Raw genomic sequence first — 136,490 nt, 5'->3', positions numbered from 1 at the left:
TAGGTTCTTGTAGTTTTGTGAAGGAAGAGAGTTGTCTTTAGAGGGCAGGATGTAACTGCCCCCTTGTGTTATGAGACGCAAGGGGAAACGATCAGTGAGGTCATAGCTGAATTTAATGATAGGTTCACAGCATCCCCTAATCCAGTACTTTACACCTCACTTGGAGTAATTATCGTTTCGGTAGGTACCTAGTGCATCTTCCTATATACGTTATATCCACAGAAGTGCAGTGAACATTATGAGCACTGCACTGCACTTTAGTGGATACAACACATGGCTTGAATCCGATGGAGTGAGGACTCTACATTTACTCCACAGCATGTAATGCCTGAAGATGCCTTCTGTGAAGGTGAAACGTTGCAAGTAATAAAGTGAAGAAAATAAAGAACTCTGGATTTCTTTCTTTCTTTCTTTCTTTTTTATGTAGGATTGGAACACCAGCATACATGTGAACCATACTCTGTACATGGACGGATAAGGCCCATGTACAGAGTTCGCCAGCAGGAGTACAGAGTAAGGCCAGCAGGGGCCTTATTCTCCTATGTATGGTGTATGTTTCATATGTATGGGGAGGGGGTTTCCACTCATACCGCTGTTTTAGACAGGATGGAATATTTTATTTATTTATTTTTTTTTTCAGTTTTATTAACTCCTCTCCTGTTACTGACTGTCTTCAGCCTGTCTCTCATTGCCGCAATGGTGCATCTCTTAATATATTCTATTACTGTTTACATGGTAACTGGTTTTCTGACCTTGCTAACTTCCTCCCGTGGCCTAGCTGCACAAGACTTTCTCTGGCTCCTGTTTTGCTCCTCTTTAATGCAAGAGTTAACCAGTATTCTCAATCATTCATGCCGTTCTCTGGTAAACTCTGGAACTCCTTGCTTGCTTCTGTATTTCCTCTTTCCTATGACTTCAACTCTTTCCAGATGGAGGTTTTAAGACTGCTTTTGACTTAGTTTCGGGACCGGCATCTCAGTGGGCCTTTTTTTTTTTCCTCTCAAAATGTTGTTGCCTTTGGTCAGTGCCCTTCCTACATAAAAAAAAATAAATAAATAAATAATAATAATAATAATATAAAAAAAAAAAATACACAGGAGTGGGATATGACAATTACCCCAGTGGGCGTCTCGCATATGAGGTACCAAGTAATGGACTTCAGCAGCCCGATGTTCATGGACGAAACAGTTGTTGTATATACCAGGCCAACGCCACAGGCGGATATGACGGGTTTCATCAAGCCCTACACTCCATGGGTAAGTCTCTTCTTAATTAACGACATTTTGTACTTTAGTAGTTGCCCCACATATACCACGTATCAAAATGGCATAATTATAAGGAGTAAACAGGTAAACCCATTATGTGTTGAATATTGTGAAAAATTCATACGAAAAAGTGAAAGCAACCCCTTCCATCATAATGCTTACACACGAATGAACAATCGTGTACTGTAATACTTCCAAGAAAGTTTTTTGTTTTTTTATGCCGCCGTCTTTAATAAATTCTTTTTGTCACTCCATTGTTCTTTATCCTTTCCTATCTGCCCTATCGCTCCTGCACTGCCTTTGGATCCATGAAAGCAAATATACCTTTGGCACTACAAATCTGGTGAATAGGACGATCTGCCGTGGTTTCTTTTTTTATTTAATTTGGTATTGTTTTATTTCAATGTAAGATATGTATATCTGCGCAGACTGGCATACTTGCCACTTTCTCTGTCTCTCTCTCTCTCTCTCTCTCTCTCTCTCTCTCTCTCTCTCTCTCTCTCTCTCTCTCTCTCTCTCTCTCTCTCTCTCTCTCTCTCTCTCTCTCTCTCTCTCTTTCCTAGTGAGAAGCTTGCATGTCTCTATGACCTGGCAAGGGAGGCTAGATGGAGCTTCGCCCCTGCCCTGTCCTACTTAGAGGGAAAAGGCTAGCAAGATCGCCAGTGAGGGACCAGACGTAATGGTTCCCGGAGTTGGCTGCGAGTATAAGCCAACAGTGCCGCCCACAAGAGGGGCCATCGTTTGAGGTCGTCCTGTGTTGGATATTGGGTGTCTGGGCTAGATGCATTGTGGTTACTTTTTTTTTTAAACGACAAGGTATTTCGTTCGCGGCACCTATCTAGCGCTCGTTCCCCTCGATGTCCCAGTAGGCGATATCCCTTGGCCCCTGGACTCATTTATTCATTATACTATACTTTTTGGGTATAAGCTAAAATTACGAGTACTCTGGTCCTCGAGTAGTCACCCTATGGTCGTGATAGTGACGCTACGCACATGCAGGCTGTAGCTAATAATTTCCATGCTGCTGTTTCTGATGCTAGACCCCCGCCGGTCAGCTACTGAATCTTGCCTTGACACCCTTATGCTAATCAATATCTATGCATTTTTTGTAATATCGTGCTATCCACTTTGTTTTAAAGCCTTTCGGAGCAATTCTCGATATCCGTCTCAAATGATGGCGACTACCATTCTAATCAAATCAGTGTTATGTGACATTTACATCTGATATTGCTGCCAAAGCAGCTCTTGAGATAATAAACTGTGTGTCTTAGGGATGGCAACTTAATTGCTGTGATCATTTCATAAGTAGCTGACACCGAAAATTATTTTTACAACGTCTTTGATGATGCAGAAGATAGTACTCATGAATTTCGTCACGCATATTACAGGAAAGGCCGAGGCAACTCTTTTCACTCTGTTAAGTATTTAGAAAGAGATATCGGAGTGCTCTCTACAAGTAACGTCAAAAATTATGGTAAAGGTGTGTTGATTTGAGGTAAGGATATAACATAGGCCATGGTGCTCTTCCATCAAACAACCTTGAAAGTTTAATTACTACAAAGTCCACATATTAATTCTCAGAAGAGGACATCCTTCACTTGTGTCCCGATAATGTTCAACAGCTGTCATAGATAAGAGCTCACCTTTTATGGTTCTTATCTTCTTTAGCGTACTCTTCCAGTAAAGGCTTTTATCGTTCTTTACAGTGTTATTGGTGTTATGAGTTCGGTCACCCTACTTCTGCATGTGAGTCTGAACTTTATTATTTTGACTGCAGAGAATCTCACCTATTACGTTCTCGACAATGAAAGATATACCGTCTTAAGCAAGACATTCTTCACTTGGCTAATTCTCATTTAATTTCTCTTGGTAGTATCAGGGGAGAACTTTTTTTTTGAGACAAGAGATGGATGGTGGGGAAAAGACATACACCTCCTTCCTCCACTCGAGTTCTTCCAACTCTACATGTAATTCAGATGTATCACCTTCCCGCCTTTCTCAGCCACCAACTGTTTTCTCCGGCTCTTGCGAGAATGCTGCTTGTGCTACTTTCCGTAATAGATTCTCAGTATTGTCACATATCACAGATAAGCTCTGCACTTCATCTTCAGCAACAGGCTCCGTCTGCAGTTGTTAATATGTGGTCCCTTCCCCAGATAGGGACTCCGATTTCGAATTTTGAGTGAGGGGTGTAATTAGATGTAATGTAAATATGTGTGAAGTAATAGAGTTATCTTTAGATGGCAGGATGTGACTGCCCCCTCGTGTTGTGAGACACAAAGGGAAACTGGGTTTAATGATAAATTCACAACATCCCTGATCCAGTGCTTCACACCTCACTGGCAGTAATTATCGTTTTTGACAGGTGGCTTCTACCTCCTCCTTCAGTTTTGGGAACTAAAGAAAAATTTCTTTAGGTTTAGGAAGGAGATAGGAAAAAAACTGGTTCTCAAATAGAGTGGTAGATGAGTGAAACGGACTCAGTAATCATGTAGTTAGTGCTAGGACACTAGAGAACTTTAAGAGAAGATTAGACAAGTTTATGGATGGGGATAACAGATGGAAATAGGTAGGTGTATTTCATACAGGGACTGCCACGTGTAAGCCTGATCGCTTCTTGCAGCTTCCCTTATTTCTTATGTTCTTATGTTCTTTATCTTCTCTGAAGTTTTAAGAAAAGTAATTTTATTTTTTATCTAAAATACCAAAGGTTTGGTTTAAAAATAATTTGTATTGGTATTTTCTTTTTTTTTTTTTTTTGAGCTTGGAGGAATATCTCTTACAATAAACATATATCTTTATTAAAGCTTGAATTTATGATGCTTTGTGTATTTTCATTAATAAGAATAGCAAGCAGAATTTTTTTCTTTTTTCTTTATTATTATTATTATTATTATTATTATTATTATTATTATTATTATTATTATTATTATTATTATTACTATTACTATTATTATTTATTTTGTTTATTTTTTTACAATTGCTGCATGTGAAGGAGCCTTAGGATTAACTATATTGATTCTAGTAGTACGTAGACACGGAAATTATGTTTTTCAAGATTTAATTTGTTGAAATCTTAAAATGCATTATAACTTTAACATTACTGATATACAAAAAAAAAAAAAGTAAGAATATTTTTCACTAGATTTATAATTAGGATTAACTGTTTTCATAATTTTTACTTCTTTAATATATGATTTGATTCAGGGTTAGAATATATATATATATATATATATATATATATATATATATATATATATATATATATATATATATATATATATATATATATATATATATATATATATATATATATATAAGGATGAATATGGGCAGGAGTCTTTCTCTAATACATATCTCATTGAATGTGATAGCTAGTTGAGCATTTATTATTTTCCTTAAGATATTTTCCTTATATCTTATGATTGTCTTATATTCTTTTTTAATTGGCTGTATGACTTCGCCGAAGCTAGTCATTTTCGCTAGATCGCGATTTCGGGTCCTTGACCCTTCTTCAGTAGCGAAGGTCTATCCGTATTGAGGGTGTCGGAGAGAATGGCTCAAGTTTCAAGTTCAAGTTTTTATTTAGAAAAAGGGGTGTTACAAGAAGGGGCAGTGTGTGTACCAAGACTGGTACACAGGTAAGAAAAAGTGAGGAGAAATAGAAGTACAGTGGGAGAAAAAAAGTTGCCGGGCGGTCCGGCTTGCTACTGTAAAGTAATGAGTGTCACAGGGCAGTACAAGAGCGATTTGTCGGGTGGAAACCGGAGTCCCCGGAGGAAAACCACCCGCACTGCTGTGAGATAGTATAGAGTGGGGGAGGGTTACATATAATATTTACATAACATTTACAAATACGTTACAATGACATATAATATTTACAGAACATGAGTTCTGGGTGGAAACCTGAGTTAGCAGGTGAGTCGTAAAGGGCAATTAGAAGACACACATAAAGTAGATTGTGTGGAGAAGGCGGTGCAAGAAGAGGATGGTAAGGGAGATACACTAGCTTAAGAGAGGTGAAGTTAGGGGGACGAAGGTAGAAGGGAGGAAACATCGAGAGGAAGAAAAAAAGAATGCAGAGGGACACAGGAGAAACATTAAGGAATACATAATGCTTAAGGAGAAATAAGACGCGAGGGAGCAAAAATTGTCACAATAGCACATACAAAATAAACATGAGAGTCACAGAACACGCGTGGATGTTCACTGAGCACTGTAACGATATCACTCGATTATTCCGGGAGTCCTGCGACGGGGGAGAGGGTGGTGGGCAGGTGTCTCGGGCGCGGGTCGGTGTCGGAGGTTCTATTATCGCTGTCGGTGGTGCAGGGGGGAGTTCAAAGGGTAGGCCTTCGGCGACGCCTGCGGCGCCGTCAGCCCCAGCCAACCCCTCAGCTGTGCGTTTCCCGAACTCGGTCCCGCTGCCGGGGGCTGAGCAGGCTACCCCGGAGGACGATTACCCCTCGCCAGGACGTCGGCCGGTCCCTCGGCGACTCGGGGCGCGGGGGGGCGAGGGGATGTTCGCGATGCTGGAACCACCACTGGGTATGCCGTCGGTGTCGCCGGGGGCGTCATCAGGCCTGGCAGATCTCCTAGTGGCTAGCTGCAGTCCACCACTGTCGTCTCGGTACCTCTACTCTCGAAAGGAGAAGGACAGATGCTCGCTCTCTCTCAGCCAGCAGTCGGTGATGATAATGGCGTGATCTGCGGACAAATTATCTAGCAGTAAAAGAGTGCTGGGGGGGGGAGAGTGACTAATTTGTAGCAGTGATACAGGTAGATTGTGAATTTAATAGGGGAATGAGTTACGGAAATATAACATTCACCTGTATCGGGGTTCGGGAGGCGGGTCTTGCACTCGGAGAAGACTCCTGGGGAACCCGGCGTGTTCCCGGGGTAGAGCCTCGTCGTGCTGTGTCCTGAGCGCCTGGAACTGATCCCATCCCTCGGCATCCATCTGTTCCCAAACCCTGGCGGCCATATCGTGAAGGCGGACGTTCAGGGCTGGGAGGGATGCGGCTTCGTGAAGAGCAGCCGAGGTGACAAAGTCGTCCCATCTGGTGCCGAAGGCGAACCTCAGGGCGTTGTTCTGGACCCGCTGAAGCTTGCTGATGGCTGTTTTAGAGAGAGCATGCAAGGGAATAGGTGGATAAGTTAAAATGGGCAATATCAAAGCCTTTATTAGATGGAGCTTGAGACCAGTGGTCAGATCCCTGAAGCGGTACAGCCTGGTGAGGGCCGACTTCGCTTTTGCCACTCGCTGGGACACGTGTGAAGTGTACCCAGTTGTGGAGATGGAAAGCCCCAGGAGGGTGCCCCTGGGGCTAAACTCAACATCATCCCCATCCACTAGCAGTGGGGCGGGGGTCTTGGTGGCGAGGGGGACGACCTTAAACTTGGCCAGGTTTGTCCTGATCCTCCACTCCCTCTCGAAGGCATTGATGCTGGCGATCTCTCTGCCAGTGCGGGCGTTCGTCATCAAGCTGGAGCGACCTGGGTGGAAAATAATCTGGGAGACATCATCAGCATACAGTAAATTGATACCAGCCTCTGAGGCTGGACAATCGCTGGTATAAATGCTGTACAGGGTGGGCGACAGCACACTGCCCTGCGGAACTCCTGTGGCGAGGGGAAAAGCTGGACCGAGGTGGCCCCCTACCCTCACCCTCGCCGTCCTGTCATCCAGGAAGTCACAGAGAAGGCGCTCAACCGGTGCAGGCAGCCCCAGGTGAAGAAGCTTGTACTTCAGCCCAAGGTGCCAGACATGGTCAAACGCCTTACTCACGTCCCGCAGCACCAAGTTACAGCGGTACCTGTTGGCCTGGTGTATGGCGATGGTCTCGGTTGCCAGAGCGATGGCATGGACAGTGCCTCTGCCGCTCCGGAAACCATACTGCGCTGGGTGTAGATGGTTTCCCGTCTCCAGATAGGTGCGCAGCCGAGCGGAGACAATCCTCTCCAGCAGCTTCCCCGGTACCTCCAGCAGGGAGATGGGGCGGTAGTTCTCCGGACGAGTCGGAGTCTTGCCGGCCTTAGGAATCATCCTCATCTCCGCCTGCTTGAATCCGTCCGGGAAATAGCCTGCTGAGAGCGCCGCATTGAAGATTGCCCTTAATCTGGCTAGCGCTGAAGCTGGAAGATAAGAGAGTATAGTCCTGTTTATCTTGCTGCCGCCAGGGCTAGTCGGCTTGCCACGTTTGATCGCGGTAGCCAGCTCCTGAGCGGAAATAAAACAGTCCAGGGGGGAGGTACCTTGTGAGACGGGCAGGATCAGCGGAGTCGAACGGGGTAGGTTCTGTACACGGCATGTGCCATGTAATCCAGCACATGGTCATTGTCGTTAAAGTCGTCGTCGTAGTCCTCTCTGTACACACGGTCCCAAATAAACGTGAAAAGGTGTGCTTTTTCCTCGTTCGTGAACTTCTTGTCACCTGTAATGTATATTAGGTACTCGTCTGGTCCTGTCGTTCTACCTGAGAGACACTTGATTTCTCTCCAAAACTTCCTGAGATCACGGTGGTTGGCAGCTAAGCTTGCCAACTTCCTCCCCCAGTGCGTCCTAGCTTCTGTTTGTCGCGAGTCGTGCAGTATAGCCTTAACTTGTCCGTACTGCCTGTAATCATCGTAAGTCCAGCCTCTCAGCTGATTGCGGGGATGTATTTATACCGGTAGGCTTGTCACCCCGCTGCGCGTCCTGGTCTCTGATTGGCTGACGGCTGTCGCGGGCTGTGCTGGGCTGCTATCCAAGCTGGGTCTTCGCGCGCTTGGTAATGCTTGTAGGTCTTCGGATTGTTGATTTAATGTGGGGTTTGTCTCTTTTATATATAGTGCTTCTAAGATGGGGAGACGCCTGGTGTCTGGGCATGTAGTTAGGATCTCCGTTTTATCTACTAGCATTCCTCTTGTCATGTTTATGTTATGCTTCTCCTTCAGATGTTTCTTGGGTGCTCCTGCTGCGAGGTGGAAAGTTAGTCGTGGGACGACAACAAGACTTTCCCAACGACTAACTTTCCACCTCGCAGCAGGAGCACCCAAGAAACATCTGAAGGAGAAGCATAACATAAACAATTAAAAAAGAATATAAGACAATCATAAGATATAAGGAAAATATCTTAAGGAAAATAATAAATACTCAACTAGCTATCACATTCAATGATATATATATATATATATATATATATATATATATATATATATATATATATATATATATATATATATTTATTTATTTATTTATTTATATATATATATATATATATATATATATATATATATATATATATATATATATATATATATATATATATATATATATATATATATATATATATATATATATATATATATATATATATATATATATATATATATATATATATATATATATATATATATATATATATATATATATATATATATATATATATATATATATATATATATATATATATATATATATATATATATATATATATATATATATATCGATTTTATTAAAGCTTTGAATTATGACATTAATTTTAGTTTCTGGGGAAAAAGTTAAGAATTTGGGTAATTTCGATACAAGATTTATTATAACGAATATAGTATTATTGTTATTTTTATTACTAACTTCCTCTTCTATAGATTATTTAATATTTTATATCTGGTTTCAAGCTTCTTTAATGCCAACTTTACTTTTAATTTTGGGTTGAGGTTATCAGCTTGAGCGAGTTCAGGCAAGGGTTTATGTACTTAATTTTTTCTTTTATATGGGAATTTTCCTTGCCTTTACTAGTTTTTTTTACTTATTTATTACTCGATACTAGGATGATTAATTATTAATTTGAGTTTCTTTGATAGGACTGAGGTATTTATATAAGTTTTGGTTTATTAGTTAAGATAAATAAATAAATAAATAAATAAATAAATAAATAAATAAATAAAGGAGGCTCTAATATGTAATCTAGAAAATGCGTTAGTAATAATAAAAAAATAATGCTAAAAGTAAGAGTAGAAAAATCTCATTAAAAACTAAGGTTACAGCAATAAGAAAAAAATCGAAGGGAAATAGGAAATCGTGCCGATCCTTTAGGATCAAATCCACACTCATAAGGTTTCTCTCTCTCTCTCTCTCTCTCTCTCTCTCTCTCTCTCTCTCTCTCTCTCTCTCTCTCTCTCTCTCTCTCTCTCTCTCTCTCTCTCTCTCTCTCTCTCTCTCTCTCTCTCTCTCTCTCTCTCTCTCTCTCTCTCTCTCTCTCTCTCTCTCTCTCTCTCTCTCTCTCTCTCTCTCTCTCTCTCTCGATCAGTAATTGCTTAATTCTAAAATGATGATAATATGATAAATAAAAATTGTTAATAATGGGAAGAAGAATATAGTAAGATTTTTTTCTGATTGGAAGTCACATATAATCTTAAAAAAAAAAAAAAAAATCATCAATAAATAAATATGTAAATGAATAATCAAGCTGCGACTACAAATTGTTAGTACCATGCTGTTGCTTCAAACCTGATGTGATGTCTACATGAAAAGTAGCAAAAGAATAAACTTAAGAGGCAAATAAGTAAAAATAAAGTTCCAATAATTACATGCAACGCATGAAACTTATAGCTACAAAAAAAAAAGTTTAGAGGTAGCCCTGAGAGTATTATACCCTCATATTCGTGGCGTTTTTACTGTTTTGTCTGTCTCACACTCGCATATGGCTGGCCGAGTCCCTTTCTCAGCTTGTGTGAGAAGCATTTTCCCAGCAAACTGAGACAGTTTATTGACAGCTGAGGCTTTATAGCTGTTTGCAACCAGCGAACTGTCTAGATTCGTGTTGTATGCGCCCCACACTAGGATACAAAGAATATTAGCCTAGGGAATGTAATCCGAAGTAGTGGCAGCTGTGAGAGGGGCCTGGATCTAGTCGTAGCAATGTGTGTGTATGTATATATATATATATATATATATATATATATATATATATATATATATATATATATATATATATATATATATATATATATATATATATATATATATATATATATATATATGAAAATTAAATAGAAAAAACTTACATAATAGTGCATTTGAAAATAGACACAGTGAGATAAACAACAGACATACACAAATAAATATCAAGTGCAATAGAATGTGTAGTGACATTGTGTGTACATGCTACTCCGCCCTTAGTGGCGATACAGGAGGAACGATACAGAATTCTTCCGCTCTTGGGTGGCACGAGAGATGTAGTGCTTGTCTACTATAAGTAGGGAGATCCGTGTGAAAGTGTTTTGTTTCACTACAGGAGTGAGGGATACGTCCTCTTCTAGTTTGAGGTGGTCCCAGGGCGATCGCATGTCTATCATCCCATTGCGGTCGATGGTGAATGTCTTCCTCCGCCTGCAGATGACCTTGTAGGGGCTTTGGTAGGGTTGCTGGAGTGGTTTCCTCACTGAGTCCACCCTGAAAAACACGCGTGTGCAGGTGTCAAGGTCCTGGCTGACGAACTTCTTGGAGGGTGATGTGCGAAGCTGCATGTGCTGAAGGGTGCTGCATAGACTAAGAGCAAATTCTCAAACACTACAGGGCGATGTGTCAGGTGTAGGGGTGAAGATTTCTCCAGAGGGCCAGAGGGTTGTGCCATACACCATCTATGCAGAGAAACGATGCAGATCTTCCTTCAGTGACATTCGTATGCCAAAGAGGATCAGGGGAAGCACGAGGGACCTGTCTGCTCGTTGGGGTGAACCTGCCAGGGAACTCTTCACTTGGGGGGTGAAAGCGATCTGTGACATTAGCTTGCGGGTGGTAGCTGGCAATCCTGTAGCAGAGAATGCCAAGCAGGGTCATGACCTATCTCCACACGTTGGATTTGAAATGGTTTCCACGGTCGGACGTGAGGCTGAGAGGGACACCAAATCGCGAGATCCACGTATGTATGAAGGCACGGGCGACAGAGTCCATGCTGATGTCAGCCAGTGGTGTAGCTTTGGGCTAACGTATGAAGCGGTCGACGCAGGTGAGGATGTAGCGGTTCCTGTTAGAGTATGGCAGTGGCACAGCAATGTCGATGAGGGCATGCTCGAACCGTGCAGAGATTGTTGTGAAAGGGAGTGTGTGTGTCTCGCGTCACCTTGGAGGCCTGACACTTGATTCAGGTGCGTGTTCAGTGTCTGACATCCTTGTTGATGTCTGACCATACGAAGCAGGATGTTATCATTCGTAGGTGACGCTCTGATACCAGAATGAAAGAGGTCGTGCAGCTGATGGAGGACACTGTACCGGTGTTTCTGCGGCAGGTAGGGCAGGTATCAGTTGAAGTATCACCATATATGTGCACTTGCGTTCCTGGAAGCTGGATCCTCTTCATTGATAATGCATTTTCCAGAAGATGGTACAACTCCAGCATCGTCAGTCTGGTCGGCAGCAATGGTGGCATAGTCAATAATAGAGTATGTCACAGATGATATGTTGCGGGACAAGACGTCAGCTGGAGTGCTATCGGCACCTTTGATGTAGCATATGTCGGTAGTGATATGAAGGTCCGTGTGTCGCACTTGACTTGTCGTGGAGGTAGCTCTGTTGTTGGTGAGTGTGTTAGTGAGAGGCTTGTGGTCGGTGTAAATGTGGAATGTACGACATTCCACGAAGTACAGTACAAGAAGCATTTCATTGTCTTGTAGATGGCCGAAGGCGCTGTACTTGCCTTTATCACTTTCAACTTTTGGAAAAAGGCGATGGGTCGCCAGTCTCCATTAGTGTACAGTTGCAAGACTGTACCGGTACCAATGCTGGAAGTGTTTGTGGCGATGGAGGTGCCTGTGTCTGGAGTGGGGAAACTGAGTGTGAAGGCTCCGCTGAGGGCCTGTTTGGCAGAGAGGGAAAGCTGCATTAGCTTCTGTGATTCAAACGAGAGTTACAGACTCTTGCAGGACTTGATTATCACGTAGAACGGCTGTAGCATTAGTGAGCAATGTGGTATGAAGCGGTTATAGAAACTGATCATACCAAGGAAAGCCCTTGAGCTGGCAGCTGGGTGGTAGGTTTGGGAAACTGCTGGATGGACTCACACCTGTCTTGCAGAGGAGTGATGCCTTCTGAAGAAATGTTAAGAAGTGTTTAAGAAGTGAAGAAGTGTTAAAATTTGTGCAAGTAGGCGTGTGTAGTGTAATTGTATGTACACGATCAATCTTAATAAACTCCGTGAGATAAGAACCATAAAACGCAAACATGATCATGTTATTATTTCTAATTTTTGCCCTCTCGTTGAACATTATTACGGTATAACTGAAGTATGTCATCTACTGAGTGTTCATACAGGTTCATACATGTGAAGCACTTTTTTTTTTTTTTATGTAGGAGGGGCACCGGAAAGGGCAACAAAACTGCCATAAAAAAATAAAAAAATTGAGGTGCCAGTCCCCGAAGAGAGTCGAAAGCGGTAGTCAAAAATTACAGGATAAGTGTTTTGAAACTCCATATATGGGCAGATAAGGCCCTTGTACAGAGTCAGTCGCTGAGAAGATGAGAGAAAACTGGCAGAGACAACTGAGAATGCCTAACTCCGTAGAAGTTGCTTTAGTTAAAATGAGATGTGAAGTTTCCAGTTTAGATTATAAGTAAACGACAGACCGAGGGTATTCAGCTTATAAGAAGGGGACAGTTGAATTTATTTATAGTTATTTGGAAGGTTGTGTCGACTTAATAGATGGAGGAGTTGAGGTTTTGAGGCAATGAACATTTCTATGTTTGCCCTGCCTCAATCATAAATATTAGAGGTCAGGTGTTCTGTGGCTTCCCTGCGTAAGCTGTTTCACTTTTTTTTTTGAATAGCTGGACGTCTACGGAAAGATGAAAAGTGCATGGTGGTATCATCAGCGTAGGAGTGGATGGGACATGAAGTTTGTTTTAGAACATCATTGGCGAACAGGAAGAGAGTGGATGTTAGGACATAACAGTGACTGTCTACAGTAGCAGGAATAGAGCAATCAGAAAGGAAACTTGAAATTAAATTATAGAGAGGGGGATAGAAGCTTTGGCTAGATGGAAAACCGACGTGACATGATTCAGGGCAGGAATTTAAAATGCATGAGATCCAGGTGATGGTAGATTCAAGTACCTTTTGTGGGTCATCTCTCTTTCTTGTATAGCACGATAACAAACTGTGTTAAACCAAGGTTTGGAAGGTTTAGACCGAGAGAAAAAGTGAGGAATATACGTCTCTATGCCATACACTGTCACCTCTGTTTTGCACTAAGCACACAGAGGCGTTTCTCTGATATGGAATCAATAGTCATTTCATGGAAAATCATTATAATACCTTCTCAGGCACCCTCACCTTGCTAAGGTAAAACGCAAGAGGCAATACCGCTTCTGGGGATCCTAAGGGATTGGAACGATAGGACAAAATACAGACATAAGGTTGTGATCAGAGGAGCCCAACAGAGAAGATAGGGTGAAAGCATGAGCAGTAGGATTAGAGGTGAGGAAAAGGTCAACAACATTATGCACATCTCCAAGATGAATATGAGTGGAGTGTTGCACCAACTTCTCTAGGTCGTAGAAGATAGTAAAGTTAAATGCTAGTTCACCAGGATGGTCAGTGAAGCCAGAGGAAAGCCAAAGATGGTGGTGAACAATGAAGTCTCCAAGAATGCATATCTTCGCAAAAGTCAGGATGTGCTCCACTTTGGAATTTAAGTAGTCAATATTTTTTTTTTATAGTCAGAGAAGTTAGGTGAGAGGTATACAACGCATATACACTTAGTTTAAGAGTGACTCCGTAGTCATAGCCAGATGGTGAAAAATTCAAAAGATTCAAGAGTGTGGGCACAACAGAATGATAAGTCGTTGCACGCATAGACGCAACATCCAACTTTGGATTAAAAAGTGAGAATAGATAGAGTCTGAGGGAACAGAGAAGGGGCTACTCTCAGTTGACTCTGACACCTGAGGCAATTTTGTGTTTCGGTGAAGAAAAGAAGATGAGATTTAGTAGTGGACGTGGTGTTCCACATATTGAAAATTAATTGAAAATGTTAGGGCAATAATCATTCTCAATTTCACCTATATTGCTTGATCGAGTGATCTCCGCACTTAACTTGGCGTCTCCAAGACCCAGAGAATTTATTGTCTCAATAGTAGCTTTGGCAGCCATGTCAGTTATAAATGACGGATACGTAGAATTGTTCGGAAAGGCTTGAGAACAGAGTAGATAGCACGGTAAGACAACGGTACATATACATTGAGTACCATTAGAGTGTCAAGACAAAACTAAACACCTTATCCATCGGGTCATCCAGCATGACACGCAGTGGCGTAGAGGGAGTGCGAGCTCCAGCCTACACCCGTGTAACATTACTCTCACGACCGGAGGGTGACGTCTCGAGGACCTGAGGAATTTTTATGTTTAACATAAACATATAACGAAAATAAAACGGGTCCAGGGGTCAAGAGCAACCGCCTACTGGGACTACAACGGGTACTACAAGTGCTGGCTCCCGTGAAAGGAATCCGTCCCCATGTGGGCCACTCGTGTAAAAAAAAAAAAAAAAAAAAGTAACCCCTCATAATTCGAAAGTTTGTCCACGACGGAGCTGAGACCTCCACCTGACAACACATCCCAATCCAGATACCCAACCATCCAACACAGGACGATCTCAAAAGGTGGCCCCTCTGGCGGGCTGCACCGTTGGCCCGTTCTGGCATCCTAACTCCGGGAACTATTACGTTTGGTCATTGGCGATCTTGCCAACATAGGTAGCCCTCTCCCCCTAAGTAGGCCAGAGCAGGGGTCAAAGCCCCCTTTTAACCTCGCTCTCGAGGTCATAGAGACAAGCGAGCCCCATACCACTACAAGGCGGTTTCCACTATCAGGGGGTTTCATATGTCTAATTTTCATAAACAATTAGAATGTTATACTTTACAGATGTGGACACTGGTCTTGTTGAGTGCAGTTGTGGCAACAGGGGTCATCCTTCTTGTACAGCTGAATCTTCGCAAGCTTCACCACAAAACGTGAGGAGAGAGAGAGAGAAAGATATATATATATATATATATATATATATATATATATATATATATATATATATATATATATATATATAGAGAGAGAGAGAGAGAGAGAGAGAGAGAGAGAGAGAGAGAGAGAGAGAGAGAGAGAGAGAGAGAGAGAGAGAGAGAGAGAGAGAGAGAGAGAGAGAGAGAGAGAGAGAGGGAGAGAGAGTCTTACCTTATCAAGCAGTTACCATCTTGGCACAACGAATCGTAGGCTCTCATGACACACTCCTGTGAAATAGCAAGCAAGCTTACAGAATGGGACAGTGATCTTTAGTGTTCTCATACAGTAGTGCAAAATAATAAGCATGCATATTGGTGACACGACTCGGTGTGTGTCAAGGGTGGATATGAAGGGCGCTCTCTCTCTCTCTCTCTCTCTCTCTCTCTCTCTCTCTCTCTCTCTCTCTGTGTGTGTGTGTGTGTGTGTGTGTGTGTGTGTGTGTGTGTGTGTGTGTTATTCCTGATAAAATGAAGTTTAAGGGAGACTAATACGTTTAGCAGACTCATGTTATAATTTCACTATGGTCACTTTCAAGGAACTTGAAAAAATAATGAATAATAAAGGCAGGATCAAGTCTATATGCATACGTTATATGCAGGATGATATTGTGGTTTTACATGTATATATATATATATATATATATATATATATATATATATATATATATATATATATATATATATATATATATATATATATATATATATATATATATATATATATATATATATATATATATATATATATATATATATATATATATATATATATATATATATATATATATATATATATTATTTCGGGTTGATCACCTTTCAACACTAATAAGTACATTCATTTCAAGAGGAAAGCATAATGGTAACAGTGATTCACGAGTAGCCGAGGAAGACAGTGAAGGATGCGAAGTGCAAGTATTCACATGTTACACAGGGCCATCCTATGGGTTGGCTGCTGTCTTCTCTCTCAAAGTAAGTAGTGTTTCCAGTTTTCATGTTATTTTTTTGTGTTTTGTTTCTGTGCGTCTGTGTGTTTTACGAAGCGGATTGTATATAATGAGTGCTCCAAACTCTTAATCTTTAATCATGTATGTATTCATAAAAGAAGTTTGAACCAGTTTTGACATGATACAATAGGGTTTCCTGTGCTGTGTGATGGTCGATGTCAGTGGACTGTTAGTGTGTGTGTCTTTAAAGGAAAGAGTATCAACAAATAATAGACTAATTTAGCTGCTATATTTAGGGTAATTGATGCTGTCTGTGGTAGTGTTCTCTGTTTCAGAGGTCCCATTCTAAATTTAAAGATGAAATTGCAATTAAAACCTGACATTATAAAATATATCCTCGTAAGCAGTCTGTGATGCATCAGAAAATGTTTAGCTGTCTGGGATAAATATTTTGGGAATTATACTCCTACCAAAATGGATTTGGATTACTCTAAGAAAGTCCTCATTTATACTTATTCCACCTTATGTAGGATGTCACGATGAAATTTATCTTCCCAGGTCTTCTTTAATAGACATATTCCCCTTATAGTTATAGGACTAATTAAGACCAATGGCCAATGACACAAAGTCCGGCACAAGGCTTTGATTTCCAAACTAGCCTCCTACAGCTTCTATCCTTCTCTCTGTAACTTCATCTCAAGTTTCTTTTCTGACCGTTCTATTACTGCTGTGGTAGAGAGTCACTGTTCTTCTCCTAAATCTATTAACAGTGGTGTTCCTCAGGTTTCTGTCCTGTCACCCACTCTCTTCTTCTGTCACCCACTCTCTTCATATTCATCAATGACCTTCTACATCATTCTTCTTTTCCTATCCACTCTTACGCTCATGATACCAACCTGCACTTTTCCACGTCTTTTCATAGACGTCCAACCCTTCAGAAAGTAAACATTTCATGCAGGTAAGCCACAGAACGCCTGACTTCTGATCTTTCTAAAATTTTTTATTTGGGCAGAGCAAACTTGGTATTGTTCAATGCCTCAAAACTCAATTCCTCCATCTATCAACTCGACACAACCTTCCAGACAACTATCCCCTCTTCTTCAATGACACTCAACTGTCCCCCTCTTCTACATTGAACATCCTCGGTCTGTCCTTTACTTATAATCTGAACTGGAAACTTCACATCTCATCTCTAGCTAAAACGACCTCTATGAAGTTAGGTGTTCTGAGACGTCTCCGCCAGTTATTCTCACCCATCCAGCTGTTAACTCTGTACAAGGGCCTTATCCGTCCATGTATGGAGTATGCTTCACATGTCTGGGCGGTTCCACTCATACCGCTCTTCTAGATTGGGTGGAATCAAAAGCTTTTCGTCTCATCAACTCCTCTCCTCTAACGATTGTCTTTAGCATCTCTCTCATCGCCGCAATGTTGCATCTTTAGCTGTCTTCTACCGCTAGTGTCATGCTAACTGATCTCTTGATCTTGCTAACTGCATGCCTCCCCTCATCCCGCGGTCTCGCTGCACAACACTTTCTTCTTTCTCTCACCCATATCCTGTCCACCTCTCTAATGCAAGAATTAACCGGTATTCATAATCATTCATCCCTTTCTCTGATAAACTTTGGAACTCCCTGCCTGCTTCTGTATTTCAACCTTCCTATGACTCGCTACCTTCCTATGACTATGAATTCCTTCAAGAGAGAGGTTTCAAGACACTTATCCTTCAATTTTTGACTACCGCTTTGGACCCTTTTCTGGGACTGGCATCTCAGTGGGCTTTTATTTTTTTTTTATTGGATTTTCGTTCCCCTTGGCCAGTGTCCCTCCTACATATAATAAATAAATAGATAAATAAATAAATGCCTGGGAAAACCCAGTTTCATCAGATTGAATGTTCATTAACTCGTATTCCTGACAGTCTTGGAGATACGCCCAACATTCTTGACCTTTACCTGACCTCTAATCCTTCTGCTTGTCCTATCACTCCAGTCCCTCCTCAGGATCCCCCTAAGCGGAAGTGTCTCTGGCGTTTTGCCTCTGCTAGTTGGGGGGACCTGAGGAGGTATTTTGCTGAGTTTCCTTAGAATGATTACTGCTTCTGTGTCAGAGACTAGTCTTTGTGTGCTGAGCGCATAACAGAGGTGATAGTGTCTGACATGGAGGCTCTCACTCTTTTTCTTGACCTAAACCTTCCAAACAGCTTGTTCTCGTGCTATACATGATAGAGAGGTGGCCCACAAAAGCTAGTTAAGCCTTCCATCACCAGAATCTCATGTGCTTTACATTTCTGACCGGAACTATGCCCAGTCTGTTCTCCAATTAGCCAAAAACTCCTTCATTAACAGAAAGTGTCAAAATCTTTCAAGATCTAACTCCCCTCGTTACTCATGCACTTTATATTTCTCCCCGGAACCATGCCAATTCTGTTCTCCAACTAGCCAAAAATTCCTGTGTCAAAACCTTTCAAGATCTTGCTCCCCTCGTAACTTCTGGCATCTAGCCAAAAATATCTCCAGTAACTTTGCTTCTTCTTCTGTCCCTCATTTATTTCAACCTGATGGCACCACTGCTATCACATCTGCTAAAAACTCTGCCAATGACGATTCTGCGCTTGTTCCTCCGTCTCCTTCACCCTCTGACTACTTCATGCTACCTATTAAAATTCTTTGTAATGATGTTTTCCATGCCCTTGCTGGCCTAAACCCTCGGAAGGTTTATGGACCTGATGGGGTCCCTTCTATTGTTCTCCGAAACTGTGCCTCCGTACTTTCACCTTGCGCAGTCAAACTCTTTTAGCTCTGTCTGTCAACATCTACCTTTTCTTCTTGCTGGAAGTTTGCCTACATTCAGCTTGTTCCTAAAAGGGGTGACCGTTTTAATCCCTCAGGCTACCTTCCTATTGCTTTATTTTCCTGCCTATCTAAAGTTTTTGAATCTATCCTCAACAGGAAGATTCATAAACTTCTATCACTTCACAACCTTCTATCTGATCGCCAGTATGGGTTTCGTCAAGGCCGCTCTAATGGTGATATTCTGGCTTTCCTTACTGAGTTTTGGTCATCCTCTTTTAGAAATTTTGGTGAAACTTTTGCTGTTGCCTTGGACATATCAAAAACTTTTGATAGAGTCTGGCACAAAGCTTCGATTTCCAAGCTACCCTTCTACGGCTTCTATCCTTCTCTCTGTAACTTCATCTCAAGTTTCCTTTCTGACCGTTCTATTGCTGCTGTGGTAGACGGTCACTGTTCTTCTCCTAAATCTATTAAAATAGTGTTCCTCAGGGAACTTATTAACTGTGTTTATAATCACTGGTGGGAAGCAAAAGCCTAAGAAAAAAGTTCAGCGATGAAGAGTGCTATATGTTCATGAGGGAGGTGCAAGAGATAAAAGACAGTTTTGCTTGTAGTACTTAGTGTTGCTATCACCACGTAAATGAAGCGCAGTGCGTGACTGCGGTGGTGAGGGTAAGAGACCCACTGAAATTAGGACTTCAAGAGTGTGATGAAGGCTGTATATATATATATATATATATATATATATATATATATATATATATATATATATATATATATATATATATATATATATATATATATATATATATATATATATATATATATATATATATATATATATATATATATATATATATATATATATATATATATGTTACTCAGGGTATGTTCGTGGCAAAAAAAAAAAAATAAGATAGATGGAGGAAACGAAAGAGAGAGAGAGAGAGAGAGAGAGAGAGAGAGAGAGAGAGAGAGAGAGAGAGAGAGAGAGAGAGAGAGAGAGAGAGAGAGAGAGAGAAGGTGCGGAAAGCAGGAGAAATATAATACGCCGAGTTTTATAGTCCGTATTGTTAAAAAGCCTAGTGTATTCTTTTAAATATTTCCTTCACTTCCAGGAAGTGGAGGAAAGAGAAAAAAAATTACAGTAAGAAAATTAAATTGCAGTTGGCCCTTTTAATGAGCTTTGACAAGCAAATAAATTAAAATATTCCCGCCGACCAACGGACCTCTCGATCCATCCGGCTGTTTCTTTCTCTCTCTCTCTCTCTCTCTCTCTCTCTCTCTCTCTCTCTCTCTCTCTCTCTCTCTCTCCCCTACCATGTGATCAAGCCCAGCACATCTCTCTCTCTTTGTGTGTGTTGTGTCCCCTCTTCTGTAGTGGCCTGATATTTGTAAGAGAAGGACATACTTTAGAGAGACAGCGGTATGAAACTGTATTTGGGGGCATAAGTAAGGTAGTATTTGGGGAGATAATACCTATACATCTCACAAGTTTGATTATTGCGTTGGCCCCTACAGGAGGCTTCATTTGTATTGCTCTCGGTGTTTAAGATGGGTATTTGTCTTTGGGGCCATACTCGTGAAGGTAACTTGCGTTGGCGTCCATCTTGGAGCGGGCACCGCCCCTCCCTTTGTCTTAGTTTAGTGCCTGAGGGAGCATCTGTGTTACCTCATTGTTTAAATGCGACTGATCCCCATTTTCGTGTTACTGTCTGCTTCTGCATCAACAGGATATATTTCGTACATGCTCAGTGTTTGATGTCTTTCATTTCTCCAAACTTGTCAGCGTTAGGGGAAACAGAGTTTGTCGCCTGAGAAATACGAAACTGGTTAAACTCAAAGCCGGGTGCCCTAATATCTTGTTGAGAAGTGGGTGGACGCTATTGTGGGCGATTTTCTCATAAGATATTATAGTCTAGCCTATTCGTGTCGTACTCGTGTCCGCCTTTCCACTGGACGTGTAGTTGTGACTCCTTTCTCAGAAAGTGTAAGAAGTGTTGTGTTGTATTTTCCTTGTGGATGAGTCAGGGTGGTGACCTAGAAGCTATAGCTGTTTGCAACCAACGAATTGCCTGGTTATATATATATATATATATATATATATATATATATATATATATATATATATATATATATATATATATATATATATATATATATATATATATATATAGTCTGTCGATATTGACAATGACTTCTTCACTCTTACGGAGTGAAGAGACCTACGTGATGAGTTAATTAAGGTGGAAAGGAGGGTGCACTATCTTCAGTCCCACCGTCTTAACCAAATGAGCGTTGTATCTGGTGTCATGGAAGCTTCAAGACGACCAGGAGACGCTGGGGGTTGTTGTGGTTTGCCGCAGCATCTGCCTAGCGATGACCGATGAACGTGAAGTCCCACCACATTTTTAAAATCAGTTTTACTTCTCCTTGGTGGACTGTTCACAAGAAGTGAAGAACCCCATCAACCCTTCGGGTAGGGCCAAGATCACTCATACGCCACACACCAGGGCAGCGAGGTCACAGTTCTTGAGTTACATCTCGTACCTACATTAAGAAGTCCGCCCATCTGCCTTACCAGGTCCGGGAATTGAACTCGAAGCTTCTCGGTTGAGTCGAGCGTGCTAACCACTTCACTAATCAGATACACACACACACACACACACACACACACACAAAGAGATTTATAGCAATAATAATGATAATAATAATAATGATATCATAGAATGCACTACTTACTGTTTCCCTCAAATTATAGAAACAAATTTGAACATTTCATAGTTTCTTTGCGTGTATATATTTACTTCCTGCTAAAATGATCCGATAAATTACGTTTATTGTGGGAACTTTTAGAGCTTCACTCACCCTATGATCTCCCAGCTAACACACTTACGTAGAAAACATGGCTAGATATAATTATAAATAACGAATAACTTAGCTGTGGTACACGTGGCTAGCAGGGAGCTGTGATGGCCGGGGTGGTGTTCTCAAGTACTGTAGTTGGTGTTCCATTACCAACGGGTGGTCGTGTTACGTAGCCGAAACCGACTCTGCTGTTGTTGTCCAGGGTTCCGTGCTTTTAAGTTCTTATCAACTTATTGAACAAGTGTAGGCTGTAAATTGGCGGAGGTACTGATCTAGACGGTGGCTAACTGGCGACTGCTACCGACAACAAGGACCAAGCCCCAGCTTGGGTTCCCGTTTCGCCACGTCGTCAGAAACAAAAGCTACCCGGAATCCGCACATCTAATTCAAATTTATAATAGTAACTGATGCTTAATTACTCCCAGTGAGGTCTAAAGCACTGTTCAGGGGGTGCTGTGAACTTATCATTAAATCCAGCTGTGACCTCACTGAACGTTTCCCTTTGTGTCTCACAACACAAGAGGGTAGTCACAGCCTGCCCTCTAAAGACAACTCTCTTCCTGCACACAAAACTACAAGCACCTAATAACACACACACCCTTCACTCAAAAATTTTAAAATCATCATGGCGACTCCTACACCAGCCTCGGAGTCCCCATCTGGGGAGGGGACCATAAATGTCCCCAGGTCGGACTGCCTTTCTGTCGACGACCCTAAGTGTCTTGACACCCCCCTCAACTTTTTCTTCATTAACTTCTGCAACATTCGCGGTCTAAGATCTAATTTTCAATCTGTAGAACACCACCTCTCCTCTTCTAAACCTCATCTTCTTTTCCTCACTGAAACTCAGGTGTCTGAGGCAACTGACAGTAGCCCCTTTTCTGTTCCCTCCTACTTTCTCTATCCTCATTTTCGATCCAAAGCTAGATGCTGCGTTTATGTGCGCAATGACTTAACCTGCTCTCGTGCCCACGCTCTTGAATCTTCCGAGTTTTCCACCATCTGGCTACGACTACAGAGTCACTCTCATACTAAATTTATCTGAGCTGTATACCTCTCTCCTAACTCCTCTGACTATAAGAAATTCTTTGACTACTTAACTTCCAAAGTGGAGCACATTCTGACCCTCTTCCCTTTTGCAGAGATCTCCATTCTTGGAGACTTCAATGTTCACCACCAGCTTTGGCTTTCCTCTCCCTTCACTGACCATCCTGGTGAACTAGCCTACAACTTTGCTATCCTCCATGACCTAGAGCAATTGGTGCAACACCCTACTCGTATTCCTGACCGTCTTGGAGATACACCCAACATTCTCGACCTTTTCCTGACCTCTAATCCTTCTGCTTATGCTGTCACCCTTTCTTATCCGTTGGGCTCCTCCGATCACAATCTCATATCTTTATCTTGTCCTATCACTCCAATCCCTCCTCAGGATCCCCCTAAGCGAAGGTGCCTCTGGCGTTTTGTTAGTTGGGGGGACCTGAGGAGGTATTTTGCTGATTTTCCTTGGAATGACTAATGCTTCCGTGTCAAAGACCCGTCTTTGTGTGCTGAGCGCATATCAGAGGTGATAGTGTCTGGCATGGAGGCATACATTCCTCACTCTTTTTCTCGTCCTAACCCTTCTAAACCTTGGTTTAACACAGCTTGTTCTCGTGCTATACATGATAGAGAGGTGGCCCACAAAAGGTACTTAAGCCTTCCATCACCAGAATCTCATGCACTTTATATTTCTGCCCGGAACCATGCCAATTCTGTTCTCCAGCTAGCCAAAAACTCCTTCATTAACAGAAAATGTCAAAACCTTTCAAGATCTAATTTCCCTCGTGATTTCTGGCATCTAGCCAAAAATATCTCCAATAACTTTGCTTCTTCTTTCCCTCCTCTACTTCAACCAGATGGCACCACTGCTATCACATCTATTTCTAAAGCTGAACTCTTCGCTCAAACCTTTGGTAAAAACTCTTACCTTGGACGATTCTGGGCTTGTTCCTCCCTCTCCTCCACCCTCTGACTACTTCATGCCACCTATTAAAATTCTTCGCAATGATGTTTTCCATGCCCTCGCTGGCCTAAACCCTCGGAAGGCTTATGGACCTGATGGGGTCCCTCCTATTGTTCTCCGAAACTGTGCCTCCGTGCTTGCACCTTGCCTAGTCAAACTCTTTCAACTCTGTCTGTCAACATCTACCTTTCCTTCTTGCTGGAAGTTTGTCTACATTCAACCTGTTCCTAAAAAGGATGACCGTTCTAATCCCTCAAACTTCCGTCCTATTGCTTTAATTAGTTAAAATAAATAAGATAAATATATAAACACCTAAGATGAAAATACTGAGGTGGATGAAAACTCTACGAGGAAAACTACATACTTTTTAATATCAGATTTTACGTTTTTTAATATGTTTAAGATACCAATAAAGGTTTCACAAAATTTCTAACTTTTCCGGGGAATTCATACCGACGATCAGATAGACAATCTTGAGGAGGTACTGTACTAGAAATTCTTTGCGTTGAGGATAGACTTGAATTAAAAAGTTAGAGGGTTTGTTTGAAGGACGGGAAGAGTTAGCCTTACTTCATCAGAACCGTAAGTCTTTCGAGGATCAGGGACAGGGAGGGAATACTGAACACCATTACCAAGGATTTCCAGAATGGGTTTGATATACATACTAGCTACAGGGTGGAAAGAGGAACAAGGAGGTATGTTCTCTACATAATTTCACGAGTTTCAAGAAAACATTTTTTTTTTTCACATTGAACAATAAAATGTTAATTGGTCATTAGTGTATTGCGATGCTTGTCTTGTAGTTCAGACCTCCTGATGTTGCCATAAAAGGTTTCAGTACAATACAGTCCAGTACAAATTTTTAAAGGAGACCGCAAACGAGCGGATGACAATAATAGCTTCTCCGTCACTTCGAACACAGTAGAAATTCACGTGTTTCCGCATTCCGAGCTCCGTGGTAATCAGATTAGAAAAATGGTGGAAGCAGAGCCGCATTTTTCTTACACGTGTGTGTGTAATAATAATGATGATAATGATAATAATAATAGTAATAATAATAATAATAATAATAATAATAATAATAATAATAATAAACGGATTATTAATATGGCAGTTTTGCACTGAAAATATACAATGGGTTTGGGGGGGGTGAGACTTAACACTAAAACTATAGTTAATCTAGAGAGAGGAACTAATTATTAAATGGCTTGCACCATGGTGGGACCCGCTCTGAGGCGGTATCGGTCCGTGCCTGGCGCCTTTAGGGGAGTTATCAGGTTGTGGCGTCGAGTAGCACGGAACGGGCGAGGTGCGCCGGTCGGCAGCATGAGGCGTACGCGTGGGTGGCGCAGCAGGCTCTTCCGAAACTTCTCTAGGCCCTCTCGGTGTCTGGCTGACAACTTGGACAGATTTAGAGTGGTCAGGGCGTCTTTGTAGTTCTTGTTGAAAGGACCAAGGATGACCATGCACGCCCCTTTCTGCACTCTCTACCTGCTGTCGTTGAGTATGGGTGAGAGATGAGAACCACACAGGAGAGGCATACATGAGTTTGAGGAGGATGAAGGTGAGGTCTGCCGGCGTCCCCGGATCTGAGTCTGCGCAGTATGTACAGCCTGTAAGTAGCTGACTTGACTGTGGTGGAGACATGCTGATTTCAGGTCAGCTGGTCGTCCACCGTGACACCAAGCAGTCTGGCCGACCGGACCACCTGGAGAGGATAGTGGCTCACTGAAAGCTGGGGAGGAGGCACTGCCACTGAGGAGATACAGACATGCATCATTACGGTCTTGCTGTGGTTGATGGTCATCCTGTTCCCCTCGGTCCACGCCTGCAACTGCTCCAGAGTTGCTTGTATTGGCGAGTAGTCCGGATCCTTGTTGTTAACTGGACGCCCACGGTGCAGTCGTCCACATACTTCCAGCGAAGGGGAGAGTGGGTGAGATCATCATTGATGAGAAAGCACAGTGGACTCATCTTGGTGCCCTGGGGGACCCCATAAGTCAGCTGTTGGAAAGTGGAGACGGAGCCCTGATAGTGGACAGCCTGACGCCTCCCTTTGAGGAAGTCTGCGAGACACGATACCAAGTTGTGAGGGATATTCAGACTGATGGCCTTGCTAATGACAACAGTGTAGTCAACAAGATCAAAGATTTTTCTGAAGTCCACAAAAACAACAGTTAGAGAGGTGTTTTGTTTGTCCAGGTGGCTGTGAAGGAATTCAAGGAAGCTGATGAGCTAGTGAGAGGTAGAGGTGGCTTTAATGTTTGATGTCAAGAGAGTTCTAATTTTGGTGTAAGCCCAGTCGAAAACAAAATCTTCACAAATAAGACAGTAGATGAGGGTGATGGCGACTGGTCTGAGGTCATTGAGTGACTGTGGACTGGGAGTTATGGGGATGGGGATGACGTAAGATGTTTTCAAGTCCACGGGGCAGGAATGTTGAGAAAGGGAGGCATTAATGATGGAGCACAAGGATGTGGCTACCTAAGGACCAAATTTCTTATAAATTTTAGTGGGAAGGTCAGTGGGAGTGGTGGATCTTAGTTTATATTTGGGTATCTTTCTAAATACATCCACCACCTTGACAGCGGAAGGAGGAGAAGGAGCGGGGAGATAGGTCGGGAAAGCAGTGATGTGGAGGGGAGAAAAAGTTTGACAGACAACTTCAAAATGATCGTTAATCTGTTAATCTCCTCAGCCGCGAGATTAACGGGAAGGTATGAAGTACAAAGAAGAGATAAGGAGTGTTTTTTTTGTAAACGACGCACAGCTTTGATCCTAGAGTACCATTGTCTGTTGTTGGCAAGCTTAAGCTGGTGTATCTTGTCTGGCGGTCTTAATCTCTCTAATAATTCGTCATCCACTGGCTATCAGATGGGTACACTTTGACGCTCTTGCCTGGGAAGCAGTGGTGGAAGGCTTCCGTGGTGGTGGTGACGTAGTTGCTCCATTTGGTGTGGTCGTCCTCCTCCAACACCTCGTTCCACGGGTGTTGTCACCCACTGCCCAAACTCCCTCGTGGCTTAGTCAGGATGGGGCGGTGTGTGTGTGTGTGTGTGTGTGTGTGTGTGTGTGTGTGTTGCATACACAAAAAAAAAAAAAAAATGTAACGAGTGGGAACCTTCAACTTCTCATTTCAGCTCCACCCATTAGCGGATCGCCAAAGCCGATCATCCTTCTCCAATACGTTCAATCTTCTACGCCTTCCTCTTGGAACTGTATTCTGAAACACATCTGCGTCGCATCTCCACTACTTTTATAATTCTTTAGTTGAAGTTACACAGGTTTATAGAAGTGTTTTTTTTTATGCTTCTAGAGACAGATTAATAAGATATCACCATTATCAACAGGAGAAACACTCTTGAAAACCCGGCAAATCATCTTCATATGAGAACAGTTGTGGTGAGAGAGCAGAGCGTTTCTGAATACAGAGTCCTCTGTCACACACACCAGTTGTAAGTATTCTTTCACTGCATCCATAAATCTCCTCTTTAGTCTTCTCTTCCTCTTGCCGGGTATGTTCATTTCCAGCATCCTGCTTTCCTTTCTAACATACCCGAACAATCTAAATTTCGCCTCTGTTGCCTTGTTCCCAAACCGACGTATGTGTGTTGACCCTTTGCTTTTCTTCTTGCAGAAACCTTTCTATCAAATATATCTCCTATGATATGTGATATATCGCAGCCATTCCATTCTAGACTCTCTTCTTAACTTCACTAGCACACTCTCTATTAGTCTGTGTTCACTCGTATGACCCCAATCATCTGAATTCTTCAGCCTTTACCATCTCTACTACCTGCAGCCTTATTTTTCTGTCATCTCTGTTGAGACAGGCACTCAATCTTGAAACTGCTCACTTTCAATCCCCTCCTCTTCAATGCATCTCCATTTCTCCAGCTCTGCTTCCACTTCTTCCGTACTTTCGCAACAAATCATTATGTCGTCTGCAAACATCATTGTTCGTGGAGATTCCTTTCTGATCTCACCAGTAAGCCTGCACATCACAAATGCAAACAAGAACGGCCTCAAGGTCGATCCTTGGTGTAGTCCCACTTCCACTCCGAAATTTCCGTCATCCCAGCAGCACACCTTACTGCTGTTATACTCTCATAGTACATGTCCTTCACCACCTTTACATACTTTTATGCCACTCCCGACTTTCTCATGCAATACCACAACTCTTCTCTCTGCACTCGGTCGTAGGCCTTTTCTAAGTCTATGAATGCACAGTGCACCTTCTGTGCTTCCCTAGATTTCTCCTTCAACATCCTCAAAGCAAAAATTGCATCTGTTGTGCTTCTCCCAGGCATGAAACCAAACTGTTCATCGCTGATCCTCGCAGTCTTGTTTCCATAACTTTTCCCATATTTTCATTGCGTGACTCACCAACTTAATTCCCCTGTAGTCACTGAAGCTCTGCACATTATCCTTATTTTTGAAAATTGGAACAAACACAACTTTTTCTCCACACTCTCGGCATCCTCTCGCCTTCCATGATCTTGTTAAACAACCTGATTTACAAACCTACAGCCATTTCTCTTAGGTTCTTCCATGCTTCCACTGGAATTTGATCCAGACCTACTGCTTAACCTTCCTTCATTCTTCTCATGGCATTTTTCACCTCCCTTCTGCCGATCCATTGCATTTCTTGATTTAACCTGCAATCTTCTCTACCTTACATTTTCAATATTTATTAGGTCTTGAAAATATTCCTTTCCATCTCTGTAATATATTCTCCTCATTTTTTTTTTTTACATCATGCACATTCCTATCCTTTCTATCTTTTTGTCTGGCCAGTCGCTAAAAGTCTTTCTCGCCTTTCTTAGTGTCTGACTTTTCATACAGTACTTCATCTGAATTTTCCTTCTTTTTTGCCACTTTCCTTTTTCCTCGGTTACGCATCTCTTAATTACCTTGACAGCTTTCTTCATCCCTTTGTCTAACACAGCTCTTTTTCGCCGTTTTTTTTGTTGTTTATGCTGTCATGCACCTCGACATTCCACCATCAGGTTTCCTTATCTAGCTCTCTCTGGCCTGGTATCATCCCAAAGACTTTTCTTCTCTCTCTCTCACCATTTCCTATATCTCCCCCCAAGTGACCTCTTCCTCTCAGCTAGAACTTGGCTCACGTCATGACTGAATGTAATCTTGTACTCTTCTTAATGTAATTTTCGCCATTTGTTCTTTGGTTCATTCTTCAATGTTATCCATGGCTTCACCTCCAGCTTCAACTTCCTAACCAACACTCTATGCTGTCTTTACACACTATTTTCGGGCACAATTTTAGAATTACTAAACTCTTCTAGTTGCGTCTTCTACACAACATAAAGTCTATCTGTGTACTCTTCCTCCACTTTTATATATCACTCTTTGCTTTTCTGTCTTCTTAAAACAGGTATTCACTACTGCCATTTCCATCTGTTTTGCAGTCAACCACCATTTGTCCTTCCGGGTTTCTTTCTCCTACACCAGTTTGCCTATCACATCCTCATCACTGTCATTTCCGTGCTTTATTAACAATCCTTTTCTCTCATGATACACTCTCCATATTATCCTCCATCTTTCTCCTAAACACCACGTTTTCCTCTCTTGGTACACTGCATATTGTGATCCATTTCACTCCAAAACTCCACTTTTTTTCGGCATCTCGCAGCCTATTTGTGGGCCTTATGCAGTGATTACATTTATAAGGATACAGTCAATTTCCAGCTTGAAAAAATTCAGTACACCTTTGATGTTCTTTTCCTGTATTAACATTTCAGCGCCGTTTTTTCTTCGCATCCATTCCATGATAGTACAACTTGCAACCTCTTCCAATCATCCTCTTCTTACTTCCTCGCAAGTTAGTCACCCGCATACACAATACATTTCTCTTTCTCCGTTCTACAATGTCGGCTATTACCCTCCCTTTATCAGTCATGGTGCCAACATTTAGAGATCCCACTATTATCTCTACTTTTATGTCCTTCCTTTTTTCCTTCTTCTTCTCCGTCTTCGTCTCCTGTTCCTTCTTCCAACAGTTATATACTGTTGTTCACCGGCACCTTGTTATGGAACAGTACCGTAGTCGGTCGTTGGTAACCCGGGACGCGATTGATCCGGTATGGTATTCTCTTTCTCCGCTTCTTGTTTCAACAATCATTTACACCGGATGTCCTTCCTGACGCAACCATCCCCATTTATCCGGGTTTGGGACCAGCACTGAGCTGCACTAGCTTGTGCCTCCAGTGGCTAGGTTAGTTTGAACCCTTAATTGGTCATCCTTTAACAGGCGCGGCGTGGGAGCCACGAAGGACGTCCGTCAGGTTTGTAGCCGGCCTGTGGCTACTGTCTTCTTTCATTGTGGCCACTGTGTACCGCTCCAACCTCAAGGCCATGCTTATCCTGCCAAGGACACCGCTGCCCTTCAACTCTGTCAACGAACTCGCAGCCACGGACATCTCTGCATATGTTATCAAAGGCAGTCTCATAGACCATGCCATTAAGGTATATACTTACCCAGATTTATTTTTTTTATCTAGTTGTGGCACAATGTACCGTCTCCATATATATACAATACATACATACATTTCCTGTCCCCGCTCCATATACATACAAACATACATTTCCAGAGCCATGAGACCGTTCTCTCATCCAAATTATTCCAATTCTAGGCTTCTGTATTTTTGTGGGGAAAGCTATACTTCTTAATATCTTTCCATATTTTTTACATATATTTTAAACAAGACTGGTGCTATACAAATCTTAGCAGCCGCACTCGCTAATTAAGCGCGAACAGAAAAGATCGTAGGTAGTCAAGAGTAATTTTTAATTAAGGTGAGCGATATCCCTGTGGCATGTGGTTTTCCGCCGAAAAGAGGAGCTTGTTACTAATAAGTATCAAAAGTTGATGCAAAGAATCATAGGCTTGTGACTCTTTAAAAACAATGGATGGACCTTTATTAGTAAGTAGTCCATTTCTACATTAAAGATGTATGTTATTACAGGAATTAAGTGCACCTTTCTCGTAACAATGTTCGGTTCTTGACCAGAACGCTCGAGCAACAAGTAGCTACATTTAAGCAATTTTTTTTTTTTTGTTGATTTATATTAAGCTTTTAAACTTCTGTTTGACGTTCATAAGTGCATTTCTAAAATTACCTTATATAATAAATTATTGTTATGTCATCTATTGCCAATGGACACACACAAACATGTTGGTTGAAAGTGATGGCAAGTTCTAAATTTTGTATTTTCTTAAAAAATCTTATTCCTTAAAAGTGTCCAATTCTCTTTCGTGTGTTGTGTGAGGACATCTTTAGAGTGTGTTATCTCTGCCTTGTCCTATCACTCCAATCCCTCCTCAGGATCCCCCTAAGCGAAGGTGCCTCTGGCGTTTTGCCTCTGCTAGTTTGGGGGGGGACCTGAGGAGGTATTATGCTGAATTTCCTTGGAATGACTACTGCTTCCGTGTCAGAGACCCGTCTTTGTGTGCTGAGCGCATAACAGGGATGATAGTCTCTGGCATGGAGGCGTACATTCCTCACTCTTTTTCTCGTCCTAAACCTTCTAAACCTTGGTTTAACACAGCTTGTTCTCGTGCTATACATGATAGAGAGATGGCCCACAAAAGGTACTTAAACCTTCCATCACCAGAATCTCATGCACTTTATATTTCTGCCCGGAACCATGCCAAGCCTGTTCTCCAACTAGCCAAAAACTCCTTCATTAACAGAAAATGTCAAAACCTTTCAAGATCTAACTCCCCTCGTGATTTCTGGCATCTAGTCAAAAATATCTCCAATAACTTTGCTTCTTCTTCTTTCCCTCCTCTACTTCAACCAGATGGCACCACTGCTATCACATCTATTTCTAAAGCTGAACTCTTTGCTCAAACCTTTGCTAAAAACTCTACCTTGGACGATTCTGGGCTTGTTCCTCCCTCTCCTCCACCCTCTGACTACTTCATGCCACCTATTAAAATTCTTCGCAATGATGTTTTCCATGCCCTCGCTGGCCTAAACCCTCGGAAGGCTTATGGACCTGATGGGGTCCCTCCAATTGTTCTCCGAAACTGTGACTCCGTGCTTGCACCTTGCCTAGTCAAACTCTTTCAACTCTGTCTGTCAACATCTACCTTTCCTTCTTGCTGGAAGTTTGCCTACATTCAACCTGTTCCTAAAAAGGGTGACCGCTCTAATCCCTCAAACTACCGTCCTATTGCTTTAATTTTCTGCTTATCTAAAGTTTTTGAATCTATCCTCAACAGGAAGATTCTTAAACATCTATCACTTCACTGATCGCCAGTATGGATTCCGTCAAGGCCGCTCTACTGGTGATCTTCTGGCTTTCCTTACTGAGTCTTGGTCATTCTCTTTTAGAGATTTTGGTGAAACTTTTGCTGTTGCCTTGGACATATCAAAAGCCTTTGATAGAGTCTGGCACAAAGCTTTGATTTCCAAACTACCCTCCTACGGTTTCTATCCTTCTCTCTGTAACTTCATCTCAAGTTTCCTTTCTGACCGTTCTATTGCTGATGTGGTAGACGGTCACTGTTCTTCTCCTAAATCTATTAACAGTGGTGTTCCTCAGGGTTCTGTCCTGTCACCCACTCTCTTCTTATTATTCATTAATGATCTTCTAAACCAAACTTCTTGTCCTATCCACTCCTACGCTGATGATACCACCCTGCACTTTTCCACGTCTTTTCATAGACGTCCAACCCTTCAGGAGATAATCATATCACGCAGGGAAGCCACAGAACGCCTGACTTCTGATCTTTCTAAAATTTCTGATTGGGGCAGAGCAAACTTGGTATTGTTCAATGCCTCAAAAACTCAATTCCTCCATTTATCAACTCGACACAACCTTCCAGACAACTATCCACTCTTCTTCAATGACACTCAACTGTCCCCCTCTTCTACAGTGAACATCCTCGGTCTGTCCTTTACTTATAATCTGAACTGGAAACTTCACATCTCATCTCTAGCTAAAACAGCTTCTATGAAGTTAGGTGCTCTGAGACGTCTCCGCCAGTTTTTTCCCACCCCCCCAGCTGCTAACTCTGTACAAGGGCCTTATCCGTCCATGTATGGAGTATGCTTCACATGTCTGGGGGGGTTCCACTCATACTGCTCTTCTAGACAGGGTGGAATCAAAAGCTTTTCGTCTCATCAACTCCTCTCCTCTAACTGACTTTCTTCAGCCTCTCTCTCACCGCCGCAATGTTGCATATCTAGCTGTCTTCTACCGCTATTTTAATGCTAACTGCTCTACTGATCTTGCTAACTGCATGCCTCCCCTCCTTCCGCGGCCTCGCTGCACAAGACTTTCTTCTTTCTCTCACCCCTATTCTGTCCACCTCTCTAACGCAAGAGTTAACCAGTATTCTCAATCATTCATCCCTTTCTCTGGTAAACTCTGGAACTCCCTGCCTGCTTCTGTATTTCTACCTTCCTATGACTTGAATTCCTTCGAGAGGGAGGTTTCAAGACATTTATCCACCAATTTTTGACCACTGCTTTGACCCTTTTATGGGACTGGCATTTCAGTGGGCATTTTTTTTTATTAGATTTTTGTTGCCCTTGGCCAGTATCCTTCCTACATTAAAAGAAAAAAAATATCACGAGTTCAGGTCCATGACCCTTCAGTGGTTGCGGTGGAATGCTTCACTCTTAATGTCTGGAGAGAAAATGAGTACCTGATTGTTCGTTTGTTCGTTTTCTATTGTTATTTTTTTTTCAGATGACGCCGGCCTGCAAGTGATTGCTTTCTTTGAGTTCTCTGTGTCGCCTTTTTAAAGTTATAAAAAAGGTTTCGGGAAAAGAAGTGTGAAAAAGAAAATTCAGAGATAGAAATCTGTTTAGTGGTGAGAGTTTTATTACACAGGTGAGTGCTTTCTTTGAGTTTTGTATAGTCTTTGGAAGGATTTAGGGAAGGGAAGTGTGAAAAAAAAAAAAAAAAATTAGAGGTATATATTGTTCGGAGGTGAGAGATACATGTCCTTAAACGTTACCAAGGCGGGCGTTCTAACTTGACGGTTATGGTAAGTGTAGTTTCTGGCGTGTTAGCTAAGATTCTTGCGGCTGAACCTGGAGTTTTATCCAAGTATACTTAGGTGGCCTCGCATTCTTCTATATAGTGCAACAGCGGTGAGACGGTTTCTGAATTGCAGTACTCACATGTTTTAGGTAAGTTGCCGAGAATTTCGCCGGTGCCTTTGCAGCCCATCTTCAAACAGTGAAAATTTCCATTTGTCTTTCTGCCCATGTTGGTGGGGTAAGGTATTGTGCTTAGCTAGCACTTGTAATATGCTTTAGGTCCAAAGGAAGACAGTAAACACTGCTTGAAACGCCTTCCATTTATTAAAAAAAAAAGAAAAAAAAGACAATGCCAGGTACAGAGATACGACTTGCTGCCCGGAGGCCTGCTGCTAAATGAGGAACAGCAGTCGCGCGCGGCACGAAACGCCACATAAACAAAACAGTGACATGAGACAAGCGTAATAAATTAATAAAATAAATAAATGATAAATACTATAATAGAAATAATAATGATAATAACAAAAAGAAAATTAATTTATAATATATACATGGAATCCTATCATATATAGTTCGGCCACACCTAACCTGCGTCCTGGCAGCGAACATAACATATATAAATATGGAAATATGGGTAGCAAAAGCATTATAGCAATAACACTATGTAGCAAAATTTCACTTTTCTTGTTCTTGCCCTTAAACCATAATTTTCTAGTTATTTCCATCTAAACAAAGTAGGAAAAAGTTATTTTGATCCTAAAACTTTCCTTTTGTGATTAGTATAATGAATTTACCTTTTTGCCTTATTTCATTATAGTATGGGTTACTTGTGATTTTCATATCAGGTAAAGACCTTTGAAAAAACTCAGTTGCTTATCTAATTGGTTTTGAGATGCTGGAAATAAGTTAATACAATGAAAAAAATAAAATGTTCTAAAAATTTTTCATTTTAATAAGATCACGAACTGACCAGATCTAGCAAGAAATTTCTCATATTTAGAAGAATTTGCTTACATTTCAGAAATCTCAAATCTTCTTGAATGTTCAATCAGACACTTTTAAAAGTTTCTAGAACATTTTAGAACATTCTATTCAATGTAAACTTTTTCAGAATATTCTAAAACTTTCTACAATACAGTAGAAATATGCCGAAGTATCAAGAATTTTCTTATAATGAATCAAAATATTCTAAAGTAGGCTCAAGAATATTCTATTCATTACAACAGTATCAAAAGGACGAGCAGGAGTCGGATATCGTAGCACAGGAGCTGTGTGAGTGTTACCTTTAGTTTGTGCACAAGAAAGACATTGCGCTACATGATTTGCGATGTCAAGGGTCATTGTAGGCCAGTAATAACGCTTATGTTAATGATCTGTCACGTCCTGGATGACTGGACTGGACAGCGTCGTGAATGAGCTGAAGCGCTGATGGGACTAAAGAAGTGGGGTTGACAAGTTGCTCATGAACTGACACTATATGGAATGAAATAACATCAGCAAGGGAAAGCTGAGACAAAGGAGCACGCAACTTAGGTAAAGCAGACTCATCTCACGATTCTAAGGTATATACCGTAGCAGACAATAAGGAGTCTTGAAGCTTAGCAGCAAGAAGTACCTCGCATGAGAAATTAGTAATTTCTGACACAAAAAAAAGCAATTTCGTAAGAGAGCGTCTGCAGCCACGTTTACTTTACCAGGCAAATACTTGATCGTCGGTTTAAATTCATCAGTTGTGACAAACCATCTGGGGAGACGAACAATTAAATTTTTATCCTTGAAGAGGTGAAGCAAGGCAGCATAATCAGTATAAACAGTCGATTGGTAGCCATATATGGTGTCACGAAAATGACGATGTGCCCAAATAAGTGCTAAATCTTCAAGATGACTAACTGAGTAGCAAGACTAAACAGCACTCAGGCAGGGTACTGCTGGCATACAGATGAGCACGAGAACTCTGACTAATGTATCAGAACAACGCCTACTCCTAAAACGCTTGCATCGGTGTAAAGTGTAAAAAACAGACTGTAATCTGCAAAGGCAAGGACTAGAGCATAAGTGTGTGCGTGTTTGATTTAGTCAAAGCTAGTTTGCTGTGCGTCGTGCCATATGAAAGAGACAACCCTTTTGAGGAAACGCGTGAGAGGCGACACAATAGATGGAAAGTCGCTGATGAACGCACTAGGACTGAGAAAAGCACGCACGTAATTTACCGACTTCGGGATAGGAAAGTCTTCAACTGTCCGAACTTTAGCATCCTTATCAACTACTTGGCCTAAGAACTCAATCCGTGACTGATGGAATTTACACTTAGGCAGGTTATGTTTAAGACCTGCTTTTCAGAACCTTTGCAAAAACAAGTTCAAGTTTGTCAAAGTGATACTCAAGATCACGTGACTCTATGATCATATCATCAAAGTACACAAACAACAATACTCTTTTAGAGATTTTGGTAAAACTTTTGCTTTTACCTTCGATATATCAAGAGCTTTTGATAGTCTGGCACAAAGCTTTGATTTCCAAAACTGCCCTCCTACGATTTATATTCTTCTCTCTGTAACTTCATCTCAAGTTTCCTTTCTGACTGTACAAGGGCCTTATCCATCCATGTATGGAGTATGCTTCATATGTCTGAGATGGTTCCACTCATACTGCTCTTTTAGACAGGGTGGAATCAAAAGCTTTCCATCTCATCAACTCCTCTCCTCTTACTGACTGTCTTCAGCCTCTTTCTCGTCACCACAATGTTGCACCTCTAGCTATATTCTTACTGTTCTTCTGATATTGGTAACTGCATCCCTTTCCTCCTCCCGCGGTCTCGCTGCACAAGACTTTCTTCTTTCTCTCACCCCTATTCTGTCCACCTCTCTAGTGCAAGAGTTAACCAGTATTTTCAGTCATTCATCTCTTTCTCTGGTAAACTCTGAAACTCTCTGCCTGCTTTTTGTATTTCCACCTTCTTATGACTTGAATTCCTTGAAGAGGGAGGTTTGAAGACACTTATCCTTCAACTTTTGACTGCCGCTTGGGGCCCTATTCGGGGACTGACATCTCATTTTTTTTTTTTTTTAATTAGTTTTTTGTTGTCCTTGGCCGATGTCCCTCTCACATTAAAACAAAAAAAAGTGATGACGATTAAAAGAGAAAGTGGCTCGAAAACTGGTTAGAAGGTGCATTCCTAGGAGTGAACGCGACAACCAAGTGATGATGGTCGAGAGCGAGAGTGACTCGCAAACTGCTTAGGATGCACATTCCTAGGAGTTGCGTCACGCTCGGGTGGAGGCAATGAACGAGCAGGGTTGAGCTCTCTTTTACGAAGGAAGAAACGTGAGTAGGAGTGACCATCTTTGGCAATAAGCGCATGAAAGAAATAGACGCTGGAATCAAGATAACACGTATGAAGAAACACACTCGATGGGAGATGTCTGAGGTGAAGGTGAAAGTGCAGGAGATGGAACACTAACAACAGGTGACGTGTTATGAAAATGAGGTAATTCCTGCCGTTTTCTACTGATTTTCATAGCAAAATCCAGAAAAGAGTCAACGGGTTTGATGTCAATAGTAGAAACAACACGTCTTTCCAGAGGCGTGAGACAATTAACATAACTAGTAAATTATAAGAGGTGCAGGCTATTTAACCTAATCTGCACATTTTTACATCCAGTTTCCAGACTTCAATAACTCCAATGTATTTTGGGCATATTCAGTAGCATGAATCTGACCGGTGCAGGTTCAATCGAGGTCTATCCACCACTCAGTTTCTGCGCATGATGAAGCGCTCTGATGATGAATTTGGTAGATGTTATATTCTTCTCATGGCTGCTTTGGACAGTTTGAACACTCAGATACATTATTTTCATATCCATTACTATTATACTTACATTTTTTGTTCTTATTTTCTTTATCTCAATAAGTCTTCTTTTAGTTTTTAATGGACCACACTCGATAAGGGACGAATTCACTTGTAAACATGTCCATTTGACTGCCGAAACGATAATTACTCCCAGTGAGGTCTAAGGCACTGTTCAGGGGGTGCTGTAAACTTATCATTAAACCCAGCTGTGACCTCACTGAACGTTTCCCTTTGTGTCTCACAACACAAGGGGGCAGTCACAGACTGCCCTCTAAAGACAACTCTCTTCCTCCACACAAAACTACAAGCACCTAATAACACACACCCTTCACTCAAAAATTTTAAAATCATCATGGCGACTCCTGAACCAGCCTCGGAGTCCCCATCAGGGAGGGGACCATAAATATCCCCAGGTCGGCCTGCCTTTCTGTCGACGACCCTAAGTGTCTTGACACCCCCCTCAATTTTTTCTTCATTAACTGCAACATTCGCGATCTAATTTTCAATCTGTAGAACACCACCTCTCCTCTTCTAAACCTCATCTTCTTTTCCTCACTGAAACTCAGGTGTCTGAGGCAACTGACAGTAGCCCCTTTTCTGTTCCCTCCTACTTTCTCTATCCTCATTTTCGATCTAAAGCTGGATGCTGCGTTTATGTGCGCAATGACTTAATCTGTTCTCGTGCCCACGCTCTTGAATCTTCCGAGTTTTCCACCATCTGGCTACGACTACAGAGTCACTCTCATACTAAATTTATCTGTGCTGTATACCTCTCTCCTAACTCCTCTGACTATAAGAAATTCTTTGACTACTTAACTTCCGAAGTGAAGCACATTATGACCCTCTTCCCTTTTCGCAGAGATCGCCATTCTTGGAGACTTCAATGTTCACCACCAGCTTTGGCTTTCCTCTCCCTTCACTGACCATCCTGGTGAACTAGCCTACAACTTTGCTATCCTCCATGACCTAGATCAATTGGTGCAACACCCTACTCGTATTCCTGACCGTCTTGGAGATACGCCCAACATTCTTGACCTTTTCCTGACCTCTAATCCTTCTGCTTATACTGTAATCCTCCGATTACAATCTCATATCTTTATCTTGTCTTATCACTCCAATCCCTCCTCAGGATCCCCCTAAGAGAAGGTGCCTCTGGCGTTTTGCCTCTGCTAGTTGCGGGGGGACCTGAGGAGGTGTTTTGCTGATTTTCCTTGGAATGACAACTGCTTCCGTGTCAGAGACCCGTCTTTGTGTGCTGAGCGCATAACAGAGGTGATAGTGTCTGGCATGGAGGCATACATTCCTCACTCTTTTTCTCGTCCTAAACCTTCTAAACCTTGGTTTAACTCAGCTTGTTCTCGTGCTATACATGATAGAGAGGTGGCCCACAAAAGGTACTTAAGCCTTCCATCACCAGAATCTCATGCACTTTATATTTCTGCCCGGAACCATGCCAAGTCTGTTCTCCAACTAGCCAAAAACTCCTTCATTAACAGAAAATGTCAAAACCTTTCAAGATCTAAATCCCCTCGTGATTTCTGGCATCTAGCCAAAAATATCTCCAATAACTTTGCTTCTTCTTCTTTCCCTCCTCTATTTTAACCAGATGGCACCACTGCTATCACATCTATTTGTAAAGCTGAACTCTTTGCTCAAACCTTTGGTAAAATCTCTACCTTGGACGATTCTGGGCTTGTTCCTTCCTCTCCTCCACCCTCTGACTACTTCATGCCACCTATTAAAATTCTTCGCAATGATGTTTTCCATGCCCTCGCTGGCCTAAACCCTCGGAAGGCTTATGGACCTAATGGGGTCCCTCCTATTGTTCTCCGAAACTGTGCCTCCGTGCTTGCACCTTGCCTAGTCAAACTCTTTCAGCACTGTCTGTCAACATCTACCTTTCCTTCTTGCTGGAAGTTTGCCTACATTCAACCTGTTCATAAAAAGGGTGACCCTCAAACTACCATCCTATTGCTTTAATTTCCTGCCTATCTAAAGTTTTTGAATCTATCCTCAACAGGAAGATTCTTAAACATCTATCACTTCACAACCTTCTATCTGATCCCCAGTATGGGTTCCGTCAAGGCCGCTCTACTGGTGATCTTCTGGCTTTCCTTACTGAGTCTTGGTCATCCTCTTTTAGAGATTTTGGTGAAACTTTTGTTGTTGCCTTGGACATATTAAAAGCTTTTGATAGATTCTGGCACAAAGTTTTGATTTCTAAACTACCCTCCTACGGTTTATATCCTTCTCTCTGTAACTTCATCTCAAGTTTCCTTTCTGACCGTTCTATTGCTGCTGTGGTAGACGGTCACTGTTCTTCTCCTAAATCTATTAACAGTGGTGTTCCTCAGGGTTCTGTCCTGTCACCCACTCTCTTCTTATTATTCATTAATGACCTTCTAAATCAATCCTCTTGTCCTCTCCACTCCTACGCTGATGATACCACCCTGCACTTTTCCACGTCTTTTCATAGACGTCCAACCCTTCAGGAGGTAAATATATCTCGCAGGGAAGCCACAGAACGCCTGACTTCTGATTTTTTTAAAAATTTCTGATTGGGGCAGAGCAAACTTGGTATTGTTCAACGCCTCAAAAACTCAATTCCTCCATCTATCGACTCGACACAACCTTCCAGACAACTATCCCCTCTTCTTCAATGACACTCAACTGTCCCCCTCTTCTACAGTGAGCATCCTCGGTCTGTCCTTTACTTATAATCTGAACTGGAAACTTCACATCTCATCTCTAGCTAAAACAGCTTCTATGAAGTTAGGTGTTCTGAGACGTCTCCGCCAGTTTTTCTCACCCCCCCCAACTGCTAACTCTGTACAAGGGCCTTATCCGTCCATGTATGGAGTATGCTTCACATGTCTGGGGATTCCACTCATACTGCTCTTCTAGACAGGGTGGAATCAAAATCTTTTCGTCTCATCAACTCCTCTCCTCTAACTGACTGTCTTCAGCCTCTCTCTCACCGCCGCAATGTTGCATATCAAGCTGTCTTGTACCGCTATTTTCATGCTAACTACTCTTCCGATCTTGCTAACTGCATGCCTCCCCTCCTTCCGCGGCCTCGCTACACAAGACTTTCTTCTTTCTCTCACTCCTATTGTGTCCACCTCTCTAACGCAAGAGTTAACCAGTATTCTCAATCATTCATCCCTTTCTCTGGTAAACTCTGGAACTCCCTGCCTGCATCTGTATTTCCACCTTCCTATGACTTGAATTCCTTCAAGAGGGAGGTTTCAAGACACTTATTCATCAATTTTTGACCACTGCTTTGACCCTTTTATGGGACTGGCATTTCAGTGGGCATTTTTTTTTTATTAGATTTTTGTTGCCCTTGGCCAGTGTCCTTCCTACATAAAAAAAAAAAAAGTACGTATATGGGAGGATCGGAGCCCTTAGAATAAGGAAAAGAAGAAAGTGTTTAGTAGAAGAATTTTTGAAGAGCAAGTACAATATCCACCTCATCCCTCTGTTGAACACTGATGTTTACAAGCGAATTTGTCCCGAATTTGTCGAGTACATTGGAAACTAAAAGAAAGACTTTATTGAAGCAACGAAGATCACACACACACACACACACACACACAAAAGTAAGAATAATAGTATTGGACACGAAAATACTGTATCTGAATAATAAAACCATCCCAAAAAACCACAAGCCGAATATACAATCTATTGAATTCATTATCAGAACAGCGAGAAAATGCTCACTCCGTGACAGCAAAACGCAAATGAAGTCTGGCGCGGCTGTTCACGCATGCACAGACCATGAGTGCTTGATGGACCTGGAGTGAACATACCCCGGCCATGTGACCTACATTACCAAGTTGTGTCTTGTAAGAGCGTCAGTATGGCGGAATGCCCATAGAAAAGAATCATGAGTTTGTGATGCTCCAAAGGTTCACAAAAAAAAAAAAAAAATAAAATAAATAAATAAATAATTAAATAAAAAATAAAAAAGATACTGCAGAATTCACAATAGTAATTTTTAAGTGAACAAGGTTTGAATGACTTTGTTGACATCCACGAGATTCGGGTAGAGGCAAGGGAACCTGGGATCAGTTGAGAGCGGACAAAAGACATCTTGTCTGCCTCAGAAATAATGTTATTATTTGTCACTAAGTCCTCACATTGTTGTAGAAATGATAATGCTATGTACTCCGGTCCTCACCCTCAAATATTTTGATGGTAGGATGCTGGTGCAGGAGTTTAATAGTGGAGGCAGAAGGAGGATCAATAGTGGCAGCAGCAGGTGCAGTAGAAGCAGGAAGATTAGGAGCAGTGCTAAGATTATTAGCCATAGTAGAATTGCCACATCTCAAAAGCATTTACTAAAAAAATGAATAAATAAATACACTGAGAAATATAAAAGAAATGTATAAATGTATAATAGCAAAAAAAAAAAAAAGTGTACCCACGAAATATAAGTGAAATGATGTTTCAGCAACAATGAAATAAGTAGAGAGAAATACTGTGCCACCAAAAGTGTCCCATGAAACAAATTCTGACCAAATGCACGGTGACAAAAAAAAAAAAAAAAAAAAAAACATAAATTTTTAGAGAAATGCACACACACACACACACACACACACACACACACACACACACACACACACACACACACACACACACAAGTGAAACACAAACACAAAAAGATAAAATAGTAAATTATGAATGACAGCAGTGAGCACAAATAATGAGTTAAGCTAATAGCCACAACAAAAATAAATAAATAAACATATTACACAGCACAACTGTGCAGTTGTAGGCTTGGGGCTTGCTAAAGAAGAGCTGACGGTGGAGGCCAGTAAGAGCAGTGACGTGTAGCAGCAGTAACTGTCAGCAAGCTGAGGCACAGCCAGGTGCAGAAGGCATTGCTAAGGGAGCGTCAGAGTCCAGGGTTGACAAGGTCACAGGCTTACGGAACCTCAAAACACACAGCAAACACACACACCAGATAGGCAAAACAGTCACACGGGAACTGCAATACAAGCTATTATAAAAATATATATATATATATATATATATATATATATATATATATATATATATATATATATATATATATATATATATATATATATATATATATATATATATATATATATATATATATATATATATATATATATATATATATATATATATATATATATATATATATATATATATATATATATATATATATATATATATGTGTGTGTGTGTGTGTGTGTGTGTGTGTTGTTAAGAAATAAAAAAAAGCAAGAAAAAGAGTGAGGTTTATAAAAATACTAAACTGTCAGAAAAACCTTATTTGTGGGTGTTTGTGCTTAAAAAAGCCGTGGTTATGTGTGTAATACATGGAAGAAAGACACAGCAAAGTGAAAAAAAAAAAAAAATCGTCAAACACATTCATAAAATGGTGCTGTGCACAGCAACCAATCAGAGACCGGCAAGGTGTCGCGGCTAATCAGAGCGCAGGAAATAGTAAATAAAGGCCAGGGACCAAATGAGAGGAAGCGACACAAGTCGGGAGAGCAGCTGGGAGCCAAAGAGAGAACAAGTGGCAAAAATGACCGCCAAAACAGAGTAGAAAGGGCGGGAAATGCAAAATTATTCACCAGAAAAAAATATATCAGAAACACAGCAAGGTAAATAAACACCAGATACTTAGATAAGAGATGCAGAGGGGATGTAGACATGGTGGCAGACCGGGGACGACGGTGAACGTCGATCACAATGGGCAGGAGAAGGACAAAGGGCAGCGGCTGGGAGGCAGGCAGGGTGCCGGAGTTCAAAGCAGACCAGACCCCTCGAAGTAATGTAGGACGATCCAAATCGTAGAACAGGTTGCAAAGCCCAGGATCTTTATATATAGAAACCCTTAAAAGACTTTTAAATTTACTCCCAGCTAAAAGTAAATGGTAAAAGTTTATCCAAGAAGCTATAAATATTTTCTAAAGTCACTTTCAGCTAGGAGTAAAAGTAAAATCTAAACTCGCTATACGTGCTATGTTTAGCGCTTAAGAAAGACCCTAACCATTATGTTTTTTTTGTACTTGAATGTCAAAACAATACATAAGATTATTTAATGTTAATTTATATTTCACTTTCTTATAAAAAAAAAAAAAATAAAGAACCGGAGTATTGACATATTTTATGAGCTTAATTATGTGCATGAGGCGAATTCAGACTCGAACCCGCCCCGGGGATGCCAACACAACAATGATGGCGAAAGCTTAGCCAAGCCAAGGAAAGAGAGAGGCAGCTCTGTCAGGCTAATTGAATGACACACTAGTTGCTACTTAGTGCAAAAATAATTTTCAAAATTCTGCTTATCCCAGCAAGCCGCTGTGGGGATGGTCGAGTAGGACTAAAGGCATTTAGTTTTATTAAATTCCACTAACTTCTTATAAGCAACTGAAGGATTACTTAATTAGTTATATTGAGTTGAATTTAAAACGATTTGTTAAATTGTAGTTACTCTCAGCAAGGGATTTTGGTGTATCTGGGTAAGGTTATTAAGTTGAATGCAGAGAGATAAGTTAAATTCCCGTTACTTGGACAGTGTGGTGACGGGTTAAGTTAGTTTGACACACACACACTTGCCAAAACACAAATTAAAATTAATTTCATGAGCTACAACTGCATTCCACAGCTTTATTTCATGCCTTATTTACATATTCCGCCTCCTAATCTCTGGATGCAGTAATTCTTATATGTGGGGAATCCTGCAGCTTATATAACGTGTTTCTCTCATCATAATATCCATCAGAAAGAGAGAGAGAGAGAGAGAGAGAGAGAGAGAGAGAGAGAGAGAGAGAGAGAGAGAGAGAGAGAGAGAGAGAGAGAGAGATACGTGAACCTCAATGATTTTGGCTGATAGTTGGCTGCATTGTACCGAAGTTATGGCCTTAATCTAATCTTACTCCCTACAGTGCGACTTCCTAGTGCATTCCTCACAAGTTCTGTCACATATAACATGTCACCAAAGGCAAACAGAACTCTCTCGATCAGTTGAGCATCACTATACTCTCGTAGGACGCCTCTCCTTTGCCAAAAATTGAGGTGTTGGGCTGTCATCCTGCCGCTTAAAAGTCATTTTAGGCGCTTAGGAATACCCCTCACCACTCCTAGCCGCTGAAATTCTTTTACGTCTTAAAAGTGATTATGTATTACTTTTAAGGAACTTTTAGCAGAAAAAAAAATAAAACTGGTCACTGAAATTACTTTTGACCTGTTAAATTTATTTATTTATTTATTTATTTATTTATTTTTATGTAGAAGGGACACTGGCCAAGGGCAACAAAAATGCAATAAAAAAAGAAAAAGAAAACTGAGATGCCAGTCCCAGAAAAGGGTCCAAAGCAGTAGTCAAAAACTGAAGGATAAGTGTCTTGAAACCTCCCTCTTAAAGAAATTCAAGTCAAGGTGAAAATACAGAAGCAGGCAGGGAGTTCCAGAATTTACCAGAGAAAGGGATGAATGATTGAGAATACAGGTTAACTCATGCATTAGAGAGGTGGACAGAATAGGGGTGAAAAAAAGAAGAAAGTCTTGTGCAGCGAGGCCGTCTGAGGAGGGGAGGCATACAGTTAGCAAGAACAGAAGAGCAGCTAGCATGAAAATAGCGGTAGAACACAGCTAGAGATGCAACATTGCGGCGATGAGAGAGAGGCTGAAGATAGTCAGTTCAAGGAGAGGAGTTGATAAGACGAAAAGTTTTTGATTTCACCCTGTCTAGAAGGACGGTATGAGTGGAACCAACCCCCCCCCAAATGTGTGAAGCATACTCCATACATGGACGGATAAGGCCCTTGTACAGAGTTAGCAGCTGGAGGGGTGAGAAAAAAACAGGCGGAGACGTCTCAGAACGCCTAACTTCATAGAAGCTGTTTGAGCTAGAGAGGAGTTGTGAAGTTTCCAGTTCATATTATAGGTAAAGGACACACCGAGGATATTTAGTGTAGAAGAGCGGGGCAGTTGAGTGTCATTGAAGAAGAGGGGATAATTGTCTGGAAGGTTGTATCGAGTTGATTGATGGAGGAATTTGGTTTTTGAGGCAATAAACAATACCAAGTTTGCTCTGCCCTAATCAGAAATTTCAGAGACATCAGATGTCAGGCGTACCCCATCAAAGGCTCCTGAGAAAAGTTAGGGCACACGGGATAGATGGGATGGTGTTAGGCTGGATAAGGTCATGGCTTAGCGACAGGCGACAAAGAATTGTAATAAACTGCTCTAAATCCGAGTGGGTTCATGTAATTAGTGGGGTGCCACAAGGATCAGTATTAGGGCCATTGTTATTTCTAATATATATCAATGACTTGGATAGTGGAATTAGTAGTGATGTTAGTAAATTTGCGAATGACAAAAAGATAGGTAGATTATTTAGGTCAGAATCGGATGCCATCGCCTTGCAGGCAGATTTAGATAAGATGAATGAATGGACGGACAGATGGAAAATCCAATTCAATATCAACAAATGCAAAGTACTTAGCGTAGGTAGAGGAAACCCACACAGTAGTTACACATTAAACAACGAATCTCTGGTAGGTACAGGGTACGAGAAAGATTTAGGAATTATAGTTAGCTCTGAACTCCGTCTAGGAAACCAATGCATAGAGGCCAGAAACAGGGCAAATAGAGTAATAGGATTAATTTTTTGGAGTGTTAAAGGTAGAAGGCCGGAAGTAATATTAAAGTTATACTTGGCGCTGGTCAGACCTCATCTAGACTACCCTGTGCAGTTCTGGTCCCCACATTACAGGAAAGATATAGGTCTGTTAGAATCAGTACAGAAGAGAATGACTAAAAGGATGAGGAGTATTCCTTACGAGGCGAGATTGCAGCTGTTAAATTTACACTCTTTAGAGAGACGTAAGTTAAGAGAGGACCTGATAGAAGTCCTTAAGTGATATAAATGTTATAACAAGGGGGATGTAAGCAAAATTCTTAGAATCAGCAACCAGGGTAGAACACGAAATAACGGGTTCAAGCTTCAAAAATTTATGTTTAGGAAGGAAATAGGAAGAAACTGGTTCTCAAATAGAGTGGTAGATGAGTGGAACGGACTCAGTAATCATGTTGTTATTGCTAGAACATTAGGGAGCTTTAAGAGAAGATTAGATGAGTTTATGGATGTGGAAAATAGGTTGAAATAGGTAGGTATATTTTATACAGGGACTGCCACATGTAAACCTGGTCGCTTCTTGCAGCTTCCCGTATTTCTTATGTTCTTATGTTCTTATGTTCTGTGGCTTCCCTGCGTGAAATGTTTACTTCCTGAAGTGTTGGACGTCTATGAAAAGACGTGGAAAAGTGCAGGGTGGTACCATCACCATAGGAGTGGATAGGACAAGAAGTTTGGTTTAGAAGGTCATTGATGGATAATAAGAAGAGAGTGGGTGACAGGACAGAAACCTGAGGAACACCACTGTTAATAGATTTAGGATAAAAACAGTCACCGTCTACCACAGCAGCAATAGAACGGTCAGAAAGGAAACTTGAGATGAAGTTACAGAGAGAAGGATATAAACCGTAGGAGGGTAGTTTAGAAATCAAAGCTTTGTGCCAGAATCTATCAAAAGCTTTTGATATGTCCAAGGCAACAACAAAAGTTTCACCAAAATCTCTAAAAGAGGATGACCAAGACTCAGCAAGGAAAGCTAGAGGATCACCAGTAGACCGGCCTTGACGGAACCCATACTGGCGATCAGATGGAAGGTTGTGAAGTGATAGATGTTTAAGAAGCTTCCTGTTGAGGATAGATTTAATAGGTTTACATAGGCAGGAAATGAAAGCAATGGGACGGTAGTTTGAGGGATTAGAATGGTCACCCTTTTTAGGAACATTCACAAAAGAGGCTGATGCCCTGTTTGATGTGGGTTCTACTGAGCCATCGTGTAGACTTCGGCATTTGCTTTGGTGACTGTACTGAAAGTGCTGAGTGCTAGTTAGCGAAGCACGTCTGTTTTTAGTTTTCTCTTTGAAAGCGCTGGAGACTCAGACTTGAAGCAAAGGGGGTAGACGGTGGTGTTCCACATGTCGTGGGTCTGGTTAGAAGCGTTGAAAAATGTGCTTGCCTTTTATTTCTTTTAACGCTGTGGTGATTTTTTGTTGTTCTTGTTTGTTATGGAAATAGTTCAGGTGCATGAGACAGTGATTCTCTTATCTTTCCCAGTAGGGGATCGTCTAGAGCTCTTTGGAAAATTTTGAATTGGTGCGTGGAGTTTGTGGCGTTTAGGCGGTTTGTTAGTGGGTTGATGTTCGTTTCCAACTGAAGAATGCATGGCCTTATCAAGGTAAGGGAGGCAATGATGATTCCGAGCTCTTGGTTCTGGATTTTCTCGAGCTTGTCAAAGATTGGGGATCGGGCGGTGCATAAACAGGGATCTGCGTAATCTATTATTGATCGGATAACCTGTATTATTAGGACGGGAGTTGAAACTCTGTCTTGTATACCTGTCATGGCTCTCATAGCTCTGAGCCTTATAGCTGATCTTTCCTTAATGGATGCTGCATGTTTGTTGAATTTGATGCTCTTGTAAAGCCGAAGTACTGGTGGCACTTGTTCTGTTCTATTTGTCCTGTTCGAAGCCGCAGTGGTTCGGGCGGGCAGATGATTTTAAAGGACATGGCTTTGGTCTTAACAGGGTTGACTTTTAGACCGTGTTTACTGCATTTGTTTGGTATGGCCGTGGGAACTACCTGTGCTTTGCCAGTGTGCCTGTAATCTGTTGTGATCAGCGCTAAGTCACGGCGTAGCATAAAATTTTCACATTGTTCCTTAGTGGAAGCTTAACAAGATTTTCTGTTAGGTGTTGAAGAGAAATTGGCTTAAGATGCTTCCTTGCGGGGTGCCTAATTCGAAATCCTTTTCCTGTGACGTAGCTCCTGGAAGGCAACCTTAGCGCGTCTGTTAGCAAGAAAGTTCTCAATCCATGTTAGTAGCCTGCCTCGAATCCCTCGTTGAACTAAAGATGCTAGAATGACATTGGAGTTAGCGGTTTCAAAAATTTTCTCGATTTCCATGAAAACCGCTGTTGCTTTGCAGACTGAAATAGTGGATAGCATTTCTATGATAAAGCCCTTTGTGCCCTTTTCCCCCCGTATAGGCATATATGTGTTTGTACGGATTTGCTGCTGCCCATTATAGCATGGTAAGACCATCCTCTCTATCATCTTCCCTATGAAGCTGTGGAGGGATATTGGCCGGTGTTTTTTTCTGGTTCTCTAGGCTTGGGGATGAGTAAAATGGTGGCTGATATCCAGGTAGTAGGGAGGCGACCAGTATCGTAAGATCTATTGATGAGATGAAGTATTTCTTTTAGTGTTGTATCTCCTGGTTCTTTGATCAATGAATAAGTGATTCTGTCTTCCCATGCTGTTGTGACTTTTTTTTTAGATTTAAAGGTGTTTTTTAGCTTCTCTAGAATGAAGGGGATATCTGTTGGACTTGGTGAGCTCCGTGTATGATTTCTACTCTTTTTGGTCTGATGTTTTCTTATAATGCTTGGATTTGATATGGAAGTTGAACTTCCCCTCTTCCCCCCCCAAAAAAAAAGCCCTCTGAGATGGTAGTCAAACTCCGAAGCGGTAGTCAAACATTAAAGGATAAGTGACTTGTCATAGGAAGATGGATATACAGAAGCAGGCAGGGAGTTCCAAAGTTTACTAGAGAAAGGGATGTATGATTGAGAGAGGTGGACAGAATACAGGTGAGATAAAGAAGAAAACCTTGTGTACCGAGGCCGTGGGAGGAGGGGAGGCATGTAATTAGCAAGATCAGAAGAGCAGTTACCATGAAAATAGCAGTAGAAGATAGCAAAAGATACAACATTGCAGCGATGAGAAAGAGGCTGATGACAGTTAATTAGAGGAGAGAAGTTGATGAGACAAAAGAGACATGCGAAGCATACTTCATAAATGATAAGGGCCCTGTACAGAGTTAGCAGCATGGGAAGGGGGGGGGGGGAACTGGCAGAGACGTCTCAGAACGTGTAACTTCATAAAAGGTGTTTTAGAGATAAGATGTGAAGTTTTCAGTTTAGATTATAGGAAAAGTACAGACTAAGGATGTTCAGTGCAGAAGATGGGAACAGTTAAGTGTCATTGAAGAAGAGGGGATAGTTGTCTGGAAGGATGTGTTGAGTTGATAAATGGAGGAATTAAGTTTTTGAAGCACTGAACAATACCAAGTTTGCTCTCCCCAATCAGAAATTTCAGAGGCATCAGAAGTCAGGCGTTCTGTGGCTTCCTTGCGTGAACTGTTTACTTCTTGAAGAATTGGACGTCTACGAAAAGACGTGGAACAGTGCAGGGTGGTATCATCAGCGTAGGGGTGGATAGGACAAGAAGTTTGGTTTAGAAGGTCATTGATAAATAATAAGAGAGTGGGTGACAGGACAGAACCCTGAGGAAAACTAATGTTAACAGATTTAGTAGAACAGAGACCGTCTACCACGGCAGCAATAGAATGGTCAGAAAGGAAACTAGAGATGAAGTTACACAGAGAAGAATAGAAGCCGTAGGAAGGTAATTTGGAAATCAAAGCCAGACTCTATTAAAAGCTTGTGATATGTCTAAGGCAGCAGCAAAAGTTTCAACAAAAATCTCATAAAGTGGATGACCAAGGAAAACCATAAGAGCACCAATTGAGAGGCCTTGACGAAACATATACTGGAGATGAAATAGAAGGTTGTGAAGTGATAGATGTTTAAGAATCTTCCTTTTGAGAATAGATTAAAAAAAAAAAAACTTTAGATAGGCAAGAGATTAAAGCAATGGGACGGTAGTTTGAGGGATTAAAACGGTCACTCTTTTTAGGAACAGGCTGAATGTAGGCAAACTGTCAGCAAGAAGGAAAGGTATTTGTTGACAGACAAAGTTGAAAGAGTTTGACTAGGCAAGGTGCAAGCACGGAGGCGCTGTTTCGGAGAACAATAGGAGGGACCACCTCAGGTCCATAAGCCCTCTGTGGGGATTAGGCCAGAGAGGGCATGGAACACATCATTACGAAGAATTTTTAATTGGTAGCATAAAGTAGACAGCGGGTGGAGGAGAAGGGGGAACAAACACTGAATCGTCCAAGGTAGAGTTTTTAGAACAGATTTGAGTGAAGACTTCATCTTTAGATATAAATGTGATAGAAGTGGTGCTATCTGGTTAAAATGAAGGAAGAAAAGAAGAAGCAAAGTTATTGGAGATGTTATTGGCTAGGTGCCAGAAGTCACGAGGGGAGTTAGATCTTGAAAGGTTTTGACACTTTCTATTAATGAATGAGTTTAGACTAGTTTGAGAACAGCCTTGGTATGGTTCTTGGCAGAAATATAAAGTGCATGAGATTCTGGTGATGAAAGGCAGAAGTACCTTTTGGGAGCCACCTCTCTATTATATATAACACGAGAGCAGGCCATGTCAAACTAAGGTTTGGAAGGTTTAGGGCGAGAAAAAGAGGGAGGAAATCTATGCCTTCATGCAACACATTATCATGTCTGTTATGCGCTCAGCACACAGAGACGGATCTCTGACATGGAAGCAGCAGCCATCTCAAAGATAATCAGAATAATACCTCCTCAGATGCACCAAATTAGTAGAAAGCAAAACGTCAGACGCACCTCCGCTTTTGGGGCATCCTGAGGGGGGATTGGAGCGATAGGACAAGATTCTGATATGAGGTTGTGATCGGAAGAGGCCATTGGAGAAGATAAAGTAACAGTGTAAGCAGAAGGATTAGAGGTTAGAAAAATATCAAGAATGTTGGGCGTATCTCCAAGACGGTCAGGAATATGAGTATGATGTTGCATCAGTTGCTTTAGGTCATAGAGAATAGTAAAGTTAAAGGCTAGTTCACCAGGATGGTCAGTGAAGGGAGAGGATAGTCAAAGCTGGTGGTGAACATTGAAGTCTCCAAGAATGAAGATCTCCGCAAAAGGAAAGAGAAAGAGAATTTAAGGAAAGGAATTTAAATAGTGAAAACATTTCTTACAGTCAGAGGAGTAAGGTGAGAGGTATAGAGCACAGATAAATTTAGTTTGTGAGTGACCTTGTAGTTGTAAAAAGATGGTGGAAAATTCGGAAGAATCGAGAGCGTGGGCGTGACAGCAGGTTAAGTTGTTACGCACATAGACACAGCATCCAGGTTTGGATTAAAAGTAAGAATAGAGAAAGCAGGAGGGAACAGAAAAGGGGTTATTATCAGTTGCCTCAGACACCTTTCGGTGAGGAAAGAAAAGATGATGTTTACTATAAGAGAGGTGGTATTTTACAGATTGAAAATTAGATATAAGGCCGCGAATGTTGCAGAAGTTAATGAAGAAAATGTTGAGGGGGGTATGTCAAGGCAATTAGGGTCAATACCAGAAGAGCAATCCGAGCTAGGGACATTTGTGGTCCCGTTCCTAGACAGGGATTCCGAGGATGGTACAAGAGTCGCTATTTTGAATTTTGAATTTTGACTGAAAGGTGTATGTTTAATTAGGTGCATGTAGTTTTGTGTGAAGGAAGAGAGTTGTCTTCAGAAGGCAGGCTGTGACTGTCTCTTTATGTTGTGAGAAACAAAGGGAATATGATGAGTTCACAGCACCTCCTGATCCAGTACTTCTGATTTCACTGGGAGTAATTATAGTTTCGGTAGCTGTCTACTGCCTCTTTGGTGTCATAGGATTTTTTTTTTTTTTTTTTTTAGCTCCTGGAAATTCTTCCTTGTAGTCGCCGACTGATTGTCTTGTTGGTCTGTGGTGGTATCTTTCGGCTCTGATACGACCTCAGCTGCCGTGACCTAAGTAATTTGTGCGCGACCTAGGCGTCCTAGTTCCCCTATGTACAGATGGTGGGATGCAGTTCGCTAACCAAGAGTTCGCTGCTTTCCTGGAACGTTTGAGAGTCCGCCACAGCATGTCGATGCTTCAATATCCACAGCTAAATGACCATGCAGAAACTGTTCTTAAGTCAGTTAAGCAGCTTATCCAGAAGTTGGCCTGCTCGGGAAACCTTGATTGTGAAGGATTTGACAGGGGCCCTCTCGAGCTCTGCAGTAGCCCTGACCGCACCAGTTGCTTTCTAACCTAGATCCTTTATGGCCACCCTCTTTACTCCTGTGTCCTCACTTATGTCAAGACTTTCCAGAAACAGTGGTAATCCAGAGCAGAGAGCTGAAACCGTCAGGCTGCCACTCGCATGTGCAGCTGCAGCTAGCTACCCTGCACGAGCCCAGCCTTTTCCATCTCTAGTACTCGAAGCTGTGATCCGTGTCCAGGACCGGACTAAGAAGAGATGGAACAAAGTCAGCACCATCATGGGCATTGGCAGGTCTCATGACTACCTCGTCGAGATGTAATGGTCTGTAGTATACGTATGTACATTAGAACGTAAGGAAGTGGTATGCATATATGTTTCGTTAAATCCGAGTTGGCAGCTTATGTTCCCATTTAGCGCCTGCTGGACATCTTCAGCTGACGTCGCTATACCCGTGGGTATTCACATGTTTCCCTTGGTCGTTCCTTGCTCCTGTATTTTCCTATGATTTAAGGACCTAAATGTTTTCACTGTGTCTGGCTTTCTCTTTCACAACATCGAACCCAGGGACACACATCTACGAAGTGTAATTTATGTGTAAAGCTCTATCAATAGTAACACATCACCTCTCGATTTGTGTCTAACAATATAACTTGATTATCAAGATATATATTACCACAAAGTGAGGGAAATGCAGTTTCTCCAAGTGCGGGGATCACTCGTCTGGTAGCGTAATAGCGCCATTGTATTCAGTAGAGACATGGTGAGCAGGCAAACACTGTTTGGTTGCGTTTTGGACACTCGTGGAGCTACTCAAAAAGCATTATTTTACATCTTTACCCAAATTATTAATTTTCTAGGCTGCTACACCGAACTCTCCTTTGGGACGTGTGCGTAATCAGGTTGTGGTGAGCAGTGATCTACCTACTGCCATACTGGGCCTCTATAAAGGGCAGCTTGCTGCCTTTGGCGGCCGCCTTGGTTTAGGGACACTGTCAGCTGGTGACTTCGCTTTGGTGAGTGATTTTCATCAACTTGAGATCATGTCATGTCATATAATATAATCATTATTAACATACATACACACACACACACACACACACACACACACATTATATATATATATATATATATATATATATATATATATATATATATATATATATATATATATATATATATATATATATATATATATATATATATATATATATATATATATGAATCCTACCGTTTGTGTGAGGTTTTATTTATTTATTTATATGTTTGCAGTTTTTGTGCCTTAGTTGTTTTGTTTAACATATGTGGAGAAAATAACACGAAACACATTTTCTGTCATTATCTAATGTGTGTGTGTGTGTGTGTGTGTGTGTATGTGTGTGTGTGTGTGTGTGTGTGTGTGTGTGTGTGTGTGTGTGTGTGTGTGTGTGTGTGTGTTTTGGGTATGAAATAATGTGTGTGTGTGTTATGTAACCCACCAATACATGTCAAGCGTACTCCGTACATGGATGACAACGATATGTAACAAAATTTCACTTTTGTCTTGTCCTTGGCCCCAAACTATAATTTTCTATTTATTTCCATCTTAACAAAATAGAAAAAAAAAGATTTTAAAACTTTGCTTTTGTGGTTAGAACAAAGAATTTACATTTTTGCCTTATTTTATTATTGTATAGGTTACTATTGGTTTTCATGGCAGGTAAAGTCCTTTGGAAAATCTCAGTTGCATATCTAATTGGTTTTGAAATTATACAAATAAATTAAAATTATTAAATAAAAATATGAAGTGTTCTATATATTTTTAATTTTAATAAGATCATTCTTGAACTGACCAGATCTAGCAAGAAATTTATCATATTTAGAAGAATTTGCTTACATTTCAGTAATCTCAAATATTCCAGAATGTTCTACGAGACACTTGAAGAAGTTTTTAGGACATTTTAGAACATTTTTTCGATGTAAACATTTCCAGAATATTTTAAAACCTCTTAGAAGACAGTAGAAATATGTAGAAGTATCAAGAATTTTTTTTAGAATCTACAAGAATTTTCTAGAATTATTTATAATATTTTTAAGTAGGTTCAAGAATATTCTAGAAAGATTGAGAGCATTCTGGAATACATTCTAGAAAGACTAAGAATATTCTAGAGTACTGCTTGACAATAGGGACAGTAGGGGCTTGCAGACCACCGGTCAGTTCTGCTTTGGTTGCCTGAGAAGACACATCACAAGAGGTGAAATGGCATCAAGTGGCTGCAGTCATTCTCCAGATGCATTCTGCTACATATGTAGTCAATTAATCAAGACAAGAGCAAAGAAGTTTTCTGTGACAGGATCTGAAAAAAAAATGTGTGAAGCTTACAAAACATGTTGCTGGTCCAGCTGGGGAAGAAGACAAGACCAGGATACCTCATTTTGCTCATAAACGTTGTAAAAGAACACTAGAAGGTAAAATAGCTGTTAGTTTTTCAAGAGTAAAAGCCAATTAAGAAATAAGAATAAAAATAAAATAAGTTTAACAGAAACTCATACTGTTGTTCTTTTGCAGGATGGTATAGGGCGGAAAACAGACCAATGAAATTTGTTATTCCTAGAATATGGCGTGAATCTACTGACCACTCAACTGACTGCTTTTTCTGCATGGTGGATCCTTTCAAACGCCGATCTGGGAAAAATGCACCAGCTGTTTTTTTATCCAGACATTCCATCTTCCATTGGACCAGTACCACACGGTGCTGATCTTTCTGTATCAGCTCCTCCAGAAAAAAGTCAACTCTCAGAAGAAAGCAGCAAGTCTGAAGATGAGTTAAACAGAGAGGAAGACTGTGACATCACAGATACAGTTATCGTTGAGAGGAATCCTTACTACCCAAACCAAAGAGACCTCAATGACCTCATCAGAGATCTTAGTTTGACGAAGTCAAATGGTGAACTTTTGATTTCAAGACTGAAGAAATAGGATTTACTTGATGGCAGTGTGCAAGTGACCAGCCAAAGAAAAAGTCACAAACATTTCTCCAACTTCTTTGCAAAGGAGGACAGGCTATACTACTCCAATTATGTATAAAGCTTGTTTGATGCTATTGGAATTGCTTGCGATGCAGATGAATGGAGACTCTTCATTGACAACTCCTCTAAAAGCCTGAAAGCTGTGCTTCTGCACAATGGAAACAAGTATCCATCTCTGCCTCTTGCTCATTCTGCGCATTTTACGGAGGACTACAGCAGCGTAAAGCATCCGCTGGAAATTTTGAACTACAAGTATGGCTGTGAAGTTATTGGAGACTTCAAGATGGTGGCTCAGCTTGGGAGTGTTTCATTGATGTAGTACAGGGTTTTCTTAGCAACAACAAGGCTGATAAATATATGGAACTGGTTGAAGCTTTAGTGAAAAGCTATGGTGAGATGGGCTGCAGAATGGTGCAGATGGGTTGGAAAACAAGGGAAGCGCTTCCACCTAGATATAATGAGCTTTGAACAGAGATATCAGGGATCCTTCAATGAAAATATGATCGGAGAGTGCATTTCGGGGCTCATACATGAAAGTGATTTGTTGCATTCACGCAAATCAAGAAAAAAAAAACTATTAAGTTTTAATCCTAAAAATTAGTTTCAAAAGTTTTAAAATATATTTTTGTGTCATCTGAATTAATGTTTTTGGTTCTCTCTCCAAAAATGGTGAAAATGGTAAAATTTAGCTATATTGGGGCAAAAAATTATTCTGAAAGCCATAAAAGCAAAGTTTGACGGGAATAATGGACATTTTCTATTGTTTTGCAATGAAAAGGGTTGGAAAATAACAGTTGCTTGGGATCTAAGAAAAACTGGCGACGACTCAAAATGCTTAACTTTTTTTTTTTTTTAAGTTAGAGGTGAGAAGCTTAGTTTCCAGTTTAGATTATTAATAAGGGAGACACAAAGGATGTTTAATGTAAAAAAAAAGCGGACAGCAGAGTGCCACTGAAGAAACGATAATTACTCCCAGTCAGGTCTAAAGCACTGTTCAGGGGGTGCTGTGAGCTTATCATTAAACCCAGCTGTGACCTCACTGAACGTTTCCCTTTGTGTCTCACAACACAAGGGGGCAGTCACAGCCTGCCCTCTAAAGACAACTTTCTTCCTCCTCACAGAACTACAAGCACCTAATAACACACATACCCTTCACTCAAAAATTTTAAAATCATCATGGCGACTCCTACACCAGCCTCGGAGTCCCCATCTGGGGAGGGGACCATAAATGTCCCAAGGTCGGACTGCCTTTCTGTCGACGACCCTAAGTGTCTTGACACCATCCTCAACTTTTTCTTCATTAACTTCTGCAACATTCGCGGTCTAAGATCTAATTTTCAATCTGTACACCACCTCTCCTCTTCTAAACCTCATCTTCTTTTCCTCACTGAAACTCAGGTGTCTGAGGCAACTGACAGTAGCCCCTTTTCTGTTCCCTCCTACTTTCTCTATCCTCATTTTCGATCCAAAGCTGGATGCTGCGCTTATGTGCGCAGTGACTTAACCTGCTCTCGTGCCCACGCTCATGAATCTTCCGAGTTTTCCACCATCTGGCTACGACTACAGAGTCACTCATACTAAATTTATCTGTGCTGTATACCTCTCACCTAACTCCTCTGACTATAAGAAATTCTTTGACTACTTAACTTCCAAAGTGGAGCACATTCTGACCCTCTTCCCTTTTGCAGAGATCTCCATTCTTGGAGATTTCATTGTTCACCACCAGCTTTGGCTTTCCTCTCCCTTCACTGACCATCCTGGTGAACTAGCCTACAACTTTGCTATCCTCCATGACCTAGATCAATTGGTGCAACACCCTACTCGTATTCCTGACCGTCTTGGAGATACGCCCAACATTCTTGACCTTTTCCTGACCTCTAATTCTTCTGCTTATGCTGTCACCCTTTCTTCTCCATTGGGCTCCTCCGATCACAATCTCATATCTTTATCTTGTCCTATCACTCCAATCCCTCCTCAGGATCCCCCTAAGCGAAGGTGCCTCTGGCGTTTTGCCTCTGCTAGTTGGGGGGACCTGAGGAGGTATTTTGCTTTTTTTTCTTTGGAATGACTACTGCTTCCGTGTCAGAGACCCGTCTTTGTGTGCTGAGCGCATAACAGAGGTGATAGTGTCTGGCATGGAGGCGTACATTCCTCACTCTTTTTCTCGTCCTAAACTTTCTAAACCTTGGTTTAACACAGCTTGTTCTCGTGCTATACATGATAGAGAGGAGGCCCACAAAAGGTACTTAAACCTTCCATCACCAGAATCTCATGCACTTTATATTTCTGCCTGGAACCATGCCAAGTCTGTTCTCCAACTAGCCAAAAACTCCTTCATTAACAGAAAATGTCAAAACCTTTCAAGATCTAACTCCCCTCGTGATTTCTGGCATCTAGCCAAAAATATCTCCAATAACTTTGCTTCTTCTTCTTTCCCTCCTCTATTTCAACCAGATGGCACCACTGCTATCACATCTATTTCTAAAGCTGAACTCTTTGCTCAAACTTTTGGTAAAAACACTACCTTGGACGATTCTGGGCTTGTTCCTTCCTCTCCTCCACCCTTCGCAATGATGTTTTCTTCGCAATGATGTTTTCCATGCCCTCGCTGGCCTAAACCCTCGGAAGGCTTATGGACCTGATGGTGTCCCTCCTATTGTTCTCCGAAACTGTGCCTCCGTGCTTGCACCTTCTGTCTGTCAACATCTACCTTTCCTTCTTGCTAGAAGATTGCCTACATTCAACCTGTTCCTAACCGTTCTAACCTGACCTTTCTGATTTCTGTTCTGACCGTTCTAATCCCTCAAACTACCGTCCTATTGCTTTAATTTCCTGCCTATCTAAAGTTTTTGAATCTATCCTCAACAGGAAGATTCTTAAACATCTATCACTTAACAACCTTCTATCTGATCGCCAGTATGGGTTCCGTCAAGGCCGCTCTACTGGTGATCTTCTGGCTTTCCTTACTGAGTCTTGGTCATCCTCTTTTAGAGATTTTGGTGAAACTTTTGCTGTTGCCTTGGACATATCAAAATTTTTTGATAGAGTCTGGCACAAAGCTTTGATTTCCAAACTACCCTCCTACGGTTTCTATCCTTCTCTCTGTAACTTCATCTCAAGTTTCCTTTCTGACCGTTCTATTGATGCTGTGGTAGACTGTCACTGTTCTTCTCCTAAATCTATTAACAGTGGTGTTCCTCAGGGTTCTGTCCTGTCACCCACGCTCTTCTTATTATTCATTAATGATCTAAACCAAACTTCTTGTCCTATCCACTCCTACGCTGATGATACCACCCTGCACTTTTCCACGTCTTTTCATAGACGTCCAACCCTTCAGGAGGTAAACATATCACGCAGGGAAGCCACAGAACGCCTGACTTTTGATCTTTCTAAAATTTCTGATTGGGGCAGAGCAAACTTGGTATTGTTCAATGCCTCAAAAACTCAATTCCTCCATCTATCAACTCGACACAACCTTCCAGACAACTATACCCTCTTCTTCAATGATACTCAACTGTCTCCCTCTTCTACACTGAACATCCTCGGTCCGTCCTTTACTTATAATCTGAACTGGAAAATTCCCATCTCATCTCTAGTTAAAACAGCTTCTATGAAGTTAGGTGTTCTGAGACGTCTCCGCCAGTTTTTCTCACCCCCTCCAGTTGCTAACTCTGTACAAGGGCCTTATCCGTCCATGTATGGAGTATGTTTCACATGTCTGGGGGGGGGTTTCACTCATACTGCTCTTCTAGACAGGGTGGAATCAAAAGCTTTTCGTCTCATCAACTCCTCTCCTCTAACTGACTGTCTTCAGCCTCTCTCTCACCGCCGCAATGTTGCATATCTAACTGTCTTCTACCGTTATTTTCATGCTAACTGGTCTTCTGATCTTGCTAACTGCATGCCTCCCCTCCTTCCGCGGCCTCGCTGCACAAGTCTTTCTTCTTTCTCTCACCCCTATTCTGTCCACCTCTCTAACGAAAGAGCTAACCAGTATTCTCAATCATTCATCCCTTTCTCTGGTAAACTCTGGAACTCCCTGCCTGCTTCGGTATTTCCACCTTCCTATGACTTGAATTCCTTCAAGAGGGAAGTTTCAAGAAACTTATTCATCTATTTTGACCACTGCTTTGACCCTTTTATGGGACTAGCATTTGAGTGGGCATTTTTTTTATTAGATTTTTGTTGCCTTTGGCCAGTGTCCTTCCTACATAAAAAAAAAAAAAAAGAAAAAAAAAAAAATATATATATATATATATATATATATATATATATATATATATATATATATATATATATATATATATATATATATATATATATATATATATATATATATATATATATATATATATATATATATATATATATATATATATATATATATATATATATATATATATATATATATGAGGGACACCGGCCAAGGGCAACAAAACTGTAATAAAAAATAATAATAAATAAATAAATAAATAAATAAATAAAAAGCCCACTGAGGTGCCGGTTCTTGAACAGAGTCAGAAGCGGTAGCCGAAAATTATAGGATAAGTATCTTGAAATGTTTCTCTTGAAAGAGTTAAAGTCATAGGATAATAGGAAATACAAAAGAAGGGAGTTCCAGAGTTTACCAGAAAAAAAAGGATAAATGATTGAGAATACTGGTTAACGCTTGCATTTGAGAGGTGAACAGAATAGAGATGAGAGAAAGAAGCGAGGCCGCGGGAAGAGGGGAAGCATGGACTTTTGCAAGATCAGAAGAGCACTTGGCATGAAAACAACGCTAGAAGATAGGAAGATCCTGAATGGTTGTGTCGAACTGATAAATGAAGGAATTGATTCTCTGAGGCACTGAACAATAACAAGTAACATCGTAAGTTCGTATTAGGCCTTATCCCATTCCTTTTACGAAATCATAATTAGACCATCCCACCGCCACGCCGCCAACGTCATGATTAAGTAAAGAACGTCTGTCACGAAACTGAGAAATTAGTAGGCTATATTGCAAATACGGGAGATGGACTTGACCGGAAAATGTGTATTGACAATAGTAAACCGCTCTTGCCACATTTACCAGCAATAGTAATTACGTCGTGGCTACCTGTACCGTCGATGACACCGGCGGTGACGCCGGCGCCTACCGGTGACACCATGGTTACCACAATGTACGGGGCTGGTACGCCGTTGACACTCTTTTGTTGTGTGTCCCGCATCCTTCCTCCTTCAGGATGGAGTATAGGAGGTGAAAGAGTTGCATCTCGTAGCGTTATTTAAATTTGATGTATAGATGTGATAATAAAGGGTGTACTCGGTTCAGATTTTAATCCTCCACTACCCACGCGATGGGGAGGTCAGTCTGTTTATTTGCTAGAGATTTAGGTCCAAGTATTAACGCTTAAAACAGAGAAGGAAAGATAGGCCTATATAGGCCTATATGATAATGCAAAGGAGAAAAAGAAAGAAGGGTATGCAAAGGTTTGTCCCCACGGGACAGATACATCTGCTGAGATGAAGTGAGGTGTGATCTGTCACCTGATACACGTGTGAATACAAGTGTGACATTTCTCTGAGATGTAAATAGTAGTAGTAGTAGAAGTAGTAGTAGTAGTAGCAGTAGTAGTTGTAGTATATTTAGTAGTATATTTAGTAGTATATTTGAGTATACGTATTATATTGCTACGTACATATGCTAGGCCACGCTATTGACGGTTGTCCCCAGCCGTCCTAAAATTATGCAATGCAAAATATGTAGCTTAACAGTGTTGGTGTATATACAGAAAAAGGTGGCAGTAGCACGAGGGAAGAGAACAAAAAGAACATACAATAGCAAATATAAAATTAATGAGTCAAAAATATATATAGACTCATAATGAAACATAAACTAGATGATAAAATATATATACATATATATATATATATATATATATATATATATATATATATATATATATATATATATATATATATATATATATATATATATATATATATATATATATATACAAATAAGTTTAGAGGAGGCGGTGATCGTCGGGTGTATAAAGCAAGAGTGGCCATTAGTAATAATACATGTGGAGGTGAACGGAATCGTAATCGAGCTCAGGGACTAATATATCAAACAAGAATTAGCTTTGCAACCAAGGACGGGTGAGTAGGCAGAATTAAAAATAATAATAATAATAATGGTAATAATAAATAAGTAAATAAATAAAACTATCATGGATTTAGCAAAGGAAGAAACTTGTAATGTGATCTGAGAAAAGATGAACGAAATAAATAAGTTAGCGCTGAAGGAAGATGCACTTCAAGTAATAATAAACAGTCACGTAAAAAAATTGAAGCAGAAGCACCCCATGAAATAACAAAGACATCGATCAAAATTAACGTCATGAAATCGAGAGTGGGCGTGAGTGTAACGCTGCGTCGTAACGTAACGAAAGCAATCGCTGAAGGTAGATTTACTCACGTACTACTGCTGTGAAAAGAGCGCAGTAGGGTGAGAAAACGTACCGAAGTATTTTCGCTTAAATACGGAAAGAAATCGGATATACAAAAGAGTATTTAACATTTTATTTGAGGAACGAGGATGGCCAATATGAGTGTCTCTTTGGACAGGAAAGAAATGTAGGGCGCGTCGACGGAGTGAGGTACAAAAAAATAAATGAATAAAATAAATAAATAAATAAATAAAAATAAAAAAATAGACTCGAGGAACACCGATTTTAGTGAAAATTATGAATCTATGCACGTGGTGAGCTTTCAGAAATAAATGCAGAGTTGCAATTAACAGTATAGTGGTAATAATAACACATTTGGCTGTAGAAGTGTAACGCTCCTTTTTATTATTTCTGTGTTTCTTTGAGTCTCCCCAATAATTGTTTTCTTTTGTAGCTTGCGGTGAAGAGGAGGATAATAGCGGTAATTAAAGGTTTAGTAATTATATGAAAAAAGTATATTTATAAGGCGTGTATTCGTGGGAGTGATTTAGAAGTCTTGAAACATTTGTTATAAATAGTCTTTACTTATTTCAACTGTGGTTTTCTCTAATCAGTGGTAATACGAATAATAGGATTTCTACATTTGGCTGTAGAAGTGTAACGCTCCTTTTTATTATTTCTGTGTTTCTTTGAGTCTCCCCAATAATTGTTTTCTTTTGTAGCTTGCGGTGAAGAGGAGGATAATAGCGGTAATTAAAGGTTTAGTAATTATATGAAAAAAGTATATTTATAGGGCGTGTATTCGTGGGAGTGATTTAGAAGTCTTGAAACATTTGTTATAAATAGTCTTTACTTATTTCAACTGTGGTTTTCTCTAATCAGTGGTAATACGAATAATAGGATTACATCATGTTGCGTCAGCCTACCAGTAACTCATAAAGGTGTCATTCCCTAGCTTATAAAATATGTTAGTAATTTAGAATTCAATTATTAACTTCAACTAATGTCCAGCCTATATGCTCATCTTGCTAGCCAATTATTCCTGCATTTTTATTTAAACTCACGGTTCAGTAAAATTATTTGTGAAAGAAGAGAGAGAGAGAACTAGCTAAGGTTCCAATAACTTCAGAGGCCTGGGGGTGGGTGTTGAGGGGGAGAGCACAGAATGGCGTCTCCCTTCCCTCTGGCAACAGGTGGGTCTCGTCGCTCTGAAATATTTGATTTTTCTTTTATTTAGAAGTGAATATTACTGTGTTCATGTTTATTATTCATGTCTCTAGTGAAGATATAGTGACTGTACGTGTTGACAGAATGGCGTCTCCCTTCCCTCTGGCAACAGATAAAATAGCCGGTGTTGGTCCCACGTGGAGACAGGCCACAGAGGCTTGGGAAAGTGTTAGCCATGTAATGTTTCTTTAGTCAAATATAGTCTACTGTGAATGTGTTGTGAGCAATATTATTGCCGTAGAGAAGTGATGGATGAAGGCTGTGACGCTATTTAGGGATATAACGGTGCCCAGAATCAATGGTACTCTTGAGGAGTTATAAAAGTAATTATTTTCTTGTGTATTCGTAGTGTTAAGTAACGGAGTATAAGTGTATATGCCATACCAGAATTTCAAGTGCCTTTTTTTTTTTTTTTCTAGATTAACCACTCGATAAAGTGTCATAGTGGGTCAGTCAACCCAAAGAATCCCATCAGTATTATTCATTTAATTATTTTTGCTATTTTTATATTTTTCGTTCCTCATAATAAAGCCACACTGTAGGTACTGTGTGATAATTAACCTCTCCCTACCCTCTGGCCATGACGATGAAGGCGAGAACCATTACCAATCAAAAATGTTTTTTTTTTTTTTCTTGTGTGTGTGCGTGTTTCACCTCTTCTTTCTTCCTCTTCTTTTTTCTTCTTCACCGTGAAGATCTTTGCCTCGTCTCATTAGAGCTCTGATCGGACCGGTGAGGAGGAAGGAGGAGGGGGGAACCGGAGGGGGGGGGTGGCATTACAGAAGGACGAAGAGAACGTACAAAAACGAGAACATTGAAAATCCACAAAAATGAAACACATACACATGACGGTGAAAAGATGGCAGCTTCGGCAGGAAGTGTGACATTGAGAAGTGCATGGGTCGCCAACGAGAAGGTTAGGTAGAGCCGCGTGGATATGTAGCAGGAGGCGTCGATGTACAGCCTGGGGGAAACAGGGGCGACGCTGATGAGTGCAGAATTTGTCGTAGGGCAGCAGTGATGCTTAAGAAAATGCAAGTTGCGTCGCGTTAAGTAAGAACGCCTTGGGAAGGCGCAGTAGCGTCGACGTGGAGGATATATAATATCAGGAGCGTCGCAGGGAAATAGAGACGCCTCAGGAACGGACACATGACAGGAGAGTGGCATGGTAGTGAGCAGGAGCGAGGCACAGGAAACAGGAAGCACACCACAGGAGGAGAGGGTGGTCAGAGGCACCAAGAAAAAGGAAACAAGGAGAGCAGGCGTGACGGGAAGCGGCGGTGAGCATTGGTGACACAAGGCGGTGTCGCGTGCAAAAGTATCCGTCTATGCAAAAGTGTCCCCTTGTGCTCCATATCCCTCTGTTATCTTTATTCAAACTCGTGTATAAAAAGGTCTATGGGGCTGATATCCTAACCAAAACAAACATGATCATCAATTGTCATTATGAGTGTACATAAAGCATCATCAGTATTCTTATAATCTATTATTTTTCGAATATTTGAAACCTCCGAACACCTCCGACCCGCACAGTTCCGCATGGTATGGACATATATATCATCTGCATTTTCAGTTTTTGAATTCCACGTTTATTTTGCTAGTATAGAGAAAGGAATGACTTGCGCTGTTTCAATGAGTAATGTTCACTCTTAACTCATTTATTGGTCAAAGTAGGTCGGTCCTTCACCTCCGATGCGACGATGCCCATGTCCGCTCCGAAAATTTTAATAAAATGTCGTGTTACTTATGTATTTGATAAGACATAGCGATTGTGGTAGCACGTACTAGTAAAATATGGTCTCCTACAATTTTCCCTGAAAGGAAAACATACGTCTACCCAAAATAATCGTGTAATATGAGGCCCAGTCGATCGCAGCAAACGAACTAAAAGTCTTTGAGACACAACCACGTTCGCACTTCCATATTGTACAAAAACTGGGGTACAAAACAAATTTCCATAGACATATTTCGACAGAGGAATGAATTGACTTTCGTGGTGCAGTAATATTAACAAAAGGAAAAATAGTCGCCCTTCTTTTTTCGCTCGTCCCTCCAGCGAGATTAGCCAATTACACGTCTTTCACAGTCAGATGTCACTATTTTCCCAATTGAATCCGAGGATAGGCAACCCGAGGATAGGTAATGGATGTCTCTTTATTTATTCATTTACAATACATCTCACTCCCAAGGTCCTATCCTCCACCCTCATCATCCCTTACATATAAGCTACCTTGTTCAGTATACTCACCTACGGCCTTTCTCATTAATTAAATTTTTCTATACACCCACAGAGTGTATATCTCCGTGTGTTCACCGTAAGTAATCCATTTTTCTCTACCTAAATGGCCTTACCATTTTATTTTAGTGAAGGTAGCTTTACCTATTACTCATCAAATGGAAGAGTGCCAACATTATTAGATTTTTTAACACCAGGACAAACTAATTAAACTTTCATGTATATATATATATATATATATATATATATATATATATATATATATATATATATATATATATATATATATATATATATATATATATATATATATATATATATATATATATATATATATATATATATATATATATATATATATATATATATATATATATATATATATATATATATATATATATATATATATATATATATATATATATATATATATATATATATATATATATATATATATATATTTATACATTCAGTATATCTGCTACCTGAAATAAAAATAAATATTACTACTCAGGACAGCTAACGGCATAGAGTGAAGACGATTTTGTTTACGTTAAAACTTGAGTTTAAATCTAAACTAGTTTGAATGTGAAGAGGAGGAACTCTTGTCTTTATTTCCCACACAGAACAGTACCATAGGACACAAGGCACACTACACATAAGTCAGGGTCTCAGTATCGGCCCTCACTCTGCAGAGCGTCTCTGTCGCTGAGCAGCCGGTCTCACCTCACAGAACAGCTGCAGGCGCACAGCACGCCACGAGATCACAACTCATACATGGCGTCGCTCAGTTTGCGTCAAGTACTCACTGTCTTAGTCTGCCGGGGCACACTAACCTCACATCATGCCCCGGGGTGTAGTAACGTCGTTGCAGCGGCAGGCGATCAGTGTCGTTGCAAGGAATGGACACTTCTTCTCATGGTAAGGAGTCCTCTCTCTGTCTGATGTCCTCTTCTCTCTCTCTGGTGTCCTCTTCTCTCTCTGCCTCTTTTTTCCTCTTCTCTCTGTCTCTCGTGTCCTCTTCTCTCTCTGTCTCTGGTGTCCTCTTCTCTCTCTCTCTCTCTCTCTTTGTCTCTCTTGGGAACCGCCAAGGGTGACTTTCGTAACTGGCCGGCGCACTGCTGCTCTTCGGGGCAACTAAAGTGTTTCCCGCCTCCAATCTCAACCCGAATACCAGCTCACTCGTTACTGAATTCAGTGCTGCCAACGCCCATCTTCACTACTCGCGACACAGTGCTACCAACGTCATTTCCCTGTCCCAACACTATCCTCCCCTTTCAAAAATAGTTGTCCCGACTATTAGTTGCTACTATCACACTGATAGTCTCGCCACCACAACGGTCTTTTCCGTATCCTCCGAGGGCGGCGCGGCGACGGCAAACACACTGCTCCCTCTACAGCGTCCGCGTCACTCACTCTTAGGCAGAGGGTTGGAGTCCTTCACTGCAGTCCACGCAGAAGCACCTGGTGGCGTCCTTCTTACTCACCAGGACCACCGGCGACGACCACGGACTAAACACATCTGAATACTCCAACAGCAACTTCTCCATCTTTCTCACTTGGCCAGGAGTCAGCTTGGCGGCACTTCTCGCCGTAAAATCCACCAAGTGTGTGTGCAGTGAGCGCTCCATTTCATCCACGCCGCTGCCTGCTCCACTCGGGCCGCTGTTCATCGCTGTCTCGTATGCTCGGGCTGATGTGGTGACGCTTCCGTATGAAAGCCCCAGTCCTTCCTCGGCGACGACAGGACCTGCCATAGGGGCCTCCACCTGTTCAGCAGTGCGTAACGGGAGCAAAGGCACCTCCTCACTACGTATCTTCATCGTCGTCATCCCGATGTCGATAAAGGTTGCACTCTGAACCAGGAAATCTAGCTGCTGCAAGCAAGGTTCCTCCATGTCGGCGACATAGACTGGTAACTCCTTTTAGACGCGACCCACCGCAATCTTGGACGTCACAGGCCCAAGGAGAGTTACACAGTGGCCAGTGACACCACACAGCTGCCGGTCCGACACAGAAGGTCTTGAAACGCAACCTCCTTCTCCCTGGCGAATGTCCTCTCAGCGCCGGTGTCCACCACGAGACGACACGGGCGGCCATTCACTGCACCCACCCGACACCCGGACCGCTGGTGCAGCAGCACAGCGACACTTTACACAGATAGGGGCCTGGGAAGACTCGACTTAGGAGCAGCCCCCGGCACCAACCCGGCCGCATTTCCCCCCACCAGCACAGCGTCCTTCAGCTGCTGGCAGGAATCGCGGTGGTGTCCCGGCTGTCCCCAGTTCCAACAACAAGCTCTGGCAGGAGAGTGAGTGCGCAAGTCATCCAGCGAGCGCGTCTTGCGTCCGCTCCGACACTCACTCTTGCGGTGGTCGCGCTGACCACACTTCCAACAAGAGCCACGGAACTCAACAGGGCTGACGACGCACTTCTTTCGTGGTGTGGCGTGCGACGGACACGGAAGTGGCGGCGGGGTGTGGTTGGAGCAGGGCTAGACGCTGCCGCTTTCTCAATGGTGTACAGTAAGGCCTCCATGGCCTTCGCCAGTACCTCCTGCACGTCCCCTGTGTGCGCCTGTTACATGTAGATCTGCACCTGCTGGTTTCCCAGGGCATCTACGAAGGTGTCGCGGGCCAAAACCGCCACCATGTTCTGTAGAGCAGCTGAGTACGCTCGCCGCACCAGAGACTCCGCAGCCTGAGCCACCTACTGGAATAACTCATCTGGCTGACGCGCTCGGCCCATCAGTCGTTTCCGGTGCACCTCCGACTAGAAGACACTGGCAAACCGCCTTTTGAGCGCCTCCACCACCCTCTTGTAGGACGACCGCTGCTCCGCCGTCAGGTGCGCCAGGATCTCCAGCACTGGTCCACGCAGACCGGCCACCAACTACAGCGTCTTGTCCTGAGCGCTCCAGCCCTGTCCTCGGGCGAGCAGCTCGAACTGGGCCTAGTACATTTCCCAAGCCACTTGGCCGTCAAACTCGGCTGGTTTTCGTCGGCCAAAAGCTCCACCAGCAGCCCGAGGAGAAGCCGCGACCGAGGTAGGTGGAGGTGGGTAGCACGGTGGGGTGACAGTGACGGGTTGTGGTGGCGCAAACCACGTGTGACCCTAGTGGGTGGCGTCGACCACACCCGCTCACCTGGCTGTCCCCCGTCACCTACATAGAGTCTTGTGTCCCCAGGCTCCAACCAGGCGTAGTGGTGGCCGTTTCCTACGTAGCCAGGACACTCAGGCCGCCCCCACACATCAGCAACCTGCGCCTGTGCCGGCTGGGGCTTCCGAGTGCTTCTCAAGACAGCGCCTCAGTCCTGCTACTTTCTTCCCTCAGCTGCTCCACCCTGGTTTCAGCGACTTCTGCACGCTACCCGTTCTCAATCTTCACTGCGACCAGTTGCTGCGCCAGGTCCTCTCGGAGCCGCTGACATTGTTCTTTCGTTAACCGCTTCCTGCGTCAAAACTCGCAGTCCTTCCTGTATCGCGTCCAGTTTCTCGTTCATTTGATGTGCCTGTGCATACAGTTTCTCATTCGTTTGCTGTACCTGTGCATCCAGTTTCTCAGTCGTCTTCAGTGCCTGCTCGTTTATTTCCCGTGCCTGTAGTACCTGCGCATCCAGTTTACGCTCCTGTCCACTAACACTCTGTGCTATCACAGCAAACATGTTCTTCAATTCCTCTGCGCTACTGCTGGTCACTGTCCTTGTTCACCTCCTCGGCAGCTCTGTTCTCTGAGTCAGACATCGTGCTCGCTTGCCCGGCACCTCACTAGCCAAATTATCAGCTGCACAGCTCACAAATCCCAGTCTCCTGACACCAAACTGTTGTGGCTTTCAGGCGCCTTCTGGTACACACTTACCACTGCAGCAACCCAAGGCGATCAGCGCACACAACAGGAATCCACCACCGTTGTCGTGGTTGGGCCTGTTTGGCTCACTAGCACTCTTGTCTTTAATGCCCACACAATACCACATGGCACAAGGCACACTACACATAAGTAAGGGTCGCACCACCGGCTCTTACTCTGCAAAGCGTCTGTGTCGCTGGGTAGTGCGTTTCACATCATAGAACAGCTGCAGGCGCACAGCACACCACGAGATCACAACTCGTACACAGCGTCGCTCAGTTAGCGTCAAGTACTCACTGTCTTAGTCTGCCGGGGCACACTAACCTCACACCATGCCCCGGGGCGAAGTCACGTCGTTGCAGCGGCAGACAACCAGTGTCGTAGCAAGGAACGGGCACTTCTCTTGGTCTGGCGTCTTCTCTGTCTGATGTCCTCCTTTGTCTCTGGTGTCCTCTTCTCTCTCTGTCTCTATTGTCCTCTTCTCTATTTGTCTCTCGTGTCGTCTTCTCTCTCTGTCTCTCTTGAGGACCGCCACAGCCCCTTATATAGCGTTGGGCCCTTCATGATCGGCCGGCGCGCTGCTGCTCTTCGGGCCAATTCGCCGTGTTTCCCGTCTCCAGTCTTAATCCGAATAACAGCTCACTCGTTACTGAATTCAGCGCTGCCAATACCCATCTTCACTACTCGTGACACAGTGCTACCAATGTCATCCCCCTGTCGCAACAATTCCTTTTTGCAAAACGAAAAAAACTATACTTCATGTGTTACAACATAATTCAAGCTTTTGTATTGTAACATTATAACCTCTCGTCAATAGCATGAATAAACATTCCATTATAGTACTAATACGTATTGCACATTACACATCTCTGTAGCTGAAACAGCCACAAGTGGGACTTTGCGTGCTTTGGAAATGATGGGTCCTGAGCCACATGGATTCGAATCCTGGCCACTGTGAGTCTAGGAAAGGCATCCACTTCGAGTACCGGTTCCTAAGTGCCAGATCCTAAGTCCTTCATTAGGAGGCACCGTCCCAGACCTGATAGACTAGGGAAACGTAATAAAATAATAATAATAAATAAATAAATAATGATAATAATAAAAAAAAAATAAATAAATAACATGAATAGATAAATAAAAAATTTCTAAAAATGAACTGGGAAACAAGTATAGAATCATATTGCTTTTGTCATATTGAACAACACACTTTCATATTGAGATGTAAAGACACTCCCACTCTATTCCTTGCACAATGTAAAGGAAGTGGAGTAATGAGACTAAGAAACTCCACCCTGTCTGTATTTTTGTTCCCATAACAGGTGTAACATCTTGTCTGGGTTATACCACTTTAACAAGAATCTCTGCCGGGTACTTATATGAGTCGTTACTGTTGTCCTACTGAGGCAAATATATACACAACAATTATTCCTGGATTACTTACTTAAGCTATTAAGCGACATCCTCTTGATATTCAATCCTTACCTATTTAATTAAGTAATACTTCTTTTAAATTAATTTTCTTACCATGATGAGGGTCTTTCTCCTACAACAATCAATACAGTCTTCCATTCAAAACATCTTAGAATCTTAAAGAATCAACAGCCAAAAAAGACAGATGCACCAAAAAAACTTGAAAACAGAGAACAAAATTAATATCTTGATATTTGCACTGGGTCAACAATCATTTAATTAACTACACCATTTCAGCATTGATTAATTCAAAACACACTCAAATCTAAGTGGGTAAAAGATCTTGAAATTTGGGATGCGGCTTACCAAAACCTTCATTAACAGAAAGTGTCAAAATCTTTCAAGATCTAACTCCCCTCTTGACTACTGGCATTTAACCAAAAAATATCTCCAACAACTTTGCTTCTTCTCTCCCTCCTTTATTTCAACCAGATGGCACCACTGCTATCACATCTATTTCTAAAGCTGAACTCTTCCTCAAGCCTTTGCTAAAAACTCTACCTTGAACGATTCTGGGCTTGTTCCTCCCTCTCCTCCACCCTCTGACTACTTCATGCTACCTAATAAAATTCTTCCCAATGATGTTTTCCATGCCGTCGCTGGCCTAAACCCTCGGAAGGCTTATGGACCTGATGGGGTCCCTCCTATTGTTCTTCGAAATTGTGCCTCTATGCTTGCACCTTGCATAGTCAAACAGACAGCTCTGCTTACCAAAACAGACCAGAGACAAACAGACCGCTCTGTCTGTCAACATCTACCTTTCCTTCTGGCTGAAAGTTTGCCTACATTCAGCCTGTTCCTAAAAAGGGTGACTGTTATAATCTCTCAAACTACCGTCCTATTGCTTTAATTTCCTGCCTATCTAAAGTTTTCGAATCTATCCTCAACAGGAAGATTCATAAACATCTATCACTTCACAACCTTCTATCTGATCGCCAGTATGGGTTCCGTCAAAGCCGGTCTACTGGTGACCTTCTGGCTTTCCTTACTGAGACTTGGTCATCTTCTTTTAGGAATTTTGGTGAAACTTTTGCTATAGCCTTGGACATATCAAAAGCTTTTGATAGAGTCTGGCACAAAGCTTTGATTTCCAAACTACCCTCCTACGGCTTCTGTGTTTCTCTCTGTAACTTCATCTCAAGTTTCCTTTCCGACCGTTCTATTGCTGCTGTGGTAGACGGTGACTGTTCTTCTCCTAAATCTATTAACAGTGGTGCTCCTCAGGGTTCTGTCCTGTCCCTCACTCTCTTCTTATTATTCATTAATGATCTTCTAAAGTAAACTTCTTGTGCTATCCACTCCTACGCTGATGATACCACCCTGCATTTTTCCACGTCTTTATATAGACGACAGAATAGGGGTGAGAAAAAGAAAAAAGTCTTGTGCAGCGAGGCCGCGAGAGGAGGGGAGGCATGCAGTTAGCAAGATCAGAAGAGCAGTTAGCATGAAAATAGCGGTAGAAGACAGCTAGAGATGCAACATGTCGGCGGTGAGAGAGAGGACAAGAGAGAGAGAAAGACAGTCAGTTAGAGGAGAGGAGTTGATGAAATGAAAAGCCTTTGATTCCACCCTGTCTAGCAGAGCAGTATGAGTGGAACCCCCCAGACATGTGAAGCATACTCCATACATGGACGGATAAGACCCTTGTATAGAGTTAGCAGCTGGGTGGGGGTGAGAAAAACTGGCGGAGACGTCCAGAACGCCTAATTTCATAAAACAACTTCATAGAAGTTGTTTTAGCTAAAGATGAAATGTGAAGTTTCCAGTTCAGATTATAAGTAAAGGACAGACTGAGGATGTTCAGTGTAGAAGAGGGGGACAGTTGAGTGTCACTGAAGAAGAGGGGATAGTTGTCTGGAAGGTTGTCGAGTTGATAGATGGAAGAATTGAGTTTTTGAGGCATTGAACAATACCAAGTTTGCTGTGCCCCAATCAGAAATTTTAGAAAGATCAGAAGTCAAGCGTTCTGTGGCTTCCCTGCGTGAAATGTTTACCTCCTGAAGGGTTGGACATCTATGAAAAGACGTGGAAAAGTGCATGGAGGTATCATCAGCGCAGGAGTGGATAGGACAAGAAGTTTGGTTTAGAAGATCATTAATGAATAATAAAAAGAGAGTGAGTGACAGGACAGAACCCTGAGGAACACCACTATTAATAGATTTAGGAGAAGAACAGTGACCGTCTACCATAGCAGCAATAGAACGGTCAGAAAGGAAACATGAGATGAAGTTACAGAGAGAAGGATAGAAACCGGAGGAGGGTGGTTTGGAAATCAAAGCTTTGTGCCAGACTCTATCAAAAGCTTTTGATATGTCCAAGGCAACAACAGCAAAAGCTTCACCAAAATCTCTAAAAGAGGATGACCAAGACTCAGTAAGGAAAGCTAGAAGATCACCAGTAGAGCGGCCTTGACGGGACCCATACTGGCGATCAGATAGAAAATTATGAAGTGATAGATGTTTAAGAATCTTCTTGTTGAGGATAGATTGCAAAACTTTAGATAGCCAGGAAATTAAAGCAATAGGACGGTAGTTTGAGGGATAAGAACGGTCACCATTTTTAGGCTGAATGCCTAAACAAACAGGCTGAATGTAAACAAACTTCCAGCAAGAAGGAAATGTAGATGTTGACAGACAGAGCTGGAAGAGTTTGACTAGGCAAGGTGGAAGCACGGAAGCACATTTTCGGAGAACAATAGAAGACCCCATCAGATCCATAAGCCTTCCGAGGGTTTAGGCCAGGAAGGGCATGGAAAACATCATTGCGAAGAATTTTAATAGGTAGTATGAAGTAGTCAGAGGTTGGAGGAGAGGGAGGAACAAGCCCAGAATCGTCCAAGGTAGAGAGTAGAGTTTCTAGCAAAGGTTTGAGCGAAGAGTTCAGCTTTAGAAATAGATGTGATAGCAGTGATGCCATCTGGTAGAAATAAAGGAGGGAAATAAGAAGAAGCAAAGTTATTGGAGATATTTTTGGCTAGATGCCTGAAGTCACGAGGGGAGTAAGATCTTGAAAGGTTTTGACACTTTCTGTTAATGAAGGAATTTTTGGCTAGTTGGAAAACAGAGTTGGCATGGTTCCGGGCAGAAATATAAGGTGCATGAGATTCTGGTTGTGGAAGGCTTAAGTACCTTTTATGGGCCACCTCTCTATCATGTATAGCATGAGAACAAGCTGTGTTAAACCAAGGTTTAGAAGGTTTAGGACGAGAAAAAGAGTGAGGAATGTACGCCTCCATGTCAGACACTATCAGCTCTGTTATGCGCTCAGCACTCAAAGACTGGTCTCTGACATGGAAGCAGTAGTCATTCCAAGGAAAATCAACAAAATACCTCCTCTGGTCCCCCCAACTAGCAGAGGCAAAACGCCAGAGGCACCTTTGCTTAGGGGAATCCAGAGGAGAGATTGGAGCGATAGGACAAGCTACAGATATGAGATTGCACAAGCAGAAGGATTAGAAGTCAGGAAAAGGTCAAGAATATTGGGCGTATCTCGAAGACGGTCAGGAATACGAGTAGGGTGTTGCACCAATTGCTCTAAGTCGTGGAGGATAGCAAAGTTGTAGGTTAGTTCACCAGGATGGTCAGTGAAGGGAGAGGAAAGCCAAAGCTGGTGGTGAACATTGAAGTCTCCAAGAATGGAGATCTCTGAAAAAGGGAAGAGGGTCAGAAAGTGGTCCACTTTTGAAGTTAAGTAGTGAAAGAATTTCTTATAGTCAGAGGAATTAGGTGAGAGGTATACAGCACAGATAAATTTAGTTTGAGAGTGACTCTGTAGTCGTAGCCAGATGGTGGAAAACTCGGAAGATTCAAGAGCGTGGGCACAGAGCAGATTAAGTTATTGCGCACATAAACGTAGCATCCAGCTTTGGATCGAAAATGAGGATAGGGAAAGTAGGAGGGAACAGAAAAAGTTGCCTCAGGCACCTGAGTTTCAGTGAGGAAAAGAAGATGAGGTTTAGAAGAGGAGAAGAGGAGAGGTGGTGTTTTACAGATTGAAAAATAGATCTTAGACCGCGAATGTTGCAGAAGATAATGAAGAAAAGTTAAGGGGGGTGTCAAGACACTTAGGATCGTCTACAGAAAGGCAGTCCGACCTGGGAAAATTTATGGTCCTCTCCCCAGATGGGGGAGCGAAACTGGTGTAGGAGTCGCCATGAAAATTTGGAAATTTTTGAGTGAAGGGTGTGTGTGTTATTAGGTGTTTGTAGTTTAGTGTGGAGGAAGAGAGTTGTCTTTAGATCCCTTGTGTTGTGAAATACAAATGAAACGTTCAGTGAGGTCACAGCTGGGTTTACTTTTTTTTTTCATGTAGGAGGGGTATCGTTCAAAAAAAAAAAAAAAAGCCCACTGAGATGCCGATCCCCGAATAGGGTTCAAAGCGGTATTCAAAAAATGAAGGATAAGTATCTTGAAACCTCCTTAAAGGAGTTCAAATCATAGAAGGATGGAAATACAGAAGCAGTCAGGGAGTTCCAGAGTTTACCAGAAAAAGGGGTGAATGATTGAAATGCTGGTTAACTCTTGCATTAGAGGTGAAAGTAATAAAGGTGAGGGAAAGAAGAAAGTCTTGTGCAGCGAGGCTGCGGGAGTAGGGGAGGCATGGAGTTAGCAAGGTCAGAAGAGCAATTGGCATGAAAATAGCGATAGAAGATAACAAGAGATGCAACATTGCGGCAATGAGAAAGAGGTTGAAGACAGTTAGTTATTTGAGAAGAATTGATGTGACGAAAAGCTTTTAATTCCAGCCTGTCTAGAAGAGCTATATAACTGGAACCTCTCAGTCATGTAAAGCATACATGGACGAACAAGGCAACTGTGCAGAGTTAGCAGCTGTAAGTGTGAGAAAAAAAAAAAAAAACTCCTAACTTAATAGAAGCTGCTTTTAGCTAGAGGTGAGATGTTAAGTTTCCAGTTTAGATTATAAGTAGATGACAGACCATGGATGTTCAGTGTAGAAGAGGGGGACAGTTAAATGTCATTGAAGAAGAGGGGATAGTTGTCTGGAAGGTTGTGCTGTGTTAATGGAGGAATTGGGTATTTGATCCATTGAACAATACTAAATTTGCTCTGCCCCAATCATAAATTTTAGAGAGATGAGAAGTCAGGCGTTTTGTGGTTTCCATGCGTGGACTGTTTACCTCCTGAAGACTAAAATGTCTACGAAAACCCGTGGAAAAGTGCAGGTTGGTATCATCAACGCAGGAATGGATAGGAAAAGAAATTTCGTTTAGATCATTGATAAATAATAGGAAGAGAGTTGGTGACAAAACAGAACCGTGAATAACACCACTGTTATTAGATTTAGGAGAAGAACAGTGACTATCTACCACAGCAGCAACAGAACAGTCAGAAAGGAAGTCTGAGATGAAGTCATTGAAAGAAGGATAGAAGCCTTAGGAGGATAGTTTGGAAATCAAAGCTTTGTGCCAGACTCTTTCAAAAGCTTTTGATATGTCTAAGGTAACAGCAAAAGTTTCATCAAAGTCTCTAAAAGAGGACGACCAAGACTCAGTAAGGAAAGCCAGATGATCACCAATAGGGGGGCCTTGACGGAACCGATACTTGTGATCTGACAGAAGATTGTGAAGTGATAAATGTTTAAGAATCTTTCTTTTGAGGATACATTCAACAGACAGGAATTTAAAGCGACAGGAGGGTAGTTTGAGGGATTAGAACGGTCACCTTTTTTTAGGAACAGGCTGAATGTAGGTAAACTTTCAGGAAATGTAGATGTTGACAGAAAGAGTTGAAAGAGTTTGAGTAGGCAAGGTGTAAGCAGAGAGGCGAACAATAGGAGAGACCCTATCAGGTCCATAAGCCTTCCGAGGGTTTAGGCCAGCCAGGGCATGTAAAACATCATTATGAAGAATTTTAATAGGTAGCATGAAATAGTCAGAGGGTGGAGGAGAGGGAGGAATAAGCCCTGAATCATCTAAGATTGAGTTTTTAGTAAAGATTTGAACGAACAGTTCACTTTTAGAGATAAATGAGATGAGATATCAGTAGTGCCATGTGGTTGAAATGAGGGAGGGAAAGAGGAAGGAGCAAAGTTATTGGAGATGTTTTGGCTAGGTGCCAGAAGTCACGAGGGGAGTTAGGTCTTGAAAGATTTTGACACTTTCTATTAATGAAAGAGTTTTTGGCTAGTTGGAGAACAGGCTTGGCATGATTCTGGACAGAAATGTAAAGCACATGAGATTCTGGTGATGGAAGGGTCAAATACCTTTTGTATGCCAGCTCTCTGTCATGTATAGCACGAGAACAGGCTGTTTTAAACCAACTTTTGGGAGGTTTAGGTCGAGAAAAAAGAGAGAGGAATGTACACTTCATGCCAGAAACTATCATCTCTATTATGCGCTTAGCACACAGAGACGGGTTTCTGACATGGAAGCAGTAGTCTTTTCAAGGAAAATCAGCAAAATACCTCTTCAGGTCCCCCTATCTACAAGAGGCAAAACGCCAGAGGCATCTCTGCTTGGGGGATCTTGAGGAGCGATTGTAGCGATAGGACATGATACAAATATTTGATTGTGATCGGAGGAGCCCAACAGAGAAGAGAGAGTAACACCTTAAGCAGGAGGATTAGAAGTTAGGAAAAGGTAAAAAATGTTGTGTGTATCTCCAAGACGGTCAGGAATACGAGTAGGGTGTTGCACCAATTGCTGTAAAGTTGAAAGGCTAGTTCACCAGGATGGTCAGTGAAGGGAGAGGAAATCCAAAAGCTGGTGGTAAACACTGAAAACTCCAAGAATGGAGATCTCCACAAAAGGGAAGATAGTCAGAATGTGCTCCACTCTGGAAGTTAAATAGTCAAACAATTTCTTATAATCAGATGAGTCAGGTGAGAGGTATACATCACAGATAAATTTAGTTTGAGAGTGACTCTGTACATGTAGCCAGATGGTGAAAACTCGGAAGATTAAAGAACCTGGACACGGGAGCAGTTTAAGGCGTTACGCATTAAACGCAACATCTTATTTTAGTTTGAACATGAGGATATAGAAAGTAGGAGGGAATATAAAAGGAACTATTGTCAGTTGCTTCAGATATCTGTGTTTCGGTGAGGAAAAGATGATGTTTATTAGAGGAGAGGTGGTGTTCTACAGATAGAAAATTTGATCTATGACTGCGAATGTTGCGGAAGTTAATGAAAAAAAAAAGTTGATGGGGGTGCCAAGACATTTAAGGTCGATACTAGAAGAGCATTCTGACCTGGGGACATTTGTGGTCCCTTCCCCAGATAGGGACTGTTCTCCTAAATATATTAACAGTGGTGTTCCTCAGGGTTCTGCCCTGCCACCTACTACCTTCCTATTATTCATTAATGGTCTTGTGAACCAAATTTCCCTTTCCACTCCTATGCTCATGATACCACCCTCCACTTTTCCAAGTAATTTCATAGACGTGCAAACCTTCAGTGAAAGCACAGAACGCCTGACTTTTGATCTCTCTAAAATTTCTGATTGGGACAGAGCAAACTTAACATTAATCAATGCCTCAAAAACTGAATTCTTCTATCTATCAACTCGATACAACCTTCCAGACAACTATCCCCTCTTCAGTGACACTCAACTGTCCCCCTCTTCTACACTGAACATTCTCTGTCTGTCTTTTACTTATAATCTAAACTACAAACTTCACATGTCATCTCTAGATAAAACAGCTTCTATGAAATTATTCGTTCTGTATCGTTTCCGGCAATTTTCTCACCCAGCTCTCTAAGATGCTAACATGAATAAAATGTACAATAGATGAAAAGATAAAAAAAAAGAAAATTAAATTATCTAAAAAAAATACATATACATAAATAAAATAGGAAAGAGAGAAGAGGTTACCTGATGTGGGAGCGTGTTATAGGTGAACTGAGGGAAGACGATACGAGAAAGGAAGAAGAAAACAAAGAGATTAAATCTTCGAAGCGTCATATGAAAAGGCGATAGGGCAAGATGATTGATTGTTTAGTGTAGGATCCGTACTTTTTATAATTAATGATTCAAGTATTTTATTGTCACTATGTGAGTTTCCTCTTGCTATAATTTTGAAGTTACCTGCAGAAAAGGGATGATTTAAATTAAAACATTGTTCAAGTATGGAAGGGAAAGGACGACTAGAAAGCGGGCGGCCCGTTTTAGGAGACACACCACTATGCTCGGTGATATCGATGTATCGACATTTACATATCGAACATTTGAATTCATATTAAAAATCAGCAAGGGAGGAATGCGGGCTTTAAAAGAAAATGTAAAGCGGGGATCGGTACAGAAACTTCCAGACAGGTGCCGTGAGTTTATTTGCGGACGCTGTTCACAGGCGCATTTAGATTCCCCAGACACGGTCATAGCAAGTATACAACAGAGGCCCAAACTCCAGGTGGTGCTTAAATCACAATAAAGGAAAACCATTGCAGGCGTGAGTGTGTGGTGTTTTAGGTAGGCGTCCAGTCAGTCGAATGACCGAGACCGTGGCAATACCCAACGAGGTGTAAACCGCATTACTGGAACCTACCTCGAACTTCTAATGGTGTATCTATGTACTCCTACAATACTCCCCCCTCAAGAACGGAGTTCACCTAGTAATATAAATAGTGAGGGTGTTGATTGAAATACACTGTCCTCCCTGAACGAGTTGTACGAGGGAAGTTAGGTATGGTATGGCGAGGAAGATCAGACTGGAAATGAGCATAAGGGGAAGGTGTAGAAGCAGAGATATCAGGCAAAGGAGATGAATTAGAGTCTAAGGTAGACGTAGTCAGGTCATCTCTATCATTAGATGGTGCTTGTCTGGTGATTGGTATATAAGCTGGCTTCAAACGGTCAATAGATACAGACGTGTCACCCTGGGGAAGTCTGAGGATGAAATATTTCGGGTCACGTTGTATTACTTCATAAGGTCCGGAATAAGGAGCATCTAAACTTTTGCGAACTCTGTCAATCCGCACCCAGACCTTTGAACATGAAAACAGAACGTTAGGAACATATGGTTTAGATGAGGAGTGACATTCACCTGATGAAACGTTATAAAAATCAATGGCCTGCATTTCTTTAATGAAGCGGTGTATAGTATCTTTGTTTGTTGATATTGGCGAGTCTTTAGTGATAATTGCAGAAGGACACAACATATGAGTTCCTGTGACAGCAGTGAATGGCGAGTAACTGGTCATATTAGGTGTCAAGCGATATCCAAGTAAGACTATGGGTAAAGCATAAAACCAGTTCTCTTGTCTAGCACGTATCGCTGATTTTAGAGAGCGGTGATGGCTTTCAATGATACCGTTCGCTTGAGGATGATAAGCAGTTGTTCGCATGTGATTGTGAAGCCAATAATTGAGGTAAGCTCGGAAAACAACTCACTTTCAAATTGAGCACCACTGTCTGTCACTACCTGTAGCGGTACTCCAAAACGAGAAATCCAACCAGCCACGAATGCAATAGCGGCGGAGCTCGCGGTGGTGTCTATTACAGGTATAGCTTCCGTCCATCTTGTCGCTCTGTCAATGCAAGTGAGAACATAACTGTATGGGAGAGGGTATGGGTAGTTAGGAAGAGTAGTAGGAGGCAATGGTCGAACAATATCTATATGAACAGTCTGGAAGCGATCAGTAGTAGTAGAAATAGGAGAAACTGGTGATATTGTGTGTCTGTGTGTTTTAGCTTGTTGACATTTAAGACAATTCGTTACAAACTCCTTTATATCTTTGTCCATACAAGGCCAGAAATAACGTTGTTTAATTATTTTAGCAGTGGTTTAAATACCAGGATGAGATAGATCGTGCAAAGAATGAATGACATTTATCCTAAGAGAAGAAGGAACAAACGGTCTTGGTGCGTTGGTAGATGTGTCGCACCATAGAGCAAGATTAGAGGGCAAGGTATAATTGGATAATCTCTCCTTGTATAAACCGACCTCGGTGTCATCTTCCTGGGAACGAGCTATGCCACACAAGTCGAAAGAATCAACTGAAATTGCACATGATGGTCTTGATAAACAATCGGCAACAACATTGTTGTCCCACGGATGTATACTACTGATGATACATATTCAGAGATTAAAGAAAGTTGCCGTTGTTGCCTATCAGACTTTGCAACTGACTTAGAATGAAAGGCAGAAACTAAAGGTTTATGGTCAAGGAACAAGGTGACCGAGTGGCCATCAATGAGTGTTTTAAAGTGAATGACAGCCAAATAAGGAGCTAAGAGTTCTCTGTCATAGGTGAAATAGGTTTTCTGAGTGTCAGAGAGCTTTTTGGAATAAAATCCTAGAGGCGTAGGCGTGTCATCTATAATCTGGTATAGAGCTGCGCCAACTGCGAAGCTCGAGCTGTCAGTCACAAGCTGGTAATCAGTTGCCTTCTGAGAGGGACAGGCGAGGGTAGGACAAGTGACTAGAGCTTGCTTCAAATTGTTGAAGGAGTCCCTTGCAACAACTGTCCATGAGAGAGATTTAAAAGATGGATTATGCCGTAAGAGTTCTGTCAATGAATAAGCAACATCGGCAAAATTAGGGATCATTGGTCTAAAGAAATTTAGCATCCCATAAAACAGCGCAATGCAGTTGAAGTTTGAGGTAAAGGAAACTCTGAAATTGCAGTGACGCGGTTTTGAGGTGGTCTAATTCCATGAGCACTGACCTCATAGCCAAGGAAGGTGAGCGAGGACTTGAAAAATTCACATTTATCTATAGATAGTCTTAAGTTGTGTTTTGCTAAAGTAGAAAGAACAGTCTTAACATCAGCAATGTGTTCTTCAAGAGTTGTACTAGCTACTAAGATGTCATCCAAGTAGGTGAAAGTGCTACTAAGATGTCATCCAAGTAGGTGAAAGTGTTCTTAACATTAACCAATATGGTGTCAATGAAGCGCTGAAAAGTGGAACCTGCGTTTTTAAGACCAAAGGGCATATACAAAAATTCAAACAGACCAAACGGTGTGCATACTGCAGTCTTAGGTACATCATCTTTGGCCACAGGGATCTGTAAGTATGCACGCTGTAAATCGATCTTTGAAAATATGGTCTTACCCTTAAGTGACATGGTGAGACAGCGCAAATGTGGTATGGGATATTTATCATTCACGGTTACGTTATTGAGTCCGCGATAGTCACCACAAGGTCTCCAAGCACCGGGCTCCTTCTTAGGCACGAGGTGCAGAGGAGACGCCCAAGGAGCGTTAGAGCGCCGAATGAATCCGGCATTAAGCAAAAACTGAAATTCATCTTTAGCCGCTTTGAGCTTCTCACCTGTCAAAGGTCTTGCTTTGAAATGTATAGGAGGTGAGTCACCTGTATCAATACGATGGTGTATAGTTTCCACAGGAGGTGTAGTAGCTGACAACTGCAAAGGTGAAGTGAGAATCGGAAACTGAGAAAGGAGTTCAACAGTCTACCCCATTATAATTAACCAAATATGAAGAAATAGGAGAATAAGAAACTTCAAGAGGAATCTTACATTGGGTAGAGGAGTCTATTAACGACTGTTTTTTACAGTCTACCATTAGTGAGTTAGCTGCAAGAAAATCGGTTCCCAAAATTGGATGTATAACGTCAGCAATGACGAAAGACCAAGGGAAAGAACGCCTAATACATCGTATCCCAAGGTGTACATCGACTTCACCATAACAACGTATGGGTTTACCTGAAGCATTAGTAAGAGTAACAGCAGTTGGCCTGAGGAATGGAGTAAGTTCTGATTCATTAGGAAGCAGCGAAAGTGATGAACCAATATCTATCAAAAATTGGTAATTCTTGCAACCGATTGTGGCACTTACTCTAAGTGGCAGTCCGACGGTGGCAACTGATATTTCTACAGACTGCCCTACTAGTTTCCCGCCTGGTGGAATACGCGAGCGGGGGAAGAAGAACGAGAATTAGGGCGAGAATCTGGCAAAATATTAGAAGCTGTAGAAGAAAGTATACACCATCGTTCACATGATTTTGCCCTGTTACCATAATACAGATGGTACCTGCACACCTGAGGACGCTGACCTTCATGAAAGGCGCGCACTCCAATGGGAACACAAGTTCTAGAAAATACATTATCCTGACAAGCTGAAGTGAAATTTGGGCCTCTATTACCATTATCTCTGTTCCGGCTCGCAGGTCTGGACCCTTGTCCACCTTCCACCATGGAAACATTAGCGCTGTTGTTTACACTCGCATTACTTGAGCCATAGGCCAATAATGTCTCGGCTACACGAGCCAGTTCCTCTAGTGTAGAGCTCTCCTCATATGTCACTAGGAGAGGTCTGATGCTACTAGGTAATGCTTTCAAAAATTTTAACTTTATAAAGGAATCATCCAACCCTAGTTGAGCAGCTATTTTACGCAACTCTCTCAAATACGTGGAAGGTCTGTCACACATCATGTTATTTTGATTAATAAGAGAGTCAAAAAGTTCAGGTTTTGATCTGGTGAAAAGAGATATCAAAGATTGCTTTAATTCACCATAGTCTGAAGAATTGATGACTTCATCACTCAATTGATTGATTACTCTAAGTGGCAAATTTGATAATATATGGTGAAAATTAGTACTTGAAACAGTGATCTTGGCAAGAACAAACTGTGATTTAATTATTGTAAACCAGCGTGTTACTGAAGTCTCATCAAAGGGTGGTGGTTTGACGGCAACACCTGCGGTCACGGAAGAAACACTATCCTGCGACGCATTAGATGTAAGTAGCGAACCCCCGTCCTGGTTCGGCATAGTTCCAAGGGCATAGATTCCAAACAAGGCAAAAGTAAAATAACAGAGTACCTGGACGACCAGCATATAGTCACTGTGTAGTTATAGTCTGCCACCAATCACCACAGTCCGTAGGCCCTCCCTGCTCCACGATGATCACGTTACGTCTGGTCACTCCGGGGTCACTACTTGTAGAGCGGGGATCGGTACAGAAACTTCCAGACAGGTGCCGTGAGTTTATTTGCGGGCGCTGTTCACAGGCGCAGTTAGATTCCCCAGACACGGTCACAGCAAGTATACAACAGAGGCCCAAACTCCAGTTGGTGCTTAAATCACAATAAAGGAAAACCATTGCAGGCGTGAGTGTGTGGTGTTTTAGGTAGGCGTCCAGTCAGCCGAATGACCGAGACCGTGGCAGTACCCAACGAGGTGTAAACCGCATTACTGGAACCTACCTCGAACTTCTAATGGTGTATCTATGTACTCCTACAAAAAATAAAATTTAAGAGTAAGATCATTAGTGAAAATAATTTTATTTTTTCATCTGGAAAATGCAATTGATCAACCTTTTTATGAGTAATGAAACTTAGATAGCCATAAAAGAGGAGTTTGAGGTAATATGTGTTAGGTTTGGTCTCAAAAGGTATTGATTGTTGAAACACTTTGTTAAAAAAAAATAGAGGTACAATTATCAAACAAAAAAAAAAAAAAAAACGAGGAAAACTATTGTTAAGATAGAAATTAGTCAAGGAAAGGAATTTCATTATGGAATACACACCAATCTCATGAGGTACCATAACATCTATATAGTAAAGTTTTGATGGCATTAACTTTAAATAATTTAGAAATAAAGAAATAGGCACCTTCACTGCCTATACCAGTGAAGGTGGGTTTGCGGTATACAGAGGTGATGATATTATTGTCTGTACGGGGGACCTGAACGTCAAGAAATGAGTGTGAATTATTGTTTTCTATTTTAGAGGTGAAAATAATTTTTTGTGTTTGGAATTAAGGTTATGTGAGAAAAGAGCTTTGTGGTTGGTATTACTGAACAGTAGAAATGTATTATTTACGTATCTACAGCAACAAACAGTTTTAAAAGAAGTAGGACAGTCAGATAACTACTTTTCCTCGTGGTGAGATAGAAACATATTGGTAAGTGAGGGACCTAAACAAAAGCCCATGGTAACTCCGTCAGTTTCAATATATTGTTTTTTTTGCTGAAAAGGAACGGGGACTCTTTCACCGCTAATTCAAGTAAATTTCTGAAAAGCTTCCTAGAAAAAAAAAATCATGAAAGTAGATAGCTAACCAAACAACTTGTTAATAATGATATCAATGGTCACATTGAGTGGAATATTAGTGAATAAATATTGAATGTCGAAACTGGCCATAACCATATAGTTGATATCTACATTATTTTTTTTCTAACGAATTAAAAGTAATTTTTAAGGTATATTGAATAATAATAATGACATACTACTACTACTACTACTACTACTACTACTACTACTACTACTACTACTAATACTAATAATAATAATAAGGTAATATCTTGGGACAGGCGGAGGAAAACCAAAATGGAGGCAGACCAAACGTTTATATTGTAAAGAGTTTATTGTAAGCTTCCGCCAGACTCAAAAGTAAACTAGCCTGAACTTCGAATGATGCAATGAATAATACAGTAAAATTTCTCAGTTAACATTACAACACTTTGCCCTCTTAAAAACAATCATATAAAATACAATATAAAACACAAGAATACAATGTTCAAAATCTTATTAAAAACATTACCAAAAGAAAACCTTAAGAAAAAAATTGAAACAATATAAACGCAGGAATTAATTCCACGAGATTTGCAACCGATCGGGTGTCTTGCGTTCTCTCTGTGATCGCCATGGTTCCAACCCAAGGCACACCCACCATAAGTTATCCTCGATGGTCGACGATGCAACTCCTGACCACGCTGCTCGTTCCTCTCCTGTGTCCTATTCGGCACATTGCTAGATTGTCTCGAACCCTGCACCACGAATCCCGTTGCTGTTTTTGGCGGCACGGGACTCCAGTGTGCAGAATCTTTCCACACAACTCCCGCTTATTTATTTCACGACATCCAAAGCCGGATAAAGGAGGTGATCTGTAATGTCATCTTCTTCCTCTACGTTTATTATTCTCCTTATGTAGTCGAGATGACTCCGCACAGTATCCCTGTCCAAAAGCTCCACCTTGAAAGATACTTGATCTGATTGTTGTACAGTTTTACCAGGCAGCTACTTCTGAGAACGACCATAATTAACAATACATACTGTGCCTCCTACTTGAAACTCCCTATGTCGTGCTCTTTGATGATGGTAATATTTCTGCTATTCCTGCTTATCTAAAACTCTCTTGCTTAAGCCTGGGTTCAACAGTCTAAACAATTTCTTAATCTTCTTCCTAACAAGAGCTCAGTAGGGAAAACCTCTGTGGTGGTTTATAGTGTGATACGATACCGTTATAAAACTTAATTATTATCGATTCTAAAGAGCCACATGTTAGTTTGGAGATGAAGTTTTTAGAAATATGCACTGCCTTTTCAGCTAGCCCAATAGATGCTGGATTTGTATTGCCAATACTGTTTTTTTTTTTTTTTTTCAAAAATGCTTCACTACAGAAATTAGTTTCATTACCTGTCACCACCTTCTATGGCAGTCCATGTGACGCCTAAGTAGCTTGTAATTTCTTCAAAATAATAGGTGAAGTGGGTGAGTTTGTAGTATGGACACGTCAGTCCATTTTGTGTGCAATCAATAATTTCCAGATACATCTTACTCATAAATGTTCCCAAATCATCCAGGTGCAGCCTAGATTATTTATTTATTTATTTATTTATTTATTATTATTTATTTATTTATTTATTTATTTATTTATTTTTTTTTTTTGCGGAGGGGGAGGGGCTGCAAAAGAGCATCAGGAGTCAGATTCCTTAGCTGCTGACACTGCCTACACTGCTGAGCTATTAATTCAGTAGCACTGTCTGTATTTGGTCACCAGGCCAAATACAAATACCTGCAATACCTTTCGTAAATGACACTCAGGGGTGGGTTTCAGCTCATCCAACATTTTTTCCTTGCTACCTCCCGCATCACCACTCTCAAGCCCCATAAAATAAATCCTTTGAACACTCAACTCATGTTTCATTCTAGAATAAGGTTTCTGTGACTCCACAATAACGTCTGTTTATCACTCCTAACCTTGGAGCGTGTGGAGTCGCGCTCAGTCCAGCTCTTTGTATCCCTCGCTGTGACAGGCAGTAAGTCCAGCTGCTCCAACACACCCAATACGTCCCACCAGTACCAGCGTTCTGAGACGTCTCCGCCAGTTTTTCTTACCCCCCAGCTGCTAACTCTGTACAAGGGCCTTATCCGTCCATGTATGGAGTATGCTTCACATGTGTGGGTGGCTTCTACTCATACCGCTCTTCTAGACAGGGAGGAATCAAAAGCTTTTCGTCTCATCAACTCCTCTCCTCTAACTGACTGTCTTCAGCCTCTCTCTCATCGCCGCAATGTTGCATCTCTAGCTGTCTTCTACCGTTTCATGCTAACTGCTCTGGATAGGGACTAGGCACGCTGTTCATCGCGTCCATACTGCCACTCGACGTCCCACTGCAACAGTCTGTAGAGTGGAACAAACACGCTAGAGAGACTAAGAATATTGCTAACTGCATGCCTCCCCTCCTCCCGCGGCCTCGCTGCACAAGACTTTCTTCTTTCTCTCACCCCTATTCTGTCCACCTCTCTAATGCAAGAGTTAACTAGTATTCTCAATCATTCATCCCTTTCTCTGGTAAACTCTGGAATTCCCTGCCTGCTTCTGTATTTCCACCTTCCTATGACTTGAATTCCTTCAAGAGGGAGGTTTCAAGACACTTATCCTTTAATTTTTTACTACCGCTTTGGACCCTTTTGCGGGACAAGCATCTCAATGTTTTTTTTTTTTTATTGGATTTTTGTTGCCCTTGGCCAGTGTCCTTCTTACATAAAAAAAAAAATATATATATAATAAATAAATAAAAAATGGGAGATTCCGGAAGAGGGAGACGATTCAAGGCATCAGCATATACCATATCCTTCTCTGGTTTGAGTGACAGTGTAGTCATACGCTGATAATGTCAGACCCCAGCGTTGATGAGCCATCACAGGTATTGGGCGAGTCTCGCTAAACAAACTCTTGAGAAACCAGAAATAATTTTAAGGTAACGCCCATACAGGTAATTCTAAAATTTCTCAGCACCAAATACCTTTGCTAATTCTTCTTTCTCAGTCTGAGCATACTTGGATTTAGCGGAGCGTAAGGTGATAGATGCAAAAACAATCGATGTCTTCTTTCCCGACACCAGGCCATGTAACAAGACCTCTCCCAGACCATATGGCAAGGCGTAAGAATTCATTCAGCAGGGCTTGCTGCTGTCGTAGTGTACTATTATTCTGGAACTCGACAGCAATTATCTGGATAGGGACTAGTCACGCTGTTCATCGCGTCCATACTGCCACTCGACGTCCCACTGCAACAGTCTGTAGAGTGGAACAAACACGCTAGAGAGACTAAGAATATATAGGCCACATTAATTCACAAGCCCTCATGGTAACACTCTGGTCGTATTCCTGACTGTTTTGGAGATACACGCAACATCCATGACTTTTTTCTAACCTCCAATACTCCGCCAACCATAACCTCATATATGTATCTTGTCCTATCGTTCCTATTTTTCTTCAGGATTCTCCAAAGCTGAATTGCCTCCGGCGTTTTGCTTATGTTAATAATACCTCTGAGGAGGTATTACTCTGACTTTCCTTAGAATGACTACCGCTTCCATGTCAGAGACCCGTCTCTTGCATGATGAATGCAAATCAGAGGTGATAGTTTCCGACATGGAAGTGCACATTCCTCACTTTTTTCCTCGCCCTATACCTTCCAAACCTTGGTTTAACTTGGCCTGTTCTCGTGCTATACATGATAGAGAGGTGACCTACAAACAGTACTTGACCTTTTCATAACCTGATCGATCTTACCAATAGTCGCTATGTTGTGGGTACGGTCATTGTCGCCAATGTCATAGCCTGGGGCAGCCGCAGTAAAACCAAACTTAGGCAGATCAGCAGGTTGTATGTTATGGAGACAAGGGTGTACTGCCCTTTACATGGCTGGATCATTGCTGCCCCCACGCTTACAGGAGACCTAAAAAGTAAATTAGTCCGAACCTCGAATGAAGTAATGAATAATATAGTAAAATGTATTGTTAACATTACAGCAAATGATAATAATAATCGTTTTAAAGACTTATCCCTGTGGTACTTTATTGATGATCTGTTTCCACGTGAATTTGCTTTCATTAATAGTAACTGCCTGTTGCCCGTCTTTTTTTTTTTTTTTTATGTAGGAAGGACACTGGCCAAGGGCAACAAAAATTTCAATAAAAAAGAATGACCACTGAAATGCCAGTCCCATAAAAAGGTCAAAGCAGTGGTCAAAAATTGAAGAATAAGTGTCTTGAAACCTCCCTCTTGAAGGAACCCTGAGGAACACCGCTGTTAATATATTTAGGAGAAGAACAGTGACCGTCTACCACAGCAGCAATAGAACGGTCAGAAAGGAAACTTGAGATGAAGTTACAGAGAGAAGGATAGAAGCCGTAGGAGGGTAGTTTGGAAATCAAAGTTTTGTGGCAGACTCTATCAAAAGCTTTTGATATGTCGAAGGCAGCAGCAAAAGTTTTGCCAAAATCTCTAAAAGAGGATGACCAAGACTCAGTAAGGAAAGCCAGAAGATCACCAGTAGAGCGGGCTTGACGGAACCCATACTGGTGATCAGATAGAAGGTTGTGAAGTGATAGATGTTTAAGAATCTTCTTGTTGAGGATAGATTCAAAAACTTTAGATAGGCAGGAAAGTAAAGCAATAGGACGGTAGTTTTAGAGATTAGAACGGTCCCCCTTCTTAGGTACAGGTTGAATGTAGGCAAACTTCCAGCAAGAAGGAAAGGTAGATGTTGACAGACAAAGCTGAAAGAGTTTGACTAGGTAAGTCAAACCACAGAGGCACAGTTTCGGAGAACAATAGGAGGGACCCCATCAGGTCCATAAGCCTTCCGAGGGTTTAGGCTAGCGAGGGCATGGAAAAGATCATTGCGAAGAATTTTAATAGGTGGCATGAAGTAGTCAGTGTGGGACGACTTGCTCGTTGTGTAGGTGCCCATGTGCCATCTACGTCGTGGGGAAGGCAATGGACACACCGAAGTAAAGTAGGTCCTTTATTCTATGCTAGAAAGAAAGTACAGGCCGGGTTGCGAGGGGACGGTGCTGTCCTGAGGCAAGCCGTGAGAGCACTGAGGTGCGATGCGCGGGAACTAAGGTGCCAACTCGGCTTTATTGTATAATATTGCAAACGCATCGCTGCCTCTCACAAGTAATGTATGAAATACTATCCTACATCTCCCTCCCCCCTTCACGCTCATAGCACGCAGTGTCTTGAGCGTCTCTCCTGCCCTTGATGCGTGCTGAGCGGCGAGGCAGAGCGGGCTGGGGTGACTCTGCTCCAGGTGGGGTGGCGTCCGTGGGCGGCAGGTCCTTGGACGGGGACATGGACGGGCGAAGGAAGCGGCGGTTCCTCCACCAGATACGACCGCTGGGCATCTTGACGAGGTAGTCACGGGACTTGCCGATGCCCATGACGGTGCCGACCTTATCCCAGCGCTTCGTCGTTGGGTCTTGGACACGGACTACAGCGTCGAGCTCGAGCGGTGGGAGAGGCCGGGCATGTGCGTCGTATCGGTCTGTATCATCTTGTAGGCGAATAGCAGCCCGACGATCACAGCTCTCTGCTCTGGCCTGCCACTGTTTCTGGAAAGCCTTAGCGTGAGCGGGGACACAAGAGCGAAGGGGGTGACCGTAGAGGATCTGGGCTGGGGAGCGACCAGTGTGGTTTGGGGTGTTACGGAGCTCGAGGAGACCCCTGTCGAACGCCTCACAATCCAGGTGTCCAGTAGGGGCCACCTTCTGGATGAGGTACTTAACTGATTTAACAGCAGCCTCTGCATGACCATTCGATTGTGGGTAGTGGGGCGTCGACATGTTGTGGCGGATTCCCCAGCGCTCAAGGAAGGCGGCGAACTCCTGGCTGGCGAACTGTGGGCCGCCATCCGTGCGTAGGCGAACTGGCACACCTAGGTCGCGGAAGAGTTGCCTGAGGTGACGAATCGTTGCTGAAGAAGTGGTATCCACGCCACAAGACACCACAACAGGCCAGCCAGACAGTCGGTCAGCGACCACGAGGAAGTACTTCCCCGCGGAAGAGAAGAAGTCAGCTGACACTGACTCGAAGGGCCTGGTGGGATTGTCGTCGCAGAGGTGGGGCTCTCGCTGCTGGCTTGGCTGCATTACCTGACACGGCTCACAAGCGCGGACCGTGTTCACAATGTCCGCGTCGATGCCGGGCCAGTACACCGCCTGTCGCGCTCGTCGTTTCGTAGCCTCAGCTCCTCGGTGGCTGTCGTGCAGGCGAGCTAGGACGCGATGGCGAAGGGCGGCCGGAACAACAACTCTAGCCCCATACAGGACGAGGTCCTCCTCACAATACAGGTCCTCACGTAGTTTCCAATATGGGCGCAGAGTATTTGGTAGGGCGTAGCGGTCGCTTGGGAATCCCTGCTTGATGTGCTGAAGGAGCTCGACGTAGGCAGGATCTTCATGGGCCGCACGCCGAAGTTCCTCCATCGCTAGGTCGCTGTCAGTAGCTGTGGTGGCAAGGGACTCGACTGCTCCCAAAGTGACAATACTCCTGACGGAGAAGCCGGTCTCGGCGTCCAGGGCGTCGTCGTCGATGGTCGGGTTGCTCACTGGGAAGCGTGATAGGGCATCAGGGATGCACAACTCTTTACCCGGCCGCCACGTTGCAGTGAAGACGAAAGCTGCTAACTTCTCCTTCAAACGTTGCAGACGTGGGTTTTCGATGGCATCTAGTGTGTAGCTGTTGAGGATAGGGACAAGTGGGCGATGGTCTGTCACAAGGGTGAAGTGCTGCAGACCCGTGAGGTAGAACTTACATTTCTTCATAGCCCACACTACTGCCAGCAGCTCTAACTCAATCGTGGCGTAGCGTGTCTCCGTATCCGTCAAGAAGCGTGAGCCACACTGTACTAGACGGAAGTGTCCTCCCCTGTGGTCTTGTAGGAGGGCGTATCCTAAGCCGTACAAGCGCGAAGCGTCTGTTTGTAGGGTCAGGGGTCCACACGAACGCTCTCTTCGGGCTCATCAACGGGCGGAGTGGGGCAGCAGCGGCGGATACGTCAGGAGAAAAGTCAGCCAGCTGATTTGCGAGGCCCATGAATGACCGCAGGTCTGTGAGGTTGGCTGGCTTGACAAAGTCCGTGATGGCGCGGACCTTCCCTGGGTCTGCTGCGATGCCGTCGTGAGAAAGCTGGTAGCCGCAGTAGGACACCACCTCAGCGGCCAGAACAAACTTCTCGGCGTTTAAGGTAATGCCGTGTGACCTGCATCTTGCCAGAACGTCGTTGACCCGGTGGAAGTGTGGAAGGTAGTCCTTGTCGTACAACAGGAGATCGTCTACTACCTTCACACACTGCATCACTCCCTGCAGAGCCTGGTCGCCTCGTCGACAGAAGGCGTCTCCAGTGGCAGCAAAGCCCATGGGGCCGCGGAGGTAGCGGAAGCGGCCGTAAGGAGTGATGAAAGTCGTGAGTTGTTGGTCTTCCTCGGCCAGAGGGATTTTGCCTCTCACAAGTAATGTATGAAATACTATCCTACAGTCAGAGGGTGGAGGAGAGGGAGGAACAAGCCCAGAATCGTCCAAGATAGAGTTTTTAGCAAAGGTTTCAGCGAAGAGTTCAGCTTTAGAAATAGTTGTGATAGCAATGGTACCATCTGGATGAAATAAAGGAGGGAAAGAAGAAAAAGCAAAGTTATTGGAAATATTTTTTGGCTAGGTCCCAGAAGTCATGAGGGGAGTTAGATCTTGAAAGGTTTTGACACTTTCTGTTAATGAAGGAGTTTTTGGCTAGTTGGAGAACAGACTTAGCATGGTTCCGGGCAGAAATATAAAGTGCATGAAATTCTGGTGATGAAAGGCTTAAGTACCTTTTGTAGTCCACCTCTCTATCATCTATAGCACGAGAACAAGCTGTGTTAAACCAAGGTTTAGAAGGTTTAGGACGAGAAAAAGAGTGAGGAATGTACGCCTCCATGCCAGACACTATCACCTTTGTTATGCGCTCAGCACACAAAGACGGGTCTCTGACACAGAAGCAGTAGCCATTCCAAGGAAAATGAGCAAAATACCTCCTCAGGTCCCCCAAACTAGCAGAGGCAAAATGCTTAGGGGGTTCCTGAGTAGGAATTGGAGCGGTAGGACAAGATACAGATATGAAATTGGGATCGGAGGAGCCCAACGGAGAAGAAAGGGTGACAGCATAAGCAGAAGGATTAGAGGTCAGGAAAAGGTCAATAATTTTGGGCGTATCTCCAAGACGGTCAGGAATACGAGTAGGGTGTTGCACCAATTGCTCTAGGTCGTGGAGGATAGCAAAGTTGAAGGCTAGTTCACCAGGATGGTCAGTGAATGGAGAAGAAAGCCAAACCTGGTGGTGAACATTGAAGTTTCCATGAATGGAGATCTCTGCTAAAGGGAAGAGGGTCAGAATGTGCTCCACTTTGGAAGTTAAATAGTCAAAGAATTTCTTATAGTCAGAGGAGTTAGGTGAGAGGTATACAGCACAGATAAATTTAGTTTGTGAGTGACTCTGTAGTCGTAGCCAGATGGTGGAAAACACGGAATGTTCAAGAGCGTGGGCACGAGAGCAGGTTAAGTCATTGCGCACATAAACGCAGCATCCAGCTTTGGATCGGAAATGAGGATAGAGAAAGTAGGAGGGAACAGAAAAGGGGCTACTGTCAGTTGCCTCAGACACCTGAGGTTCAGTGAGGAAAAGAATATGAGGTTTAGAAGAGGAGAGGTGGTGTTCTACAGACTGAAAATTAGATCTTAGGCCGCGAATGTTGCAGAAGTTAATGAAGAAAAAGTTGAGGGGGGTGTCAAGACACTTAGGGTCGTCAACAGAAAGACAGTCCGACCTGGGGACATTTATGGTCCCCTCCCCTGATGGGGACTCCGAGGCTGGTGTAGGAGTTGCCATGATGATTTAAAATTTTTTGAGTGAAGGGTGTGTGTGTAATTTTGTGGTGGTGTAATTTTGTGTAGTTTTGTGTGGAGGAAGAGAGTTGTCTTTAGAAAGCAAGCTATGACTGCCCCCTTGTGTTGTGAGACACAAAGGGAAACTTTCAGTGAGGTCACAGCTGGGTTTAATGATAAGTTCACAGCACCCCTTGAACAATGCTTAAGACCTCATTGGGAGTAATTATCGTTTCGGCAGGTGTCTATTGCCTTCTCCTATCTATCTATCTATCTATCTGTCTATATATCTATTTATCTATCTATCTATCTATTTTCTCTCTCTCTCTCTCTCTCTCTCTCTCTCTCTCTATATATATATATATATATATATATATATATATATATATATATATATATATATATATATATATATATATATATATATATATATATATATATATATATATATATATATATATATATATATATATATATATATATATATATATATATATATATATATATATATATATATATATATATATATATATATATATATATATATATATATATATATATATATATATTACACTTCTAAGTTCTGCATTCAATACTCTCTGGATATCAGTTAAAATTGTTTAGGTACATATTTAATTAAAGCATGCAACAAGAAAGTGGAAAAATTTTTGAATCCGTTTCCTTTCAGCGTGAAGCTCTTGTTAATGTGACAGAGAATAACTGAGGGCCACATGTCAACCACTTGTCACTTATAACCCAGCTCTCTTGTGGATAATATTTTATACAAATGTCACTGAAACTAAGATGCCATTTCTGCTTTACATGAAGTGTTCTCTCATTTTCCACAGAATGGTTACTGCTCGCTCTACATAATAAAGGAGGGCTTCCTTGGCACAAGCGTTAGTCTCGCCTTTCCTAAGGGCTCATTTCTTATCTCAAAGGTCAACAGAGTGTAAGTTTACTAAGCCCTGATCAGTCATTTAACATCACCTGTAACATTGAATTCTACAGATTTCATGGTGCATTTTTTTTCTTATATTTCACTTATTTACAACTATGTAGGAGGGACATGTGTGTGTGTCATGTAGTGCACATGTTAAAAAGTATTATGAAAATACGTGGATATGGAGTAATGTTTAAGGATAAATACATTACATGGTTATGAAAAATGTATTTTGTTTAAGATAATAAAACCTAAGATTATGGTAAAATCATGGTAGATAATGCGTGTATGTTTGTGACAAAATTTGATTAGTGATGGTAAAATTGAATTTCAGCATTCTCTCACCGACACCTTAAAAATGTATCATGCTTTAAAATTCGTTATCAGGGTTAACGTTATCTCTACTTTCTGCTGTTGATTTAATTCTGGTTTCACTTTACTGGTTCCAAGCGTCTACTAAGAAATGCCTGGTACCGAAGTGCTGAATTTATTTATTTATTTATTTATTTATTATTTCTTTTTAAGGGGTTATTGTATCTGTGAAGATGTGATCTAATAAATAGTATTAACAATAATAACTCTAAGGTTCGTAAACGCAACTCATGGTCTAGCTGTTAATGCGTCGGATGTGCATGCCATTGTGGTGCTTCTAAAAATAAATCTATCTCCTGCCAGAGCGCCTAGCTTTCACAACTAATTCATCCTGCCTCCATTTTTTTTTTTTACTACCATGAGGCTTAATAGCTGAACATCATAAATTTGTCAGGTGAAGAAGGCCAAGTGTTTTGAGAGAATCTTGCATGACGCAATGATTCCTGTTTCTGTATACATCACGTCTCTCCTTGCCACTCAAACACAAGAATCCAGTATACGGGGCCATCGGATGCTAACGATGCTTAAACAACACCAGCAAGTACTGGCGCAGAGCGAAACCATCGCCCTTTTCCAGAGGCGCTGCCAGGAAATGTGAGATGGTAATACGAGTACATTAGCGTTGGGGTCCTGGAAAACGTCGATAGAGTGTTGATGGGGACTCTTATGACTTTGGGCAGGCAGATGCAGTGCTATATACACCTCTACTGTTTCCCAGCCCTGGAACTGGGACACCATCGGTCACCTGCAGTCGGTCAACCAAGTTGCTGACTAGTGCAAGTTCTTTGTAATCAACGAACTATCTAAGCAGTCTTCATGTGCGGTGGATTGCAAATTAAGTACCTTCACTGTGACGACGGTCTTTCAGAGTATATAAATCTTGCCAAATTCATGACATGCCTATAATATGAGTATGTAATGTTGAAGGAGGTGTTCCGCAAGCAAGGAGGGTATAGTATGCATAATCGTTGGCCATAAATGTGTGTCCTATGGATGCTTTATTCAATTAGTGCATAGCGTTCGACGCCGCCGAAAGAGTCTCCAACCCTGATTTTGGTGGGAGTGTGCAGGAAGGTGCTTTTGGCTGCTTCCACAGAACCGCTGGCAGGAGAGGTGCGCGCCTGATAGTGCAGGCACCAGCCACTCAGGCAAGCCCCATTCTTGTGGCACCTGCGGCGGTACTCAGCGGTGGCAAGGTGACGTACATGAAGAAAATGTAAAGTGAAACATACATTGATCGGGAAGGACGTGGAGGACTCGGTGGTGGCCGCTGGCATCGTGATGACCGCTGATGGTAAGGCATCCACACAATCACAAATCTTGGTGAAGGTGTGTCTCACGCAGGGATGAGGAAATCGACCTCTAACTATGTGGTGTCAGACAATGGGGAACAAATGTGAGTGGTCGAACCAAAGCTCCTGGCAGCCCTTGACATCAGGTCAGTGCTAGTAACACGCCGGGCCGGCCTGTGCGATGTGGCGAACGTGCTGCTTAAGAGCTTAGGCTCTTTCACGTGCCAAACATATCGTGGCGGTCCCTCAACATCTCATATATTCTTTTTTAGTCAGACATTGATACATACCGTTAGAGGCATGCAAGAAATTGGTGCTTATACATAATAACTTCCATAACCAATTTCACGAGTCACCGCCCGTCACCACGGACAGCGACGCTACTTCTATGCAGATAGCATCCCCCCCAGTGTTCTGTCGTCCACATTTTCCACTTTATACTGCTGACGCCATTATATACTAAGCCCTCCTCTCCTGCCTTCTTCGAGATGGAATATTTTGAGTGAAAGAATTATATCTTGAGGTTCCGGACGTTTATTTGGTCTATAGTAAATGAAGACTCGCTACAGAAATGGACGCCCGACTGCCTACTGACTGATTCCCGACATGGTGTTCAGTCCATTTATTTGCTTTACATTAGGTCCATCTGGGGTTTACAGAGCACATCAAAAGCGAGTGGAACAGAGACAGAAGGATTAACATGGGCCCATTTGATAATCCAAGGGAAGAAAGAAAAGGAGTGTTTGAGCAGGTGCTTTTCCTTGCTGGAGACATACACCTGGAAGGTAAGGTGTAATGAGGCGAGGGTCACGTTGTCCCTTGGTAGTAGTAGTAGTAGTAGTAGTAGTAGTAGTAGTAGTAGTAGTAGTAATAGTCAGAAGTAGTAGTAGTAGTAGTAGTAGTAGTAGCAGTAGTAGTAGGATACTGGTTGCCGCCTTAGGTAGCGATACCACCCAAAATAGGCCCCATGAACACCTTTCTGTGATTAGCAGATGCGATAGTAGAAGAGCTCTCTCTCTCTCTCTCTCTCTCTCTCTCTCTCTCTCTCTCTCTCTCTCTCTCTCTCTCTCTCTCTCTCTCTCCCTCTATCCCTCTCTCTCCCTCTCTCTCTCAACAAATAAATATGGATCACAATTATAAGTGAAAACGTCACCATCAATGCAGGAGGAGGCAGTAGCCACGATAATTACTCCCAATGAGGCGTCAAGTTCTGAAACGGTTTCGTAATTTCAGGATCAGGAGTAATGTGACCTTTCCAGTGACCTCTCACTGGGGCAGTCACAGCCTACCTTCTAAAGACAACTTTCTTCCTTCACACAACTCTACATGGACGTAATGCACACACACCCTTCTCTCAAAAATAAAAATTCATTATTGCGACTCCAACATTAGCCTAGGAGTCCCCTTGGAGTCTGGGGGGAGAGGACCACAGATGTCCCCAGGCAGGACTATTCTTCTTCTGGTGTCTACCTTTCATGTCTTGACACTTTTCTTCATTAATTTATGCAACATTCGCGGAATTGAATTTATTTTTCAATATGTAGATCACCACCTCTTCTCTACTAAACCTAATCATCTTTTCCTCACCAAAGCGCAGGTGTCTAAGGCAACTTACAATAGCTACTTGTCTGTTCCCTCCTATTTTATCTGTCCTCATCTTCACTGACCAACCTGGTGTCCTAGCCTTTACGTTTGGTCCCCTTCACGACCTAGACCAATTACTGCAACACCCTACCCGTATTCATGACCGTCTTAGAGATACTCCCAACATTCTTGACCTTTTCTGTTTATGTTGTCACTCTCTCTTCTTTGTTAGGCTCTTCCAATAAAAAAAAATAATATCTATATTTTGTCCTATCCCTCTAATCCCTCCTCAGGATCCCCGAAAGTCGAGTTGCTTCTAGCGTTTTGCCTCTACTAATTGGGGAGACCAGAGGAGGTATTATTCTGATTTTCCTTGGAATGACTACTATTTTCATGTTAGAGACTCGTCTCTATGTGCTGAACACATAACAGTGTCCGTCATGGAGGCACACATTCCTCACTCTTTCTTTCGACCTAAAACATTCCAAACCTTGATTTAACAGAACCTGTTCTCGTGCTATACATGATAGACAGGGGGCCCACAAAAATTACTTGAGCCTCCCATCACCTGAATTTCATGCACTTTATATTTCTGCCCGGAATCATGCCAAGGCAGTTCTCAAATTTGCCAAAAATTCTTTAAACAATAAAAAAAATATCAGTCTTTCTTGGTCTAACTTCCTTCGTGACTTCTGGCACCGAGCCAAAAACCTCCAGTAACTTTACTGCGGCATTTTTCCTCCTTTACTCCAGCCTGATAGCACCTATCTCTATTTTTCATTTATTTATTTATTTATTTAAAACGTAGGAAAGATACTGGCCAAGGGCAACAGAATTCAATAAAAAAAAAAAATGGCCCACTGAGATGCCGGTCCCCCGAATAGGATGAGAGGTATACAGGACAGTTAAATTTGAGAGTGACTCTGTAGTCGTAGCCAGATGGTGGAAAACTCGGAAGATTCATGAGCGTGGGCACGAGAGCAGGTTAAGTCGTTGCGCACATACACATCCAGCTTTGAATTGAAAATGAGGATTGATAATGTAGGAGGAAACAAAAAAGGGGTTGAACTCTTCACTCAGACCTTTGGTACTATTTCTCCTCCATCCATTAAGATCCTTCACAGTCATGTTTTCCATCAGTCTCAGGTCAGGGTTCCAAGTCAACGGACGTGTTTTGTGAGCAGTGATCTAACGCTAATATAGCTGGCTAGTGTAGACATGGCGCCTTATGTTGCTGAGTCGTCTGGTTGTGTTAGTTCACCTGTTCTCGAGGCCTTCGTTGCGAAGGTCTCAGAGGTGGAGGCTGAGTTCCATCGAAGGATCTCGGAGGTGCAGACTGAGTTTCGTGAGAGGATCTCAGACCTGAAGGCTGAGTACTGTGACAGGATCTCAGCACCTGTGGGAGGGTCGTGCTCCACCGTCACCTTACTTAGTAAGGCGACGGAGGAGCAGTGGTCGGTGGTGTGCAGGGGAGCCAAAAGGGTGAAGGTCCTCAGGGCACCTTGCGTGGAGACGAAGAATCCCTTCAATGTGCTGAAGGAAGGGAAGGTGGACATGGCGGGAGGAGGCAAGAAGGAGGGGGCAGATGCAGTTACCCTGCCCCAAGGCAGAGTGCTTGTGTTTGGAGATAGTCAGGTTAGGCAATTAGATAGTGCGTTCTGTGCTAGGGATAGGAAGTGTAGGTCAAGGGTGTGTTTGCCGGGATAGGGAAGGTAGCTGATAGGCTAGACACGTGCTTGGAAAAAAGATGGGACCAAGCCCATTGTTTTTTTTAGTGCGGGAGGGAATGACCTTGGTAAGGTCAGGAGTGAGGAGCTTATCGGGAGGTTTCGACAGGCTTTGGACAGGATTAGGGACAAGGGAGGGCCCCGTGGTATGTGGTGTCTTGCCGAGGAGGGGAGTTGGTGCTGAGTGGCTGTCCAGGGCTATTGCAGTGAATCACAGGCTAGCGAATCATTGTAAGAGTAATGAATGGACATTCATCGATAACTGGGACCTTTTCTATGGTAGGGACACCTTGTACGCCAGGGATGGAGTGCATTTGTCACGCCAGGGTGTTTGTGTTTTGGCCGAAACACTCGAGCGGGAGGTAACTGCACTCCAGCACTTTTTTCGTTAGTCGGGAGGGAAGAAGGGGTAGTGAGGAGAAGGTGAGGGGCAAATTAATTAAATCTAGAAAGGTAGCTAGCTCAGGGAAGGTAAGAAATAGCTTAAGTGTTTACTACACAAACTGTAGAAGTATTCTGAATAAAATAGACTTGCTTAGAGGAATAGCGAGTGTAGAGAAATTTGATATCATTGGTTTAACTGAAACTTGGTTAGATATGTCAGGAAAAGTATTTAATCCAGAGGTTAAGATAGATGGTTATACAATGTTCTATAAAGATAGGGAAAACAGGAGAGGAGGAGGCGTCGCGTTATACGTTAGGGACACATTACAGTGTTGTATGAACAATAAAATTAAAACGGTTAACAAAGCAGAGTCGATATGGGTAGATATTAAGGAAGGATCGCAGTCAGTAATACTAGGGGTAGTTTACAGACCACCGACCAATACAGAGGAAATTAACACCTCAGTGTGGCAAGAATTAAATAGAGCAGGCAGGTACAGTCAGGTATGTGTGGTAGGAGATTTTAATTTTAGGAATATCGACTGGAGTCTGATTGTGGGTAACAAGGAAGCAGAGGAATTTCTTAAGGTAATACAGGATAATTTTTTTTAAACAGGTAGTCGTAGAACCCACAAGGGGGAATAATATTCTAGATTTAATTCTTACTAACACGGAGGAAGCAGTCACGCAGGTAGAGGTTGGAGGACAGCTAGGTAACAGTGACCATAGGGAAATTAGGTACAATTTAGAATGGGAAGAAACTGTTAGAAAAAAAAAAAACACTAGTAAAATACCTGACTTTAGGAGAGCAGATTTTGAAGAATTAAAAAGGTACCTCCAAGGAGTGGACTGGCAAAGGATGCAGGGTGAGGTCAGGTCAGGGACGGAGTTCAGATAGATAAGGCAGGATGAGAGAGGTGAGGTGAGGCGTGAGTGTGTAGGACAAGAGGAGGGAAGATGTGTCCGGAAGGGGAGGAGGAAAGAGGAAGGGGGAGATAGGTGTGAGTATGTTGGAATGTCAGGTCATGCTGAAATGAAAGAGGTGAGGTCGAGGCGAATAGGTGAGGGAGTGGAGAGGATGGTAGGGGCAGCAATGAGAGGATTAGGTGAGGTAAATGTAGATGAATTGTATAAATATTTCGTAGATAAAGTTCATACAGGTCAGTTAGCAAACATCCCGTATACTATACCTTATAGTATCCATCCGGATACTATAAGGTCCATTAAAGGCAGCAGATGGGGAGCTGGTTAGTTCTGGGGAGGAGATTAGTAAACTTCTGAATGATTATTTTTTAACTGTCTTCACCCAGGAAAACATGCAGGATATGCCAGGTAGTGAACACGTGTTTAGAGCAGATGAAAATGAGAAGCTGACAGATATTTCCATAACTAGGGAGATAGTGGAACAGGAGATAGATAGGCTAAAAACGTTCAAGACACCAGGACCAGATAAAGTATATCCCAGAGTACTTAAGGAATGCAAAGAGATTATTAGTGAGCCGTTAGTTTTTGTCTTTAGGAAATCACTGGAGTCCGGAGAGGTACCAATAATGTGGAGGCAGGCTAATGTAGTACCCATTTTTAAGAAAGGTGATAAAACTTTAGCGTCTAATTATAGACCTGTCAGCTTAACTTCAGTTGTAGGTAAAATGTTAGAGTCAATAATAGCGAGGAACATTAGGGAACATTTAGACAAACATAACTTGATAAATCAGTCACAGCATGGCTTCACGAAGTGGAAGCCTTGCCTGACAAATTTGTTAAGTTTTTACAGTAAGGTGTACGAGGCAGTAGATAATGGTGATAGTTATGATATCTTATATCTGGACTTTAGTAAAGCATTTGACACGGTACCTCATCAAAGGCTCCTGAGAAAGGTTAGGGCACACGGGATAGATGGGCTGGATAGGGTCATGGCTTAGTTACAGGCGACAGAGAGTGGTAATAAACGGCTCGAAATCCGAGTGGGGTCATGTAATTAGTGGGGTGCCACAGGGATCAGTATTAGGGCCATTGTTATTTCTAATGTATATCAATGACTTGGATAGTGGAATTAGTAGTGATGTTAGTAAATTTGCGGATGACACAAAGATAGGTAGATTAATTAGGTCAGAATCGGATGCCATCGCCTTGCAGGCAGATTTAGATAGAATGAATGAATGGACGGATAAATGGCAAACGCAATTTAACATCAATAAATGCAAAGTGCTTAGCGTAGGTAGAGGAAACCCACACAATAGGTACACATTAAACAACCAAACTCTGGTAGGTACAGGGTACGAGAAAGATTTAGGAGTTACAGTTAACTCTGAACTCCGTCTAGGAAAACAATGCATAGAAGCCAGAAACAGGGCAAATAGGGTACTAGGATTCATTTTTAGGAGAGTTAAAAGTAGAAGGCCAGAAGCAATATTAAAGTTATACTTGGTGCTGGTCAGACCTCATCTAGACTACGCTGTGCAGTTCTGGTCCCCACATTACAGGAAAGATATAGGTCTATTAGAATCAGTACAGAGGAGAATGACTAAAAGGATACAGGGGATGAGGAGTATTCCTTACGAGGCGAGGTTGAAGCTGTTAAATTTACATTCTTTAGAGAGACGTAGGTTAAGAGGGGACCTGATAGAAGTCTTTAAGTGGTATAAGGGCTATAACAAGGGGGATGTAGGCAAAATTCTTAGGATCAGCAACCAGGGTAGAACAAGAAATAACGGGTACAAGCTTGAAAAATTTAGATTTAGGAAGGAGATAGGAAAAAAATTGGCTCTCAAACAGAGTGGTAGATGAGTGGAACGGATTCAGTAATCATGTTGCTAGGACACTAGAGAGCTTTAAGAGAAGATTAGACAAGTTTATGGATGGGGATAATAGATGAAAATAGGTAGGTATATTTCATACAGGGACTGCCACGTGTAAGCCTGGTCGCTTCTTGCAGCTTCCCTTATTTCTTATGTTCTTATGTTCTTATGGCCTTGATAGTCTTAACCCTTGAAAGGCTTATGAGTCTGATGGGATCCCTCCTATTGTTCTCTTGCAGCTTGCCTAGTCAGAACTCTTCCAAATTCTGTGTATCTCCATCTTGCTTTCATTCTTGTTGGGAATTTGCTTACATTCAGCCTGTTCCTAAAAAAAAGTGTAACCGCTCTAACGCTTTAAACTACCGTCCCATTGGTTTAATTCCTTCCTATCTAAAGTTTTTTTTTTAATTGATCCTCAACTGGAAGATTTTTAAACATCTATCACTTCACAAATTTTTATCTAATCGCCAACATGGGTTCCACTATGGCCGTTCTACTGGTGACATTCTGCGTTTCGTTACTGAATTTTTTATTGTGTTGTCCTTGGCAAAAAAAAAAAAAAAAAGCTTTGTAGGGACCAGCAGGTCTTTGTGTGTGTGTGTGTGTGTGTGTGTAATATTAATTAAAATTTTTATGGTTTATTTTCAGCCTTACCGGCTGAAAGTTCTAAATCATTAAATTGTGGCCTTAAAACTTTTTCCCTTGCCTTTAACTTCTTATATATACTTCTCTTCCGCCCAATATAGTGTTTTAACCTAACGGTCATCCATTTAGGATAATTTATCTGTGATCTTATTGCTCTATAAGGGATGTTTGCTAACTGTTCCTGTAGGTAATTTATTAACGAAATATTTATGCATCTCATCTATATTCACTTTCACTAATCTTTTCATCTCGGCCTCTTCCATCCTCTCCGCTCTATCTTCTCCTCGCCTTGACCTCACCTCGCGCATCTCAGCATGACCTGACCCTCACACATATCTCCCTCTCTCTCACTCCTCCTATCCCTCCGTACCCTTCTCCCCTCCTCCTGCCCTTCCCCTCGCACCTCACCTCACATCCCTTCACTCTACCTTATCTCTCTTAACTCCTTCCAGGACCTTCCCTCCCCCTGCGTCCGTTGGCAGTGAACTCCTTTGAGGTACCTTTTTTAATTCCTCAAAATCTGTCCTCTTAAAGTCAAGTATTTTACTTGTGTTTTTACTTCTAAAATTTTCCTCCCATTCTAATTTGTTTCTAATTTCACAATGATTACTGTACCTAGCTGTCCTCCAACTTGTATCTGCATGACTGCTTCTTCCCTGTTATTGAATTGAATTTATAGTATTATTCCCCCTTGCAGATTCTAAGACTACCTGTTTAAAAAAAAACATCCTGAATTATCTTAAGAAAGCCATCAGGCTCCAGTCGATATTCCTAAAATGAAAATCTCCTACCACACTTACTTGACTGCTCTATCTATTCCCTGCCATACTGAGGTGTTAATTTCCTTTGTACTATTTGGTGGCCTGTAAACTAATCCCAATACTACTGACTGTGATCCTTCTTTAATATCTACCCATATCGACTCTGTTTTGCTGTTTTAATTAAATTATTAATACAACATTGTAACGTGCTCCTAATGCACAGCACGATGCCTCCTCCTCTCCTGTTTTACGTCTTTATAGAATAGTGTATTTTCATCTATCTTAACTTCTGGATTAAATACTTTTCCTGACATATCTAACCAAGTTTCTGTTAAAGCAATGATATCAAGGTTCTCTACACGCGCCATTCCTCTAAGTCTATTTTATTAAAAATACTTCTACAATTTGTGTAGTAAACACTCAAGCTATTCTTCGCCTTCTCTGAGCTAGTTACTTTTCTAGATTTAACTAATTTGTCCTTCATTTCGACCTCACAACTCCTTCCTCCCTCCTGACTAACGAAAAAATGGCTGGAGTGCAGTTACCTCTCGTTAGAGTGCTCATACCTAAACCCAAACACCCTAGCGTGATAAATGCACTCCATTCCTGACATACAAGGTGTCTTTACCATACAATAGGTCCTAGTTGTCGATGAACGGCCATCCATTACTCTTACAAAGATTTGTGAGCCTGCGATTCACTGTAATAGCCCTGGACAGCCACTGAGCACCAACTCTCCTCCTCGACAAGACACCACATACCACAGGGATCCCTTCCTTGTCCCTAATCCTATCCAAAGCCTGCCTAAACCTCCTGAACAGCTTACTCCTGACCTTATCAAGGTCATTCCCTCCCGCGCTGAGAAAAACAATGGCCTTGGTCCCACAATGGTCCCACGTGTCCATACACGTGTCTAGCCTGTTAGGTACCTTCTCTAACCCAGCTACCCGCAAACACACCCTTGACCTACGTTTCCTGCCTCCGCCACAAAACACACTATGTGCCTAACCTGATTATCACTAAGCACAAGCCCTTTACCTTGAGGCAGGGTAACTGCGTCTGCCCCCTCCTCCTGGTCTCCTCCCGTCACGTCCACCTCCTCATCCGTCTCTTCCTCCAACACACTGAAGGGATTCCTCCACGTGGCTTCACCTCCAGGCGAAACGCCAAGAGGAGTTTCATCCTCTTGGCGGCCCTGCACACAACCGATCACTGCTCCTCCGTCGCTTTACTAGGTAAGGTGACAGCGGGGGACGATCCTCCCTCAGGTGCTGAGATCCTCTCACAGAAGTCAGCTTGCAGGTCTGAGATCCTCTCCCGAAATCTAGCCTGCACCTCCGAGATCCTTCGATGGAACTCAGCCTCCACCTCTGAGACCTTCGCAAAGAAGGCCTCAGGAACAGGAAAACTAACACAACCAGATGACTCAGCAACACAAGGTGCCATGTCTAAACCAGCTAGCTATATCGTAAAGTCACTATTCACTAAACACGTCCGTTTGTTAGGAACCCTGACCTGAGACTGAGGAGCCCTGACCTGAGACTGAGGAACCCTGACCTGAGACTGAGGAACACTGACCTGAGACTGAGGAACCCTGACCTGAGACTGAGGAACCCTGACCTGAGACTGAGGAACACTGACCTGAGACTGAGGAACCCTGACCTGAGACTGAGGAACCCTGACCTGAGACTGAGGAACACTGACCTGAGACTGAGGATCACTGGCCTGAGACTGAGGAACACTGATCTGGGATCGGAACCCTGACCTGAGACTATGCCAAGGGAATTTGTAATATTCTTACCCAACATAGTCATTTCAGCAACAGAGTCTGGAGTCCACTCTACTGTTGCACTTCCAGCCGGATGAGTCGTGTGAATCCGTATTCTCGGCACGGGACGTGGCTCGGCACTGTAGAGGAAGTACTCGGCTATCAGTTGGTGCATTTTGTTTATCACCGACTTTTGCTGACCTTTTTTGGCTTCCTGTTGAGGAGCCGAGCTTCCTCGTCGGTCTAAATCCTTCACCTGTAACATGCGTTTCAAAGCCTTTTTATCACGGGTGCTGACTACCACTGTCATACGAGCGATTGTCTATGCACATGTCACAAAAGTCTCAAAAGGCTACAGTTTCCTTGATGCTGCACAAATTCCTCGAAACACTCTTGCTGGACACTGGTCTCTTCTGTCAACTGTGACATTAGGCTGACGTCGTAATTGATGCCTGTCCACACCAGGAAACACTGGTTTGGAAACTATTTAGAAATAGTTTCCGAAAAACTATCTGCAGACAGTTTGGAAACAGCTTGCAAACAGTTGGCAAAGTTTGCAAGTTTGGAAACTTTACAAACAAATGTCGTCCTGCGATGAGTGTAGAGGTTGCTGCAGTAACCTCTGTTTTACTTGGAACTTTTGATAAATTCAAGAAAGGGCATAAAAGAGAGATGAGTGAGAAAATGTTTTGAAAAAGGAATCTTTTATGGTGACTTGCTTCTAGTGGATTTGAAAGTAGACGGAGCAGGTATCACCAGCTTTCTTCTGATGTTCACGACTAACTTTGAAATACTTTTTTGGATGGTGGCTCTTACAGCTAAAATATTACAATAAGTAATTTCTTAAATTATGCCAAAATAAATAAAAATAAAAATTCGAAATCTTCATAAATTAATGACAATCTGGCAACAATGTGTAACTGATTCATCGTCACCTCCACCGCACGCACACACACACACACACACACACACACACACACACACTGTTTCTTATTCTGGATGGGAAACAAATACTCGTAAAAGATTGTTTCCAAACAGTTTGCAAACAATGCTTCCAAACTGTCTGTAAACAGTTTTCAAACTATTAAGAGACTGAGCCGGAGAACACACTGCACCATGTTTCGTTACTCTCGCTAGTGGCAGGGTAAGGCAAACGCAGAGGGGCAGTGCAGAGGAACATGTACTGAAAGCAGGCAGTTATGATCTGACCCACCCTACAATAATAGGCAGAAAGTAAACTACAATGAAAAAAAATATATCGTAAACCCCGACGAAACATCCAAACCACAACATTCACACCGACAGAACCGATCAACACTCGCACCGTTACATCGTACAACTGAGACACTCATATTATTTCACACACACACCCTGATACATGTATAATCCCAACATCACGCAGGGATGGAAGAATACAAAATGCCAATTTAGCCCAAAAACTTGGAAAGGGCTCGCCACTTCACGTTCTAGGAAGAGACAAGGAAGACGCCACAATGTGAGGGTACAATACCCTGATGGTTACTTCCCCACAGATGGGCCACTCACTGCCTAGCAGTGAATTATTACACTCAACGCCCTCACTCAATTCATCACCAGTCTCTCGGAGGACAGGCTCAAACCCCTTTAAAACTGGAGAGTCCGGAGAGAGAGAAAATGGTTGGGCACAGAATATCAGAAAAACAGGGACAACTAACGAGACATGGACAAGGCCAGTAGCCTTGAGATCTTAATACGATCAGGACAAAGGACGGGACATTGCCCGTTCCTCAAAATGCACACACACACACACACACACACACACACACATATATATATATATATATATATATATATATATATATATATATATATATATATATATATATATATATATATATATATATATATATATATATATATATATATATATATATATAGGACAAAACCCTGAGGACCACCACAGTTAATAGACCATAGTTAATACTTAGGAGTAGAACAATGATTGTCTACCACAGCAGCAATGGAACGTTCAGAAAGGAAACTTCAGAAGTTACAGAGAGAAGGATAGAAAGAAGGTAGTTTGCAAAATTAACTCTGTCAAATGCTTTTGATATGTGCCTCTTTAATAACGCCGTGACAGCAATGTGCGGTTGACCTGTCATCAGTGGCCCACCCTGTCGCCTCAGCATGGGCCCACTGGGTATTAACGCTGGCCAGGCCCTCTTTCATGATTCATGTGAGGGTTAGATACTTGCAGTCCAAGGATCCCAAAGCACCTCGATGTGACTAATATCATCCTTTCTCCTACGAGTTTGTAAGCCTGTATACTGCCCATTCAATGTCTTCTCATGCAGTCTTACTGACTTGCTTTTGTGTTCAAGTGATGTGACATTAATTAAAGACGGTGAAGGAATGATTTTAATGTACTTAAAGGCAATAGTTTATATGTTGGTAAAGAAACAATGAAACACTGTGAAATGCTCATAGTTGTTTGTCCTCAGCTGTAGCTGCGCCACCCCCTTTCCCCTAGCACGTGGTTTTCGATTCCTTCTCAGCAAGTTGAAGTTGTTTGGTAGTTGCAACACTCCCTTCCCTGTCGGTGAGCGAAACAAGGTGGTGACCTCACGTTTGTTTATCGTTACAAGAGACCAGAAGGACACAATAAACGCGTATGTGAGCCCTCTACTAAATTAAAGGGCACTATAAACGCGTATGCGAGCCCTCTACTACGCGGGAGGTAGTTTAGGGGAGCTGACCCAAGTAAGTGGCAGCTGTGAGGTGCAGAACCTGTGTCGTAACAGAAATTTGTGACCTTGCCAGGACGGCTTGAAGCTTCGTAGCCATGTGGGGGAAACAGTTGCTTTGGTTGTCCTTTGTGTGCCCACACTCAGCCTACGCCAGGAGTTGCTCTCGACCTCCCTCTCGAGTCCCCTACCTCTACCGGGAATGGTAGTGTAGATATGAAGCAGTTTGGTGTGAGGACACATACTCGTATACCCACAAATAGTGCCCAAGATCGTGTTAACCCTATCCACAGTCTTATTTTTTTTTTTTTTCAGACAGAAGGAATGTCTGAGGAAATGAGATTTAAGTGAAGGACAGAAGAAAGTCTTGTGCAGCTAGGCCGCGGAAGGAAGGGAGGCATGCAGTTAGAAAGATCAGAAGAGCAGTTACCATGAAAACAGCGGTAGAAGATGGCTAGAGATGCAACATTGCGGCGATGAGAGGGAGGCTGATGACAGTCAGTTAGAGGAGAGGAGTTGATAACGGGAAAAGCTTTTGATTCCACCTTGTCTTGAAGAGCGGTATGAGTGGAACCCCCCAGACATGTGAAGCATACTCAATACATGGACGGATAAGGCCCTTGTATAGAGTTAGCATCTTGGGTGGGTGAGAAAAACTGGCAGAGACGTCTCAGAACACTTAAATTCATAAAAGCTGTTTTAGCTAGAGATAAGGTTTCTAGTCGAGATTATGTGTAAAGGACAAACCGGGGATGTTCAGTGTAGTAGAGGGGGACAGTTGAGTGTCATTGAAGAAGAGGTGATAGTTGTCAGGAAGGTTGTGTCAAGTTAATAGATAGAGGAATTGAGATATTGAGGCCTCAGTCAGAAATTTTAGAAAGATCAGAAGTCAGGCGTTCTGTGGCTTCCCTGCGTGAAATTATTACTTCCTGAAGTGTTGGACGTCTATGAAAAGACGTGGAAAAGTGCAGGGTGGTATCATCAGCGTTGGAGTGGATAGGGCAAGAAGTTTGCTTTAGAAGGTCATTAATGAATAATAAGAAGGGAGTATTTGAAAGTACAGAACCCTGAGGAACACCATTGTTAATAGATTTAGAAGAACAGTGACTCTACCACAACAGCAATAGAACGGTCAGAAAGGGAAACTTGAGATAAAGTTACAGAGAGAGGGATAGAAGCCTTAGAAGGGTAGTTTGGGAATCAAAGCTTTGTGCCAGACTCTATCAAAAGCATTTGAAATATCCAAGGCAACAGCAAAAGTTTCACCAAAATCTCTAAAAGAGGATGACCAAGATTCAGTAAGGAAAGCCAGAAGATCACCAGTATACCGGCCTTGACGGAACCCATACTGGCGATCTAATAGAAGGTTGTGATGTGATAGGTGTTTAAGAATCTTCATGTTGAGGATAGATAAAAAAAAAAATAAAACTTCAGATAGGCAGGAAATTAAAGCAATAGGACGATAGTTTGAGGGATTAGAACGGTCACCCTATTTGGGAACAGGCTGAATGTAGGCAATCTTCCAGCAAGAAACAAAGGTAGATATTGACAGACAGAGGTGAGAGAGTTTGACTAGGCAAGATGCAAGGACGGAGGCACAATTGCGGTAGACAATAGGAGGGACCCCATCAGGTACATCACTGCGAAAAATTTTAATAGGTAGCATGAAAAAGTCAGAGGTTGGAGGAGAGGGAGAAAAAAAAAACCTTTAATCCTCCAAGGTAGAGTTTTTAGCTGAAGGTATGAGAGAAGAGTTCAGGTTTAAAGATAAATGTGATACCAGTGAGATGAGATCATGAGATAAGATATCAGTCTGGTTGAAATAAAGGAGGGAAAGAAGAAGAAACTGTTTTTGGAGATATTTTTAGCTAGATCCCAGAAGTCACGAGGGGAGTTAGATCTTGAAAGGTTTTGACGCTTTCTATTAATGAATGAGTTTTTGGCTAGTTGAAGAACAGACTTGGCATGGTTCCGGGCAGAAATATAAAGTGCATGAGATTCTGGTGATGGAAGGCTTAAGTACCTTTTGTGGGCCACCTCTCTATCATGTATAGCACGAGAACAAGCTGTGTTAAACCAAGGTCTAGAAGGTTTAGGTTGAGAAAAAGAGTGAGGAATGTACGCCTCCATACCAGACACTATCACCTCCGTTATGCGCTCAGCACACAAAGACGGATCTCTGACACGGAAGCAGTAGTCATTCCAAGGAATATCAGCAAAATACCTCCTCAGGTCCCTCCAACTAACCAGAGACACCAGATGCACCTCTGCTTAAAAGGATCCTGAGAAGGAATTGGAGGGATACCACAAGATTCATATATGAGATTGTGATCGGAGGAGCCCAATGAAAAAGAAAGGGTGACAGCATAAGCAGAAGGATTATAGGTCACGAAAAGGTCAAGAATGTTGGGTGTATCTCCAAGACGGTCAGGAATACGAGTAGGATGTTGCACCAATTGCTGTAGGTCGTGGACAGCATAGTGGATAGTAAAGTTGAAGGCTAGTTCACCAGGATGGTCAGTGAAGAGAGATGAAAGCCAAAGCTGGTGGTGAACATTGAAGTTTCCAAGAATGGAGATCTCTGCAAAAGGGAAGAGTCAGAATGTGTTCCACTATGGAAGTTAAGTAGTTAGATGAGAGATATACAGCACAGATAAATTTAGTTTGAGAGTGACTCTGTAGTCGTAAACAGATAGTGGAAAACTCGGAAGATTCAAGAGCGTGGGCACGAGAGGAGGTCCTTGCTAACATAAAGCAGCTTCCAGTTTTGGATTGAAATGAGGATAGAGAAAGTAGGCGATAACAGAAAAGGGGCTATTGTCATTTGCCTCAGACACCTGTGTTTTAGTGAGAAAAAGAAGATAAGGTTTTGAAGAGGAGAGGTGGTGTTCTACAGATTGAAAATTAGATTTAAGACCGCGAATGTTACAGAAGTTAATGAGGAAAAAGTTGAGGGGGTGTCAAGATACTTAGGATCGTTATCAAAAGAGCACTCCGACCCGGGGACATTTTGTGGTCCCCTCCCCAGATGGGGACTCCGAGGCTGGTGTAGGAGTCGCCATGACAATTTTTATTTTTTGAGTGAAGGGTGTGTGTGTTATTAGGTGCTTTAAGTTTTGTGTGGAGAAAGAGAGCTGTCTTTAGAGAGCAGGCTGTGACTGCCCCCTTGTGTTATGAGACGCAAAGGGAACGTTCAATGAGGTCACTGCTGGGTTTAATGATAAGTTCACAGCACCCCCTAATCCAGTGCTTTAGAACTCACTATGAGGAATTATCGTGACCACAGAGGCGCAAGTGGTCGTAGCAGAGGACCTGCCAATGTCTGATGTTGAGTTCCTTTTAGGGAATGACCTGGCAGGTGGGACAGTTTGGGTACAGTCCCCATCTGTGGATCCCATTCCAGATGTGGAGGCTGATGAAATGCCTGACTCATTTAATATTATTACTCTCTCCATGGCAAGGCGAAGCCCTCTGTAGCTCCTGGGATCGATTGCAATAAGGCAGGGCCACCGAGAGAGGGGTGCCGGGTGCAGTGGGGACAGAGTGCCCAGAGGCCCGTCACACTGCTGGCGAGGGTTTGGGCAAGCCAGAGTCAGGATCATCTTTGAGTCATAGTGCTTGGGCTGACTGCAACAAGGCAGAGTGACACCCACCAAGAGATAGAACGGGTCACCCCAAGTACTCGTTAACAACGGATACCGTATTTCCGACGTATCAAGCGTCATTAAGACGTATATGGATAAATAAAATGACAAAACGCAGAAGCACAGGAGAAACAAAAAAAGACATCAAGTTATTCTACAGAAACTTCATGTCAACTGAGCACAAGATAGACGAAAAAATAATAAAAAGCATAATAAACAAGAACGTGCACCCTGCCGACGCAGAACAAGAGACCAAGCTTATTATCTACTACAAAACAAGAAAGACATTCATCCCATCTATTACTCCGAAACCGACCCAACACAACCAAGACGCCCTTAAAGGAAGACCACGTAATTAACCAGCACACTTGCAACAGTGAGGAGCGTGGGCCTCGTTCTTAGAATGGAATGACGAAGACCTCCCTATCTTGGCGTCTCACCTGCCACATATCCAACGGCGCTATCAAAGACCACTACGCTGCCAAACATAGCTCAAGTCTCACTCATCAAGATTTGGAAAGTAAAACAATAGTACTTGACAGGGAAAGTGACTATTGACGTCTCTTCTTCCTAGAAGCAATATGCATAACAACAAAGGCAAGTTCAATCAACAGGCAAGCAGATAACTTCCAAGTGCTTCCCACAGCAAGACGCAAAGGGACTCAGCGAGTCACTAGTTGACACAGGCGAGCCAATCACCGCGCTCCGCTCCGCTCTCTCGTCCCTGTGATCCGCTAAGACGGTATATAACCAGCCCGCTTACCAAACGCTGACCACGACTCGACACTCACATAAGAACATAAGAACATAAGAAATAAGGGAAGCTGCAAGAAGCGACCAGGTTTACACTTGGCAGTCCCTGTATGAAACACACCTACCTATTTCCATCTGCTATCCCCATCCATAAACTTGTCTAATCTTCTCTTAAAGCTCTCTAGTGTCCTAGCACTAACTACATGATTACTGAGTCCGTTCCACTCATCTACCACTCTATTTGAGAACCAATTTTTTCCTATCTCCTTCCTAAATCTAAATTTTTCAAGCTTGAACCCGTTATTTCTTTTTCTATCCTGGTTGCTGATCCTAAGAATTTTGCTTACATCTCCCTTGTTATAACCCTTATACCACTTAAAGACTTCTATCAGGTCCCCTCATAACCTACGTCTCTCTAAAGAATGTAAATTTAACAGCTTCAACCTCGCCTCGTAAGGAATGCTCCTCATCCAATGTATCCTTTTAGTCATTCTCCTCTATATTGATTCTAATAGACCTATATCTTTCCTGTAATGTGGGGAGCAGAACTGCACAGCGTAGTCTAGATGAGGTCTGACCAGCACCAAGTATAACTTTAATATTGCTTCTGGCCTTCTACTTTTAACTCTCCTAAAAATGAATCCTAGTACCCTATTTGCCCTGTTTCTGGCTTCTATGCATTGTTTTCCTAGACGGAGTTCAGAGTTAACTGTAACTCCTAAATCTTTCTCGTACCCTGTACCTACCAGAGTTTGGTTGTTTAATGTGTACCTATTGTGTGGGTTTCCTCTACCTACGCTAAGCACTTTGCATTTATTGATGTTAAATTGCGTTTGCCATTTATCCGTCCATTCATTCATTCTATCTAAATCTGCCTGCAAGGCGATGGCATCCAATTCTGACCTAATTAATCTACCTATCTTTGTGTCATCCGCAAATTTACTAACATCACTACTAATTCCACTATCCAAGTCATTGATATACATTAGAAATAACAATGGCCCTAATACTGATCCCTGTGGCACCCCACTAATTACATGACCCCACTCGGATTTCGAGCCGTTTATTACCACTCTCTGTCGCCTGTCACTAAGCCATGACCCTATCCAGCCTAACACCTTCCCATCTATCCCGTGTGCCCTAACCTTTCTCAGGAGCCTTTGATGAGGTACCTTGTCAAATGCTTTACTAAAGTCCAGATATAAGATATCATAACTATCACCATTACCTACTGCCTCGTACACCTTACTGTAAAAACTTAACAAGTTTGTCAGGCAAGACTTCCCCTTCGTGAAGCCATGCTGTGACTGATTTATCAAGTTGTGGTCTGCCCACAATCTTTAATCTACTACTCTCCTTCAGTTTCCTTTCTTTTACTTCTGTCCAAACTCTTCAATATTATTAATCTTTCTACAAAAAAAAAAAAAAAACGCCAACCACACTTGCACAACTTCATTTAAAAAATAGCAATGTGGTCTGCCCACAATTTTTAATCTACTACTTTCCTTCAATTTCCTTTCTTTTACGTCTTCTGTCCAAACTCTTCAGTATTCTCAATCTTTCTACAAGCAAAGCAAAAAGCGAAAAAAAAAAAAAACACAGACCAGGTCAACACCACACACCACAAGAGTCACACACACTCTAAAAAATAGCAACGAGGTCTGCCGACATTCTTTAATCTACTTTCCTTCAATTAGCACATTCTGACCCTCTTCTCTTTTGCAGAGATCTCCATTCTTGGAGACTTTAATGTTCACCACCAGCTCTGGCTTTCCTCTCCCTTCACTGACCATCCTGGTGAACTAGCCTACAACTTTGCTATCCTCCATGACCTAGAGCAATTGGTGCAACACCCTACTCGTATTCCTGACCGTCTTGGAGATACGCCCAATATTCTTGACCTTTTCCTGACCTCTAATTCTTCTGCTTATGCTGTCACCCTTTCTTCTCCGTTGGGCTCCTCCGATCACAATCTCATATCTTTATCTTGTCCTATCACTCCAATCCCTCCTCAGGATCCCCCTAAGCGAAGGTGCCTCTGGCGTTTTGCCTCTGCTAGTTGGGGGGGACCTGAGGAGGTATTTTGCTGATTTTCCTTGGAATGACTACTGCTTCCGTGTCAGAGACCCGTCTTTATGTGCTGAGCGCATAACAGAGGTGATAGTGTCTGGCATGGAGGCATACATTCCTCACTATTTCTCTCGTCCTAAACCTTCTAAACCTTGGTTTAACACAGTTTGTTCTTGTGCTATACATGATAGAGAGGTGGCACACAAAAGGTACTTAAGCCTTCCATCACCAGAATCTCATGCACTTTATATTTCTGCCCGGAACCATGCCAAGTCTGTTCTCCAACTAGCCAAAAACTCCTTCATTAACAGAAAATGTCAAAACCTTTCAAGATCTAACTCCCCTCGTGATTTCTGGCATCTAGCCAAAAATATCTAGAATAATTTTGCTTCTTCTTCTTTCCCTCCTCTACTTCAACTAGATGGCACCACTGCTATCACATCTATTTCTAAAGCTGAACTCTTTGCTCAAACCTTTGCTAAAAACGCTACCTTGGACGATTCTGGGCTTGTTTCTCCCTCTCCTCCACCCTCTGACTACTTCATGCCACCTGTTAAAATTCTTCGCAATGATGTTTTCCATGCCCTCGCTGGCCTAAACCCTCGGAAGGCTTATATATATATATATATATATATATATATATATATATATATATATATATATATATATATATATATATATATATATATATATATATATATATATATATATATATATATACACACACACACACACACACACACACAGCCTATAACGCGAGTTTCTGCAAATACTGAAAGAGGTGAAAGAACGTGTAACTCTAAGTAGGAAATATTCTATACACATATGCGCTTTAAGGCTCTGTTTACCCATCAGAGGAGTTAAAAATGTATGGGATTTACAGGTGTGCTATGCGCGTAGCTATGAGGTGATGGAGAGACGGTTGCATTGTCGCAGCCTCGGAGGTGCCACTTGGTCAAATTATGAATGGTTTAATCTTGTTTTCTGCAAGGTGTGGAATATTACAGTATTTTATAGCAAGACAAATCATATTAAAAAGCATTACACGACAGCATTATTGCGGTCATTAAAAGTACTCCTGTAAGATGCTATGTAGCATCATCACCCAGCTGTTTTCAGGATAGCTCTGACTCGCTCCTCCCCTCCTCCCTCGCTTCAATGATGCCACCTTGCCTAGTCAAACCCTTTAACTCTTTTTTTTTTTTTTTTTTTGGAAGAGACACTGGCCAAGACCAACAAAAACCCAATAAAAAAAAAAAGCCTACTAAGATGCCAGTCCCATAAAAGGTTCCAAAGCAGTAGTTAAAAATTGAAGAATAAGTGTTTTGAAACCTCCCTTTTGAAGGAATACAAGTTATAGGAAGGTGGAAATACAGAAACAGGCAGGGAATTCCAGAGTTTACCAGAGAAAAGGACGAATGATTGAGAATACTAGTTAACTATTGCATTTGAGAGGTGGACAGAATAGGTGTGAGAGAAAGAAGAAAGTCTTGTGCAACGAAGGCGCGGGAGGACGGGAGGCATGCAGTTAGCAAGATCAGAAGAGCAGTTAGCATGAAAACTGCGGTAGAAGACAGCTAGAGATGCAGCATTGCGGCGATGAGAGAAAGGCTGAAGACAGTCAGTTAGAGGAGAAGAGTTGATGAGACGAAAAGCTTTTGATTCCATCCTGTCTAGAAGAGCAGTATGAGTGGAATCCCCCCTAAACATGTGAAGCATACTCCATACATGGACGGATAAGGCCCTTGTACACAGTTAGCAGCTGGGGGGAGGGGTGAGAAAAACTGGCGGAGACGTCTCAGAACACCTAACTTCATAGAAGCTGTTTTAGCTAGAGATGAGATGTGAAGTTTGCAGTTTAGATTATAAGTAAAGGACAGACCGTGGATGTTCAGTGTATAAGAGGGGGACAGTTGAGTGTCATTGAAGAGGAGGGGATAATTGTCTGGAAGGTTGTGTCGAGTTGATAGATGGAGGAATTGTGTTTTTGAGGCATTGAACAATACCAAGTTTGTTTTGTCCCAATCAGAAATTTTAGAAAGATCAGAAGTTAAGCGTTCTGTGGCTTCCTCGCGTGAAATGTTTACTTCCTGAAGGGATGGACGTCTATAAAAAGACATGGAAAAGTGCAGGGTGGTACCATCAGCGTAGGAGTGGATAAGACAAGAAGTTTGGTTTAGAAGATCATTAATGAATAATAAGAAGAGAGTGAGTGACAGGATATAACCCTGAGGAACACCAATGTTAATAGATTTAGGAGAAGAACAGTGACCGTCTACCACAAGAGCAATAGAATGATCAGGAAGGAAACTTGAGATGAAGTTACAGAGAGAAGCATAGAAGCAGCAGGAGGGTAGTTTGGAAATCAAAGCTTGTGCCAGACTCGATGAAAAGGTTTTGATATGCCCAAGGCAACAGCAAAAAATTCACCAAAATCTCAAAAAAAATGATGACCGAGACTCAGTAAGGAAAGGCAGATCACCAGTGGAGCGGCCTTGACGGAACCCATACTGGCCATCAGATAGAAGGTTGTGAAGTGATAGATGTTTAAGAATCTTCCTGTTGAGGATAGATTAAAAAACTCTAGATAGGCAGGAAATTAAAGCAATAGGACGGTAGTTTGAGGGATTAGAACGGTCACCCATTTTAGGAACAGACTGAATGTAAGCAAACTTCCAGCAAGAAGAAAAGGTAGATGTTGACAGACAGAGCTGAAAGATTCTTAAACATTAATGACTTCACAACCTTCTGTCTCCTTGCCAGTATGGATTCCGTCAAGACCGCTCTACTGGTGATCTTTCGGCTTTCCTTACTGAGTTTTAGTTATCCTCGTTTAGAGATTTTGTTGTTGCTTTAGACATATAAAAACGTTTTGATAAAGTCTGTCACAAAGCTTTGATTTCCAAACTCTCCTTCTACGGCTTCGATCCCTTTATTTGTAACTTCACCTCAAGTTTCCTTTTTGACCGTTCTATTGTTGTTATGGTAGACGGTTACCGATCTCCTAAATCTATTAACATTAGTGTTCCGCAGGGTTGTCCTGTCAACAACTTTCTTTCTATCATTCATCAATGATCTTCTAAACCAAACTTCTTATCGTATCCACTCCTACGCTGATGATATCACCCTGATATCCACGTCCACGTGATATCCACCTCTTTTCATTGACGTTCAACACTTTAGAAAGTAAACAATTTGCGCTGGGACTCCATAGAACGCCTGACTTCTGATCTCTCTAAAATTTGTGATCTAGGCAGAGGAAACATACTATTGTTCAATGCCTCAAAAACTTAATTTCTTTATATGTCAACTCGATACAACCTTTCAGACAACTATCCGCTCTTCTTCAGTCACACTTAACTGTCCCCCTCTTCTTCACTGAATATCCATGGTCTGTCCTTAAATCATAATCAAAACGGGAAACTTCAAATCTCATCTCTAGCTAAAACTTGTTCTATGAATTTAGGCGTTCTGAGTCGTCTACGCCAGTTTTTTTTTTTTTTTTTTCTTTTTTCATCCCACAAGCTGCTAACTCTGTACAGGTTTTTTATCCGTCCATGCATAAAGTATGTTTCACATGTATAGGGGTTCTACTCATACTGCTATTTTAGACATTATTGAATGAAAAGCTTTTCGTCTTATCGACTCCTCTCCTGTAACTGACCGTCTTCAGCCTTTTTCTCATCGCCGCAATGTTGCATCTTTTGCTATCTTCTACCGCTATTTTCATGCTAAATGCTTTTCTGATCTTTGCTAACTGCATTCCTCCCATGCTCCCGCGGCCTCGCTTCTCAAGACTCTTCTTTCTCTCATCACTATTCTATCCAACTCTTTAATGCAAGAGATATCCAGTTTTCTCAGTCATTTGGTCATTTCTTTGGTCAATTCTGGAACCCCGTGTCTGCTTCTGTATTTCCTTATTTATGTGATTTGAACTCTTTCAAGAGGGAGCTTTGAAGAACCCTTCAATTTTCGATGATCCTCTTGGCATCTCTTTTTGAACTGGCACCTCAGTTGGAGTTTTTTTTCCCTCTTTTTTGTGTCCTTTGGCCAGTGACTCTCGTAAAAAAACAAAATAAAGAGAGAGAGAGAGAGAAAGAGAGAGAGAGAGAGAGAGAGAGAGAGAGAGAGAGAGAGAGAGAGAGAGAGAGAGAGAGAGAGAAAGAGAGAGAGAGATACAAGATACAAAATATTTTATTGGCCTCTTAGAAAAACATTTATGTACAAATATGTACAATTTTATAGCCTATGGTCTGATAAGCCGAAGCTTTACTACGGACCATTTACTATTTGTAAATTGAGCAGGTACATGTGATGTGGTTCATTGTCTATTAAAATAATATATATTGTAGAAAATAATAATAATAATAATAATAATAATAATAATAATAATAATAATAATAATAATAATAACAATAATAATAATAATAATAATAATAATGATAATAAGTGATAATAACAATAATATTGACATAATAATAATAATAGTAATAATAATAATAATAATAATAATAATAATAATAATAATAATAGTAATAATAATAATAATAATAATAATAATAGTAATAATAATAATAATAATAATAATAATAATAATAATAATACCCTAAAAAGTAATATTAATAACAATAATAATATTAATAATAATACTAACAACATACATTAATATATAGGGTAATAAGAAATGAATAAGTGTAGTGCACTGAAATCACTAGACACAAGTTATAGTTGTCATTGCTGGGTGTTATGAAGAAGTGTTATTTTTAGTTTTTTCTTAAAAGAGTCCCGTTGGGTGATGCCTTTAACATCCTGTGGCAGCGTGTTCCAGAGCCTGCTGCCCCGCACCAAGACACTGCTGTGCATGGTCGGTGCGGCACAGCGGAATACGGAGGTTTTGTCTGTTTCTTGTTATTGGTTGGAAGCCACAGTGTAAGGGAAGGAATTTAGCAATGCATGTACAAATGAAATGGTCTGTAATTTTATGATGTCATGGAGCTTAAGTATTTTGTGTTCAGTGAAGAGAAGAGAAGTGTGATCATAACGGTGACGGTAGAACATAATACGAAGCATTTTCTTCTATGTGAGAAAAAGATTGTTAATTAAAGTTTTAAATGTTCCACCCCACACAGCACAACAATACAACAAATGTAGATATACTGTTGACATGTAAATCAATTTTATACATTCAATGGGCAGAGAGAGAGAGAGAGAGAGAGAGAGAGAGAGAGAGAGAGAGAGAGAGAGAGAGAGAGAATATATATATATATATATATATATATATATATATATATATATATATATATATATATATATATATATATATATATATATGTGTGTGTGTGTGTGTGTGTGTGTGTGTGTGTGTGTGGAGTATGTACATTAACTAGTGGCAGGGTCACGAGCGAAAAGAGAGAGATGGATAGAGAAAAAAAAAATAGTATACAATATAAACGAGGCAAAATTACATATACACACATAATGAGGAGTATAAAATAGGTGATAAAACACGCAAAATATATACAAAAAAGGATCAGAGAAGGAGACGGTGTTCGTCGAACGCATAGAGTAATAAGGCCATTAGTAATAATACATCGCGACGGGAACGGAATAGTAATCGACCTCAGGGAATAATATTTCAAACAAGAACTGGCTTTGCAACTGAAGACGGGTAAGTAGGCAGGATTTAAAACCATCGTGAAGGCAAAGGTGGCAGTTTGTAGTGTGAGCTGAGATGCAGCATCATAAGGTAACGAAAGCAGTCGCTGAAAGGAGATTTATTCATACACTAATGCAATGAAAAGGGTGCAGTCGAATGAAAGAAAGGTACCATAGTATTATAACCCAAACACTGAAATAAATCGGGTAGTACAAAAGAGTATGTAGAAACTTATCTGAGGGACGAGGATGGCCAGCGTGTCTCTTTTTGAAAGGAAAGGAATGCAGGGGTGCGCCAACGGAGTGAGGCACAAAAATGAGGTCCTAGGAATAAAAAAAAGTTTTTGTACGCACTGAGCCTTCAAAAATAGATGCAGAGTTAGAATGACCAATAAAGTTGTGTTATTTAGACATTTGGTTATACAGTGTATGTACAAAAATGGGAGCACACATAAAATATATAATTGTACACGGCGAGGCGCGTGTCGCGGTGAAAAAGCTTGAAGGAAAACCCGCGAAAGTCGCTCTAGATGCAGGAGTCATTGTGACGAGTAGATGGGGAGAAGCGGCGATGAGACAGGACGAGGGGAGGCCAGGAGGATATTTGAGGCGCCCGGTGGAGGCGTGACAAAGAGGACGCCTGAGAGGTTAGGTACAGCCGGGAGATTATGTGGGCGACGCAGACGATAGGGCTCTTCTCAGAAAGTCCAGGGGGCACTGCAGGACAGGAGTGACGCCCCAGGAGATGCAGGGTGCGTTGTAGGAAGTAGGGGCATCTAAGGAACGGCAGGAGAGCGGCGTCGTAGTGAAGTAAGAGAGCGATGCCATAGCTAGGCGTAAACGAGGCACAGGGAGCGACAGTGAGGAGCGCATGGAAACACACGCCGTTGGAGAAGGGAGGTTAGAGACGCCGCGGGATGACGAGGCAAGGAGACCAGGCGCTACGGACAGCGGCGTGAGCAGGAACCAGGTCGAAGAAGGCATTGCAGGAGGAAGAAATTCGGGGTCAGGACACAAGGTGGTTTAGGAGGCGTGTAGTGTTGAAACACCAGCTACCAGAATTATGTTAAGCCCATTCTGCCTCCTATAGAATATATAGGTATATGGGGGTGAATGACTTAATATTGAAGCGCTGGAAATTTATTTGAGGTATAGATGATACAGAGTGTGATCCAATCCTGCACTCAAATTACTGCCCTCTCCCTTAATTGCCTCTTGACTGCCCCCAATGGGGAGATCAGTCTCTATTTATTTGCTACAGATCATACATAGGTACACAATGGGAGCTAACAGAAGATAACATTTAAAGCGAGCGAAACAGGAATGAAAGGATTAACATAGACAAATATGATAATCCAAGAGAGGAAAAAGAAAGTGCTTCCCCACGGGACAGACACACCTAAGTTATACAGTTGGCGAGTCGATTTTAGACGAGTAGGACGTATGTTTTGTAAGGATTGGTATATTCACGTTATTCTGGTTTTATGAGCCATACGAGTAAGTGGATGAGGGGCTGATGCAGTATTAACAAAAATTCTTAGCTTTCTGCTCAGCCTTCAGCTTAGACTCGTGCTTATCTCATAATAGTGTTTAAAGCACTATTATATATATATATATATATATATATATATATATATATATATATATATATATATATATATATATATATATATATATATATATATATATATATATATATATATATATATATATATATATATATAATATTTTATCTTCGATTTTGTAAGGATATGAGTTCATGACTGTTTTTTTTTTTTTTTTTTAGTAAGTAAATTAGGCCCCACGCAAGGCGTGTGTTACGAATTTGATTCAGCGGTACCACGTCGCTTCCACTCAGTAGCTCCAATTTCCCTATCCTTTTTCTTTAGTGTAAGGGAGATAATGACCCCTAAGGCCAAGAAAGGCAATAAAGGAAAATCAACTGAACCTATAACGAGATTTGCCATCTTCGTCCAGTCAGTATTTGAGGAAAGAAGTAGCCTTAAGTGCCTCACTCACTCAGCGGCACAAAGAAAGCCGCTTGGGCCTCTATTACTGAGAAGTAAATGAAACACGTTGACAGTAGGATACAGGAAGGCCCAAAGTCATTATTGTTGCAGAGCTGTATTTCCTATTGGTTAAATAACACTAATTATTGTTTTAATTGCTAGTGTCACTGCATCACTCCTTCCTGTGGGAATCTCCAAGACATTCCCCGCCAAATCTGTCACAAATAACATTCCTGCAGGTCTAGTCTATATATACTTTCAACATTTCAGAGTCACCGAGGTCACTGAGAACATCGTTAAGGGGCTGATAATTCTTGAGGTGGAAGGCTTGGGCACGACGGTCGGCCATCTTTGATTGTTCAGCCTACGATTAGCCTTTAGCAGAAAGTCAGACAACCTCCGCAACAGTCTTAACTTTTCGGCGCCGTAAGCACTAGGTTTAGCACGATTTGGGAAGTTAAGCACGACCCTAAACATGAAGTTTCGGCTGAGAGCTCTCTCTCTCTCTCTCTCTCTCTCTCTCTCTCTCTCTCTCTCTCTCTCTCTCTCTCTCTCTCTCTCTCTGTTAATACCGCTTCTGGGTATCTGTTTACGGCTAACGAGTGGCCTGAACTCGTTTGTATTTGTCCTGCAAAAAACTACATGGTGTAGCCTAGGGAAACTGACCCGAGAGGAGTGGCAGCTGGTACCGGTGTTGTTACTGAGTCGCAGAGAGGGGCTTTGCAGATTTTTTAATATATATATATATATATATATATATATATATATATATATATATATATATATATATATATATATATATATATATATATATATATATATATATATCAAAAAAATTATGTGAGAGGAGAAGGAGGCAGTAGCCACCTGCCGAAATGATAATTACTCCTAGTGAGGTCTAAAGCACTGTTCAGGGGGTGCTGTGAACTTATCATTAAACCCAGCTGTGACCTCACTGAACGTTTCCCTTTGTGTCTCACAGCACAAGGGGGCAGTCACAGCCTGCCCTCTAAAGACAACTCTCTTCCTCCACACGAAACTACAAGCACCTAATAACACACACCCTTCACTCAAAAATTTTAAAATCATGGCGACTCCTACACCAGCCTCGGAGTCCCCATATGGGGAGGGGACCATAAATGTCACCAGGTCGGACTGCCTTTCTGTCGACGACCCTAAGTGTCTTGACACCCCCCTCAACTTTTTCTTCATTAACTTCTGCAACATTCGCAGTCTAAGATCTAATTTTCAATCTGTAGAACACCACCTCTCTTCTTCTAAACCTCATCTTCTTTTCCTCACTGAAACTCAGGTGTCTCAGGCAACTGACAGTAGTCCCTTTTCTATTCCCTCCTATTTTCTCTACCCTCATTTTTTATCCAAAGCTGGATGCTGCTTTTATGTGCGCAATGACTTAACCTGCTCTCGTGCCCACGCTCTTGAATCTTCCGAGTTTTCCACCATCTGGCTACGACTACAGAGTCACTCTCATACTAAATTTATGTGTGCTGTATACCTCTCACCTAACTCCTCTGACTATAAGAAATTCTTTGACTACTCAACTTCCAAAGTGGAGCACATTCTGACCCTCTTCCCTTTTGCAGAGATCTCCATTCTTGGAGACTTCAGTGTTCACCACCAGCTTTAGCTTTCCTCTCCCTTCACTGACCATCCTGGTGAACTAGAATACAACTTTGCTAGCCTCCATGACCTAGAGCAATTGGTGCAACACCCTACTCGTATTCCTGACCGTCTTGGAGATACACCCAACATTCTTGACCTTTTCCTGACCTCAAATCCTTCTGCTTATGCTGTCGCACTTTCTTCTCCGTTAGGCTCCTCCGATCACAATCTCATATCTGTATCTTGTCCTATCGCTCCAATCCCTCCTCAGGATCCCCCTAAGCGAAAGTGCCTCTGGCGTTTAGCCTCTGCTAGTTGGGGGAACCTGAGGTATTTTCCTGATTTTCCTTGGAATGACTACTGCTCCCGTGTCAGAGACCCTTCTTTGTGTGCTGAGCGCATAACAGAAGTGATAGTGTCTGGCATGGAGGCGTGCATTGCTCACTCATTTTCTCGTCCTAAACCTTCTAAACCTTGGTTTAACACTGATTGTTCTCGTGCTATACACGATAGAGAGGTGGCCCACAAAAGGTATGTACTTAAGCCTTCCATCACCAGAATCTCATGCACTTTATATTTCTGCCCGGAACCATGCCAAGTCTGATCTCCAACTAGCCAAAAACCTTTCAAGATCTAACTCCCTTCGTGACTTCTGGCATCTAGCCGAAAATATTTCCAATAACTTTGCTTCTTCTTTCCCTCCTCTATTTCAACCAGATGGCACCACTGCTATCACATCTATTTCTAAAGCTGACCTCTTCGCTCAAACCTTTGCTAAAAACTCTACCTTGGAGGTATCTCTTCCACCCTCTGACTACTTCATGCCACCTATTAAAATTCTTCGCAATGATGTTTTCCATGCCCTCGCTGGCCTTAACCCTCGGAAGGCTTATATACCTGATGGGGTCCCTCCTATTGTTCTCCGAAACTGTGGCTCCGTGCTTGCACCTTGCCTAGTCAAACTCTTTCATCTCTGTCTGTCAACATCTACCTTTCCTTCTTGCTGGAAATTTGCCTACATTCAACCTGTTCCTAAAAAAGGGTGACCGTTCTAATCCCTCAAACTACCGTCCTATTGCTTTAATTTTCTGCCTATCTAAAGTTTTGGAATCTATCCTCAACAGGAAGATTCTTAAACATCTATCACTTCACAACCTTCTATCTGATCGCTAGTATGGTTTCCGTCTACTGGTGATCATCTTTCTTTCCTTACTGAGTCTTGGTCATCCTCTTTTAGAGATTTTGGTGAAACTTTTGCTGTTGCCTTGGACATAACAAAAGCTTTTGATAGAGTCTGGCACAAAGATTTGATTTCCAAACTACCCTTTTACGGCTTCTCTCCTTCTCTCTGTAACTTCATCTCAAGTTTCCTTTCTGACCGTTCTATTCCTGCTGTGGTAGACGGTCACTGTTCTTCTCCTAGATCTATTAACAGTGGTGTTCCTCAGGGTTCTGTCCTGTCACCCACTCTCTTCTTATTATTCATTAATGATCTTCTAAACTAAACTTCTTGTCCTATCCACTCCTACGCTGATGATACAACCTTGCACTTTTCCATGTCTTTTCATAAACGTCCAATCCTTCAGGAGGTAAACATTTCACGCAAGGAAGCCACAGACGCATGACTTCTGATCTTTCTAAAATTTCTGATTGGGGCAAAACAAACTTGGTATTGTTCAATGCCTCAAAAACTTAATTCCTCCATCTATCAACTCGACACAACCTTCCAGACAACTATCCCCGGTTCTTCAGTCACACTCAACTGTCCCCCTCTTCTATACTGAACATCCTTGGTCTGTCCTTTACTTATAATCTGAACTGGAAACTTCACATCTCATCTCTAGCTAAAAACAGTTTCTATGAAGTTAGGTGTTCTGAGACGTCTCCGCCAGTTTTTCTCACCCCCCTAGCTGCTAACTCTGTACAACATCCGTCCATCTATGGAGTATGCTTCACATGTCTGGGGGGGTTCCACTCATACTGCTGTTCTAGACTGGGTTGAATGAAAATCTTTTCGTCTCATCAACTCCTCTCCTCTAACTGACTGTCTTCAGCCTCTCTCTCACCGCCGCAATGCTGCATCTCTAGCTGTCTTCTACCGCTATTTTCATGCTAACTGCTCTTCTGATCTTGCTAACTGCATGCCTCCCCTCCTCCCGCGGCCTCGCTGCACAAGACTTTCTTCTTTCTCTCACCCCTTTTCTGTCCACCTCCCTAACGCAAGAGTTAACCAGTACTCTCAATCATTCATCCCTTTCTCTGGTAAACTCTGGAACTCCCTGCCTGCTTCTGTGTTTCCACCTTCCTATGACTTGAATTCCTTCAAGAGGGAGGTTTCAAGACACTTATTCATCAGTTTTTGACCTCTGCTTTGACCCTTTTATGGGACTGGCTTTTCAGTGGGCATTTTTGTTTTTATTGGATTTTTGTTGTCCTTGGCCAGTGTCCATCCTACATGAAAAAAAAAAAAAACATTTACACATTTTTATGATACATACATTGTCACTATGTGAATTTTAAAAGAAATGTAATTTTGGTAGATAATTAAATAAACATGCATTAATAAATTTTCTTTAGCTTTGCAAGATTTGTACTCTAGTCGATAATGTACAACATATATTCACCACATCCTTTTTGTGTGTGGTGCGGATGCGCATGCGGATATTCTTTTCATCGCAAATGTAGATCCGGATGCGGATATCTACTTCATCAGAAATGCGGATGTGCATGCGTATATTCAGTTTATCAGAACTACGGATGCGAATGCGGATGCTAAAAACTATACATATGGTCAGTAGATGCGAATGCGGACATCCGAAGTATACATTTCTGCTTGCTACAATGTTGTGACTGTGCCTTTTTTTTTTTCATGTAGGTGGGGCATCGGTCAAGGGTAACAAAATTAAAAGTAAGTCCCACTGAAGTGCTAGTCCCCAAAGAGTCAGAAGTAATCGTATGAATTATTGAGAATACTGGTTAACTCTTGCATTAGAGAGGTGGACAGAATAGGGGTGAGAAAAAATAGAAAGTCTTGTGCAGCAAGGCCATAGGAGGAGGGGAGGTAAGCACTTAGCAATATCAGAGGAGTAGCTAGCGTAAAAATACCGGTAGAAGATAGCAAGAGATGCAACACTGCGGCGATGAGGGAGAGGATGAAGATAGTAAGTTAGTAGAGGAATTGATAAGACGAAAGCTTTCTTTCATCATCAGAAGAACTGCATTTTTTTTTTTCCAATGTAGGAGGAGCACCGGTCAAGGGCAACAAAACTGCAATAAAAGAAAAAAAAAAAAAGGTCCACCGAGGTACCGGTCCCCGAACAGAGTTGAATAATAATAATAATAATAATAATAATAATATTTATTGGTCACGTAACATACATGAAATTTGTCTTGTGTGTTTTCATAAAAGATTAAATCATTCATACAAGGTCTAAAACTAACAGGTCTTATTAATCTAAAATATTCATACTCACGCGAAAAAAAAAAAAAAAAAAAAATTATATATATATATATATATATATATATATATATATATATATATATATATATATATATATATATATATATATATATATATATATATATATATATATATATATATATATATATATATATATATATATATATATATATATATATATATGCGGTAGACAAAAAAATATACGATAAGTGTCTTGAAACCTCCCTCTTGAAATAGTTCGTCATAGGAAGGTGGAAATACAGGAAGTTCCAGTGTTTACCAGAAAAGGGATGAATGATTGAGAATACTGGCTAACTCTTGCATTAGAGAGTTGGACAGAATAGGAATGAGAGAAAGAAGAAAGTCTTGTGCAGCGAGGCCGCTGGAAGAGGAGAATGCATGGAGTCTGCAAGATCAGAAGAGCACTTGGTATGAAAATAGCGGTAGAAGATAGCAAGAGATGCAACGACGATGAGAAGAGAGGCTCAAGACAGCCAGTTTGAGGAAAGGAGTTGATAAGACGAAGAGCTTTTGATTCCATCCTGTCTAAAAGAGCGGTATGAGTAGAACCTCTTTCTTTCATAAGATAAACATAAGAAATAAGGGAAGCTGCAAGAAGCGACCAGGCTTACACGTGGCAGTCCCTGTATGAAACACACCTACCAATTTCCATCTGCTATCCCCATCCATAAACTTGTCTAATCTTCTCTTAAAGCTCTCTAGTGTCCTAGCACTAACTACATGATTACTGAGTCCGTTCCACTCATCTATCACTCTATTTCAGAACCAATTTTTTCCTATCTCCTTCCTAAACCTAAATTTTTCAAGCTTGAACCCGTTATTTTTTGTTCTACCCTGGTTGCTGATCCTAAGAATTTTGCTTACATCTCCCTTGTTATAACCCTAACACTAGAGGCTCACGACAAACTCAGCACAGCAATACTACAGGCTCACGACAAGACTTCATAAACATTACTCACCAAGGATCACGAGTCAGGAAAAACAACTCCTTATTTTCACCTCTCCTCAAGGTCTTTGGCTACCTTTCTGCACACATCCACTACTCAACACACACCACGAAAACACTAAGAATTTCTGATATGTATTTCACAGTGAAAAAGAATTATGGCAAATTGGACCAACAGAATGGCAGCTTAAGATTGTTAAGAGGTAAAGATGGAAAGAAGATACAAATTGTTGATTCAAGAACTGAAGGTGTTTATGTGTGTGTGTGTGTGTGTGTGTGTGTGTGTGTGTGTGTGTGTGTGCATTCTCTCTCTCTCTCTCTCTCTCTCTCTCTCTCTCTCTCTCTCTCTCTCTCTCTCTCTCTCTCTCTCTCTCTCTCTCTCTCTCTCTCTCTCTCTCCTGTGACTGCCTTCAGCCTTTCTCTCATTACTGCAATAAATGAATAAATAAATGAGAGAAAATGAGACAAGAGAGAATAAGAGTGAATGCAGTTTAAATAAAATAGAATTAGACAAATAAAAAAAAAGAGAAAACAAGAAAAAAAATAATGAACAATGAATTAATGGGATGAATAAAGAAATCATAACCTGTTCCTGTAGAATTTTTGTTACAAAATGTTCCTGTAGAATTTTTGTGCATTTTTTTTTGAGTGTGTTTGGGTGTTTTTGTAGAATTTGTGTGCATTTTTTTATGTGTTTTTGAGTGTCTTTGGGTGTTTTTGACAAGCAGACACTCAAATATATCAGATTTTCCTTTCACCCACCCAAAAGACAGCCTTACCTTCATCCTCCTCTCTAAACAAAACTCAAAATTAATATTGTCAGCGGTTTGTGAGTCTCTCTCTCTCTCTCTCTCTCTCTCTCTCTCTCTCTCTCTCTCTCTCTCTCCTCTCTCAAAGAGTTAAAGTGAAAATATAAAACACCTAATTTAATTTCTTAACCAAGCATCAACAGGTGGCTGACTTAAAGACACTAACTAACCTCATTAACTAATAAATCTAATTGAAAGTCAATGCCACAGTAACTATTCCTTTAAAAATAATGACTCAATCTGTGTATTCATGTGAAGCATACTCCGTATATGGATGGATAAAGGTCTCAGAGTTAGCAGCTGGGTGGATGAGAAAAACTTGTGGAGACGACTCAGAACGCCTAACTTCATGGAACCTATTTTAGCTAAAGCTGAAATATGAAGTTGTTGTTAAGCTATTTACTATTTCCGCTTTAAAAGAAAAAAAAATCCAGTGTTTTATGCGAGGCAAGAAATGTATAAAGGTTTGTAATATCCATTGCTTTCTGCAGATTTAATTGATTTTTATATAATTACTCACCCAGGTTCAGGTGACTTTTTTTTTCATTTTTTTATATACATTTTTGTTTTCCTTGACCGATGCCCATCTTAAAAAGAAGAAGAAGAAGAAGAAGAAGAAGAAGAAGAAGAAGAAGAAGAAGAAGAAGAACAAAGAAAAAAAGAAAGCTTATGGACTTGTTATACTTGTGGCATGTGTTTGTTATATCCACAATATTTTATTCTTTGTACATCTGTATGATTCTTTCGTGATGCATCTATACATATATTTGTTTATTTGTGTGTGTGCACCTGTGATTAACATTAATGATATTTTAACAAGTCTGTTCCAGTGGGGTTAAATTATGAATTACCCTTGGACACTATTAATTACTTTTTTACTTTTATGTTGTATGTAAAGTCACTCGAGGTGACTTTTTGTGGTTTTCAGGTGAATGTCAAAGGTGAACGTATAAAAATATATATATATTTAGATATATATACAGAGTTCTGGGAGAAGGGTGTGGCGATGTCCTTTATGTGATACAGCGTTACACCCTGGCAAGAAACTGCTGGAGCCGGCTCAAGGGTCGCTTAGCGCCATTGAAAAGTGCTGACAGCTGAAATATGGGCGGGTTGACCGCACTCACAGTACATGAATATATTCATAATTATAGATCTCTAATTACATAAATAAAGCAAGGGAAAAAGCTATTTATAGTTAAGAATAATACATGCTAAAATAGATAAGAGAGAGATTAAATATGGAGAATACTTAGATAATGAAATGTAGGTGCTACCGATTATTTATCGATGGCAATAAAAGAATTATGGAAAGTTCTTCTATGGTGTTGTGTGTGTGTGTGTGTGTGTGTGTGTGTGTGTGTGTGACGTAGGAGGGTGATAATGTCCGCCCCACCCTTATCCGCCATCACCCATTATCTACACTTATACATACATGTATACATACACTTATATTGCTAATTAGGCAAAGAATTCTAAATACAATACACATTATTATATTTTTTTATTTTTTTTTATGTAGGAAGGACACTGGCCAAGGGCAACAAAAATTCAATAAAAAAAAATATGCCCACTGAAATGCCAGTCCCATAAAAGGGTCAAAGCAGTGGTCAAAAATTGATGAATAAGTGTCTTGAAACCTCCCTCTTGAAGGAATTCAAGTCATAGGAAGGTGGAAATACAGAAGCAGGCACGGAGTTCCAGAGTTTACCAGAGAAAGGGATTAATGATTGAAAATACTGGTTAACTCTTGCGTTAGAGAGGTGGACAGAATAGGGGTGAGAGAAAGAAGAAAGTCTTGTGCAGCGAGGCCGCGGAAGGAGGGGAGGCATGCAGTTAGCAAGATCAGAAGAGCAGTTAGCATGAAAATAGCGGTAAAAGACAGCTAGATATGCAACATTGCGGCGGTGAGAGAGAGGCTGAAGACAGTCAGTTAAAGGAGAGGGGTCGATGAGACGAAAAGCTTTTGATTCCACCCTGTCTAGAAGAGCAGTATGAGTGGAACCCCCCCAGACATGTTAAGCATACTCCATACATGGACGGATAAGGCCCTTGTCCAGAGTTAGCAACTGGGGGGGGATGAGAAAAACTGGCGGAGACGTCTCAGAACACCTAACTTCATAGAAGCTGTTTTAGCTAGAGATGAGATGTGAAGTATACATCCACTTAGGCAAATAATTATAATACATATTATTATTAATTATATGACACCGTTACAATTCGGTGCAAAGATGTAAGCCTTGTTCTGCAAAATATAAAATATATTAGTGCATTCCTACTCTTTACAGGATCAGCAGCTTGAGTGAGTCTGGCATCCTGCAACATCTGTACGGTGCTGCACTTGGGAATGCTTCATATTGCCTGGAGACCATTTCAACCTCCACCGTCTTCGACATCAAGCTCAGGCCCCTTGAACTGCAAGACTTCTATGGTGTTATCTCTGTTTACATTGGAGGTCAGAAAGTTATCGAAAATTCGCGAAAATTTGTGATTTTTAGCGTTTTCAGACTTTTACTAGAAAATAACCACTCACTCACTCACTCACTCACTATATATATATATATATATATATATATATATATATATATATATATATATATATATATATATATATATATATATATATATATATATATATATATACCTGCACACACACACACACACAGATACGCTGTGTTACTGAATGGTGAGTGAGTAAGTGAGAGTGTGAGAGTGAGTGAGTGAGAGAGAGAGAAAGCACTGGCCTCCAAGGACTGGCACTACAGTGGGAGAACACAATATCAAACAAATATGAGCCATTGGTTTTGTTTTCTCCACTAAACATCAACCTCGGTCTCTTGAAACTGTTTGTTATAGCTCTTGACAACGAGTCTGCTTCCTTCAAATATCTTCAATACTTCTTTCCTAAGCTTTCAGAGGCAAAAGTGAAAGCTGGTATCTTCATCTGACCACAAGTAAGGAAAATTATGGAGTGCTCAAAATTTTTACAGAAGCTCACAGAAAAGGAGAAAAAGCTTGGGAGTGTTTGATTACTGTAGTACAGGGCTTTCTTGGCAACAACAAGGCTGATAACTATAATGAACTGATTAAAGCTTAAATGAAAAGCTGTGGTGAGATGGCCTGCAGAAACTCCTTGAAGGTCCATATCCTGGATGCTCACCTTTACTTTTATCTTTGCCTTAAATAGTAAAGATTACATGAACGTCAAGTTCCTCGTATCTTTGAATGAAAGGTCGACACCTTTAAACTAAACCCTTGAAAACAAGTTTTACTTACCACAAAAATTTATCTTCAGTTAGATGAGAGAAAAATTAAAATAATACATGTTTGCAAAAACCTATAGAACGAATTGAAATAAGTTTCTATTTCCTTAAGGCGTCGTCACACTAGTACATTTTTCGTCAACTTTTCATCGTTATCTTCTAGAAAATCGACAATTTCTTGAGCACGCCCTTTCACACACACACACACACACACACACACACACACACACACACACACACACACACACACACACACACACACACACACACACACACACACACACACACACAGCCGTTCATCTGCACTTTTGTAGATAATAAACAAACATGGCTCCTCTCACGCACAGGCGACCACTGCCCATGTTTTTTTTAATTTTTTTTTTGTTAGTTTAACGCTCTCAGCTTATGTAACCATTTTTTAGACTTACAGGTAACAGCGTTTCCAAAAAACTACGATATAACCGGTGTAACAGAATCATAGCTAAATGCATGAAATCATTGCTAAATGCAGTCAGGGACTATTTGGCTGAATTTAAAATTCCTAGTTACACGGCATTTGGAGAAAAGTCGAATACACCTTATTTGATATCAAAACCAGTTTTAAACCAGTCCTGTTATCAAAACCCTGTGTTGCAAACGTAGATGCTCCATTCATATTACTAAAAATAATTGTTGCGATACGAAACTAGCAATAGCTCTCAGTCCAAACCGACAGAACAAATTAGCGAGATAGTGACACACACGACGCTGTAGTCCTTGGTGACTAATTTACCGGTGACGAACTGGGGCGAAACGCACCTCGCACCACAGACACGATTCATATAATAATTATTATGCAATTTATTTTATATTCACTTCATAAATTTATACAAAACCCGAACTCGTGCATGCTACGAAAGATGAATTAGTAGAAAATCTGAATGTCGGTGAGGAGTTCAGTAATACTGACAACTGCACAATGATCGTTATAAACTTCTTGGGTAACGAATCAAATAAAAACAAAGTAAAGTCCGTGAATATATATATATATATATATATATATATATATATATATATATATATATATATATATATATATATATATATATATATATATATATATATATATATATATAACTTTTGTAAACTCAGATCAGATTCAAGATTCAGATTCAGGAATGCGTGCCTATGAAGAATCGTCGAGCACTCAAAACGTTTAGCCTAAGTGGTGGAACAAACAAATCGCTGAATGTATGTGCGTCAAAAAGGGACGCCCATAACAGATTAAAATCCTATAATAATTACAAAAAAACGCATTAGATTCATAGAGTTAAGACGTAAAGTAAAGAGGTCAGTCACACAGAGCAAAACATCTAAACTAAATTAAGACTAACCCGAAGGAGTTTCATAGCTTTATCAGGCAGAAGAGTGTGATTACCTCAACTATTGGAACAATACTTGATGAAAATGGAAATTCAACTAACAATGAGCGGGAAATTAGTAGCATTCTAAACACTTGCTTTGCTTCAGTATTTACAGCAAAGACCTCAGTGATATCCTCACGGTGCCAGCAGTCCAAATTAATAAGAACAATGCCCTAGGTATTATCAGCATAACAGAAAGTGACGTGTTAAAATGTATCGATAAACGTAAAATAAGTAAGTCACCCGGGCCTGGCACGAACTCATCCCGCGTCCTAAAAGAAGGGAAATCTAAATTAATCAAACCTTTGACTCCATTGTTCATTAAATAACTGCAGACCGGTAAAGTGCCTGATGAGTGGAAGCTTGATAACATTACTACCCCCCGCGCAAAAAAAAAAAAAAAAAAAAAAAAAACAGTAAATATTGACCATGCAATTACCGGCAAAATTAAGTTAACCTGAGTCGCATGGAAAATGCTAGAAACACTTATAAGAAATAAACTTGTTAATCACTTAGAGGTAAACTATTTTTAAAATACACAACACAAGGTGGCATGCTGAGATGGGTAGAAAACTGGCAGAACAACCGTAAAGAAAGATAAGTAATAATTGGAAAAACATCCAGGTGGACTAATGTAACCAGCGGGATGCTACAAGGATCTGTCTTAGGGCCAGTCTTACTTGTTTGCATAAACAACAGAGATGAGGGTGTTACCGTTATAATATGAAAGTTGGTGATGACACCAAAATAGGAAATACCGTAGTCATAATTTGAACAAGTAAAAGAAATGCAGACCTATCTACACAAGTTTTCAGAGTTGGGGTAAACATGGTAAATGAGTTTTAATGCGGAAAAGTGTAAAGTGTATCGAAACTAGAAAGGAAAGTATATAATGAATGGTACCCAATTTAAAAATGGAGATAGCGAAATTGATTTAGGTATAACAATATCGAGCAGCCTAAAATCTAGCCAATAATGTTCAAAAGTGAAAAAAAAATAATAATAAATAAAATAAATAATAATTGGCTCAATCGGCAGATCTTTGGAATATAAATCTAAAGATACAATCACCACTCTATAAATCCTTGGTCCGTCCCCTTTTGGAATGTTGTGTTCAAGCATAGTGCCTCTATTACGAGAATAAAAAAAAACATGGATAAATTAGAACGAGTCCCGTGTAAAGCAAACAAAAATTATACCATGCCTGAGATATAAATCATAAGAAGAGCGTCTTAAAGAATTTAATATATTCCCATTAACACATATAAGACTTAATATAGGTGTTTAAAATCATCAGAGGCGTTTATAACATGGGCTGCAGTAAGTATTTCACGACAACTTTTTATTTTTTTCAAATTACACACAAAGAAACAGTTGCAGAATCCTTCATCTTTCATGAATCAAAATTTTTTTTTCTTTTTTCTATCGTGTCGTCAATGAATGGAATGAGCTTCCTTGAGATGTAATAGACTGCAAAACCGTAGAGACTTTTAAACATCATTTTCATCAACAATTTGCTTCATATCTGCGGTTAATAACGTTTGTTTGTTAGAGATTAATTTCTTTGTTTCGAGGTAATGTGGGCACCTCATTTCTTATATTTTCATTCTTTCCTAAGAAATGTCCTTCGGGTTTTAACTTCCCTAACCCCATAATGTATTTATTTCCGACCTGCTTTCCGTACGGCTTATGCCGGGGGGCGTGGAGGGTGGGGAAAGAGCCTTCTGTGAGGAAAGAGCCTCGTGAGGACTGCAAGGCCTGTTGTGGCCCGTATATCTGTGTAACTCTATGTAACGTAATCAAGAAGTTTACCTGCTGAAACTGCAGCGGGTTCTAGGTAGTTTTGTTTGAAAATAGGGGTGACTGCAATGGATGCCTCCAGCTGCAAGCCTTCATTGAGATGTCATTTCTATGGTCACAAAGTTAGCGGTGGCCTTTTTTATATTCTCTATAAGAAATTCCTCTG

The 136,490-nt window shown here is 41.6% G+C and overlaps 1 protein-coding gene across 1 annotated transcript; it reads left to right on the top strand.

The window, feature by feature from the left end:
• The first annotated feature begins 15,163 nt into the window (after positions 1 to 15,163).
• LOC135109464 (uncharacterized) lies at positions 15,164 to 132,806 on the top strand. Its single transcript, XM_064020843.1, has 7 exons — positions 15,164 to 15,255; positions 16,143 to 16,266; positions 30,181 to 30,395; positions 53,651 to 53,806; positions 94,720 to 94,823; positions 132,147 to 132,313; positions 132,715 to 132,806. Exons 2-7 carry the CDS (start codon positions 16,197 to 16,199, stop codon positions 132,804 to 132,806), a joined length of 804 nt encoding a protein of 267 aa, XP_063876913.1. The 5' UTR covers positions 15,164 to 15,255; positions 16,143 to 16,196.
• Positions 132,807 to 136,490: the final 3,684 nt, after the last annotated feature.

Source organism: Scylla paramamosain, chromosome 19 (genome assembly GCF_035594125.1).
Source record: "Scylla paramamosain isolate STU-SP2022 chromosome 19, ASM3559412v1, whole genome shotgun sequence".
NCBI lineage: Eukaryota > Metazoa > Arthropoda > Malacostraca > Decapoda > Portunidae > Scylla > Scylla paramamosain.
Note: the sequence above shows the minus strand (reverse complement) of the source record. Positions and strands in the feature narration are given on the sequence as shown.

Excerpts from the sequence above, each read along its gene's own strand:
- LOC135109464 (XM_064020843.1), top strand. The coding sequence starts at position 16,197 with ATGCGAAGTGCAAGTATTCACATGTTACACAGGGCCATCCTATGGGTT. Across the intron at positions 53,807-94,719 it reads CAGCTGGTGACTTCGCTTTG|AATGGTTACTGCTCGCTCTA; the intron begins GTGAGTGATTTT and ends CATTTTCCACAG. Across the intron at positions 94,824-132,146 it reads ATCTCAAAGGTCAACAGAGT|GATCAGCAGCTTGAGTGAGT; the intron begins GTAAGTTTACTA and ends TACTCTTTACAG.